General features: G+C 43.5%; 3 protein-coding genes across 4 annotated transcripts in view; 1 reads left to right on the top strand and 2 right to left on the bottom strand.

The window, feature by feature from the left end:
* Positions 1 to 15,625: 15,625 nt before the first annotated feature.
* Positions 15,626 to 68,535, top strand: ABCG1 (ATP binding cassette subfamily G member 1). 2 transcript variants are annotated; one of them, XM_086480137.1, is made up of 16 exons: positions 15,626 to 15,667; positions 18,704 to 18,947; positions 52,660 to 52,777; positions 53,550 to 53,682; positions 55,088 to 55,138; positions 57,565 to 57,710; positions 58,411 to 58,534; positions 59,553 to 59,667; positions 60,328 to 60,476; positions 60,660 to 60,761; positions 63,103 to 63,271; positions 64,010 to 64,110; positions 64,647 to 64,805; positions 66,206 to 66,324; positions 67,733 to 67,957; positions 68,472 to 68,535. In XM_086480137.1, the coding sequence occupies exons 1-16, from the start codon at positions 15,626 to 15,628 to the stop codon at positions 68,533 to 68,535; spliced, it is 2,061 nt and encodes a 686-aa protein (XP_086336263.1). The 2 variants fall into 2 exon arrangements, with proteins under 2 accessions (XP_086336263.1, XP_086336331.1); XM_086480205.1 differs by lacking the exon at positions 68,472 to 68,535 and having other exon boundaries at positions 60,328 to 60,506; positions 67,733 to 67,961.
* A 17,753-nt stretch (positions 68,536 to 86,288) lies between these two features.
* Positions 86,289 to 89,390, bottom strand: LOC104352498 (uncharacterized). The gene is made up of 3 exons (XM_009958852.2): positions 89,213 to 89,390; positions 88,077 to 88,223; positions 86,289 to 86,497 (listed from the first exon to the last, which is right to left on the bottom strand). The coding sequence occupies exons 1-3, from the start codon at positions 89,388 to 89,390 to the stop codon at positions 86,289 to 86,291; spliced, it is 534 nt and encodes a 177-aa protein (XP_009957154.2).
* Positions 89,391 to 114,366: 24,976 nt separating this feature from the next.
* TMPRSS3 (transmembrane serine protease 3) overlaps positions 114,367 to 117,979 on the bottom strand; it is a 19,838-nt gene continuing 16,225 nt past the window's right edge. The window contains exons 12-13 of the mRNA XM_086480059.1: positions 117,294 to 117,446; positions 114,367 to 114,387 (exon numbers count right to left, since the gene is read on the bottom strand). Of these exons, the coding sequence (XP_086336185.1) occupies positions 114,367 to 114,387; positions 117,294 to 117,446 (174 nt within the window). The remainder of the gene's footprint in view (positions 114,388 to 117,293; positions 117,447 to 117,979) is intronic.

Raw genomic sequence — 117,979 nt, 5'->3', positions numbered from 1 at the left:
AGGGGTCGAAGTGCAGATGATCTAAGCCAATAGCATAGTAATGTGCCTTACCCAAGCTTACCTGCTTGCTTACCTCTTCCCAAACAGCAAGAAAATGCTGTAGGACTTCAGGGTATCCTAAGTATATATTGACCTATAGGCTGAGTGCATGCACGCACTCAGCATGGCCTGGAAAAATGAACTGCAGGATTCAGGTCTGGGTAGGACCTTGGCAGCTGGTGCCAAGAAGCATGCACAAGCTGCAGAGACGTCAGCCAGCCAGTCCCTCAGGCCCACATTACCTGCACACGACATTGCCTGGCTTGACTAGGGACCGTGGCTAGTCCTTATGATGGACTTTGTAAAAAAAAAACTGTTGACACCTGCTGTAAAGTGTAATAGTGTAGAAATAATCTAGCAATGGAAATATTACCATTGGTAATCCAAGCAGACCTATTTTTATGAGAGCTGGGTTGTCCTAGGACATTGCATTCTGGGGACCCAAATCAATAACATACCTGTTTAGCTACCATTAACTGGATCAAGCTGGTGCCTCTGGCTGCTGGAAACCCAGTTTCCACTTTATGAGCAGAGCCAGACAGCACTGCTGCTGAAAAGCGGTTGGGTTTAAACGTTTTTGCTGTATAAACATGCCCATCTGTCAGTTATTTCCAGTGTTAACCAGTTCTTTCAAGGACTCAGTTTCCAAACATTCAAGAAATTTCGGGCTGTGCTCAACTTGTGGTTAGAAAGCTTGCAGTGAGAAAGTGGGATTTGGCCACTTGCCTGTCTCATGGCCCCAGTTAAAAGTTTGCCCTGAGCAACTGAAGCTCTTTTGTGCTGTAGGTCACATCTCTCTTCAATTAATTCTGCTGTCTGGGGGACACTTGATCTTCGCATGGTTGAATATATGTGAAATTGTGCTAGAAATTGTAGCAACAATATATGTTTTAATTTGGAGAAATATAAGCTTTTGTTACTGGTGTTGTAAAGGCCCTCCTCTAAGCTCACCATAATCCTGTGCTGGCAGCAACTTTAATGCAGGTTAGGCAGGATTATAAACAACTCAGGGTGCTTTTAGGAAGACTTGGTCCTGTCAGGGGTCCAAGGTATTGGCTACCTGACCACTCAAGTCACTGAAGACAAGTTCAGCAAACTTTTCTGCAGTTCTGTGCTCTTCCAGTTTGTTTCGAGTTGCTGCAGTGAGTCACCACAGCGGTGTGATCCCACAGCAGATGTGCAAAGCCAAGCAAAAAAATCTATGGGGTTAATATCAGACTTCAAAGCTGCTTTAGTGGCAGTTATTGCCTCTCCTACACTCCCAACTTCATAAAGAAAGGGCTTTTTTAAATGATGAGACTGAACGAATACAATACTACATCTGAGCTTCCAAAAATCTTCCTAATACCTTGATTAGACGTGGACAGAAAATTATCCACTCATGAAGGCATCAAATCAAGAAAATGATGCACTGTGCAGGAATAGCCACCAGATGGTGCTCCTTGTACCTGTATCAGATGGTCCAAGACCTATTTGCAATAAAATCTTCAAGAACTGCTTTATTTTTGGCTTAGTCTGTGGGACAGGGCAGCCTGGAAACTCACTTCCCTTTCAATGGCCTTTGTAATGCTTAAGTGCACTTCTGTCCTGTCTCAAAGCCATCCAAGTCTCTTCCTTTCCAACACGTGAGACGGCATAAGAGTTGGGAAATCAATAAATTCCATCATGTTGAAGAGGTGACACGGAGCAAAGAGATGCTGGACAGGCATTGGCAGCTTCTGCTCCCATAGTCACCTTGGCTATGCTCGGGCAGCAGACTCAGCGGCCGTGCTGTCACAGGCACAAAGAGCCATGCAGCTCTCTAGTTACACATGCAGTTAAGATCATGGGGGAATTAGTCAAAAAACAGAAGGGATAAAGGTGTCTGTGGGAATCTCAGTGTGATCCTACCTGTCTCTTTGAGCACCTAAATACCAGCTTAAAGCATAGCCTTGAACTCTGTGAAAACACTCAAAGAAAAAGGTTTTTATTTGTTTCCTCCATGCACTCCTCTTCTGCTTGCTTTCCTATGTTCTGGGTCGGTGCAATGAGAAGGGCGGCACATCAGCAACACGTGAAGCCAGGCAGCAGTTGGGGAGTGAGGAGCTGTCACGTGCAGACTGAAGCAAGGGACTGATGTCTTTGTTGGCCTTTATCACTGTTGTTGTGGCAATAAAAATCACTAACTCGTTGTCACTGTTGTCCGGCATTGACAGCAGCTCCTAAACTTTCATTAGAGTCATTGCAACAACAAATATCCTATTCTTCTGATTAAAAGGTTAATTGTACACCAAGTAGATTCAAAATCTTAATTTGATTTCTCTTCTCACATTCAGAAGGCTTATGCACAGTATTGACTCTTCATCTTTTCAGCTGTTCCTTGAGGAGATTTTTATACTGCATTCACTGAATCAGCAACTTAAGTAAATTAATATTAAAAAAGATATAACTTTATAAGCACGGCCAAATTATCTGTCTAAAAACCACCCTATGAATCAAAAAATGTAATTAAATATTAGCTCTTGGCTAATTAAAAAACGTGATATTCCAACTGTCATTTTCCTTAACTATCACTAAGGTCATTTCATATTTCTAATCATTCCTCTTGTCTAAGGAAATGGATAGCTGCAGAGTGCCAGCTACCACTGAGCTTGCTTGCTCTTGAGTATCACATACAAAAGCCTGAATACTGCATCATTAGTTTTTAAATCCTAATTAGTGTCTAAGGAAAATATCCTTTTCCTTCACTTCTGCTGAACAGTGCCTAAATTTGTGACTGGTCCTCACTGAAGTCACGCTTGGAACAAGGAAATAAGAATGCATGATTGGAAATATATGGCAAAAGGAGGCTATCTGCTTGCCTCAGGTTTGTCACTGCTCGCTCCGCCTATAGGGCAAATAACATGCTATGACCCTATAGCCATGCGCTACTGAACAGCCCTACATGGCCAAAGGGATGGGTGGTATAATCTCTCAGCTCTCCTTTCTGTCTTTCCAGAAGAAAGGGACTAAGGAAAAGCAGCTCACCCTTGGTCAGGGGTGAGGACTGGGGGCTGCCACCTAGCAGGGCTGCCCGGGAGGAAGGAGCCTTCCCCACAGGAACCACGGCTTTGTCCCTTCCCAGAGATGTAGCTGTATTTGCTGTGTGATGTTGTGACAGGGATGAGGCCATTTGTCTTGCCTTGGGCTGGCCTCTGTTGTCAACAGAGAAAAAATGAGCACCTTCAGGACATGATTCATCTGCTTTGTTTTAGGTGTCTACTTCAGATGAGATGAAATCACCCAGAAATGTCCGTTTCTCTCCATTAACTCCGAAGGTGACCTAAAGCAACACTAACTCATAGGCACCTACATCATAAGACAGCCGTAGCTGCTCAGAAGAAACTCCCCTCCCCAGCTTTTATGCCTTGGAAGAAGGTACCAGCTTCGTCCATCCTGCCAACACCTGGTGAGGTGAGTCAGCAGATCTCTGTGGCATTATAGGCCTGGGCAGGGCATTATATTGGGTCATGGAGAATGAGCAGCAATTTTTGCAGCCATGAGGAGTTCAGCAGCAGCAGCACCTAACTGGGAGCCTGTGGCTCTGCAGGCACACAGCTGGCACGAGGATTTTTCTCTTTTCCAGGATTTTGCCAATAATGGCCCATAGGGTCTACTTACTACAGCGCCTTTCATGACTGGTGTCTTTTCTCCCCTCTTTGCTTCAAGTAGAAGTGGGATGGAGGTCTCACTATCCTTGGAGGCCTTGGAGGAAGACATGTAGGATAGGACATACATCCGTTGTGTCTTTCCATCCCATATCCCTCCCACCAGGCCTGTCAGAATGCATCTCAACCCCAACATGCACATGTTAGAGAAGATGTGCAGTGGCACCAGCACACTATTGCATGGGCCCTTGCCTCCATCGTAGTGCTGCTGCCTTCCACCCTATGCAGCCTGCATGTTGAGTTGCAGCTAGGTCACGTGTATTAGCAAAGACTGGGCAACCCAGGACCTAACAAAGGTATATGTGTGTGCAGATTATGTAGGAGGAGGGAGGAAGACAGGAAAGAAAGGATTAAAGGAACGACAAGTTGAAAATTCTGTTAATGCTAACTTGTCAGTGCATACTGGTAGAGCTAAGGAAATCAGTTAAGGAGAGTTTTGACTGCTTCACTCCGCCATGACAGACCACTGCCCAGCCTTGCAAACTCATTGTGCCTACTGCATGGGGCCCTCAGAGCAGTAAGGAAGCAGGGACGTGTGGGCAAGCCTGACAGGAGACACCTGCTCTGATTCTTGCTGCTAGCAACCTGCCTGCCTCAGAGCAAGCTGGCAGCAGTGGATGTCTCATCTGATAGTGTGATGGAAACCAGATAAAGCCCTCCTCCTCTTCTTTTATGTTTTGTATGGGCATGAAGCCTTGTGGTTGGCCTGTTACAAATAATGATCGTGGTCACACCGCTCCGCGAACAATTGCCTCAACTCCAGCAAAAAGTGCTGAAAAAGTTAGAAGAGGGAGTGAATTTGCAGTTTATGCCATGCTTGAAAACTCCCTTTTCCTGGACTTGTTCAGTCTCATGGTTCTAACTGGTTCCTGCTTCGCTATAAAAACTCTGTATTTGCTGTGTTGTCCTTAATGACTTTTGCAACACAACGGTACAAATGTGTGCAAGGTGTATTTACAGCTCGCTCACAGGAAAATACGGTCTGGGCTGTCACCAACAAAAAAACCTAGCAAAGGAAGTTCTTGGGTCACTGTAAAGGGTAGTCTGACTTTATTCTGCTTATGCAATGTCAGAAGTGATTGATATCTTAAATATGAGGAAATGGAGTTTCCTGCTTTGTCCTACAGCTTGTATTGCAATTGTCTCTGTCTCATTCTCTTTTATTAAATGATCTCTCCATGGGTAGCTGGGAACAGTCTCTCTTTTCATTCCCTACATTGTACAATGCAGTCTGTAATTATTTCACGATGACTTTAATTAGTCTTTCTTTCATTAAGGTTACAAGCACCACATTTAGTGATTTATTTATTTATTTAAGTTGACTACTCAGCTCTTAAAAGAACTGAAGGAGTTGAGGGGCTTAAAAGAGAGTGAAATGGCTATTCAATTTTGGAATTACCTCTGACACAGTCTCAGAGCACACAACTAGTTGTCATTTTTCCAGACCAAAAGCATTGCACTGGAAAACTGCCGAAGTCAAACAGCTCTGCAGGATCTTGCTTGTTTTCCTGTCAGCTTGCTCAGACTCTGGCCAGGGAGGCTGCAGGTGCTGGTCTCCAAGCCACTGTGTCAGCTAGGCTGGCAGGGTGCTGGGCAATGAAAACTTCCATCCATGACTTGCTTGAAGGCTCCTTCTTTCCCTAACCCTCTTCTCCTCTTCACCTTCCTTTCCCAACCAAAAGCTAGTAGGCTGCTACAAAACCAGAAGTCTATCTTGAACAAAATGGTGCTGAGACATTTCCATCTGCTGTAGGGTTATGTTGTCAGGCCTGTCAGGCCTGTCTTCTTCTACCCATAAAAGCCGAGGAATTCCTACGTTAGTTTGGGATGTCCAGGTGTGTGGTCTTGCCCTTAATGGCACAGCCTGCTGCCGCTGAGCATACATTATACCACGAGCATATGCATGCATGGTTGCAAGGAGCTTCTTGCCAAGGTTGCTCTACATCTGGAAACTCCAGATGTCCACAGTGCATGCGCAGATGACGTGGAAAGTAGATCCGAATGGTTCAAAACAGAAAAAGGAAGCAGAGGAATCCTTACTGTCCATGCACTACACAGAGTGCACCCTGGTGGAAATAAAAGTAGAAAGGCTTTAACATGGGAGACGTGCTGTATTCTGCAGCTGCCAGTAGTGAACCAATGCTGGAATTTCTAAAAGTAATGATTTGGTAACATTTAAAAGCATTGTGCCCAACACAGAGTAGCTAGGTACTTACTGTCTCACTGGACTGGACACCAGTGGTTGCTGAGGGACCACTGATGCCAGTCGGCCTGTTTACAAGCAAGGCAACAGGATAAGAGTCCCAGTAGTGCTCTGTATATGGGACAGACCCACCATGAACCTGACATGACTCATAGCACTGCAGAAAATAGTGGAGTAATTTAATGAAATTTGGAAAGGAGCTGCATGGCGTGAGTAAATCAATGAAGACAAAGAAGTACTTTTCAAGCCCTTAGGATGGAAGATGATGCCACATAGCACTTGCTGGCGCTAAACTTACAAATCATTGGCTGGATAGTTTACAGTTGTGATTCCTAAAAATATCTCTACAGAGAACCTTGACCACATTGAATAAACTTTGGAGTCCTAGGGAAACATCATTATTCCTAAAAAAAGTACACCAGAAAAGGCTGGAGCAATGGCTGGATTAGGCTGGGGTCTGGGACACCAGCCCAGGGCAAAATAACTGAATGGCTTTAATAATGAACTATAGTATCAAACAAGATGCTTAACACCATGTGCTGAGAAGACTGTCCTTTTCTGAGTCTGCCCTAGCCAGGTCACCCCTTTTCTATAAGCAGGTACAAGCCCGATTTATGAAAATACAGGCATGCTCACATATGATATAGCTACATTCTTGTGAGGTTACCTAGCATCCTATGACAATCTGCCCAATACTGTACAGTATCACGAGATAATGAGAGAAATAGTTTAGCAACTGGTAAACTAACATACCTCAAGGCAGTTATCACTTGGGAAGCTTCTAATGGGGATGTTTTGATTAAGATTGCACTGGAGATAGTGTTAGGTCTGAAGTGATTAAATATTTGCATCGGTGATTTGGAAGTAAATATAACTCCTCTGCTGATTAAGGTGTGTGACTTATGCAGAATGGTAAACAAAGAGGCTAGAATTGTTGCACGTAACGATCTTGACTTCTTGATAAGCTTGACCCACTTAAGCGAAATACATTTAAGTAGTCGACTGCACAGATACACTTTTAGGAATAGGGAATGAAGGTCATGCCTACAGAATAGGATGCTGTATCCCAGCAGGAATGGACTCAGAAGAGGATTTGGCAATCGAAGGATAAGCAAAGCAGCATGAGCTCCCACAGCCATGCAGTGGCCAAAAAAGGTTAATGGGATGCTTGGATTAACAGCGCATAAGCAGGGCAGAAGTAAGGTAATGTTAACTCTGAACATGGCATTAGTGGGATCAGCGCTGGAAAGCTACATCAAGTTTTGGCATCAACCGCTCTAAAGAGAGGCTGAAAAGGTATAAAAAAAGAGCCACAAATGATTAGATAGCAGGAGAAACTGCCTTATAGGGAGCCCCTAAAGGGTTCAATGCATTTAGCTTATCAAAAAGAAGACTGGATACAACTTGATTATTATGTCTAAGTATCTACCTTCTTGGGACGGGGAAAAAGTACCAAACTGTAAAGGGCTTCTTAACCTGGTTAATAATACATGTAAACCAGCAGTTGAAAACTGGAGCAGACACATAAATACCCCACAAATTATTTTACAGCAAACGACAAACTGATGGAATAAACTATCAAAGGTAACCTTGCCCTTCTTTGATTTGGCACCTTCAAGTAAAGCCAGAATACCTGTCCAGAAGAGAGCTGAACATTACTGACTCCCATACAGGGTATCTAAGCATGACTGAAGGACCGGTGACATAGAAGACCCAATTAGTAGATATGGCCTCTTAGTCTGAATGGCCAAATATATATGAATTAGGAAAGGCTCATTGTGAAAGGCTTTCACATCAGGCCTGTGGTCTGGCCAAGGAAGTCAGGCACTACTGAATGCTATGGCTGTGAGCTTTGTGATAGTGCCAAATTATTTGAAGCGTTCCAGGTGCACCACTCTCAAGCCTTTATTAGCTGTGCCAGGGACTCCAAGGAGCTCATCTCTCCAAACTGACAGACTGTCAGTTTGATAACGGTGACAAATTTGAGCGTGGTTCAAGGCCTGCAGTTTGGCTCTCTCACGGGTCATGATAGCTGTGCTTCCTCAGGAGGCTTCCTGGTGACCAGGCACCTTTTGCAGAGTGCATCACACTCATGTCTTGTTTCTAGATGTAATTTTGGACAAAAGCATTACCAAGTACATGTAACAAGCAAACAAGCATGTACTAAGCTCCTGCTATGCTCCTTTCTGCTTGTAGTCCTTGTAGTTGGCTGATACGAGTGTATTGGTGCTTTGTTGCCCTATCAGTCCCATGTGGACTACTGGAAGGAGCAAGTGGGACAACTTGTCCAATGCCTCATTGGTAACTATACAGTTTTGAGGGGTTTTGTAGCTTTCTTCCCCTGAACTAAAGCAGGACACGCAACTTCTCTATGAGACAGAGGCTCCAACAGACTGGTTTTGTTGCCTGGGAATCATGGTCATTATCTCCCGAGGATTTCAGTGCTGCAGGAAATAAATGTATACATCTGCAGGGAGCACCAAGTGAGGTTCATGTCACTTAAAAAAATGATCTTTGAGATGTGCCAGATGGCATGGCTGTGAGGAATAATCGAGGTTTCCCTGCTGAGCCTCACATTTCTCAGAAAGAGTCTAATATCCCAAATCTTCTGTGCTTCTGCAGCGAGTCATGTACAAAACCACCTGAGGCAGACAGGGTTGGGAAAAGGATAATTTTTCCTTCTGATGTGGATGCTTAAAGTACTTTTCTGGCATGCACAGTAACTGCTCTACCTAATCTAGAGCAAGGGGGTTTATTTGGAGTCTCCTGTCCTTTGTAGAAGGGCTATATATCCTGGGGTGAAACTCTGGACTTCATGACGTTGCTCCACTTCACACAGAAACAAAGGGGAGGCTGGCATTAACACCCCTTCCCCAGCTGGTATTTAGCTGCATTTTCAAAGCAGAACAACTGTGAGGGGAGAGACACCCAATGCCTTCCTCACAGAATACTTGATTTCAGAGACTCAGACCTTGTCCTGTCCCAACAGGCATGTTCAAAACATTTCTTGAAACTGAGCAGCGTCTGAATTTGAAATGTACTTTTCAGCATCAGGATGAGTGCTCAGTGGCACGGCTATTGGGTGTAATGGGATAGGTGCTGTTTGCAGCTTTCTGTGGGAAAAACATGAGTTGGTGTCATGGCTGCAAATCCCCTTTGGAAACAGCTTTCAGGGACTAAGTCCAAGTCCTCCAGGCATGAGTCTTTCCTTGGCATTTCCTTCTGCCTAACTTTTCCCTCTGATGTCTGTGTATCCATTTCCCAGGTGCTTGACTCTCTCCCTTGGCACTGTACAGGGAGCCTAAGCCGGCAGCAAAGGATTCCAAAAGAATGGTGCCTCGTCTAATTTTCAAGTTGCCTTGTGAAACTGAGACTGCAGTCTTTTCATCAGACTGCGAGAATATTTTTTTCACCTAATCTGCTCACAACAGGGTTGCCGAAGTTTTACCCCTTGGCTATCGCTGCGTAAGTGCTATCACTTGCTCCCTTGTGCCCAGACCCTGAGGCCACAGTCTGGGAAGGTGCAGTCTAAGGAGACATGGTGCCTAAAATCCAGCTGCTCTTAGCTGTGATTTCCAGCCATCGGTCTGAGCAACATGTCCGCATGTCTGGTTATAATGAGGGCAGTATGATTTGCGGGAGACTGCACTGTAGGAACGTAGAAACATGTCTGAAATAGCTTCTGTGCTGGGTACCTTTCCCCTAGAGCCCTCGTCTGCTTCCAGCATGATATATGGGTGACAGAAAAATTTGCTATTTCTCCTCTCATGATAACTGAGGGAAAGTAAATTTGCTGTGAGCGTGCTACGTTGACATCAACTGAAAGTAGTGAGTTCATATAAATTATGCTCAATCTCTGACAAAAATAACTCTATTTGTTCGAGCAGGAAGACTGATGATGTGTTTTCTTCCTCTCTCCTAGCATGCCTTGGGATCAGCTGGCTGTGGCAACTGAGGGCTACTTAGACACAGACTAATGGGCCACCATCTCCTGCAGAGCTGAGCTAATCCATTGCACCTACCGTTATTTCTTTCCAGTGTTATCCCTCTCACTTTGCTTGAGCCAAAACACTCAAATAACCTCCCTGCATCAAAGTGGGTGCTGTACACCCTACTGATTCCCATGAGTACAACAGAGAGTAGCCATAGAAATGAATTGCAGCTAAAACTGGTCAGAAATAGCTTGGTGTTTTACTCTTGAATTTCTTGCCTTTTGATCTCAGAAGAAGAACATTTGAGTACCCAGATGTAAAAATACTGATAAAATCTCATGTAAAATAAACATGTGAAACCTCCTGTGTTATTCCTGGAAATTTTAGTTGAAGACAAAAGCAACATGAAAACACAACTTAGGTGGTATCTGTCTCTATAAACACTGGCCATGGCTATTCCACGTCAGGTGTCTGGAGCTCTTCTCAGTTGATAGGGAAGCCAAGATGGATCCAAAATCCATCCCAAATCACGGTAAGTATTTAACAAGACTGAATTTTCTATTGGGGATGCCCAAAAGAAAGACAGTCTGCATGACTAGCTTAGATACCAATTTTCTAGGCAGCTAAAATTAGAGACAAATCCCACCCATTATACAGAGTATACCTAACCTGGAAGGAATGACTGATTATGTTCTTCAATATTAAATACATCTGAAGGCAGATCTGTTTAAACTGACTGATCACATTCTTCTCAAATAGCATTACGTGAATATTTCCAGTACAGACAGGGAAGTATTAATATCATATACAAAAAGACATGACAAAATTGAGAGGGGTTATGACTGTTGTTCCAATAAATAAGGAAGGGGAACAACAGGAAGGGGGAAGAAAAATGTAACTGAATTCAGGGATTTATTGCATTTTAGAAAGATGATTCTTCAAATTTCCAGCCCACTGCCATAAAGTATTGGAATAGTCTTTTTAGTTGGAGAGTGGCTGCAAAGCTGCTAATAACTTCCTAGTTAGTAGTAAAGGAACATTTGCTATGTCACTGGTGGTTTGTTTGATGTATCCTCTGAAAGTCATATGTATGCTGATGTCTTTCAAGTCCTAATACATGGGAAAAATATCTCTTTGGTTAAAGTAATTCCCTTCCAGTAAGGTACTGTTTTGGGGTTTTTTTCCCCACTATGCATTCTTTTCCTCTGTCCTTTTGATTTTTCAAGCACAATGAAGACTCATGGCTACCAGCTGCCAGAAACCCAGACTCTCAGCCTTTCTCAGGATCAGACCGTAAGTTTTTATCTCAACTTCATCTTTAGGCTATTCAAACCTACCAACATTCTTTCCACTCTTATTTCACTAAAGCTATGGAAATAATTGGGGTAGGGCACTGTCCTGGTTTTGGCTGAGCTAGGGTTAATTTTCTTCCCTCGTAGCTGGTATAGTTAGGAGAGTAACGTTGATAACACACTGATGGTTTAGTTGTTGCTATGTAGTGTTTATACTAAGCCAAGGATTTTTCAGCTTCTCATGCCCTGCCAGTGAGAAGGCTGGAGGGGCACAAGAAGCTGGGAGGGGACACAGCCAGGACAGATGACCCAAACTGGCCAAAGGAATATTCCATACCATATGACACCATGCCCACTATATAAACTGGGGCGAGTTGGCCGGGAGGGGCAGCTTGCTGCTTGGGGACTGGCTGAGCATTGGTCAGTGGGTGGTGAGCGATTGCATTGTGCATCACTTGTCTTTCTTGGGTTTTATTTCACTCTCTTTTTGTTATCTTCCTTTTCATTACTATTATTACTATTATTATAATATTATATTTTTATTCCAATTAAGAATTCAAGAACTAAACTGTTCTTATCTCAACCCACGAGTTTTACTTGTTTTCAGTCCTCCCCATCCCACTGGGGTGGGGGGAGGAGTGAGCGAGCTGCTGCGTGGTGCTTAGTTGCCAGCTGGGGTTAAGGCACGACAGGCATAAGAGAGAAAACATACTTCAAAACCCATCCAAAACAGTGTATATTTTCAAATGGCAAAGTGACACCCCGTCTGGATAAACTGTTGTTGTTGGGTTTTTATTTAGGTCAATAATTGCGTGAGCGTTTCACAGTGGGATATGCTTCTTTGTGCTCTCAGCTCCTTTGACTTTATAGGTAGATTTAGAAACATAGTTCTGAAATGAAAACCCCAAATGTTTTTCTCTGATAAACATTTTTTTTTAAAAGGGACATTTTTTCTCAAAAGCTCCTTAAATCTTTTCCATATAATTCCTTAAACTCTGCCCAGACCAGCTTAAATTAACAGCAAACTGCAAATAGTTAACGCTGAGGCATTTTTAAAATGAAAACTCCATCTAAAAGATTTTGCCTTTTACAGTTAAGACTTTCTTTTTCTCACCTGCCTCTTCCATGCTTCTTGGTTGAACTTGTCCTACATGTTCTATCTCAGCAGTTAAGTCCATGCTGGCCTCTACATTTCCCCAGGCTATACTGCTTCTATACATGAACTAGTTTTTGTACAGAGACAGCAGAGCTATCAGTACTGCACTAAAATGCCTCCCGTGGCTGTGCTGTAAATCTGCCCTCTCCTGCCGTTGGTGCATTTCCACTTTGCCCTGCCCTTCCCAGCGCATTCCTGCTTGCAATGTCCTTTTCCTTTCCTGTGGGCTGCACCAGCCTACTGTCTGTAATGCTTACCCTGCTGTAAAGCCTGGAAGCTACTACTATTTCCTCATCTATTTTAGGAGTCAGAGTTTTGTCCCTGCTTGCTTGTCCTCACCTTCATTTGTAGCTTCCCTTTTTTTTGTCCTGGATTTTTTTTTTTTTTAACATGGTTTCATATCTCTCTTCTTCTTCCTTTTTTTTTTTTTTCTTTTTTTTTCCCACAGAGTTGTGTTCTTGATCTTTTTGTCTGCAGGGACCAGGGGATCACCTGTAAAGTTAATGGAAGAGTTAATGAGGGAATGCAGGAATGCAGGAGACTGCTATTTTTAGCATCCTTCATCTTATGTAATCATTTTTTTCCTGTGTGGTATCAAAATAGATACCAAATAGAACTTGGTTTCTGAGAAACCTGTTTTATGTCTCAGTGTTTTACAAGAAGCTCCCTTAGATACTGATAGTGCAGCCACCATGAAAACAAAAAAGTCCTCAGGACCTGATCGTGCACTCTTGCTCCAGAAAAACTCTTGTGGAAGGTGACAGGAGCGGTGCTTGAGGCTGCAGGGTCGAGCCATCATTTGTCTTCACATCATGCCTGACATCTGTGCCTCTGTGCCACTTCGTACAGCGAAGGGTAGCTTTCACGCACACCATTAAAAGCACTACGGCAAATATGCGGTTGAGCCCACGCTGCCCCAGCCACAATATTGATAGAGAAGCCATCACTTTATCAATCTGGGGCGTATAATGTCGCATGAACTCGGTGCAGTGGCCCTCCTTGCAGGCTGCTGGCCTGTGAACGAGGGCTAGCGACACGACCTAGCTGGCGACGTGGGCGAGGCCAGGCGGGCAGCACGGGCAGCCCTGCAGCCGAGAGGCTGCGCACGCCTTCCTGCGAAGAACCGGTTCGTGAAAGGCGCAGTTCAGCCCTTTGTACAGTAAGCTGCTTACAGACGGAGCTAAAACTTTTGTTTGTGCAGATTTCTGTATCGTACATTTAAGTTTCGTTACAGCCTTTCATGTTGTTTTCCTTGCTTCTCCCTGAGACTTTAAGAAGTTAAAACAGGATAGTAAGCATCGTGCTGGGTCTGTATCACACATTCACTAAGATCAGGGTATCTCTTGCTCTCTCTCTATCTTGTCCCACCTCACAGTTAAAATACGTGGTGTCTTTAAGCAGTTTGTTTTACCTTGTAAATGCCTTAAACATATACAGCTGTATTTCACAGCCTTTTTCAGGTCCTGTAGGGAGGTAACTCAGCCTTCTCAATGTTTCTGAGGAACAATAAAGGAGACAAGCTTGAATAAATTTTAGGTGCTATAGACACGTGCTCCAAATCAAGCTAATTAAAACCCTGGACCCTCACTGGAAGAATGCTTCATAATTTCTCTTTACTTCTAGTATCAGGAGATAATTGTATTTCAGATTTCTTCTTAAACACAGTTTAAGCCTTCAATGAGGACTTCTGGGTGGGCCCATCCATGTTTGGTCTGGTATTCCACAGCAGGTAAGCATTTCTTCCTCAACACATAAGTAAATAATTTTCTGCAACATCTATGACTGAATCCAAGGATGAGCTCAGTTGAGTCTCCATACTCTTATTCCTTGGCAATAGGATGCAGTGGATGGTAAAAGTTACCATGCTTCCAAGGGGGAGCCTTCTCTCACAGAAGAGATATCTACTGAGGGTTATCAGCACATTCAGGAGTGACAACTATGCCAGGAAGTCCTTGAGCCGAAAATGGCTGTAGGCTGCGAAAGTATCAGGGAGAGATCTGATACAAGCCAGCCCTGCATTTGAGCTCTTCTTTGAGCACCCATCTCCCAGTCACTGCTGGGAGGGAGGGTACAGCGGGAGATGGGCCCCTCTCTGACCTGGTGCAGATGTTCTGCCCAGCAGTTCCCTCCCCACAGTGCTGCGCTGCCTGTGGTAAACACCCATCCATACCTCAGCAAGGATAAAATACTTACCTACCTTCCAGGGGCTTTGTGAAGATTACCTCCGTGCCTGTACAATGCTACGTGAGCACCAACTGTTATGGCAGGCTCCCTGGCTGTAAGATTCCTCACAGATTACAAACTCATGTATATAACATTTGGTGGACGCTTTGAATCCAATTCTTGGAGCCCTGCTATAATTTATCCCCTCTTCCTGCTGCTTCCAAAGAGTAGAGAGGGAGCACGCCAAAACCAGGCCCAGCAGGTATGTAACTTCAGAGGCACTTCAGACCCCGGTTGTTGGGTCTTCAGTATCTGGCTTCTTGGTGAACCGGTTGGGGAGAGCTTTCTGCCACTGGGTAGCACAGCTAACAAATCTAACTCAAAATAAACCCACGGATCTAGATTCAAGTCAGCAGTGCCAACACAACCCTATAGCACACAGACACCACCTGTTGCACTTCATGGCCAAGTGTGTGGTTCAGGCCCTGTCTTTGCAGGACCTCGCTGAAACGCAGGTCTTCGATTTGAGGAAAAAATGAACGAAGATGGAAACTCAGTGATACCCTTCCTTCTTCTCCATTTCTGAACCGCAACGGCCTGCACAGCTTATACATCAATGATGTGTGAGTCCCAGGGCCAGAAGAGTGGTCTCCTCATGCAGGCAAGATGGCACAAGGCGCAATGAGATGGTGGTTCGATTTCCCGTTTCCTCGGGGAATGTCATCCCGCGTCCCCTCCGGGAGCTCATTAGGAAGCCGGCCTGCAAGCTGTGCCGGTGACGAGTGTGGAGGCAACGCTCGGAAGCCCTCCCCAGTGATTTACCGCCGAGCGGTCCTCAGCTCCCAGTCCCCTGGAGAAATGTCTGCCGCGTGTCTCGGCAGAGGGAACGCCACGGTCACCCGCGGGGCGGGCTGCTGCCCACACCTCCCCCCGGCCAGGCCCCGCCGGCTCCCCCCAGCCCTGCAGCGGGCACCGCGGGGGCGGGCGGGGCCGTGCCTGCCGCGGCGGGCCGGGGCGGAGGCGGCCCCAGCGCGGCGGGAGGCCGCTCCCTCCCTGCGCGCAGCCAGTCGGGGCGGAGAGGCGGCACTCGAGGGCTCGGCGCGGCGCCGGAGGAGCGGGAGCCGCCGCCAGCAGCCGGGCGGGCAGCGGGGCACATGGCATGTCTGATGGCGGCTTTCTCCTTGGGCACCGCTTTGGTAAGGCGCGCCCCTGCCCTCCCTGCCTCCCTCCGCGGGGTCCGCGGCGAGGGGCGGGCGGGGGGCTGCGTGGCCGGGGCAGGCGAGGTGCGGGGTTTTAGGGGGGTAACGGAGCGAGGGCTCCGCGGGGCGTCTTCCCGCTCTCCCTGAGGGAAAAACGGGGCCGGTCGGGAGGGTGCGTCCCGCCGCCGGGTGCCAGGTACGGGGTGCGGGGCAGCCCCCGACCGGCGGCGGGGTGCGTGGGGGGGGGGAGGTGGGGATGGCGGTGCGTGGCGCGGCTTGACCGCTGGTTACCTCTGGGCTGTAGCTAAGGCGGGGGGATTAGCGGCGGCTCCGAGCATGCTCCCTGCGCCGCTGCGCCCCGTTGCTTTCCAAACAGATTTGCGGAGGGACCGTAACCTTTGCATAACGCCCGGGGCGAGCGGCCCGTGGGCGGGAAGCGGCGGGCAGAGCCTGTGGGACCGTCCTGCCGCCGTCAGCGGGCCGGGCGTTGGCTGCCGTGCCCGGCGGGCGCCGGGACGCGGGTCCCGCTCCTTAGGGGCGAAGCAGAACTTAACGTGAGAGGTAAAACTGTGTGAAACCAGCGGAGATGCGAGCGCCGCTCTTCCCGCGTGGTGCGCAGGGGCGGGTTGAAGGGGACACCGGTTTGAAACGCAGAGCTGTGCGTGAACGCCAGTATGTCAGTGGAGAAACGCAGGGTTTGTGGGTGTTGGCGGGTGTACGGGGGGAGTTCGGGTGTGTTTGAGTTATGCAGGGCTCGGGTAAGTCTGTGGCTGTTGTAACGGCGGGAGTTGCCCACCTCTACGCAAGGGAGGACTAGGAGTCATTTGTCCCACCCCAGGTGCTCAGGGGGATCCTCGCCCATAGCAGGTGGTCCGTAGAGGAGGCAGGTGTGTGACTGAGGGCTGGCAGGACTCTGCCACCCTCTGCTGAAAACAGTCAGTCCTCTGGGTGATTGAAATGGTTTGTTTAATAGCTCAGGAACAAAAGTCTCTGGCTTCATACTCCCAGATGGCAGAAACAAGGACCTTGTCCAAAGGCTGTTTCTTTTTCAGTTGGTCTCAACTGGAGAAGCTCTGACTGTCCCCTGAATACTCAAGGTGACCTGCTCGTTGAGTCTTAGTTCTTGGATATTCTTTCTGATGCGTGAAGGTGCTCAGTGGTTCCTCTGAACGCTTGTGAGTGCCGAAGTAAGCCTCGAAAATATTCAGGAAAGAATATTGTTAACTTGCTTTCACTTATTTTTAGGGAAGAGGGAGGTTCACTACTTTAATTGTTCAGTTTTAAGATGTTTCACATTACTCGTTACGTTCAGATTACATACCATTACAGTCAACTATTTAAGAAATTGGCAGTGTTACTGGATACCTGACCTCTGAGTAAGTTGAGAGCACGATTCAAATCTTTTTCTTGAGAAAATGTGGTAAGCAGAGCTGGTCTTTTACATTCAGAACTTGGGGCTTGCGCATGAAGAATGTCAAGATGCTAGCTATATAGTGTCTATGTTTAGCTTTAATGTTTTTCATCAGTGGTTATGTAGGACTGGGGTTTTTTAATTTTTTTTTTTGTCAGCATTCATGACAAGTGTCTGATCTGAGCAGCACTGCTTAGATCTTCCCGTGAATGAGAAGACCAGTAACCATGAAAGAGAGGATGAAACTGTTGCAGTGAAAAGGAGGCAACGTGACTTCTTAGTTGCACTGGAGGACAAGTACAGGAGACAGGAGCATGATCTAAAGCTCTCTGTTTGGGGATATTCAACACTGATGCCTTGAAAAGTAGTGCAGCACATATGCTTTCCAAGAGATACCTTTGGGGACACGTAGACGGTTGGCCAGGTGTGACAGCATGGAAAGCGTAGCACGTAAGCCAGCTACAATAGTCTTTTCCATACAGATCGGCATTAAAAATACTACATTTTCTAATAGACAACTGTGCAGATATTGGGCCCTGCTTATGACATACTCCAAACAACAGATGGCAATGAACAGCCTCTGAACTGTTCAAAATTCTGTTTAGTGGAAGAAAATTCATGGTTGTTTTACTTGCGGCCTTAAACACATCCTGTTGATATTGGTGCAGATAAAAGGAATGGGAAAAGTTCAGACTTTGTGTGCATAATAGAAGAGACAGGCAGGTGGCAGGCCGTTGTCATGGTCAGGAGAGGAGGGGAAAGAGGTTCAGTCCAAAACATGCCAAGTGGAATTGCACCGAGTGAGATGACAGGCAAAGCGTAGTAAGAGGTATGACTGTAAGTGTAAAGTATTGACCTTACAGTGTCAACGGTGCAAGTACTGGAGTAGGGTTTAATATGTTTATGTAGCTGGTAAGATTTTCCACTGTCAAGCAAGGAAAGCGTGCAAGGATTTTGGGTGAAAAGCACTGTGGTTTCCTAACAGAGCTCTAGGAAAGAAGTTGTGCTGTTCCAGGTTGCAAAGTCTCTAGAACTATCAGTGCAGCAGCAAATAAGGCACAAAGTAGTACATTTTAAAATTTGCAGAAGTGTAACTTGTGCAACTTCACATTTATGGAAGTATATGTTGATCCAAAGGAGTAAGAGCTCTTAGACTTTTTGAGTGGTAGTCTTTTGAAATGTCTGCACAAATAGTTGTTTGGCCAGCTCCCTTCCCCCTTCGTCTCGTCCCTGGAGTCAGAGTAACTAGAACCAAATTCTTTGAGTGCATGAGAAACCAAATACAATGGGGACTGAACTTATAAATGTGTTAATCTGGTGCAAGAGCTACTCTGTTCTGAAGATACTAATGTGCTGTCTATATACCCCTTGAGGGGCAGCTGGTGCTAAAGGAGCTGCCCTTTGTGTGCTGCCAGTGTAAGAGCTCTTTTACCTTTTCTGTCAAGACACTATCAGAACAAACAAAAGATTGGGGGTTTCCCCCCCTTTCACCTTTCAGTGCATTACTGTGCTGGATTGTTGTGTTATTTAAATAATAATTCTTCTAATGCAGAAGGTTTTGAAACATGTTCCTGAGTAAAAGTCTGTGAACTTTGTCCGTTCTCCAACTTTTTCCCCTCCAGAACGGCAGCAATTCTGCTTGTACCATGGCCGAGCCAAAGTCAGTGTGTGTTTCAGTGGATGAAGTGGTCTCAAATGGCACAGATAGCCAAGACATTCGACTGATGAATGGACATTTAAAAAAAGTGGACAATGCTCTGACAGAAGCTCATCGTTTCTCCTACCTACCCCGCAGACCAGCTGTGAATATTGAGTTTAAAGAACTGTCGTACTCTATCCAAGAAGGGCCATGGTGGAGGAAGAAAGGTGAGGAAAACTTAAATGTTTTTGGCTAACGTACAAATGGTATTGCCCATGTGGGTGGTCATGACAGGTGGAATGAGTCTGTTGTGGATGGCAAAGCGAAGTGAGTAAAGGGAACGTGTTTTCACCATTGCTTTTTGCTTGGCTTCTTGACATGCCTACTGCCCCCCCAGCTGGCACCAGGGAACCTTCCTGGAGCTTGATGCAGTGGGGTGTACAGACCCTTGCACCTCAAGAAACTGTAGATGCAGTAGTTCATACAACTGCTTATTTTTGCCTTCCAATTCTAAAGTACCTGAAGTAAATATAGTATTGCTGTGCTGCCAAGTATCTGTCCTGTGATCTTGCATGTCTACAATTTATTGTTGAGGGTGGGTAGAGCATGCAGTAGTTTAAAGATGGGGGTGGGGGGAAAGAGAATGCTTTTTTTACTTTTGTGATTGGCTGGTATGTGAAACGGTATTTTTTCAGTACTCTTTCAGAACAGCAGGCTTCTGAGAATTTCAGAAGGCATTTGAAACCAGGATAAAAATTACTCTCTTATAATGCTGTGTTTGGAAATAACTGCTGTGAGCTATAGGAATGTCAGCCCGTGCATGTCTGTTGGTGTTCTGTGATGGGTCTCTCTGAGCTTACCTTTTCTTTTAACTGATGAAATCACTGGCTATTGCTATGACTGAATCCTGAGGTTTAGTCAGGGACCAGGATGCTCTTTTGCTAGCTAGTTTTCTAATAATACACAACAAAGAGTTCGTGGCCTACAACACGAGGCACACCAAAACAATACAGGTATTCGATGCATCTCAAGGAAGTGAAGTGTTAAAACTTTTCTCTCACAATCCAGTTTCACTTATAGCTGGCTCTGAGGCGATTCTTCTGGTGCTGATTTAGTGATGGGAGTAAGGAGGGCATATTCAGCTCTCTTCTCTATATGCTCTTGGTCTATTCCAGTTCTGAAAGGTGGGTGTAAGGTGGTTTTGTCCTTTTTCATCTGCTTTGCATTCGTTCCTTTTATACCTTCATCTTCTTTGTGTAGCCATGTGTTTCCTAGAGAGTTTTTGTTTTGTGTGTGTGTGTGACTACTCACCTCTGAAAGGAAAACTAGGTCGTGCAGTAAATTCCTGCTAGCAAAAGGAAGTAAGCCCAAGAGAAAATATTGAAATCTTCAGGCAAATTTTATGTACTAAATGACATAATTGCTCTTCCTCGAGGAATTCTCTCTTAGTGAGGTAAATTGGTATGGTTGTGTGCTTTAGGTTTTTTTTAAGAGATAAGCCCCTGCCAGTGCACTGCACACCTGAGCCATACTTGATACACGCACTTGCTCTGAATTTTTAAATCCACTGGCTTAAAGGTACCACTTGAAATTGTTTCACGAAGTGCATTGCTGCTGTCTGGAAATTGTGTCATTATCACAACACCCAGGCTTTAATAGTCTAAAAATGCGTGGTATGAAAAACACTGGAGCTATGGCTATGGAAGTGCTACTGTGTGTGGACAGCCTGTGCATACAATTATTCATTTGTTGAAGGATGTGCAGACTTGAGGGTTTAATGGCTTTTTCAACATCAAAACTGTATGTACACACACCTGCCACCTTCTAATTATTTATGAAAATTGCATGTGTCCATAGGAGAACAACTTGGTTTAGCAGCAGCTTTTGTACATGCAAAATTATTTTGTATCTTATCGGAACAAACTGAAACGTTGAAGGTTTTTTTCCCCCCAAGAAATGGAACTATGCCAAAGAAGTGTCTCATGTAAGATTTAAACACTTGAGGTGTCTTACTGGATCCCTTTCCCATTGGCCGGAAATGATTGTGGGGTTCTGTACCAAAACCCTCTGTCCACATTTGCTGACATGCCTGAGTGACTTGGCTTGAACAAAGTGACACATCTTGGCAAAGTGTCCTGCTGCTGAAAAGAATCTGTTGAGGTATTTAGCTCTAGGGCATGGCTATGACTGTGTCACTACGCTTCAATTTGAAAGAGGAGATTAAACTTTGCTGGCTGGCTGCGAGCAGCCGTTCATAATTCTCCCCTCCTCACCTGGGCTTCCACCATATGTCTTTCCTTGGACCGCTCAGGACAGCCTCTGAGTGGCTGTGAGGCATGCTGTCTGCCAGCAGGTCTTGGCGCTCTTCTGCTAGCCAAGGGTCTGAAACAGACTTGGGAAGTGTACAGTTTGATGCCAAACTGACTATGAGCTGAAGTGTACTCTCACTGCAAGTAAGGTAAGCCACATAATGTGCTACCTTTGGAGGACATGGCCAGATGGAAGCGAGTTGTTTCTCTTAACATTGGTGAGAGTGCAACTGGAACACTGTATCCAGTTTTTGTGCCCTCCAGATCCACAGAGATACTGGGAAGCTGGAAAGGGTCTGTCAGAAGGGTAAAAAATTGGTCAGGGGACCTACAAAGAGAGGCCGAGGAAGCCAGGCTTGTTCAGTCTAGTGAAGGGGAAGCTTGCTCTGGCATACAACTACCTAGAGGGCAGTTATAAAGACAGCAGAGCCAAACTCCTGTCAGTAGTGCCAGATGATATATAACAAGAGGCAATGGCCATATAATGCAGTTTGAGTTGCTTATGGTGGACATTAGGAAATACCTGTTCACCAAGAGGTTGGTGCAGCACTGGGGCAGGTCACTCAGAAGGTGTGCTTTCTCCATGCCAGGAGGCTGTAGAAGATTTGTATGCACAGAGCCACATCTGACCTGATCTGGTGTTGGTGACTGAGTGTCTTCCTTTGAGTAGAACGCTGGGCTAGGCAACCTCCAGAGCTCACCTCCTGGCAGATCTTTGGGGATGCTTTCCATCGAGCTCAAGAGCTCTCGATCCCCAGATGTAAGGAACTGGGAAAGCAAGGCAAGAGACCGGCACAGCTGAATTGAGACCTGCTGGTCAAACTAAAGGGCAAGAAGGAAATGCGCAGGCAGCGGAAGCAGGGGCAGGTATCCTGGGAAGAGTATAGGGACACTGCCCGGTTGTGTAGGGATGGGGTCAGGAAGGCCGAGGTGTGGCTGGAGCTGAATGTGGCAAGGGATGCAGAGAATAATAAGAAGAATTCCCATTAGAGAAATAGAAAACCAAATTGCCTAAATGGTCTCAAATGAAGGTAAGGACCAAACCATCAGTTTCCTTTAATTGTTTTAGTGGTTCTGCAAGTAGAATTGTTTGTGTGTAAGTTGGGATATCTCTAAAACCAATGGGTTTGTAGATGAATGTGTTACATGTAAAACTGTTCTGGATGCCTCTTACTGGTTTCTCCTGCAGTGGAAAACTGGGACTTTGCAGTGGGTTTTAATCTGTCTCTGCTCAACGGAAGGGCAATGTTGTGCCTTCAAACACTGGTGGTGGTTGTAGCTCTACACTCCTTGTGCGTTCCCTCTGCTAAAAGGATCTCTCATTGCCATGATGTGAAATGTTTAAATTCCCTTTTTTCTGAGAAGAGTAGCAGAAGCAGAAAACACACTCCTGAAAGTACTAAGTCCAGTGTAGGAAATGCAACTGATTTTTTAAAAACAGTAAACTTGTATGCGCAAGCTGAAAAAAACCCAACCATGTCTCTCAGTTCACATTGTTCTTAGGTGCTGGTCATGGCAATAAGTGATAAGGGGTGCTGTTATGAAAATGTGCCTTTTAAATTAATGGTGATTCTATTCTGAAACACAGACTGGGAAAAAATTCTGCTATTTCTACATCATTCTCTGTAACTGTAATGAATTAGTTAAAACCTTTCATGAGCGTGGTATCACAAAGGGAGAAGTATAGTTTCCTTGCAAAGACAATTTGTGCCAGCATGTTGGAGAGGAATTCAACTAAAGAACAACAACAAAAAAATGTACTCCCTTCAATAAAAATGGTATTGCAAAGTAACGTTAATGCGAGGCTCTAAATTAACAAAAGGAGGAATAATTAGTAATGCTGTCATTGTGTTCTGTACTGAGCTTTATTGTTCAGACAATGAAACTCAGGGTAACATCATTTACTTTTTATTAAAAGCACAAAGAAACATGGATTTGCATTGCTTGTTAACAACAAAGCAGCTAAATAAGCCATAGTAGAGTTCAGATTAGATTTTTTTCATTGATTTGTGTCTCAGTCTTAAAATGCCTAATTTATCTATTAAATCTCATTTTATCTTTAAAAATAAGGAAGGGCATTTTCATTCTCAGATTTATATGATAAATGCTGCCCTACTCATTTTAATGAGGTTTCATCAAACTCATAGCAAAGATTGATATGACTCTGGACCTGATTCATTCATGGTGTAATTCCTCTTAAAGTCAGTGGTATTAAGAGGGAAGGAATCTGGCAGGTGGGTCCTTGATCAAAGCAGCTGTATCTGACCCATTCGGATCAGTAGAAGTTCTTAGCAGTATGGGAATTTGGAAAAGGTTACAGAGGTAAAAGATTCAGAAGGTCTCAGGTGACTTTGGCATTTTCCCCATAAAGCTTTTAGGGAATTAAGCAACTGTTGCTTCAGTTTTGAAGAAAAGAGATTGGTGAGTGACTTGATCCAGGTCTTGGGAGGTTAAGGATCTTCCAGAACTGAAAATGTGACTTGGTCTTTGAGTCCAGCCTATCTTCAGGCATGTCCCAGGGGTCTCCTGTGGGTCAGCAAGGTTCAAGATTTGCTTAAGAAAGCTGCAGGGCTCCTGGAGTAGAGACACTGTGTTGTAAGATTAAGACGAACTGGCAAAGCCAGAAAAAGGAAGCTTCAGCACACAAAGAGGTAGTAGGGCTGCTTGGTCTGAGAGTGCTCCTTTCTTTTAGGATGAGGGAGCCAGCTGGCTTGGAGGGGAAGAGAACGAGGGGAGTCCTATGTTAGATCCAGTGTGGCTCCTTAAATGTGGAAAAGCACCATCTGCAGAGCTTCAGATCAAAATGTGGCCAAAGTTTCACTGTCTTGTCACGAAGCCGTTTCTCTAAGGGTTGAGAAAGAGATCTGAAAGTGGATCTTATCTTGGCTTCTGTTTGTTTACACTGCAGTTTGAAGTGCAAACCACAGAAACATATATTGGATTTACCAGTTTATAGAAAAATTAGACATGCATAAGTTTTAACAGTAGAACTGCCTGAAAACTGTTTGCAAGAGGATTTCAGAAAAAAGTCAGTGCCTTAGGTTTCTGCCAGTTTTGTTAAAAGCACCAGAAAGTAGTCTGAATAGAATGAATGGTTTGGGGATAAAATTATGGATAGTCCTAAATACAAAAAAGGCACAAAAAGTACTTTGAAGCCTTCTGTCTTGGTCAAATTCATTCAGCTGTACTTTGAAAAGATACGTACATTCTATGTACCCACCAAAGGAGATTTGTTCTATTGTTTCTGGGTGGTTTTGTTACAATATAGGATGTAAATGGAAATGTTGTTCCTACATAACTTGAGCACATCCAGGAGAAAGTAGTAATAAATTGACTTTCAAAACTCCGCAGCAACTCAGGGATTACTTTTTTTTTTTTTTTTCCCCTCATGCTTGTTAGTATTCATGGTTAATTAGGCAACATTTTAGTTGGAAATTTCTCCGTTGTTATTTTTAGGACTGTAATGACTCATTTGTGCTGCGTTTGAGTGTAAGTTCTGGTAGGATTTGGTCTTTAGTAACCTCTGAGAGAACAGGCTCTAGACGGTCAAAATGTGGCCGGGTATTTTTATGGAGCGGTTTAGTAGCAATACAGAAATTCATGCTCAGCAGAAAAGGTGATGTTTCTGTTATTTTGATTTTGTTCTAATGCCTCAGACCCTGTCAGTCAGAGAGGGGCTGTCTTTTCTCACAAGGTTGTTTCTTCACAGCTTTGAGATTCAGCACGTTAAACATCAGGAGCGGAAGGAGAGGAATGAAGGACTGTGCTTATTCTGGATGTCTCCGCCGTGTCCGATAGGGAAACACGGAGTCTTTGGCAGGTTGCTTGATATTCATGAAATGCGAAAAGTGGCCGTTACGGTTGGAGATAGTGTCATCAGAACAGCTAGATACCTACATTTCAGCTAGGAAGCCTGTGTATTATGTTAATACTGATCTCTGCATAAAATGGAAACTTAACCCGCTGTCAAATCGTCAGGAGAGGCTTAAACAGGCTGGATTTTGCTGATTTGCTTTGGTGCTCTGTTACGAATTAGTTCTGGTACGTGCACTCGGACAGACCTGTTCCTTTTTATTTAGTTAGGCTTTTTTTGCTGCATCCTTTGTGACTTCATTTAAAAGATTTCACTCCCCGCCCCCCCCCCCCCCCCCCCGGGAGATATCCAAAGACCCAAATGAAAAAGGGGGGGCGGGCGGGGAGGATTTGCCCTAAATTATTCTCTAATCCTTGCCGGAGGAGTCGGAAAAAGCCTGTCCTCATCCCCGGCAGGTGCACTGCGGTAGAGGTGCCGCATGCCGCCCGGGTGTCGCCCGGCGCGGTTACTGGCGGGCGATGCACTGCAGTAACCCGGCGGAGATGCTCCCGCCCCGCCGCCCGGGCCCTGGTTGGCTGCTCCGGGCGCTGTTGCTAAGATGGGAGGAAAAGATGCAGAACTGTAAAGAGCAAAACCCACTCCGGGAGAGCGGGTTTGGGGTTTTTGGTTTGTTGTGGGTTTTTTTTTTTTTCGTTTTTTTTTTTTTTTTTTTTAACGCCTTTCTCTGACAGATGGGTTGTATTGTTTTCGTCCATTTTTGCCTGCTTTGTCTGAGTTTTCATCTCGGAGAGCAGGATGTATGCAAATTAAGATCCATATGTTAGAAAGAATAATCAAGTTAAGCTGGTTGAAATGAACTGCAATACTAGTAAAAAGCTCTTTAAGCAAATATTTTTGTGGATTCTTTTCAGTGGCTTAAAATGTGAGGGAATTAATGAAAATGAAACATGATTTTTAGCAGAGGGTTTCTAAATGCCTGTTTCAACCTTGATAAAATCCATGCAGTTTTTCTTTTAACACTTAAGCTGTCTCAAGGTGGTAAAAATATACTGAGTTGCCACTGTTACCAGAATATTTCACAGCATTTTATTGATATATAATGCTTCCTAGCGTCCCCTTGCATGGGTTGTATAAAATAGAGGTTACTGGGGACAAGTCTTGGTCAGCCCCTTTGTCTGATCCTTCTACTGTTTCCCAGCTGAGTATGACCTTACTTCAGCATTACTTACTTTCCTTCATGTGGAACCCATTGTTATTGCTGTGTGTTCGTTTTGTTGTTTTTTGTTTTTTGTTTTTTTTTTGTGCCTGAAAATGTGGTGAGTTTTGGTCACTGAGTCTTGGTGTGAGTAGAACATACTTTTCTTCTTTCTCTTTGCCTCATTGTTTATTAAAACTAAACATTGCAATGACCTGACTGTTTTTTCGTTCTAGCTAATGTTTTAATACAATAAATTTTATTAGTTGCTGTTGTAAAAACTTGTGGCTGAGGAAGGAAGTTTTAGAGAGAGACCAATTAAAACATTTAAGAATTTATGTGCTAGGGAAGTGGTGATGGCAGTGGTGATGATGAGTGTTTGGGGTTTGAGCTATGGTCTCTGCTGTTTCCATTTCACAGTATGCATGTGTTGGGGGCTGGCTGTAACTCACCCTGACAGCCCTCTGCTACAACTTTCTGTACACTGAGTGGGATTTGATGAAATGCTTTGGAGTCCTCTGCCCATAAGCAGTCATGTCTTGCTTGATGTGTTGAGGAGGTAGAGATAGCATGCACGATCATATGGGTGTACTTTTTTTCATGTTTCAAAGTGGAATTCGGTCCATAGTCTGAAGATACTCTGAAGGAAGATGAGGCAAGAGTCATTTTGCAGTTGAAGGCTTCATCCATCAGATGGTCGGTCAGGGTTCTTCGTAACCTCAGTAAAAGGAAAGAGAAATCACAAAAGCAACCAAGAATATAAGCTAGGTCAAGAGTAAAAATGCTATTAAGAGTCTATTTTTACTTGTGTATTTACATGCCATTTTGGAAGGTGCCTTCTGGAAGCCCACGAGGTCTAAACTTGCCTGCTTACGAAGGCAGGTCATTTGTTCTCAAGAGATTTAATATCTCACCGTTCAGCTCTGTATTCTCTGAGAAATTAATTGCTTCATACTTCCCTGTAGCATTCCTCTTCTAGGTAAACTGGCTGGCTTTGAGAAAACAGAGGTGAGGGAACATGATACTACTCAAAATATGGCAGACCTACAAGGAGTGCTCAGCTGCATTATAATTCACAACTGTGCCTGTTAAACTGATGGCTACCTTTGTCCGCTATTAGAAAAACAGTGTTTGGTCTTACTATTAAAATCAACATCTCAAGACTTACTCCAAACAACATTCAAGGAGAATCCCAGCAAAATTTACATGGTATTTTAGCACATGGGAATGAACTGATTGGGATTTAAAAGTGTGACAACTGAAGAGTGGGCGTTCAGTCTCAAGATGAATGTCTTTGAGGCAAAACCTAAATGCATTAGCCAAAAAGGCCGTGCCTTATCCCCAGAACCTCTGTGACTTGCACACTCTTCAGGTGCGTAAGGATGTATGTCTAATATAAGACTTGAGTTTCTGATGAAAATAAGGTTGGAGTTTCGGTCAGCTTCCTTGGTATTCCTTCTCTGATGGCAGCTAGAACTGAATGCTTGGGGAAGAGTTCGAGTGTAAGCAAGTGTGTAGTAGTGTTTCCCTGGTTTCTCGCAGCTTGCAGCCCAGACTTTTCCTGAACTAGGTGTAGTATCTTGTGTTTAGTAGCTCTCGATAGATTTTTTTTTTTTTTTTTTTTCTTTTGTAAAATCATTCACTTGCTCTCTGAACCTAAGCAGGCCTTTGGTGTTCATGCTGTCACCTCACTATTTGCCTGCTTTTCCAAACTGTTCAGGAGTAAGGTCAACAGCACGTAGCCCAGTAAAGATTCCCTGAGACTCGGGGGTAAGCTTCCTTCATTGATTGACCACTGACTCCTCCTCTTTTGTTTCCTGTTGCTTTATCTGCTTTCTCATTTAGTTGAGAACAGGCCACATACCTTCTTGCCAGATTCATTTATTTAGGAACTTTAATAAAAGACCTTGTTGAAACATAACATCTGTGTAAGATGACAAAATGGCCATATTTTTAGGTGTTACTTCAGAAGACATCACATGAAATCCCCATCCCTGGAAACATTCAAGGTTGGGTTGAATGGGACTCTGAGCAACCTGATCCAGCTAAAGGTGACCCTGCTCACTGCAGGGGAGTTGGACTAGATGATGTTTAAAGGTCCCTTCCAACCCAAACTATTCTATGATTCTGTGTTCTTGTATCAGAGACTTCTGCACAAGATGTCTTTTTTCGCTTTCGAAAGCACTGGGACAATAACAAGCTGAGATGTTAAGTGGTTCAGATTGCCTGCCCGCTGTGCCAGCTTTGAACTTAAAAGCTAGCAAATTTTGTTCGACACCATTGGTACAGAGGACAGCAAAACCACCAGTCCTTACTTAGACTGTACCATGTGGAAGATTTAGCTCTCCAGTATGAGGTAATTCACAAGCACAGCTTTTAGTGGCTAGGACTGGCAGAGGAGTCCTCATCAAGCCCAGGACCAAGCTGTAGCTGGCATCTTCTTGATATCGAGGCCTATGTAATTAGGAAATGGAAAGACTGAGGATTCCCAAATTTGTCCAAATGTAGTCACTTTTTCACAAACTTTCAAATAGGTGTAAAGAAGTTACGGTATAATAAAATATGTATGGAAGAACTACTGCCCTTTTCAACCAGTTCTTTAACTTGTTCATCCCCAAAGCAACATGTTAAGTATGATGGAAGAGGGTCACAGCACATACATAGAAGGCCAAGCAATTTTGGTTGTTTTCAGTAGTTATTTGAATCTCAGTAGCTTCCTAGAAGTAGATGCTCTTGTATATTTCATCTGTTCCTGAAATAATTATCAGGAGACATGTTGATATATCCCATTGGTGATGATTCAGGTGTTTGAAAATGGCTTCCTTGTGAATTACATGCTTTAGTCCAGATGTTTGAGTTTAATTTGACCTTTGGATACTCCATCTCTTAGAAAAGAAGATTTATAGAATGAATATTTGATACAGAATGTAAGTGGTAGTATAAGATGCACTAGGACTAGTGCTGTGTAAGTGTCTCTGGAATGAGGACAAAATAATTCTGTCTAAGAAATGGTGTGGCGGGAGACGCATGCTGCAATATGTCTCGAGTGACACTGTGGGAACCTTTGTAACTGTGTTTCCCAGTTGGACTTTCTTGTCACTGTTAGGCTTGTATTCTCATTTACAGTTCATTTAGACTTTGCTGATTTCAGGGGGAGAAGCAGATGCACCCTGAAGACTTAATTGTCTTCAGAGAAGATAGAGATGAAGCCTTCCAAATTCTTTATCAGAAACAAGTATGTGGAATTACGTAACAGTCTGAGTTAACCGCTTGTTTGTTTTTTCGGTTTTTGTTACGTATCTGTTCCAAAGAAAAAGAAATGGCAGAGACCTTGGCTTTACGAGATAATTTACCATCTGCCTCTCATCTAGTATCTGCAGCCTACGTCTTCTGTGTAAGAATCATATTTCTTCCTGCTTTGCATGTTTAGAATAATAACAAATGTTGTTTATAATTGCAGTACATCTGCTACAGGAGAGAGATGATGGAACATGCAGTGGTCAGGTTGATGGGTAAATGAGAATAAGACCTCTGTTCTGTCTCTTACTGATCTTCAGAGGGTAGGCTTTTATGCTAGACAAGAGAAGAAAAGAATTTCAAGTGAAGAAGTTAATATGAAATTTGAAGGGGAAAAAAAAAATGTCTGACTGTTTTAATACTCTTGTTAATCAACGGAGTTAAATTCTGCTCTGTTGCATCTGCACTGTGCTTGTGGAAGCAGTCAAAGTGGATGAGGCCGCACCGGCAGAGCATGGCTGGTATAATTTTTTTAGTCATGATCCAGTTATTACCTCAAGTGCTTTGGAAGTTAAACACTAATAGCACCAGCATGACAAGGCTAGAATTGGTAAATGAGTACACAATTAAAAAAAGGGGATTGAAGGTAAATATTTGCAGTTAGAGGAAGGGCAGTTATTTTTTCTGGGTCAAAAAGACAGGAACTTCAGCCAGCTTACTGAATATGAATATTGAGGCCTGACTGTCTGAAATAACTATTTGAGGCTTAGAAAGCTGAAGTCTTTGGGTGGCTGTCTGGGACTGAGTTCCTCTTCCTTCTCCACTTGGAGAGGTGAAGGTCATATGCTGCCACAGAGAAATGTGAGTCAGAAAGACAAGGAAGAATGCACAGGAGTGCGTCTATGCACAGCTGGCCATGAAAAGTTACTTTCTTGGGTTTTGGTTTTGACCCTGAGTCTTGAGGCATTGCTTGAAGGAGAATTTACCCCAGAGGTGCGAATTGATGGTAAATAAATAATAAGCACGTGGATGTTGGATCAGAGACCTTTCTAAAAACTGATTGGATCAGATCTGTTTTGTAATCAAAACTGTGAGTTCCTCACAAGAAGTTTGCAAGAGTTTCCGGTTGTAGTGATTGTAAAACAAGACGGTTGGCAGTAGCCGAATCTGGTGGGACTTCAGGACCTGAGGGATTCCTCCTGCCCCAGCCCAATTGGTACATGGCAGCCTTGGTTCTGTATTTACAGATCCAGTTAGTAACGAGGCGGGGCACGTGTTCCTAATAGCCCCAAGCACACGTCCGTACGTGCAATGCACTCAGCCAGCCATATGGACCAGCACAAGGGTGGAAGTGCCTTTATGGCACCCACCTAAACACAGAGGGCACCTGTGCAAACCTGACTGCCACCGATGGCTTGCAGCCATTCCTCCGTGCTGGCTGCTCGTAGGTTGTACATGCACACGAGGCAGGTCTCTCCATCGGTGGGTTTTGGACACTCTGTCAATCCGATCACTGGACCAGACTCCAGTCTCATCTGGTTGTTTGTACCAGGACCTACCAGCGCTCAGGTTTGCAGCCTCTCACTCCAGTGGCTGACAAGCGAACTTCTGGTACTCACTGGTGAGTCCATCGTGATATTTGCTAGCGTTTGTTTACACGGGCTCACAGTAGAGGGTGCATTCACAGGGTAGTTAATTGGGACTAGTGTTTAGTGGGAATGCAGGTTGGACTGCAGCTGCCGGGGACAGGGATGTGTCAGACAGGTGTACTGACCAGCGGGCTGTTCACGTGCGTCTGGCCCCTTTAATCCCCTTTTTCATCTATTTTCTCAGGCTTATTCCTCCTCTGTCCTTGATCCATCCTTTTCCCTGCCTTTGGCAATTCCCCTAAACATCCTGTGATAAGTATTTCTCACTCCCTGTAATTCCCATGGCCACCTTATGGCTGGTTTTACACCATCCCAAACTTCTGTTCCCCCTTCATGACATGGTAAGTCCTATTCCCCAGTAGGCCATCGCTCCCTCTCGCTTGCACGGTGTTCCAGGGAGAGAGTTTTGCTGTTGACACATCTTGGTGGGCTTTCTTCCAGGAACAGTGATCCTGTCCTTTTCCTTCATTGTCTTCAGAGTGGCCGATTCAGGGGGCTGCAGTTGCACTGCGTAGGTTAGTAGGGTTGGTCCTCTGAGCCTCGACTCAGACTCACTGTGACTGGCCTCGTTCATGTAACTGAGCAAAGACCAATTTTTAGACCTTCTTGGATGATTTGATTTTTCTAAGCTTTCTGTTTAAAAATAAATGAGATAACACGGCTGTTTAAGCCCATGGAAAGTTGCCCCATGATGTAAATCACCATTGAAGTGGAACTCACATTGGCACGTTTCTCCCCTCAGATGTGAAAGTTTCAGGAAAGTTGTGAGTAACTGCAAACTGGGAATCGAGTTGCTGCCACTTCCGATTATAATAAATAGGGTTCTGCTGTCTTAAAGGCTGAGTTATGACAGTGTGCGAGCTGCTGTATCAAAAAAATCCAAGGGAGCTTGACAGACATTCCTGAAGAAGGTTGACCATTTGATTCCTTGTCTGGGAGAAAGATGCTGTAAACCTCAAGGAAAAATACATTACCTGAAGTAGTCACAAGTCCATAAACCCTGTGATTACTGTAAGACTAGGTGTTTGTAGAGAATGATTGTGTCTTGTCTAGTAATAGTATGACACCTAAGGACATCACAAGAAAGATGAAACTTCAGGATATGCATGATAACACTTAACATGTTTACTCTTTAACCTCCAAACAGAAGTGTTAGCATCGGTCTCCTGAATCCCATATACCCTAAATATGCCATGAACACATTATAGCACCAAACAAATAAACAAAAATAAAGCAGGCCTTGCCATAGAGAGCATGGCTGTGGCATTTTAACACTCAGCATTTGATTCTTACTGACAGGTAGTAAAAATAAACTCCTCAAGCAAAGTGAGTTGGTGCAAAGAGTGACACACATTCTGCAATAAATAAAACTAACTTTGAGGCCAACCTACAACTCATCTAAGATGTTCATGCTATACTGCTTTAAAACTACAGGGCCAAACGAACCTTGAAATCACCGCAATGACATAATGGATAGAGTTTACCCAAGGAACAGGTATCGACAGCCTGCCAGGAGTGTTGTCTTATGATAGAACGTTTTGGACCAAATTCATTCCTGATATAAATTAGCTGAAATGAATAAAGCTTGCTGAAGGAAGAGTATGGCCTAATACCTAAAAGGCACTTTTTCACTTATTAGTATGGTTTACTGCTAAAATTCCATTCTAAAAAATACAGAAGCTAATGCATTTCATGTGAAATGTCAGTGTTGAGTGTCAAGCAATACGCCACTCGGCCCAAAACAGACTTTTGACTGCCAGGGTAATAAAGCAAAGGCCATCTTTTTCCCACTCCCTCTCATCACCCACAGTTTTAACTTAAGAAAACTTGTCCTGACTTGGTTTCCAACTCCTGTCCAGATACAAATGACAGAGTGCAAGGCATGTTTATATGGTGGTGGAAATGTGTCATTAGACATCATCCAATATAGGCATGTCTGAAAGTATCAGAGGCTCTGCTTTCAGAGTGCAAAGAGTAATGTATTCCTTCTTACCAAGATTTCTAAATTTTCTTTTTCGTAATCTATGAGTGTATTGTATGTGCATTGTCTTTATATATGTATAAATATGTTCAATATAATGTGTATATATACAGGTGCCTAGTGTATTTCTATAGATATGTGTAAATATAAGTCACAGAATCACAGAACCGTAGGGGTTGAAAGGGACCTCTGGAGATCGTCTAGTCCAACCCCCCTGATAAAGCAAGTTCACCTACAGCAGGTTGTACAGGACCACGTCCAGGCGGGTTTTGAATATCTCCAGGGAAAGAGACTCAACAGCTTCCCTGGGCAGCCTGTCCCAGTGCTCTGTCACCCTCACAGTGAAGAAGTTTTCCCTCATGTACAAGCAGAACTTCCTGTGCTCCAGTTTGTGCCCGTTGCCCCTTGTCCTGTCGCTGGGCACCACTGAAAAGAGCCTGGACCCATCCTCCTGACACCTGCCCTTTAGATATTTGTAAGTGTTGATAAGGTCCCCTCTCAGTCGTCTCTTCTCCAGGCTAAAGGAGCCCCAGGTCTCTCAGCCTTTCCTTGTAGGAGAGATGCTCCAACCTCCCAATCATCTTAGCAGCCCTCTGCTGGACTCTCTCCAGTAGTTCCCTGTCCCTCTTGAACTGGGGGGCCCAGAACTGGACACAGAACTCCAGATGTGGCCTCCCCAGGGCAGAGTAGAGGGGGAGAAGAACCTCCCTCGACCTGCTGGCCACGCTGTCCTTAATACACCTGAGGCTACCATTGGCCTTCTTGGCCACAAGGGCACATTGCTGGCTCATGGCCAACTCACTGTCCACCAGGACTCCCAGGTCCTCCTCCGCAGAGCTGCTCTCCAGCAGGTTGACCCCCAGCCTGTCCTGGTGTGTGGGGTTATTCCTCCCCAGGTGCAGGACCCTACACTCACCCTTACTGAACCTCATTAGGTTCTTCTCCACCCAGCTCCCAGTGTGTCAGTGTGTGTATATATATATATATATACACACATACATATTATCTCTGTTTTCATATATATATGTGTGTGTATATATGCACATACACCCATACACTCAGGTATATTTATTTATATACAAAACCTGGCTGTGTATCACTATAACAAATATTTTGAAGATAACAGTTTTATAGAGGTGTGCATTCCTCCTTCTTTGTAGTGACAAGATGATTTAATTATGGAAGAGCAGTAATGACCTGATTTTTTTTAAATGAAAAGCAAAAGACTATCAGTTGCTTAGAAGTGGTTCAAGTCTGTTGCTGTTGGATTAACAGCATAATAAGATAAAATAGAAGGAAAAATGACTGTAAAATGGAAGCTGTTTTTTATCTACCTGAATGCCAGTGCCGTAAAGAATGGTATAAAGAAAAGACAGCATTTTGCTGATGCTTTTCAATAGGGACTTAGGGCATTTTGTAAGTTGAGTAATTTTCTGCTCTCAGTTATTTCTCATAATCAGATTGCTTGTGCTTTGTTCTTGTTTTCTTTAGAAGTTGTAAGAAAGAATGGGTTGGAGCTCTTGTGTGTATCAATGGTGGGTCCAATTCCTACATGTTTGGGCAATTTTGCCTGTTTATAACTGTTAACATCATTGTCTGAATTTCCTTCTTTGTTAGCTGAGTATTATTGCAACTCACTTTCCTGCTGGGTGTAGAGTATGCTTATGTGCCAGATAAATGTGTGCTACTTCTGTTTGAGTAGTGGTTTGCTGGTGACAGAAAACTGGAATCTTTGGGTACAGAAGGAAAATACTTAAGTACTTTCTGTATGTAAATACGTGAACTAATGGGAACACGAGCTTCAATTTGCAAGAGCCACTGAGTGATGCAAAAAACGGGACTATGGTAGAGATTTTCTACTGGCTGATTTTCTTGGGGGCTATAAATATCCCTTGACTGTGTTGGAGAAGGCAAATAACAGCACCCAGGATCTGCAAACGGAGGGCACTTGCCAGAAACAGCTCTGTGCACACAGTGGGTGTCCACCTCCCTTTTGGCTGCATTTGCCTTTCCTGAGCACCTCTGACATGGGGAAGGGATAGGGCTGGTGAGGATATTGTCTGGTTGTGAACAGCCTCAAGAGGATCCACACTGTGTACCCCTTAAATCTGACATCTCTCAGAGGTGTGAGCAGGAGTACTCCGTAGTCTGTTCTTCAGAGGGATGAGGGGAGCGGGGTAGAGGTGGCAAGAGCTGCGTTGTTGTCATCATCTGTTTTGCTAGCCACACTGGCACTAATGTATCTCAGGATTTGTGTGAATTGCCCAGTACATTTTAGAAGATTGTCTGTCTTGTCTCTTCCAGCTCCCCTGATTATCCACCCTTGTAGCCATTCTATGCAAGTGCCAACACTAAAACACATAGGAAGAAGTGGCTCCAAATGCTTCCAAGGTGTTTACAACTGTACACAAGGAAAAGAGATTGAAGATATAGTCAAGATTAACCTCTCCTTTTGTATCGCAGTATCATTATCTAATTAGATCAGAAGCAAAGCCCTGCAGCTTAGTCAGTATTAGAGCGTAGGCACCCATTTCAGGAGGAAGCCTTTGAGAAGAGCAATCTTCAGCCGTCCACCTACACCATTTTCTTTGCAGCTTTGCAAGACAGAAAGAGTGACAGATGTAAACCTCCCCAAAGGCAGTTGCACGTTCTCCTTGCGTGCATTGCCTTTAAAGAGACTTCTTCCCCCTGAACCACTGACTCTTGGACGATCCCTGTGGGTGACCTTTGTCTTTGCTGTCCTTGGGCTGCCAGGGCAGAGACAGAACAGCTCCAGTGGAATTCAGGGTTAGACCTTGAGGACAGAGTCTGCTGGTTTTGAATCATCCATGCTATTTTATTACAGGCACAGGTAGCCTATGTCAGGGGATTGGAGTCATGATTCAGATAAGCTAGATGGAGAGGGAATGGAAAAGAGCGGGAAATTCTTCCCAGTTGCCAGAAAAGGTTTTTTATCTGAACAAAGTCTCTTGTCATCCAGTAGTTGCTCTGCCTTACTGCAAAAAATGTCCAAGACAGTTTAAATATATCGAGCTACTGCAGCTGGGGCTGTTGCTATACAATTCATAGGTCCCATTGTTGGGGTTTTATATACGTTGAGACTCATGCCTGATTCTCTGATGTTGGTTCTGCATCAGTTCCGAAATGACTTTCTGGTTTAAATTCAGCAAACATCCCTCTAGAAGAGCATGTCTTGTGCAGTTTCCCCAAGCATTCTTCTACTATAACGGACCGTGGGATTTTTGTGGGCAAAACCAAACTATGGGTTTGATTAAGTTTTGAGTTTACCACTCTATGTGAAACTAATCGTAGTGTGACCTTCGCTTTACTGACATATAAGGGTCTTACAGCAGTGCTTTGGGTTCCTTTGGGTTTTGGGAAAACATACTGTAGCAAACCTTTTCATTGTATTGGGACAATTTATTGCCAGCAAATAAATGGAGAGTGTGCGAGAGGAGAGTAGAGTAGATCAGATTCTGTCCCTGCTCCAAGATCTTGGTCTTAATATTTGATGTCAGTTGACTAAGAACATGGAACCATGAGTCTGACCAGGGCATGTGGAGGCTACTGTGCTAACAGTAATGTCAACTGTAAAATATGCAAGAACTCTTACAAATATTACGAATACAGCAGTGGAAACCCATCTGTTGGGGGCAGATAGCAGAGCTTAAAAGCAGTTTGTTGGGTTTCACTCAAGTATTCATTGGAAGTGCAGTGGTGACTCAGTTTTAAAACACAGATACAGAAATTTTTCAAAACAGTAATATTTTGAAAATGTTGAGGTCTGGTGACAGAGCAATGTTCTGTACTTGCGCCATTACCGGGATGGCTGCAGCCCCTGTCAGCATAATGTAATCTCACCTGTTGGCACAAAGACAAAAAAACCCACAGGTGGTGCATTCGCCCCGTGCACATGATGATCAAAAGCATTTAGCTAGCACTGAAATGAAAACTAACAATATTAGAGATGTGCTTATTTTTCCATTTGCACGCAGGCTACAGCTGTCGTTATTTCCCCTTGTTCTGTCACATACATTCAGAAAAAAATTACACGAGAACTTTGAACTTGTGCATCTCCCGTATGGCACTGAATGCAGTGCCTGTAGAACGACTGTCTGCAGCCTAGCAGACTGCAATTGCTTTATCACTGTGTGTAATGAAGCTGCTCATGGCACAATGAGGTTTTAAGCTATACTTAGATGCATCAGATATTTTTAAAAACATGGATTGCATAAGCAGGTATACCTAATAGATAGTAGACCACATTTTTCTTTGGGCACCTCGTAGCAGTGAGAGACAGCCTTGACAGTCAGATTCATCTCAGGCTGTGTAGGTTTCTACTGTGTAAGAGGCTGTGTCCAAGTTAGACTGCAACCTAGGCTTTCTTTATAGACAAAAGATTCCACTGATGGTCAATGGAGTGTAGGTTACTCTTCATTTCATCCAAAATGAGCCAGACAAGTGACTCTCCAGATCTGCTAGGAAGAATAGCTATGATGGGGTGGCCCCAGCCAGCTGCTGAGCACCCACACAGCTGCTCCCTCAGTGTCCTGTTCTCCACCCTGCCACCCCCACCTCCCCCGAATAGCGGGGAGAGTCAGAAGAGCAAAAGCTGAAAACTCGTGGATCGAGATCAGGGCAGTTCAGTAAGTGAAGCAAAGCTGTGTGCACAAGCAAAGCGAAACGAGTTTATTCACTGCTGCCCATCGGCATGCAGATGTTTAGCCACTTTCTGAAAAGCAGGGCCTCAGCACGTGGATGGGCCAGTTGGGAAGACAGATGCTGTAACCTCAAATGTCCCCCCTTCCTCCCCCTTTCCCCCAGCTTTTATTGCTGAGCACAATTGACATATGATAGGGGATAGCCCTTTGGTCAGCTGTCCCGGTTGTGTCCCCTCGCAGCTTCTTGCACTCCCCAGTCTACTCTAAAAAAAGAAAGTCTTGACTTTGTGCAAACACTGCTCAGCAACAGCCAAAACACAGTGCGTTATCGATACTTAGTCACATGTTCAATACACAGCACCATAGGGGCTGCTCTGAAGAAAATTAACTCCATCCCAGCCAGACCCAGTTGAATAGCTCACGTAAATATTTACATTGTAGATGTTGGCAGCTGGTTGAAATAAATCCCATTTTGAGTTCCTTGATATATTTCTCCCTTCCAGTCTTTGAATCTTGCACAATACTGCTGTGTGTGTAGATTGACATGAATCCCTGCTTTTGATCCCTTAGCCTGTGTCAGCTACTGGACTGGCATAGACCTGTGCTGCCGTACTGATTTTAGTGGTGCTGTGTTGTTTTACAGGAACTTAGTCCAGAGAGTGCCTTTGGTTTTTAGGATCAAAGCATGTGTTTTGAGGTGACATGGATACTGTTCTGTCTCTTCATTATTTCATTTAAAGTGACAGTACTTGTGAGGAAAACCATGTAAACAGCCTGGACTCTGACCTCCTTTTTCTTTCCTGTGTGTACTGGTGTGTTAATAGGTAGCATAGATAAGTGACTTCCAGAAGTATGTTAAGCATAGGTAGACCAGTCATATAGAAGTCATACAGTAAAAGAATAAAGCAACCTCAAGAGACAAGTCAAGTTTAATTTTCTGGTGATATATCCAACAGCATTTTTTTGAACTGTCATTGTCAGTTTAGTCTGGTCAGGAAAAAATGGAAACATGTTGTCTTGACTTTGGAAAACAGATGTGTTTTGGAATATCATTCACAGGGACATCTAATTAGAAGGATGTGAGACTACCAACACTTTATGTGAGTCCCTCTTACTGGTGATATACACGAGTCTTCAGGCCATTAACATAGCTCATTTCTTTTGATGGACTTCTGATTTGTGGAGGAGGCAACTGTTTTCACTACCAAATTTTTCCTGTCCCAATAGACCAGTTGGATCAGCCAACATCCAGCTTAAGTCCATCCATAGCTTACCCCTTGCCTTTTCACTGAACAGTTGAATAACCTCATTGTAAAGGAAGGCAAGAAGTGTCAAAAGAAGTTACAGGTGTTACTGGGAAATGAACCCATGCAGAGATAAATGAAAGGACTGTTGATACAGAGGGTCTCCTGATGATCCTATAATGGAAATCCCTCTGGAAATTTTCAGTATCCTTTTTTTATTGGAAAATGGTAGTGCATCAGACTAGAAACATGTTGTTTCTTCACTGTATTTTTCTGACTACATTTTCAAGGAGATTTGTAAGGTTGAGGGCTTTCTAATTAGGAAGGGAGAAAACCCGATTGAGCTGATGACCAGGGCACTTGAAAATGTAAGAGACCCAAGTTGGGGTTCTTGATCTGACTCAAGGACTTAGACTTGGTTCATCCTCATCTCAGTGTTGTTCCACTGGCCTTTGGATTGACTTGTTAATGGTTTGTAAAAAACAAAACCAAACAAAAAAATCCACCACCAAAACTCAAAGTTGAGTTTTCTCTCTGCCTCAGAATAAGAATAAAATGGAAACTTGAGGTGGAAATAACGCTTTTGTGAAATGAGTTACTGCTTCCCAACTTGTTTTACTAATAATTTTGTAGATAATTTAGAAAAGACAAGATTTCCAAAATGCTGAATGATTCTGATGCCTTATTTTTAACGTGTCCTGAAATTGTGAATTAAAGTTCATGAGCCTTTTTGTTAAACCTCAAATAATTTTAATGTGTACATTCAAATTTTTTTAGTATGTGAAATAAAAGTTAATCAATTTGATGATACTTATACTGCAATCTTAAGTGCGTCTGTCAAATGCTCATTCGTATTTTGTGTGTGCAATGTCAAAGAGTTTTCCTCTTGAAAACTCTCATCTTTACATGGGACATACTACTGATAAAACATTTAATTGCTTAGGATATAGATTAGCAGCAAGAGTCAAGCTTTGTTCATGCTACTCTATAAGCTTCAACTAATCCATAATATAAAATGTAGGTCAGCTGGATCTTTTTAAAACAGATGGAAATTTAGTAGCTTATGGTAGCTCAATGGATATATGTCCCTGCAAGGCTGCCAACTTCTCCAGTTCCAAATTGTGAAAAAAGCAGAAATCAGACTGCTGAAAGGCGCTCAATTCTAACTCATTTTCATTCCAGAAGTGGCAGTGCCCCATGCAGGAGGTTTTGTTTGTAGCGTATTCAGCACTGACATGCTACAGAAGATGATAATTAGTTCAGTGGTGTTTAGAGATTTTATATTTAGTTTGCTGACAACGAAAAGTATTTTAATTTGGACAACTTCATTAGTGTAAATATTCAAGAAGAGAGATAAAACCACAGTTGTTCTAAGTAAAATGTGAGAACTGGAGGTAATCCAGGGTTTATTTCCAGACACACTTCAGGTTTTCCTTTATTTTTACGTTCAGGATCATAGGTTCTATCTGTTACTAGATTAGCGATAGAATAAAGAAAATACATTATCTTGTGTTTCTGTTTCATGGAAGTTTTGAGAGTGTTGAGAAGTGGGCAGAATCAGAATGGCTATTTCTGAAAATAAGTCTCCCATGACATGTGCTCCAGCTGTCCGTGTGGCTGGTCACAGGGATGTCCCGCTGGCGTACCACCAACTTCTTCAGCTTCAGCAGTTCTTCTGAACGTGACTCCTGTTCTCATTCACTGAGCTCTTTGGTTTTGGAGGCCAGTCACTGAAGTTTCTGTCTGTGTCTCTGCTCTTGGCTGTGTATAGGAGAATTAATGACTCAATGCATGAGTCTAAAATTTACTTTTTAAAACACTTCTGATATTTGCCTGATATTCAAGGGGCCTTCTGGCTCCAAGCATTCCTCAGCCTACTTGTGGGAGAGAATGGGATGGGAGCAGTGGGAATGTGAGGAGGTGGAAGTGCTTCTTGCAGTTTGCAGTGCAGAATTGGTTTTAGAGGGTGGGAAGAGGCAGGAGAAGGACATGCAGGGGTTGTTCCAAAAGTCGGATGGCTGAGGTGCTTGTCAGTTGCTTGTTTTTCAGAGAAAGTTCCTGCAGCAAACTGTCATTGCTATTGCAGTTGAATAAGACTGCTGTGAAAACTTGCTTTTTGCTTGGAGTCAAATGTAGTATTTGGGGTTGTTGAAGCTGACTTGTGAACTGTGATTTTTTTTAAAGGTCGAACACTGTGGTAGCTTTTAAATTGCCGTGACCAGTACTGAAAATGTTTTTCAGAATCCAAGAAATCCTAGGAATGAAATGTTGTCTTATGAGCGTGTAAATCATCACAGAAGTCTGTGTTTTAAACAATGACTGTTGTTTCTAATAGTCTGAGGAAAGGTATGGTTTTTTCCTATGGAGTTTGCAGGAGACATTTCATCACATTCCAGTTTAACCTAGAGTTTGTGATAAAGATGTACACAGAACTATTAGGGAAGGCTTTTCTTTACACACCAAGCTCTTCAGACTAGGTATAGCCATCAGGCCCAGCTTGGAGGAGAGAGGTGCTACATAACTTAGGGGCCTCTGCTGTAACGGTAGAAAGCCCCAGGGCCTTCCTCTTTAGCTCTTACACAGGTAGGTAGGAGGAGAGAGCCGAAGTTTTACTTCTGCTTTTTTTCCTTCCTGCTTTCTTGCTCTGTGTGTGCACACGGGTGGGGAGAGGCTGGCAGGAGGAAGGGAGAGGGCAACAGTTAAAAATGTGGTGACTCTGAACACCAAAACAGGAGACCCAAAGTAGTCTTCTCTGAGGGAGAAACGATTTCTGTCTCCCTTGTTGCAGAGTGACCCAGCTGGATCTGCACTTTGAAATGAAGGCAGATGGGGCAGTTCAGTTCATAACAGCTGCTGGGCTATTTTGGAATATCTCCTACTTGAAGATTTTTTTTCAAAAGGGAAGGGATGTTGGGAAGGGTTCTGGTTTTATCTGTTTGTAAGACTGTCAATAATACTATTTGTACTTTGAGGTATAAAGGTTCTGCAATTAGGAGAAATTGCTTTCTGCCTGACTGGCATACATAAACAGCTTTCATTTCTGAATGTATGTATCAGGCTCGTGACTTCAGTTTATCATTCAAGGGAATGTGTCAGCCTTTCATTTCAAATTGTTTTGGCTTTTCTTTTGTCAGGAAAGACCTTTCTTGTGTGCTTAAGTAAAAGAAACAAAGGCAATTAAAAAAAAAGGCATCAAAAGGCAATTATCAAACGAGGATTAGACTATGGCTATTGCTTTGAAAAGACATTTCCACTAGATTCAGAAGAAAGATGAAGCAGTGCGTCAGTGCGTCATTCATACATGTTTGGGGTTTTTTTCCCCTTTTATGTTTCCTAAGGGTTGAAGATAAATTAGCTATTTTCTGCGCAGGCAAAGTACAAGCTATGCCCCAGATCTCCAAATGCTTCAGGATGTAAATACTGCTTCTGAAGCCATTGGGTTTTACTGCAAGTACAGATTTATTTGCATTCCTGTTTGAAGGTTACTTTCGTTCATTGACCCATTTAATGTCACTCTCTATCCTCAGTTGCAGACATATGGCTTCATGTGCATGCGTATAGGAGATGAACAGCTTTAACTCTCTCAGGCAGAAACATTCAACAGATAAACTGACAAGAACTGAATCTTGCTGTGGACGTATCTGATTAAAATTAATAGGCAGGTCCCAGATACAATTGTAATCATTCTGTAAACCTTAGTAGAAGGCTGTAACCTTGCTGTAGGATCGGCTAAAGGGGCTGTACAGAAAAGGTGAATACAAAGAAAGGCTCAGAGCAGCTGTTCCAGTGGGACTAGTATCAACGAATAGGAGATATTTCTTTAACAAGAAGGGTGTCTAGCCTGTTACTGGCTCAGATTGCATCAACAGGTTACTTACGGACTTCAGCTCTGCCTGGTCATAGCCATAAAAAGCATAAACTTAAACGGGGTTGGCACAAAACCCATTCGTCTCGCAGCGTGGTGGGGAGGTGGAATCAATAGTCGCAGGAGCAAAGAGGTGTGCCCACGATGCTACTGACTGCTGTTCTGCTCCTCTGTACTATTGGAGGACTGCGTGTTTCAAGAAAGTGTGTAAATTCTGTGTCCATCTGCAAGCACTTCAGTCTCCTGTTACTTGGTGGTATGGGTTCTGTGTATGTAAACCCCACCTTGTTTATAGAGAAACATTGCCTGGCCAGGAGATGTGATACAGCAGACAAGGTGAGTGGGGTTGATAGTCTATTAAACCTTCAAACTCAGAATTGGGGGTTTGCAGAGCTTGCAGCCTAACGGACTGTCGTATCTACTAGTTATTCTGAAGAAAAGTGGTATTCAGATACTAAAATAATGTGATGAGCAGCCTGCATAATAGAGGAAGAGCATGGTGCACACAGCTCTTCTTTTGAAGTTTCAAAAGAGTGAAATCTTTACTTAGTCAGGGCTTTTTTTGTTTGACTGCACAGTGTGGACTGTCAAATCCAATGTCTTGCATAGGTTTAATACTTACTTCAGGGATCTGAGAGAACAATGGAATTAAAGGGACTTCAGATTCTTTATAATCTACAGTTTGGTTTAAGGTTCTCCCTCTGCTAGAACTTAGATTCTCGTCTGAATTGCCATCTTCTCATGAAAGCAGTCTTATTTTTTTATACAATATGGCCTACAATTACTAGGGATTTCATGTCATAAATCTTGGCTTGGGGGCTATTTAGGCTCCAATTTACTGTATGTTTTACTGACTTGCCAGAGGAGGAAGTTAGCTGATGTGTTTAGCACAAAGGAACTGAACTGATAGAAGTCAAATCTTAGGCACCCATACAAACAAAATTCAAAAACTGCTTTAGAGTTTGTTCTCAAACATTTAGCTTTTGATTAACATCTAATCTTGCAAAGCACATTTGGATTTTTCAGGCTTTGAGGTGTTCTGGTTAATTTTGAACCAAATGCTACCAATACAGTGCTGTGCTCTTGAGCTAGTAGGTAGCTTGAAACAAAAATTTGCCGAGATTTGAACTGTCCCCAGTTATCAGAGTGTGAATTAAGTGGTAAATACTAATGATAAAGTAAAAACAAAATGTCTGATACATTCATAAATCCTGAACATGGGCGGGATGCTCTTCTTGATATGTTCATAGGAAGCATCTGAACATGTGGAGTGCCAATTCAACTTGAAGATTTTCAGTGTGTGATTCGTGTGCTTAATTCCTGCAATCCTGCGAGCAAATGAGGGACCGCAATCAAATTGACATTTAAAAAACATAGATAATGTCTTGATACCAGTTTTATCTGTGACTGATATGAAATCAGCCATGATTGTTGGGAAAGGATGAGATTTGTCATGGCATCTGTAGGTTTGGTGTCTAGTCTAAGCTAATTGTCCTGAACTCCCACCATGGTTAAGAGAAAGATGTACTTCCAGAGGCATATTTATCCTTTCCCAGAATAGGAATGCAAAACAGCTAGAATTAATTACCTGTTAGGTGTGCCTGTTTCTCTCTATTGGTAATTTATGGGTCCTAAACAAAGAATTTAGGTTAAGCATCAAACTTTTAGATGCATAAAATTAGGTAGATTGAACGCTACAAGGCTCGCTGTGAGCACAGGCTAAGCTCTCCGTCTGAGTTATGAATAATCCATCCCATGATCACTAAGTGGGAAATCAGCCATGGATCAAGAAAATTCAGTTAAGAAGGCCTGGTTGTGGGCTATATTAAGAAATGCAGTTTAGTCCACCACAAAGAAGGAGCTTGGCTGCGCAGGGGGTTTCTGGTTTGTTTGGGGTTTTGGTTTTTTTGTTGTTGTTGTTGTGTTTGGGCTTTTTTTTTTTTGCCAAGCATGAAAGACTTACTGTATTTTTAGGTGGAGAGGAATGGATTCCTCATTTCTGAGTTGGAAAGGCCTTTGAGGCAAAGGAATTTGATTTGGCTACTTCAAACACTCACTTAGCTTTTCTCCCCTCTCTGCCCTGAAGTTTTGGTGCCTGGCAGGCTGTTTTATAGACATTTATGTAACGAAGGTCGTTTCTCTGAGGCAAGGTACAAGAATGCATTACAATTGTAAATTCCCTTAATTGTCCTAAAGCAGGGCTCAAAGCTTAGACAATGGAAAATCCTATTGTTCTGTGTCCCTGAGAGGCATATGAATAGAATAGAAATATATGGATGTGTGGATTCTAAAGCTAAAGTGGAAAAATGATTCATAAAAAGGTTTATTCACTTGTGATATGCAAATGATGGTGGAAGCCATGAACCAATGACCTGTGAGTTTACATACAGGTTTTGTTTGGTAGACAGATACCTTAAACATGGTAATTATTTCTAGGTGTGACTTTGCCCCCCAGGCTTGATAGAGGTACTGCTCAGTCCAATATACAATTAGGAAAGTTCCTATTATTAAAGCAATATATTTTTTTACTGTTTTTAAGGAAAGCTGTTTCTGTCCCACACATTTTCTGGAAGTTAAAAGGTGCCTCTTTTTCTTCCCACCTGTTGGTAACTGTAATTCATTTTCACTTAAGCCTGTTTGAACTCACTGGGGAGCCTGGGAAAGAAATGTCCATTTCAATAGTCCCCGTTGAGAGTTTTTTAAAAATTCAAATTATTTAAATGGTTATCAACTGATACAGATAATCCCTCTCATCTGAGTATTTACAAACTCTCACTTAAACCTTAACAAACCCTGTCCATACCACTGAGAGGAAAGTGTTCTGTACTACTGTAGAGAGTGGGGAACATGGTGCCCTGGCTGGTTAATAGCAGAATTAGAAATGTATGGAAAACATCTCCCCAACGATATGCCAGCTTATCAAAACCCCCTGGCTTTGAACTAACTTTGATTTAGGTGAGAAGCACCCAGTATCTTCATCTTATCATTGGGAAGTGATTAAACTTTCGTTTTATACTGAAGTAAAGCAAACAGGCAATCCATTTTGGAATTAAGTGGTTTGAACGGCCCAGCATGCTTTGTGCATAATGGGTAATTTCATTTAACTGGAAGTCCTATTTGCGTTTCAGAACAGAAAAGAAAAGGTGCCTCAAGAGACAGATTCCTGGGTGACACAGACTGCTGGAAAGTCCCTAGGTGCTGAAAGGGCTGTCCCCCCTCCCCGTCCTGCTTGCAAACCGTGCCGTCTTGTCCCGACAGTGACGGTCCTGCTGCCCATGCAGCTGGAAGCAAACCCTTTTTGTTCTTAATTTCCCAGGAATGGTGTTCAAGGTGGATGTCCTCCCTGGTTGTGTAGGTGCCCTTGAAAGCCAGCTCAGGGAGAGTAATGGGAAGGTGTCCTGGGGAGAGAGAGCAGGACACTGCCCACTTCAGTAACAACATCATGTTCTGTTGCTGTAAGCTGCTTCTGAAACTGTGTGCTCTGAATAGCCCAAACCCACAAACTGGGCCACGACCTTGCAATGGCTAGTAGTCACTCTGTGCATCTCCTGGCGTATGTATGGCTATCCTGTTTACATGCACAAACGGGATAGCTGCCTGGCTGCTGAGTTGTAAAATGGAACTGTAAATCATCAGGAAGTAATTTACATGCACAATTATGTTATTTGTGTACAAAGAAGAGGAACCTGCACCTCTTTTCATGTGCAAATAGACTACGTGGTCCTGACTGTGAGCTGCGAAACTAGCACAGTAAATGCAAGATATTTGCTGTTGCTGCCCTCAGTGCTCTGCGGTGCCAACCTGCTGGTCTTCTGTCAGTGCGTACTTGCTTCGGGGGTTTAGGAGTGTGCTCATTCGGTGCTGGGGGGACAGAGGAAGCGAAGCACAAGGAGACTGAGAGAGCCTCCATGGGACGGTGATATGGGGTAGCTTTCTCCAGGAACTTCACATAAATCTCTGTGCTGCCGCTCATTGCTTACCTCTGCCCCACAGGGTTAAAACACTGTTAGATGAAGCAGATTGGTGTAGTGTCTACCAGTAAACACATAGATGTTTTGCTATGACAGAGTCTGCTTCTTAGGAGTGAGAACAAGGACTGAGATGCAGGAAGTGGGTAATAGACTAAGAAGGATCAGACAAGAGGATTTTTTGTTGGCTTGTTTACGTCTAGGTGTATGGAAAAGACTTTTTGCTGATGTAAAAATAGTAAAGAAATATGTTTCCTAGCTAATGTTTTATTACATCTACAAATATTTCTAGTGTGAATCTGGCCTTGGGCTGTTATCTGTGTATGTGTTTTTCTCATCTTGTGCTTCTCTGTAGAGTTTCTGCCAGCGTTCCCCAGCTGTTCAGTTTTCTGATATGAATCTAAAAAGTCTAGAAATAAAATGTCTGCCAGATATCATGAGGGTGTTTTCCATGTCTGGATGGACTTCTGCAAGCTCTTTCTCTCATCCATAAGTCACTAACTTTCCCTTTAATATGACATATGACTATGTTAGCCTGATTTTCCCTTGTTTGTGCATTAGGTAATCCAGGGAATGGTGTTTAGCCATGGAGGTGTGGGTATGGTGGATCTGAGGGGCAGCAGCAGCAGAGTCATGAATTTGCTAGCAGCGTTTATCCCTAATAGAAGGACTCCCTACTCCTGCCTCAAGGGGAGAGATGTGGATGTGACGTCTTGATGCTACTTTCCCTTATTTGGGTTTTGTGTTGGAGAATTCCCTGGACTTTGGCATAGTTTTTTTGACTGAAATGAAATGAGTTGAGGGTTGAGGGTTAAGCTTATAAATTTTAGAACAGGAAAATGCAGTGGAATTTCTTTAATGGAACAGGGTCAGTATCCAGTGCAAAGAAATTGCTGTGGTTTCTCTTCATGATTTAACGAACAATTTGGCTGATGATACTGTAAAAGTACAAATTTGTGTATTGAAATTTAAATTGCTGTTTCAAAAGTATATTGCTTATTGAAGGTATTAAAGTAAGGCAGGTTAGTAATAGAGTACTTGCCAGCGCTGTCTTCTGTATTTCCAATTGGATGCTTCTGAGCAGGAATACATCACATCCCATCTAAAAAAAAGTGGCACACTATATAGAAATATAGTCCTTGTATAATTTTTTTTTTTTTTTTAAATAAAGAAACGGTGCATTTCTACCTGACCACAGGTAGAGGTAGAAAGAGCAGTTGTAATGTCTTGGTCTTGACATTTAAGTGCCAAATGCTGATTATTTTGTGGCTCAGTTTTCAGATGTTTATAGTTTTGCTAATTTTGAGTTGTGTGAGTTGAAATTTCCTGTTGCCTATTTGCTATAGTGAATTTTTGGAGAAACCTTTGAGCAGTTTCACGCCAGTGGTATTTGCAGGCCATTTCCTGCCTTCAGAAGAGCTTGTGATGAAAGAAAAACAGTTCAGATACATTGGGAAGGGCAAATCCTGTTCTGATTGCAGCGAGAGGGGAAAGCCTGCTGTGCTTACCCGGGAGCTGAGATGGGCTCTGGGTGCCTATTGATGAGTGCAGAATTAGGCTACAGTGCCTAGAAACTTCGAGGAGTGTGTGACGTTTCTCTGAGTAACAAATGAGTATATTACTGGCAATGAAATGTAAATGAATGGAGCATTTTAGTGAAAAACCTCAAGATGGTATTTACCTGAGGAAATTCACTGCAAGGGTAGGAGTGAGTTTTGGATATGTTTTTTTTTGGTGCTGATGCAGACGCATTCTGAAGCATGCGCTTCTACCCTAAGTATGAGGAGGGGGTGCTTCTTTCCAGGTTAATCATAATCACTTAGCATTTGTGAGAATGGTAAACCCAAATCTCCCCAGAAATCCTTGTAAAATCCATGAGGGAGCAGCTAAAACCAAGATGTTCTCCCTTGCTGAATCCATTAGCAAAAATTTTGGTGAGTTGAGCAACGAGAGCTCCCCTAGCATCTTCATCAAAGACAAGAGGTCACCCTCTATCAGCTCATTAAATGAAGGACTGCTGTGGGCTTTGTGCTGCAGCCTGGCAGTGAGGGAAATCTGCCTCTTGAATGGGGGGTCTGTTCAGGCCAGTCATGTGTTTCTGTCTGTGAATCTGGTCTAATACCACAGTGCCTGGAGTTTGCTTTCTGTGGGAAATCCTAACAGGGGAAACCAAAACACATTCTGCTTCTCAGGAGAAGCAGTTGAACTCTGGAGTGTAATGTGAGGTGAAATTAAGACCAAAAAATTTGCATCACTCGAATTTTCTGTTTCAACTTTGCTTTCTTACTTTTTGTATTCTGTTTTTAGTGGATTGGACTGAGAAAGTTGCTGAGTGCTTGTTCTGGTTCGTGATGGTGTATTAATGTCCTCTTGACAAATTTGTATTTTAAGTAGTTTTGAGAACTGGTATTTGGATTCCCATTGGCATTGGTCCCTAAATATATTTTTAAGGGTGAGGTCGCAGTAACTCCAGGAGGGGACATCGGAAAACTGAAAGGATCCAAACTATTTTCCATTGGAAATCAAAACAATTTTAAGAGAAATAATTGAAAGTCATGATGCTGAATTTGGTCTTGATATAAGTCCAGTCCAAAAGGAGACCGCCGCTGTGGTACTGAAATTGAATGGCCCATAATACGCACCCATCTTGGGGTGGGTTCGCTTTGAGGCCCAACCTTTCATTGAACTCTGGGGTACCAAAACTCCTTGCTGCACGGATCATGAGCTGGTGGCCTAAGGAAAATGAGGTGGGCCAGGTAAACTGGGATTGAAGGTGATCAGAAATTCCTAATATACGGCAGATGGATATGAAACAGTCCCTGCACTGTCAGAATACAATCCCCTCTAAATGCATAATCTCTTTCTCGTGAAAGACATGTGGCCCAATATAGAAGTTTTAGGTCAACCGATTCAGTTAAAGATTAGCCTCAATATTCTGAAAGAGAAGACTGTAGTTACTTATGGACTTTAATTCCTTATAAAGGATTATGCTGGGCACCACACTACTGCTACAGTGTCAAATCTTTTTGTGGGTTTGCTAAATTAACCTTTGTAATAGAAAGGCTTCTTATGTGGTTCCAGTCAAAAGAAGAGATGGTTTTGAATTTGTAGCAACTTAAAATGCCAATGATTGGAATCCTGATCTAAAATCCATAGTTTTTTCTGTTTCTTCATAAGTTATGTTTCTCTACTGTTTTGCAAATGAGTTGCAGAGATGTGTCCACTCTGATGTACCATTGTGTGCAGACTACTTAAAATGGAAATCTCCATCAGAGGGGGAGAAACAAGTGCAGGTAATGAGGGGGAAGATAGTGCAATTAAAGGTAAACTGGTTGTCATTTGTGAAATTATGTTTGGAAAAGTGACTTTAATGGATGTAATGTTAAATCTCACAATCATGTGTAGAGAGGAAAGGCGTCAGTTTTAGGTAGTTATGTATGTTGATACAAGTTTTCAGATGATGAGTGTTTATTTTAGGTTATACCTCCCTCAGTATTCATGGCATTACATGTTCTTTTTGCTCCCCTATAAGTTTGTGCAATATTTACTGTCCTGATCTTGAAACTTATGATGAGTTGACTATTACAAAACTCTGACAAGAATCCTTTACCGTAGAAATCTGGGACAGAAGAAGCCTGTACAATAGAAATTGCTGTAATGCAGTTCCCATGTGATGTTCTGTCATGTTGAACTGCTTTGCAAGTCAGACAGGGAATAGAGACAGACACCAATGAGTACTTTACCCCAAGCACTACACATGGGACCCGATGAAAGAAATTCTGTCCCAGTGAAAGTTAATGACAGGCCAACTTGGCCAGCTTTTGACCAGTGTGAGAAAGTTTCCCAGCTGTGCATAACTTGTGTGTGTGGTGGGTGGGTGCATAATACAAATAATTGGTGGTATAGTCTAATGTTTGAGTCTCTTACAAATTTAATAGGCTTGGGAGGTAGCTGGTTCTCATTACCTCCTTGAGGGATAGTATGACAAACTGTTTCTATAGTTCCCATTTAGTAAATACTGTCATGTTGGAAAGATCTAATCTCTTCCTTGCACTTTACCTTCAAATGTTGATTTGGATGGTGACATTGGCATGAGGGACCAGCCTGTTAACCTTGTTAGGGTGCCACAGATTTCTCTTTTCAAAATAGCTCTTCGTTTTGATAGATTATCTTTGGTTTTTGGTTTTTTTTTTTTCCTTAGGACTTGTGCCATAAACAGGCAATGCCAATACTCTGTTTTCATACCCATGATGTCTCGTAGCTTCCAAACGAGTTGTTTCATTCAGGTCCAGGACAGGATTTTAAAGTGAAAAATCACTGGCCTGATTAAAAAAAGGCACTTGAGAAAACTATTATTTTGATACATTTGGACAATTGCATCATTTTTTAGGACATTTGCTGGTAGGATCAGATATTTCTAGAGAGAGTTTTTGTAGCTACTACTTTCCTCCTGGGCTGGGGAATGCTCAGAGAAGAGTGTTTACTGTGGATTTGGGAGACTGCATGGCAGCATGACATTAATGTTTTTGGTGCAAAAGTTTGTGCTCTGTGGCATTCATTAAATCAGTGTGAACTGAGACTGGAGAAAAGAAGACAGTTAAAGAGAATACAAAGTGGGAATGAAAGGAAAACAAGAAATTATGGAGTTAGGAAGAAAGAGAAGTCAGAAGATAATCCACCATTCATTTTCTAGGAGCTTGCAGACAACGTGATTTTTTTGCAACATTTCAATGTTCCAGCTACAATCTATGCTAAAGATAACCACAGGACAGAGGTAGTTTACATGTGGAATATAAATGTTGCCTGCGTGTGCACCAATATGGCAAAACGGATTGCCAGATCCCAACACTGTATGTAAACGGGTCTTCCACCCTTCTGTTTTGGTTTTAATTTAATTATAGAAACATATTCAACAGATGAGATTGTATTTTGATACCTTACTTAACATTTTTTTATTACTAAAAGTTTTAACTAAAAGCACTGGTAATTAAAATAAAGCAAGGGAACAAGATCCTGAAAAGTTTAAATGCCTTTCAGGGCTCTTTCCACCCTTCCCACCCAGTCCTTATGCCTTAAAATGGGAATCATGCAGGACAAGACGGATGCAACTAAGTCCAAATCTGTAGTTGTCATTGGAGTGCAGTTTACTTACACCTAGCATAACGTGGAGTTCGATGTTTAAATTAAGGTTTATTGACAAAGATAATCTACTGAGGAATAAAGTGAGATTTGCGTTGGTGTTGTGGTTATTCTAGAATAGTTTTGCCTGAGGACATCATTATTGTGGCATGGTCGTCTGAAATAGATTGCTCTAAATGAGAAAAAAACCCACATGTTCTTAATCTGGAATAAATATTTCCCTAGGAATTATTTTTACAGAGTTATTGTGGTCAGTGTCCCTGTCTAGACAAGCCTTTAGAGTTCTTAGGATAAAAGAGCCCTTATGGTAAGAGAATGAAACAAGTTTGTGTTTTTCGGTACATCTCCTTTTGCTGTGTTTCTTGTGATACCACTTTTAGCGGGGGATGAAAAAGCGTAGGGCTCTGCTTTTGAGGTCATGGCTGTTACTCTCCAAGAAGAAGTTGTTTTGGTGAGAAGGCAGATCTTTGACATTGAAGCTGCAGGGATTGAACCGCAGTCTGCTCCAAGGCTGTGGAGTTACATTAGCTGTGGAGTATTAGATATTTTAATGGAGATCACCATCCTAGTAAAATACTCTGAGAAGACACTTAGAAAATGGCATCAAGGCTTCATAGCCCTGTTTGTTGTTTCCTAGAGTGAAGCAAGAGTGTGTGAACCTGTAATATCACCATACTACTTCTGTAGTAGGAGGAAGCTGCTGCTCCCACTCAGAATTTGACTTTTGGTAGTTATTGCAGTGTGCTGTTCTTAGCATCAGCCTCTCAGTAGGTACCTGCTAATGCCTAATTGTCATCATTGTTTAGTGGAAATGAACTTTCATTGCCCTCCAGACGTGACTATGAAGGGTTCAGTGAACTTTTCCTTCGTCTTGCAGGTTACAAGACTCTTTTGAAAGGAATTTCAGGGAAGTTCAGCAGTGGAGAACTTGTTGCAATTATGGGTCCTTCAGGAGCTGGGAAGTCAACGCTCATGAACATTCTGGCAGGATACAGGTCAGTAACAAAGAAAATCCCAAGTAAGGTAAGATCACCTTGCCTGATGACTCCTTGGTGACAATGGCAGAAGAAATCTTACCCCAGTGTTTGTAGAAAACAGTTATTTCACAGATTTTGAATTAGATTCTTGTTGATTATATTTTTTGCTGTTTGTCCTGTTCTGGTCACTTAAAATTTATCTGTTAACAAATCTGATCCAAAAATAGGAAGCAGTTTAAAGTCCAAAACACAAAAAAAATTCTCTTTCTTAGCTGTGTAGCAAATCTGACTCAGTGTCTTATGTCTGTGATATTTTTTAAATCACATTTTATAAACACTTGAAAAAAATGCCCCTTTTTAGTCACCACTTTCATAATGTTGATGTCTTCTTGACCACACTGCAGTGTGTGAAGTGACTGTGGTTGATCTTCCTGAATCCCCAGTTGTATGGCCAAATACAAAGCGTCTCTGTGTCACTGTCGTTAGGACATAAGGAACAGGATACAGAAAATAAAAAAAAAAAAAAAGGACTTGAATGGCTTGGTGTTTTTTCAGACATTCATATAAGACACCACACATTTTGTACTAACTTTTGAGTAAAATTTTCAGCAAAATTGCATGAAGCCTCTCATGGAAGACAGCATAATCATGAAATAAATCGATTTCTATCCACTATATCAGTTTTATTCCATAGTGGGCAATAATTACCTAAGACTTCCACATACTGAGGGCTGTGGCAGCACAAGTGAAGGCAAGATTCACCCATGGTTATTTTCTTGGTTCATTTCAGAGAGACAGGAATGAAAGGAGAAATTCTCATCAATGGACAGCCTCGTGATCTGCGTTCTTTTCGCAAAGTCTCCTGCTACATCATGCAAGATGACATGCTCCTTCCTCACCTGACTGTCCAGGAAGCTATGATGGTGAAGCTTTGTTTCTTGTTATTTGAACAGGAGAAAATGGAAAAATGCCTGTGTGTTGTGCACATGTTCTTACTCCTGGTAATGCAACAAGCTGTTATCTCTGTTTGATCTCACCCAATGAAAGTGTATGGACTTTGATGATGCCTTGAATTCCATTTCAGGCTCATCCTTGTAGGGGCTGTCTGAGCTTCTTTAGCTCTATTATTTTCAATTTGTGACCAGCATTATGATTTGGAAGAAGATCTAAGGCTCTATTCCGTAGACCTCATAGAGAATGGAACCTGAAATTCTGCACAGAATGAGCCTTTGTAGGGACCATCTTTTTTCTTGGGTGGTGGATGAGTAACCTTGTCTCTCTTTCTCCCGATCTTCCATGTTCTGACTGCAAAGTGCTATTTTGACTTGAGCATGGTCTCTCTGCTACTTCTACTCTTTTGTGCCTTTTCTTTAATAAAGGCATTTTATACAGTCTCTTTCAGTTCTTCACAGGCAAACAACAGGAACAGAATAATCCCAAGACTTACAGGCAACGTAAAATTCTTCTTACTGTTTCTCGTAGCATCAAGAAGTTTACGAATTGCCAACTTGACCCATCGGTCTAGAAGTGCCTGTTGCTCAGTTTGAGAAATGATCCAGTTTTTCTCAGGATGTTAGCAAAATAAGGCTAAAGTTGCTCATACTGTATGCTAGCATCAATTCACAAATTTTAAAGCCAGAAGAATTCACTGTAGTTTTTATGCGGATAATTTTCTGTGAAGTCTCTTCTCTATGAGGAAGTTTTTCTTCTCTTCTGTTTACTTGAACATCGTCATCAGAATCATAGGACCACTTTTGTAGAATTTGGCCCAGATGATACTTGCTGTCTAAATTAATCAATCAAGGTTCTGACAAAATAATTACTTAACAGTTTAATTGCCTCTAATAAGGGTTAATCATAATGTTTTGTGGAGCTGCCTCTTGGGACAGCAGATGACATCTTTCACAAGATTATTTATTTCTGTACTTATTTGTTCACCTCCTGGAGAATGGCAGAGTTTGGTTATCCTTATGACATGGATGAAGCACAAATAAACAAATTCTTGCATTGGCTTGGAAGTTAGTGGCTGTGTAAAAACCATGACTTTCCCATCTTCCTCTGAAGCTCTTTGACTTGCAGAATGGCCTTTCTTTCTCATATGCATTTTATCAGATGCTTGAGTGGTTGCAGATTATACTCACTTACCTACTGCACAAGCGTATGTGATGCTTGTGATTTGAACATTACAGTTCAGCTTAAACTTTCCTGACTGGGTTGAAAGAAGTTATTTGAATGGTACATTGGGATGTTGTGCCTGAGACATGCACTGTTACTGGTTGCTGTGCTTCAGACCAGTTCAAAATCAAATTCCATTGTATTGCATTCCAGGTATCTGCTCATCTGAAACTTCAAGAGAAAGATGAAGGGAGGAGAGAAATGGTATGTATACTGTCCATCAAACTGAGAGGTTTTGGGGATGCCAAAGAAGTCAGTGAAGTGAGCTCTATAAAGCAGATATTTTTATCTAACATTGAATTGCATTGGACTTTTAATGATAGAACGAATCATAACCTCAAACTTGACAGGTGTCATTATAAGGGAATATTTGCTGCCATCTCTATGAAAGTTGCTTTCGATATGAGACTGAGTAGATAGTTGTAAAAGATCTGCTGAAATAAATTCACAGGTTTTGTAGGATTCCTTTTAATGTACCTTAGCAGCTTAGATTCTCTTTCATGCATGTCTGAGGGTCCAGGCATCTTGTGTGGCAAGATAAATCAGTCATGTATGGCAATGGTGAGTGTAGGCCTTAGTTTTTCCAAGGACTAATGAAAAACTCAGCAGTTCATGTAAGTGCTGCAGAAATTTCTGTGCTTGTATTTCAAAGCATTGATCTTTATGGCTATGCTGGTGAGCGTATTGTTGCACTGGACAAGTTAATGCAGTTGCAGTTTTGATACAGACTAATGTATTTTGAAACTGTGTTGGGTGACCGAGGTTTGAACAAGTAGGAAACCAGGCTAAAACATGCACCTACCTTTTCTAAAACACTGAGAATGAGTTGCACAGTTTACTTTTGCGTATTTGCTGCACTGTCCTGCTTCTGTCTGTAGCTGACATATGACTACTCTGAGTGGGAGAGAAGTCCTGGTGTGTATTTGCCCCTGGAGACCTGTAACCCAGCTGGACCTGTGCTAGGAAGTATGCTCTTCTCACCCATCCGATTGCTATGATTCCTCCCTGTCATTTATTCTGACACGGGGCTGTCCTTTTAAAGAAAATACCTTGGAGGTGTGTGACCAGACGAAGGGCTTCTGATGCATTAGCTTGTGCGTGAGGCGGCTCTATCAACTGAATTTGGGTACCTCAGTTATTCTTTAAAGGGCTGGAAATGTGCCCTTTTACACATTTATTCTGTAATGTCTGGGTCTGTTTTTTCCTAAGGACACTCAGATTTCAGAGCTCTGTCCATGCTCGGCTGGTGTTACCAGAACATGCCGAAGGCTAGGAGAGGAGCAGTTCGGTGCTGCATGGTGTGTTTCCAAACCATATATGCCTGGGGAGGGTAATATCTGGAGCTAAACATAAACAAAAAAAATCACAGCACTGGTGGAAGCAGAGATGGTTCAGGTTGTTGAGAGAGTTGTGAAAAGTGAAATGGTAGCTCAGAAAGTGTTTGGAGGTGTTTAAGCTATGTTTCAGTCCAGCCTAAGACAGCAGCAACAAGGAGACAGTATGATCTCTCATACACTGCCTCCTTGAGGAGGAAGCCTCTTATGTGGGGATTATGCTGATGGCTAATGGGGCTCATGTCCTGTACCATCCTTCCAAGAGATAAAGGGAAGGAGGTGGTTGGGCTCTTCCCTCTGATAATGAGGGTTAGTGGGTTTTGTTCTTTCTTCACCCTCTCTCACTGAGAGAGGTAGCTCCTGGAAATCAAAATCAGCACAAGTGAAGGGTCAGGCCCTGATTGGTCTAACCAGTTTTTACCATGTTAGCCACCCTTTCTGGAAAATTCCCTCCATCCAAGCAGCTATTACTTTGAAAAATGACAGGCTTATGAAAATTAAGTATTAAATGTCTGGGCTTGCTTTCTACCTTTCAAGTGGTAGATTTTTTATTGCATGAGCAATGTATGTTGGATTCACTCATTTTTATGTCTGTGTTTTTACTGATGCCAAAGAGCTTCATATAGGGCTACCAGGCCAGATCTACAATCACTGAAACAGAAAAATTCATAATCCCTGGGATTGTTCTCCTTTTGCTACAAAGACTCTGGGACAACCTGTGCCCTTCCTGAGGCTGTGTCTTGAGGAAATCCCAAACATTTGAGAGTACATGTGACAACTGAGTTGGCTCTGAGGAGAATGAAAAGTCAATGCCTGCACTTTAAAGAGTAGACTGTGAAGAACAGATGAGACAAGAGCAGATCTTTGCTCTGTAGAAACCAATGATTTTTGTTACACAGTTCTCCAGTCCCTTGTAAATACAGCTTAGAAGTTCTATTGAAAGAAGCTTCTTGGTATCACTGTAGTACTTCCTCACATGCTGCAAAGCTCGTTTGATACCAGTACCGTATCCAAAGGGTGCTATGGAAGAACTGATCTCACCATTTTCACAGGCAAGGTTTCCGTACTGAGACAGGTCATGTAGGACAAACAAATAAAATTTGGGGCAAAATAGTAAACGGTAGACTGTTAAGCCCCACTGAATCTAATAAATCCTACATTAGATGTAAAAAGGCTTTGGTGTATGGGTAGTGAAACAAAGTCATGAGCTAGTTTACATTCTCCGTGAAAATCAGTGAAGAGGCTTTTTCTTTTGTGCTAATGAATTTAAATGACACATTGTTGTTGCTCCCGTAGGTAAAGGAAATATTGACAGCCCTTGGTTTGCTGACGTGTGCCAATACGAGGACTGGGAGTCTTTCTGGAGGCCAGAGGAAGCGTCTTGCCATTGCTTTGGAGCTGGTGAACAATCCTCCTGTCATGTTTTTTGATGAACCAACCAGGTACTTCAAGGCCAAAAATTTAAGATAAACGAATACTGCCTTATATAGTAGAATAGTGCTGCAGAAAGGTTATTCACCTCTTAAGTCCTTGGAAAGGCTCATTTTGTGTTGCCTGTAAGTGCTGAACAAGGCCACAAGTAATAATTCGACTTGGTTACTTAGAACCTTAGGTCACGGCTGTAACCGCCGGACCATAGGACTGTAAATGATTTTTAAGGGAGGCACAGACTGAAACAGGAAGAGAGAGAGAGAGAGAGGAAAATATTTTCAGATTATGGCCCGAGTTTTCTTTTTCAAGCAAAGATAGCTTGAATCTAAGCATTTTAAAGTGTGACTTTTAATAATGAATGTGGCATACTTAGAATAAAATTCTGTGATCAGTCTAGGAGGAGGCTGGGACAGCTATGAATATGTATCTATTTGTTAAAGTTGGGAGAATTTAAATCTGCAGTCCTAAAATGCAGAAGTCCCTTAAGGCAGCTCTGAGAATACTCTGTTTTTCATTCTCAGGCATGCTTCCAACTTAATTAAAAGACTGATGGAGAAATACAAGCGTAAGGTTGGCATATGATAAAATTAAAGTGCCACAGAGAAAATTTATAAAAGGATAATAGTGAGAGACCAAAGGAGCAAATGCATCTGCTAGTTTTGAGTGGTGCCTATGGACCTGTGGATAACAAACTTCTTTCTTTATATTCAGCGGCTTGGATAGTGCATCATGTTTTCAGGTTGTCTCTCTGATGAAGGCTTTAGCCCAGGGTGGCCGTTCCATCATCTGCACGATTCACCAGCCCAGTGCTAAACTGTTCGAGTTGTTTGATCAGGTATTATTCTCAAACTCGACCTCTTTATGTGTGGTTTAGGTAGGTTATACTTTCAAGGCTACGCTCTTTAAGTAAAAACATTAATAATTTCTCATCTAAATTAAATAAATCATAGCAAAATACACTTTTGGATTGTTTTTTTCTTCTTCTCTGCCCATTTCCATTATTTACATGTAATGTTATTAAAGAATCTGGCTGGTACGTTTGTGAAATCATGATTATCACACGTGTGATTTTCATGCCTTCATCCACCACGGCTTCTGTTAGTAAAGTAAATTAGAGTAATTTAAGAGCAAGAGAGTTGTCTGCAATGTTACTGCTACACATTCTTATCCTAACTACACAGGTGCAAATTCAGAAGAATTTATTCATGTGAAGTAGTAATAATTGAAATTGAGTCCATTGGAGATGTTTTCTCTAACCTAACAACAAGACACGGACCACGTGTGTTTAAGTTAGATTTAAATTTACTTTAATCTTGTTGGGAGATTTCAGTTAGACCTGTGAGAGCTAAGAGGAAACCTACTACACTATAGGTGAACAAGCTCTTGCAGATTGCCAGTCTGGCAAGGAGGTTTGTTTAAAGTCAATAGTGTGGCTAAAAGTAAGAATAATCAAGCTGTTTCCCCTTGCTGTGCTGTTCCACCTCTCTTGCCATTCCTGCATTCACCAGCCTTGTCTCCCAACCCAAAATATCCATAACGTGTGGAAATTAGATAGCTTGGCTCGACAGTTTCTCGCTTACATTCAGCTTGAGTCTAAAGCTGGAATTAGTCTGTTTCTGTGTTAATGTGCTTTAAGTCCTGGAGGGGATGTTTGCTGAGCCTTAAGCATTTCGTTTTCCGTTAGTTGTAATTCCATGCAAAGGTAGTTCCAAGTGGTGACAAATCTTCCTAAGGGGACAAAAAGAGATCGTTAGGTTCATGGATTGCTATCATACAGATAGCAGGTTCAAATATTTTGCTACTACTTCACATTTTTCTTTAATCTTTTTTTTCCTCTTTGCCTTGTTTTCCAGCTCTATGTTTTAAGTCAAGGTCAATGCATTTACCGTGGGAAGGTAGTAAACCTAGTCCCTTACTTGAGAGATTTGGGGTTGAATTGCCCAACCTACCACAATCCAGCAGATTTTGGTAAGGACAGTTTGAATAGTTTATTTGATTTATTTTGTATTTGATTAGCACCTTCAGGGTAATGGGGACCACAGTGCATTTTTATACTTTTGTACCTATATACATATGTGCATGTGTACATATATGTGCCAAAATTCAAAATAAAATTATTCAGGTTTTTTCTAAGTAATTTGAATGCCATCTAGTGGTAAAATTTAGTGAATATTTCTCTCTGGTGGAAGTCCAGGTCCAGGAAATGAAAGATAAAACATATTCTTCAGCGTTTCATAGTAATTAATCTCAGTGGCTTTTCGAAGTGGCTCCAGCATTCTGGTTTTTTATTTTGAACAATACTGGTGGTATTGTACAGCTAATAGTGTTGAAGGTTTTTTCATTGTTGTTTCTTAATTCCAAAGAAGGAGTAAGGACCATAAAATAGACTTTTGTCATTTTTTATTACCAAGACTATCCCATATTCATTGTCAGAGAACTCTCTGAAGAATTATAGAAAGATACTTTTAAATTACATGTGTATACATACGAATTTGCATGTGGCATTTTAGAGCCTGTTCTAGACAAAACTCCTGTTTCTGTCAATGCTACAGAATCAAGGGGGTCTAATAATAAGGCTTGTAACTAGTCAGTAGTGTAAACCAGTATCTTACCTTCTATTTTTTGTAGTTATGGAAGTAGCATCTGGTGAATATGGAGACCAGAACAGCCGACTGGTAAGGGCAGTACGGGAGAGGATGTGTGACACAGACTACAAGAGAGATGTTGGTGGTGAGAATGAGTTGAATCCCTTCCTCTGGCACCGGCCTTCTGAAGAGGTATTTTGTGTATCACAACTAAGGGGCATGGCTTGAGGCTGGAGGGGGAGGAAGAGAATTTAAGTCCTCGGTCAATGGAGGAGGTTTCTGGGCACATTCAGCTGATGAGAGTGGGGTTTTGTGAATGAAAACTAAGCAAGATACTGCAAAGAAAGAAGTTTATTCTTTTACGTGTTTCCGCAGGATTCCTCCTCCACAGAAGGCTGCCACAGCTTCTCTGCCAGCTGCCTAACCCAGTTCTGTATCCTCTTCAAAAGAACTTTTCTCACCATCATGAGGGATTCGGTAAGACTGCCTTTATAATAACTTTTGTAACCAAAAGATCTATTCAGTTGATTGTGAGGTAGTGTAATACGCCTTAAAGGTCCTGTCCAACAGCCCATGCATGAAGATCATCACAGAATTTCAAAGGAAAGAGACTGATCTTTCAGCCTCACTATTAACTGTACTGTCTTCATTGTGAACAACAGTTTTCTTCAGAGGCACTCAGGAACATCTGGCCTAAAAACCTAAAGCTTAAACCCACTCTGTGCTGGCAGGTCCCTTATACAGTTATTTATGCTACTGAAAAGTGAGTGAGAAGTTTTACTGGGTGTCACAAAATTAGTTTTTCCAGAAAATTCAGGGTGGCAGAGATAATAATTTCAGTGTGATGTAAGGCTAATACTTAAAGTCTTTATTTTTGAAACAGAAAATTGGGAAATAAACATTTTGCTTCTCTGAAAAGGGAACATTTCTGTTTTCATACGTTTAATGTCAATGTGAAGTAAGTATCGTAGTGAAACTCTTAGTTCCCAAGGAAAGAAAACATGTCTTTCACCTTTTTTCTTAAAAATAAACAACCCCCTTCAAAATCCCAAAGCCTGCAGTTTTCACATATGTTCATTAAATGTTTTGGGTACCTAGTTTGCATTAATAAAATGCAATGGGCCTTTTTTCTTTTACTCTCGTTCTTCTTATCTTTAAGTAGCTGAGTTGTTTGTGAATTTAAAAGATAGGACTATTTACATTGTCCGATGGATGCTTTGAAATGTCCTCTAGATAGGATTGCCCCTTGATTGACAGGCGTGACTAAAGGAGATGAGCTTCCTCAACTAGACTTTGCATGGCACACCTGTCCAAGGAACTCACCTACGTACAGTATAATGGGTACTGGTTGGCCACGTGCTTTTCTCTGTGGCAGTTTGGCAATGTGATAAATCTGAAGGGAGTTTGTCTGCTGCTTTTTATGTGTGTTGCAGGGGAAGACAATATATACATTAATAGCAGGGGAAAGCTAGACAGTGCATCTGTACTGGTGGGCACATGGGGGATTCAGATGAGGTAATTTGGAAACCAAAAGAAGTTGAGCCATGTGGAGCTCAGCATGAGTAAGTTACCCTTGTGACAGGGTAAGCTGAGCTTCACTGAGTTCCAGATGCTGCAGCTACAGTGCTTTTGCCCTGCACCCAGGCAGGTATCTCCTAGGACGCCACCATTTCCAGTGTAGATTGTCCACACAGAACTACAGGCCTGGAAGAAACTTACTGGACCATTGTGTCCAGACCTCTGCTGTAAGCACGGTATTCCTTCCCTTTCAGAAAGGGAAACACTACGTTGAATGGCATAGTAAAAGCAATCGGCTGTTTTTCCCACTGCTCTGTTTGGGAAGATAAGGCAGAACCATGCAATTGTAGTGGTTAGGAAGCATCTTCTTATTTCCAGACCATACATATTTTATGCCCATTTGTTGTTTTGCTAGCACATTTCTTTCCCATAACTTGTTCTTCTCCCTTGCTGTTTTACATTATAGTGCATTTCATTTAAGGATTAATTAAGCTGTTAAATTTTGCCTTCCTGCAATCTGGAATAGTTTGCACATCTGGTCTGGTACCAAATACTTGGTCAAAAATAAATTGGCATGTTCATGTGGGAGGGCTCTTGTAATCCAAAGCGTACATACAGCTTCACATTCTCTGTGTTGCTCAACTAGCTGGTCAGAACGTCTCTGGTACACTTGGAGAGCATATCTCAGAGGCGTGCAAGCACTAACCATGGATCATATGGTTCTCTCCTCGTCTCCACCAAGATGAAACTAACTTATTTTCTGATGCATAGATTGAAGAACAGTGTTGTTTTTAAGATTTTTTTTTTTTTTTCTGCTCAACTGTAAAGGCTTGCAGTTGTTCTGAATTCTATCGTTGCTTTTGTTCTTCCATACCCCTTGTAGGAATACTGTACTGCAGAGAAGGCGCAGAAGGCTAATTTATGCCTGATTAAGTTGCTTTGGTCTATACAAGCCTGAAATACCTTTTCTGCCTCTCTTCTGCTCTGGAAAATTTATCTTTTATTCAGAGAAAAAGTGGCAGTAAGATTTCAGGTTGCAGCATTTGCAGTTTCTGCCTATGTTTACAGGAAGAAGTTTTCTGTACTGTAATAGCTGTGTGTCTGATTGACACTGGGAAGCTCATTACAGTAAGTTTTCCTTAGCTGAAGCCCAGTTTGCTGGGAATGAACATTTCTGTATAAAATCTTCTGGACACAAGTACTTCTTTTCTGCAATCTGTATATCTGATTTCAGTCGTACTGACATTGGTTTTGAGCCCAGACTTTCTGATCAGAAATGCTACTCTTTCCTTGCTTGTAGGTCCTGACACACTTGCGTATCACCTCACACATTGGCATTGGACTGCTCATCGGCTTGCTCTACTTAGGCATTGGCAATGAAGCTAAGAAAGTCCTCAGCAACTCCGGCTTCCTCTTTTTTTCCATGTTGTTTCTTATGTTTGCTGCGCTCATGCCAACTGTCCTTACATGTGAGTACCAGTCATACTGTTACATCATGGACAAGGGATTGCAGTAAGCTGGGAGGGTGTTGGAATGTGTCTGTTTTGTGTAAGATAACGTTTGACTTGTGCTTCTGCTTCTAAGACATGTGTGGGGATAAATCTTGCCCTTGCTAAACTACTTTGTAGAGGCAAACAGAGATAGGCTTGTCCAGTGGAACCTCTCTCCTCCCCAGTCCTGTCAGTGTTTCTCAACCTGGACAGTTCACTGTTACAGACCTGGACTGGAATTTCCCCTTGTGCCAGTGCATCTCAACCATGCTGGTGGCTGGTCTTAGGGAGAATGTAATAATTTTTCTAGGACTTGTCAGTCATGGCTCCTGCATAAGATTCGCATATTCATGTGGTGTCAGAAGCAAACTCCTGCAGTATGGACTGTTTCATGCTTCTCTGGGAGTGCTGGTTTTGGATTCCCTGTTGGAGCAAAAGAAATAACCAGGTTCTTTGAGTTTTGACACCATTTTTAATTCAAAAAGCCTCTTCAAGGGAGGTTCAGATCATCTGAATAGACTGATACATAGTCTAAACAGTGAGCGACTCTGAGGGCGTACCTCTCACATTTCGTTACAAATCGTTGAAACTACTGCTGCTCTGTCAAAGGCCTCAGAGTTCCAGTCCCACTATGGGACTGCAGCAGTGCAGGATTAGACATGGATAAACAATATTGTACACTGACAACCTAACTTAATAAATTTGTGTTCTCTGTAGTTCCTCTTGAGATGGGAGTATTTCTTAGAGAACATCTGAACTACTGGTACAGCCTGAAAGCCTACTATCTCGCCAAAACCATGGCTGATGTTCCTTTTCAGGTATATGCTCTGCTCCTCAGTGAAACAAGAACTTTTTAAGTTCATGGCAAGTCTGTTTGCTAAGAAGTATTGTATAGTATTGTACCAGTATAGTACTGGTATTTTGTCCATCTGAATAGTGTATATTGTACGAGTATATTACTGGTATTTTATCCATCTGAATAGTGGAGAAACTGTCCATGTGTGTGTGCTGAAGCTTCATGTCCAAACCAGAAGTACCCTTAGAGTAAAGAGCAGGACTTCACAAAAGCCGAGGCCTGACCCAATATTTGTTTAATAAACAGATGACCATCTTTGGTTTTTTGCAGAAGGGGAATTGAAAAGGGCTGTGAGTGAGTGGGATCTGTTTTCTGTTGCTCAAGTAGTAAGACAGATATGACAATCTGTGACAGATGTATTTATTCTCTTCAACCATGCCTGTTGTGTAATGGAAAGGCTGAGAGCTATGGATTAACTGGAACTCCCTATGTTTTTATCTTATTCAGAGTAACAGTGAATGGCTTTAATGGACTAACTCAAGTCTTACCTTCTTGCAGATCATGTTCCCTGTGGCTTACTGCAGCATTGTGTACTGGATGACTTCACAGCCATCTGACGCACTCCGATTCGTCCTCTTCGCAGCATTGGGAACCATGACATCACTGGTGGCTCAGTCACTGGGTCTTCTCATAGGTGCGGCCTCTACATCGCTCCAGGTACTGATGTGTTTTGTGGTCTCACAGGAACCTGCTGTCTCCTAACACTGACTGCTTACTGTGGCTGCTGCTGTGTCCCCAAGACATTTGTTGAGAGATGCAGTCAAAAAGTTGTCTTGGTCTGATACAGCTACTTGATGCTTCCCACTAGCATCAACGTAAACAGCATATACATGCACTGCATGTGAGGCTCTGAAGTTCTTTCCCCACTTGAACGTGTCTCTGCCCGCCCCTGCTTGAGTGGATTGTCACTTGCTGTTCATCCCAGGTTGAGCAGGTACTAGAAACTGTAGGTGCATTTCTGTGCATCTACAAAGTGGAGGTAGGCCATGAGGATCAGTAGTTCAGGGAGGGTTCCTCCATACACGTTCGAAAGGGTTGCAGGAGGCAAGGTAGGAAGAGGCTTGCCCAGAAACTAAACTTCTGCAGAGGGAGGGAGAGAAGCGGCTGTTGGCATGACTTGTTACGCTGAAAGCTGGCCGTGTAACTCTGCTTCCTGGCAGGAGATGTGCTGAGGTGACCATTCCACAGCAGAACTGTTTTGTGGTGCTTGTGATAACAGATGGTATTGACGTTAATATGCACTGATGCTATCAAGATTTCTGCAGTAGAAGACTTGATTCCCTCTCTGTGCCACCCTGTGGAGACCAGCATAGCCCTACTGTATGATCCCTGTGCTTCTGCTCTCCCCAGAAATACCTATATGGTCCTTTGCCCTGGAGGGGATGTAGAGAGGACAGGCTAGAGTTGGGTCAAGATCAGTCTTCCCCACCAGAGTGACCCAGCTAGAGATGTTCCTTATACGCTTCACAACATTTTAGGACCAGTTGAAGCTACTATTCATGTGGGCTAGTGAGGAGGGAAGGTCTGTGTGTCCTCAGTGGGGAGTGAGTGAGAAAGGATAATATTTAGAAAGAGGGATCTCATACCCAGAAAAGCAAGGGAATCACAGTGCCCATCTTGCTCTGTAAGCTTCTTGATGGATTCAAATCCTTCAAAGGACAGATCCCAGCACAATGGCAGCAGCAACTGGTAGAAGGGTTTAGGAAGAGGAGAGAGACCTCTTTTCCTCCACTAACAGCATTTAATCTCCCCTTCACAAGAAATCTCGTCAAAAAAACCCAGTAATTTCCTAGCATTTGAAATGGTGATAATTTTGGGGAGTAGCATTACGAGAAGGACTTGAATGGTATTGCTCCCCACTGCCTAAAGAGTAAGTTTTGCACTGCCTGTTTGGGTTTGGCACAGAACAGAGGATTTGGCATAAGGGAAGTCCACTCTTTTAAAGGCTGGTTTCCTCACTGGAGGTCAGGGCATCAGATGAAAGAGCAAGTTAATTTGTGGGGATTTTTTTCCTCTAGCTGTCTGACAAGAGGCTTGTCTATTCCCTCTCTTCACAGGTGGCCACTTTTGTGGGACCTGTTACTGCCATCCCGGTGCTTCTGTTCTCTGGGTTTTTTGTCAGCTTTGATACCATCCCGACGTACCTCCAGTGGATGTCCTACATTTCCTATGTCAGGTACTGCTCGGGAGGCCATTAACCTCCCATCTGGAAATGCTGTTTGTTTGCCTTTGCTTGTTTGGTTGGTTATTTTTGGCGCCAAAGAGGTTGTGTTCACAGCACATTCTTTTGGAGTGTAAACATACGTATGATGTGTACGACATTATCTCACTGCATTTTATGTTGTATATGATGTGAAATAAATAGGAACATTCAGTACAGACTATGGGCCGCAAGTCCATGTCGGTCACCTTGAGTTCAGTGGGATTGCGCAGCATGCAGATCTTCCTGGATTTTGCAATAGTGGATTTCTGAAATAGGGACAGTATGCCCAACTGAGAAATTGATGTCAACACCTCATTTTGGAAGAAAATGTTTTGTAAATCACTGCTGTATCCTAGGTAGACTTGTTGGACAGAGATGTGGTTTTAAGTTTTGGAGTAGCACTGCCACAAGAGGCGTGGGATTTGTGTCATCTCTAATCTAAACTCGTGTTTTAAGAACCGTAGGCACCTTGTATCATATCTGTGTCTGTAGCTGCTGTCTGCGACAGCTGTGTTGAGACGGGATGAGTGTCATCAGGAAACCTCTGGAGGCTAGCACAGAGGGATAGTTCAGACTAGACATTTAAATGTTTATAGCTAAAATTAGGTGAGGTGAATTTTCCCATCCCTCTTTTCGCCACCCTGCCCAAGCTGCACTATTACTGACAAAACCCAAGCTAAAATATCCTCTCATTTGGTAAGTGAGGTCTTACACAGAAACCTATCAAAGATTAAGAGACCGCACCCCCTGAGTTAGTACCTAGAATTCAAGATGAGGCCTTACGCTGTTGTCTAGGCTGTGTGAGGTCTCCTGAGGGCAGAGGGAGCTATCATACGCCTGGGATCCGTGATGGCTTACCTGCTCGCCAAGTCAAGTGTTAAGTGGACCCAGTGGCAGGGGGCATGTGGGAGCTGTGTGTTGTTAGTGAAAATGTAGCGCGTGGAAGGAAAGAGAAGAGATGTTCAAGATTTATGCTGGTTTAAATATATTTCTGACCTCAAACCATAAGTGTACCCCTGTTGCTTATTTTTAAAAAATTGAATTAATAATGTCACTTTTAAAAGGGGAATTTCTGAATATGAGCTGAAATTAGTCTGCTTTCTGTTTTGACATTTTTCTTTGGAGAAACTGCGCTATACACTAACTGGAAGCAGTTAAAGGCAAAATCTCTGTCCTTGTTCAGTCTTACGTAAAATGCCGGTGACATGTCATGTGCATGATTGTAACAGGGATAGAACTTGCCCCGAGACACATGTGTCAGAACGATATTGAACCCCTCGGTGTTTCAGCTGAGCTCCCGTAGGGATTAATACAATCTGGTGGAGTACTTCTAAGCAGATCATCAGGACTTTTCCTTGTAATCCATCCTTCTTCTTTCCAGGTATGGGTTCGAAGGAGTTATTCTCTCCATCTATGGACTGGATCGAGAAGATCTGCATTGTGACAAAGATGACACTTGCCATTTCCAAAAATCGGAGGCCATTCTGAGAGAACTGGATGTAGAAAATGCCAAACTTTACCTGGACTTCATTGTTCTTGGAATTTTCTTCTTCTCTCTGCGCCTAATTGCCTATTTTGTTCTCAGATACAAAATCCGAGCAGAGAGGTAAAGGAAAAACAGCTAAAATGATGCAGTAGGAAGATCTTTAGACACGCAATAGAGGGCACTTGACATTGTCTCACTGTGGCAGGCCGGTCTCAGTGCCCAGCTAGATGCTGTTATGACCTAGCCCATAGAGAACCACAATGGGATAGTGGACATATAGTGTTAAGCCAATCAGTCCAGGTGGGTTGGGTCATGTTTTCATTACACTTTCTAGCTTTAACTAGGAAGAAGAAATAGAAGGGAATTTTATACCACAAAATATCAATGCCGAGGCAGTGTAACTGTAATAACAAAAAAACTGGCTGCAGGAACTTTCCTTGTGAAAACCAATTTCGTGATAAGATCTCTAGGATACTAGTGCTGGTAGCCAGAACAGTATAATGTCATCCATAGTTGACAAGGTAATGAGATGCAAAATGGGAAATGCAAAGAAAATAGGATTTTCTCATCTTTTTAAATTCAGAGTTCCATCTTTGCGGTTTTGTATGTATTATTTTGCAGTTCTTTTCCACAGAATTACCACTTCTGGCCAAAAGTCTGTAAATGTATTAATTAATAAGGTAAAGATATCTTTTTAATATGGATACTTTTTTAAAAACAAACCTAAAGTGATTCAATTCATTTTTTTTGTTTCTGTCTAAATTCAGAATTCTGGTGCTTTACTTGTCGAGCTGGTCTCATATCTGAAAACTGTAATGATAGAAGGAAAAGGCAGATTCTGAGTCTGCACTAAACCTGTGGTCCAAATTTGGAAGCATCAATAGATAGCACAGTCAGTCAGACATGTTCAGTCTGTCGCTGAATGGTTGAAAAAACATTATTTTGCAGTGTTTTTTAAATCCTCGATATTTGTGAGATTTAAAATACTAACTGCTCATTATCTGTTTGATCTACCTCCTGTGAATGAAAAAATCAAAGCACTCCAAGGCTCATTTTTTCTTAAATTGTGAAACCAGAATCTATCCCTAAAGCCTGAGCGATTGTTAAAGCCTGATGGAGTTCAAGAGCTGTCCACATCTTAAAGCTTGGGGTATTGTGTTAGAACACCTGTGACTGCCTCATATGGCCATGTTCATTGTATCTGCAACGTACTGTGTGTAGAGCTGTTCTCAAACCATACAAATGACCTTGTAGTATTGCAGGTCTAATTATGCAAAGAAGTTCTGTTGTCACCCAAAGTCTACGTGCACAACATGGGAATTAATAGCCAACTGATCGAAACGCGGATGAAACCATTAAAAGCAGCATGCGTTTGTTTTGCATATCTCACCATTGTAAACTTGGCAGGGGGAATTCTGGTTCCAGGTTGATGTGAATTTTGTCGCTGGTTTTCGCGGGTTTGGATTTTTCAACCCAAAATGAAATTGTGGGGCCGGTACTCATGTTGGACGCCTTGGTGAACTTCTGTGCGAATTCCACTACCTTCTGCCATTACTGTGCGTTTGCCTTCGTGTCACAGACCTCCGAGTCAGACCGACAGGTTCTGTAAGTGCGTAATTCCTATCAGGATGCTGAAGCCTTGCAGATTGGAAGGAGCTCAATGTCAGCAAACCGTTCAGGAGCTCAGCAGCTCATGACAGCAGAGTAGATGAAGAGAGACCTTGCGCATCTGCTGGCCACCAGCTGTCACAATTCACAGGCTGTTTTTGCAGACTCCGTGGCTACGTCTATACTAGTAAACTAAATAGTGCCAGGGCCAGCTCTGTTAGTCCTCAGACAACTGGGGCTAATAGGGGTGGTCCCTGTACTGTGCTAAATTCTAGACAGAGGCCAAAGATTGTCTGCAAAAGCCAGGGCTGTGCTGGGCTGCAGCTCTGCCATTTAGTGATGAAGACAATTGTTTCCCAGTTTTTCTGGCCTGTGCCCAGGCTCTCTTTAATTTGCCAATACAGACATAGACCGTGTGCATCTGTTAAACTCAGGACGCTTGAATTAAGCCTGTGTTCTGGAAGACTTTAAGTCAAGTCCCATGTTTTAGGAAGGTTAGCTGAATTTTCCCTGGAAATAAGATTGACCTGTGTGAAAGCAAGGTCAATCTTTACTATAGAAGAGAGAAGAAAATCCTTACACAACCTCTTTGCATAGTTTTGTTGCTGGTTTTTAATAAAAAGCTTTTATACAGCTCTGCAGCTTGTCCAGGCATAATCACAAGGTATGGACCTATATGGCTGTCAGATATGAGAAATTCAGAAATTTTGTCAATTCTAAATAATTCTCATAACTGTGAACAGTTTTTGAAGAAGTCACAAGCTGAAATCCCTTGGCACAACGTGCCTTGATTATTTCAAGACTCTCAAAATATTTGTGAATATGACAGGTGGTTCAAATGCTGTTTGCAAGCAGACAAAAGACTACATTTGCCAAATTACTCTTTTGCTGCACACTGCTGGTCTAGCTGTAGGCTAGCTGAGTAGGAAAGAGTGTGACATCCATGGCAGTAAATACCTTCAGGGTTTATGTTTTGTGTTTACCAGCACCATTTACCAAATACCACACTGAAAATCCATTGCAGTGTACCAAGTGAAGTAACTTTGTGTATTAACTTACACAGTGACAATGTCTTCTCCTATCTAGGCCGATTTAGCAGTATGAGTTCCTTAGATGCATCTTGTTACCTGTGCCTGTTCCTCTGTTTGTAGACTTTTTTATTTTACCTCTTTAGTCTCCCAACATATCCTCCTGTACTGTAACTTCGTATTGTATTATGGTAGCTAGAAGTCTGGTCCTCCATGGGTGTTCCTAAGAAAATGCATGCTCTGGGATATTTTTTGTCACTTCTTTTTTTATTAGATAGGCTTTTTCCCAGCCATCTGCTGGCAGCATTTAGGTGGAAGTTACTATTTTAAGGAACACTTTCAGACTGTAGTATCCAAGAAAAGAAATAAATGAATTCTCTTGAAACTCAGTGCTACACATAGATAATTATTCTTTCCCTCTAAAATTAACTGATGATATCTTTTGTCAGTACTGTGGGACAGAAGTATTTAAAATCCATCCCAATTATGTTTTCGTATATTGCAAGGATTTTTAACATAGTCTCAGCTTGGGGTTTTTTCTGTTTATGTGGAAGTAAATTCTAACAGACTGGTATAAAACATATTCCCAGATTAATGGGCTGAGCATGCATGTGCTGTAGTGTTAAGCAAGCACATTCTGAACCTCTGGAGGCTTCACGCAGAAGAATAGTGAGGCCAGCAAGATTCTAAAGACTTAAATCCTCAATTTATATAGCCATATAGAAATAGCCATAAACTTGTTGAAATCAATGCCATGATTACTGTTTGAACCAGTCACAATCTGGCTAAAAGTTGGTTAAGAGGCTAAAGAATTTTAAAGGTCTCTTGAAGACTGAATGTATGATTTCTGTTGGGATTGCAGGAGGACTTCAGTGTTCTGTTTGCCTCCTTGTTTTATTTTGACTTGTTTTGACACGTTGCTTTGGTTACTATGTGCATCAGTTAAGACTGTAGGTGCTTCAAATGTTTGTTGTTTTGTGGGTTTTTTTGCAAAAACCTGCATATAATCGGAAAAACCCTGGAAGTTTTTAAAAAGAACTTAAACTATTATTATTTACAATTAAATAAAAGATTTGGAAAGCAGATTCTGCTCACGTAAGAAATTGATGAGGTACCATCTTTATAGATCAAAGCAGGTAACAGAAGTCTTATCTGCTGCTGAAATCCTGTTCACTTCGTAATATTTGGAGCCCAAGATATCTTTTTTTTTCCATTAAAGGAGAGGAATGTATATACACGTAATAGGGAGAACTGGTTATGTAAGTGGGAGATAATGAACACTTGAGTCCAAGAACCAGTTATATCAAGTGACTGGCGTTTCGATCTACTTTTTTGTGTCAAAGTATGTTATCAACAGAAGTGAAAATTTCATTAAACATTTGTTTCTGGAAAGAAGTGTGGTACACATTGACCTGTACCACCCCAGTGATCCTCACAGAGGAAGTCCTGTCTATCCTATTTACTCAACACTAGATGAATGTTTTTGACTCTAATGGGGTTCTTGGAAGCCCTGTTCCAACAAAGTGCATAAGTATCTTTGTAACTTCTCACATCTGCATTGTCTCATGTGAGTCAACCAAGCAACTAATGTCTTTAAAATAAATTCCAGGCCTAAGTGCTTTGCTGGGTGAGGGCTGTATTGCACAGGCAGACTGAGATGTTGGCTGTCTAAACAGACTCGGAGACTGTACTGAAAAGTCCGTTTGCTTTGGGTTAGTCTCTAGGAGATTACAGCTTTACAGTGATCTTGAACTAATCTTTTTGCATCACAAAATATTTCTTTTGAGGGGAAGAGGAGAATGAAAATCAAGCATGGAGATGAGTGTATATTTTTCCGTATATTTACTCTTGCTTTGCATAATTGCTTTTGTTATCTGCATAGTTTTGGTAAGGAAAAATGAACTTTCTATTTTTTGTCTTTCTATACCAGAAATGCCAATCCAGGACCACTTTACATTTGAACAATGTCAGCATTTATTTTTTACTTTCCAAAGTAAGCAGGAAGGAATCTTAATTAATTATTTCTCAGTGTTAACTTTTACTGGAGTATGATTTTATTCTTTTGTCTCCTGCTCTGTGATGGTCCTGTTCAGGAGCGATAATAAAGTGCATAGGGAGAGACTTAAGATGCAATGAAGACATTTCCAAACAGAGCTCCTCAGAAAATACGTGTGAGGAGGGTGCAGATGGCATGCATACCTCTTCCTGCAGCCTCCTGCACCTTCTTCGGCATTGCCTTTGCTCACTGAGCTCAGTCTAGTCTCATTTGGTGGCTGTGTGGGAGAGGGGGTCGTGCCTGTTTGTCCTGCGTCATGCAGGAGAGACCCCCCAGCACCGCGGGGCTGGTTGTCAGCTCCTTCACTGGGGTCAACTTAGTTCTGTGGGGAGCTTTTGATACCTGTGGGATCTGCTCTGGTGCTCCGTGATCTTAGTGCAGCAGAAGCTGGCTTGGAGTCTTCTTCATGGGGGTTAAGCACAGCATTTTCTGTCCCAGTCTGGCACTGGCTCTACTCTGGTGTATTGTCATTCAGGGAGGGTTTAGAAGTGCATCAGCTGTCTTGTGTTGAGTGGGATGCAAGCACAAGCTCAAATGCTTTCCCAAACAAGACGGTTCTCTTGACCTGTGTTTGTTTTGGGCCAAGATTTGTGAGTTAGTATGAACATGGTTGAAAAGGACATCAGCTGCAGGAGGCAGAGCTTCCTTCTGAATGCATGGGTAGAGCTCAGTGTGCAGGTGGCCAGCCGCAGCATTGGCCTGCTTCGTAGGATCCAGGTGTGGAGTAAGAGGAAATTGCACGCATGCCGCTTTTAACTGTGGGTGCCACGACTCAGGCTGTGAAATTAAATTCTTTTTAGTTTCCATCAAGTGGGTAGTGGTTTTGGAGGTGGCTTATCTCACAGAACCGTTGCCGTCTAAAAATGAGAGGCCCAGTCTACGTTAATAATCTACTTTTCTCTGTAATAAAAGGAAAGAAACAGCCATCTTCAGGACAAATGGACTTGAGGTACTTCCATAATGCCCTGAGGTAGATGTTTTTTCCTAGTGACTTGAATTCTGGCCCATACAGTGAGTTTTATTATAGCAGTTGCCTCATTTGAAGTCACGCCTGTTCCCAGGGGGGTTCAGGGCAATGTCCACTGGAGCAGGACTGGATCCTCATTTTTCCAGCGTGGCTCCAGTTTTTGCAACAGCCCTGAAGTGGATTAGTTTAAATGTTAGCAGTGTAATTCAGCTTCCTCGACTTCCTGAGCTGTGGTTTATGCATTTCTTCTGGTTTCCCAGGCTCCTTCTCTAATTAATGGGGGCTAGACAGGCAGCTACAGAGGCAATTCTTCACATTGAACTTGGCATCTCCTTTGTGTCTTGTGTTTTGGGTACTGGCAGAAGATTTGGAATTAGGTAATGTGACAAAAAAGTATGGTTTGCCCTCAGGAGGTACATAACTCAGGGAAGGTACCTTAGTCCGCCTACCTGGTCTGAACACATTGAGTTAGAGGAGATGAGCCCCTGTTTGTTGAAACTTTAGAGCTTAAAGCTTTGTCACTTAGGCCTTTGGAGCTGGAAGTTCAAGCAATTCCTTGCTAAAATGGAAACTTGTTAAAACTGGTCTTGCATTGTGGGTGCCATAGCACACTTACTGGGTAGATGTGGTGTTTGAAGTTACCCTGCTTCTGTAGCCCTGCTGTAAATTAGAAAAGGTCTGGACTTTGCCCCAAACTCTTGAGTGTTAGTTAGGATTGTCATTCCCTTTAACATTCACCCAGGGCAGCAAAGATCCCTGCCAGAATCAGGAATATCAGAGAACATCAAGGTTGGCTTTGGCAGTAGCTAGCCTTAGGCTCCTCCAGAGCAGGTTGACTGTGATAGGTAATCAGCGTGTATTTCTGCAGAAGGGAGCTCAGTGGTGGCTGCAGAGGTACTGTACCACGTGTTCTTTTTTCTTTGAGAAAATGATCTTCTCACGTGTATCCATTTTCCTGGCGGAACAGCCCAACAGGGTGCAATTGCTCATGAATTTCTTTCCTTTAGTTCTGTATGGAAAGCCATTTATAGAGTACGATAATTTGAAAAGCTGTTGGGGACTAGAAGTAGGCAGAAAATGACACCGTGTCATGTCCTCTGTAACAGTTTGTGACAGGCTGATCCTTGCTGTGCCCATGACTCTGCCACACAGCACTAGCGAGCGCATAAATTAAGTGCTGAAGTGTCACTGATGTTAATCATGAGCTCTGCTATTTGTGGACAGGGGTAGTAGCATTTTCAGGGATCAACTCCTACTGTCCTGTTCTTAAATACCTGTTTTCATAATATATAGAGAGATTGTTGTAGTGCATCCCACTGAGTGATTTTTGTAACCCCGGGTATCATTCTGCATATTGCTTGTCCAAAAGTTGCAGGTTGAGCCTGCAAGCATAACAAGTTCCCGCTTAATTCTGTGCGTATGTTAGCGTGTTTCTGTTGCTGTACACATGTCACATAGAGTTTGTGAAGGAGTGATGGTACTGTAGAGCAGGGAGTCTAGCCTCAGTGTTTTTATTACTTGGAAATCTTATAATGAACCATAGCTTTATGCAGTTGTCAACTGTAGAACCTTCCTTTAAGAGATTCAGATTTCTGTTGAGACCCGTTGCCAGCACAGTAAAACAAAGGGTGACCAGTCAAAGTACGAATTCTTTAGCAGAAGAAATCCCCATAGCACAGCCTGCCAGCCTGCATTGTCTGCATTGTTTATGCCTTTGAGATACATCAAGATTTCGTCAACCCGTTTTCTTTCTGGGGGCATCCATGCGGCTCAGCCCATGCTTACCGATTGCGTGTGTCCTTACTGCTAGACAGTCGTGATTGCTGTCCAGGTGGGTGTAAAAATGAGCTGCTTGGGAACAGTGCGAGGTAGGTAGAGGTGGAGGGATGACTTCTAGACTTCTTTGAGCTACCGAATAACTAATGTGCTGGATCTGTGGGTGTGCTTTATTCTTTCAAGAAGAAAAAAAATCTAAAATGTCTTTTTAAGCAGATTGCAAGGCAACATGGAAGTCTTTAAGGTTGACAGGGTTTTTTACTTCAGTGGCATCTGTGACGTCTTTTTTTCTGACTCCATTGTAGCTTATTTTAGCAGCCCATTTAGAGTAATCATTATGCAAACTCCTTTCTATTACTTCCAAAAACCAGCTTTCCTGGCCTCAGTGATAATTGTACCAAGCTTTACAATTGTGAGTTAGTTGTTGAGCAATTTAAAAAAAGTATGGGAAAAACCACTCTTAAATTACAGTAAATGAAATTTAAGGAAAAGATTACATTGATATATCTAAAAAGAAGACAGATGAGTCCTGCAGTGTAGCCAAGCCTTTACCTGCGTCAGTAAAGATTTGTGAAATACCTTATCTGAGTCAGTTGACCTTATGGTGAGATACTGCCCTTGAATCTGTTACAGAATTATTTAACATTTCTTCTTTTGTTTTTAAAGCAAGAGTCAATGCAAAGTATCATTTTAAATCAGCGTGCTAAAGTGTGCATATTCTGTATATCTAATATGTCATTGTTGTCTCTTGTTTCTGTAATGCATTTGCATTACTATGAATCAGTTTTATTATGCTTCTCTAGAGACTATTGCTGCCTGCACGCTGTGATATATTTGCACTGTTGTAGATATATATATATACTTATATATAATTATATTACATAAACCATGTCTTTTTCAGGTTGCTTGTTACCTTTGTAGTTTACGCTTACTGGTACAGTGGACCTGAGTAAAAATGTGGGATGTGGGGCATTCTGATGATACATTACAATAATAGAGAAATCTTTGTATATTTCTGTATACTTAATACCCGTAAGAAGAGATTTGTATGTGCATTATTTTCCAAACTAGGGCTTTGTTTTCTGAGACTAGAAAACGTTTATGATAATGTAACAAAAAAAAAAAAATAAAGTGTTATTATTTTCAGACAGATGCCTCTGTCCCCATTCTCATTCAGAGGGAAGTGGCAGGCACATTGGCAGTGATACGTTTTCACTGCCTCCTCTAGGTTCTGGCAGCCAGCAAGGACATTGAATTGTCTGTTACAAATGTACATTGTGGTGATTTCAGGTGGTTTACAGAAATAAGCAGTAAAAGTTCTTAAAAACAGTAAGTGCAGTCACATTGGCTCAGAGCAAGGGTCTGTATTGTGGCATACCTGACAGTGAACAACTGCTGTTCACTGCATGGGGAAGAGTGCAAGAACAGGGCAAGCATCAGGGAGTGCTTCCCTGACAGACCCTACACAATTTGAAGACTTCCCGAACCAGTGAGATTATCTTTGTATTTTCTTGCCTTTGATGGATTTTTCTTCCACAGACTTACCTGCTGTTCGTCTTGACCGTCCTACCTGCAAGTGTCAGCAAATGTTCCCCATGCTCTTGCATTACAGGAGGCGGTAAAGGATCATTCCCTCTTTACCTTCTGCTCAGCACTCTGGAATGTATAGATTTCCTCCTCCCTTGTTTCCAGCCGAAGAGAAACCATGCTTTATTCTGCCAGTCACACCTGTCCTTTCCCTCCTTTACAAAACACTGTTCTCCCTCATTCAGCCCCACACCCGTGCCATGCTCTTCAGCTGCAGCCTACTGCATTTCTGTTGTCATGGAAGGTCTCGTCAGCTGGGATAAAAAGCCGGTCATTTTCTCTCATGTTTCTCCTGAAGATCCCCATTGTCCAAGGAATGACATCCTGCCATCCTGAACAGTCACCCAAAATACGGTCCATGAGGCACTGAGACTGCTGCTTCCTGTCACACCGCCAGGGAAACTCTTGGGCAGAAAACTCGATCTGCTAAGGCCCCAAGAACAGTAGTGTCAGAAGAAGGGTTTCAGTGTAGGTATCCCTTACTTTGCCGTACACTTTGTTTGGCTGGGTGGCTTTTCATGCTGTTGAGCTGTCTGTATATTGGACTTGAGGTCAAGCCTAGATGACATTGCTGTCCTACTGCCACCCCTCCTGACCACCACAGCAACAAAATTACCTGCATTGGTCCCCACAGTTCAAGGCTAACAGCCATAGCTTTTACAAGTTAGTTCAGGTGTCCAGTCCTAGAGGGCGTGAGCGGTGATGCTTAAAGGATAAATTAATTACCCTAAGGACACAAGAGGATTGCATTTTCAAAACTAATGGCCAGACAATTTTCTAATGATAACAGAGATCATACTTTATGTTATGTTTTATAGACCTGTAAATAATACTAGACTGAAGGAATTATGGCAACTGTCTGTAGATCAGGGAGGGAAGAAGAGGAACGGGAGTCCTTCGTAGCCTGATTGGCAACATAAATTACTTTAAGTGTTTTATATTACAGTTAATGCTATGAAATAAGCCAACCATAAAGTTCTCGTTAGCAATGCTGCAAAAATTAATATACCTCACATGCAATTACCATCCACTGTGTACTCCAAATGGATTCATAAAATAAAGAGTGTTTGAAACCAAAGGACACTTTACGTTGTATTTTCTAATAGCTACCCATTTAAAACCTGCTTGGTAATGCAGGTTGAAAGGCGTTGGAAGCCAGGGAAGCTGCTGCAGTAAGAATGATCGGCCTCTTCCAGCATGGGAGGGTACAAGGATCTATGCGGTGCCCAGGTGAGCAACGAGCAGCCGTCGTGCCGTCAGTCGCTAGCACTGACAGCTTGAGAGAGCCTTCACAAAGGGCTTGGCGGGGAAGCGTATGTTGCAAGTTCTACTTAGGGCAGAAAAGCTGTCAAGGGCTGAATTGGTCAAGCTGGCGCTAATTACATCAGTATCTTTTTATAATGTTATTTTAAATTTCATAGCGTCATTTAGTTTATTTTTTTTCTGTGCCTTGAAGACTTTTTGCAAGATCTATGAATTTTTTATGCATACTTTGTGCAATGGTGTTGCTGGATTCCTGGCATTTCAGTTTTGTGCCCGCGCCCACGCACACATAGGAAGGCTGAGAAGGAAGTTGGTGCTTGATCTCTTCCACAGGTGGAAAGTATTATCAAAGCATGAAGCTGATCCATTGTCAGCCTCTGACTGCAAAAGCACTCTTCAGAGTTGCACTGTTTCCCCCCACTTGTTTCCGCACATAGGCATTCTCCTGTCCCACTGCCGGTTCACCTGCTCTGCTGGGCATGTTGAGTAAAGCTCTACCTGTTCCTAGGACCTCCTTGCTCTTCCCCACTGGCATCTGTGGAGTCAAATGCTAAGCAGATTTCATGGCTTTATCAAGAGTCTTACAGGTGCTTTTTGTCTGTTTCCTGTGTAAGGATCAGAAAGTAGGCCTGAAGTAGTTAGAGAAGAAACAAAAGCTACAGCAAAGCTGTTGATTTTACTCCGTTTGTTGAAACCCATATCCTACGTCTTGGTGAAGCATCCCTTGGCTGGGGTGTAACACCAAGTCTGAAAAAGGGCAACAAGCAGGGGAAATCCGACTTTGTGACAGGAAGGAGCATGTGCCCTCGCTGGGTTTTACTTACCAAATTTACCTTTCATAAAGCTTCCTGGAAATGCCGCAGACCAAAATTATCAAGCTGATGATACCTGCTTTCAGACAACCGTCAGTCCGCTACTGTGTTAGACCTAACTAACTTTCACAGGCTTTGAACCCTGGTATTTTCCTAGAGTTTCTGCAACAAGTTCAGCAGTGAAGGTGTTTGGCTCAGCTGCAGTGAAACACTTTGATTCAAGGCTTCCAGAATTTCATTTCAATTGTGGTATTTCAGTATTAAATCCCTGAAAATTTCTTTTTTTCCAAAACAGCCTTTTGTTATGCTAAGAGATGGACGCGTATGCTGAAGGAAGCCTGGGAGACCTAACTCAGAGACAGATGGAAGCAAGACCCTGAGCGAGCCTGTCTTCGTCTAGTGTCTTTGAGCGGAATTTCTGCATACCACAATGGGTACAAAAAGGGTGCTCACAAAGCACAAGTTATTATAGCTAGATGGATAGATCCACTAGTCTCCAGCAGAAAAGTACTTTGTTTTCTTACCCTGCTCACCTGTGATAGGCACACAGAAATTTTAATATTCGCTAGCAGGGGGAGCAGCACCAAATGACTGCAAACTCTTGAACAAAACAGCATCCTCTTCTGTAGCATCTGTGAGTGCTACTAGTTAGTTCTAGCACTTGAATGTTATGCATTGCAGCAGACATATTTTAAAGCAAAGTCTATCTGTTTGGCCATTGTCTTCTAGTACTGAGAATATGTAGCTTCATCCTCCCATTGTGTGCCTGGTGGAATGTACTGGGACAGGGACCACACATGCTGTGTTAGGTAGTTGGGCAGCTCGCTGTTTTGTATACTGACTCTGGTAGCTTTCAAATGCTTTAGAAGAAGGTTCAGATGAAGAAAAAGAATTGTACAGAGTGACAATGGACTGTTCTGCCCGAAGAGGACTTTTGTTTCTAGCAGAGAACTGCTTGGGAAACTCTCACCTGAACTTTGCTCATAAGGAAGGGTTTGCAACCCACACCTCAGAGCAGTGAGTTCCCCTTTTTTGGACTCAGCCTGGCAGCGAGGGCAACCTCCTGGGAACTGAATTTGGGTCTTGAGATCATCGTTCTGCCTGGTTTTCACACAGGGAATCAGATTTGGTTCTTGTGTTTTACCTTCTGCTTTCCAAGCTGTTTAATGGTGTCATGGTGAAGTTTTCAAGCTTTAGTAAAACCAGTAGCTCGTTAGAGACTTGTGGCAGAACCGTGCGATTTAGCTGCTCTCAACAGAGGAAGGTTTCGGTTTCTATATTCTTTTTCACTTTGGTTTAGCACCTTGTCTGAAATGTTCCTTTTGAACGGGAGCTTTGCCAGAGGAGGTGTGTGACACTAGCTGTAGCAGGAAGCTTGCTTTTTCCAGAGACTTTTCAGAATGGGATCTTAAGTAAGTGGGCACATTAAAATACACATTTTTGGAGGTGTTTTCAGTTATATCCCTTTTTCACATTGCTACAGGTTTGTTCTTTTTTGCTGGCACCCATCTGCTCAGAGCTGCTTGTCTGTCCTAGTTTTCTCCCCTGTTAATTCTCCATGTCAGCCAAATACAGCTTTTGTGTATTGCTTCAAAATGAATGATTTCTGAGACCTTTTCCTTGGCTACAATTTCTTTGAAAAACTGTAGAATAATCTTCACTCACACAAAGGCAATCAGTCTGCAATATCGAACATTTTCTGTTCAGCCTTTATTAGATGCTGAAGCATTGGTTGCACACAGCTGTCATGGTTACAGACAGTTTAGGACTACCGAGCCTTTGTGATTTGGAACGTTGTACACTCTCTGCGTAATAGCCTCAACAGCACAAATGCTTTGTGTCACAGACAATTGATTCCTGTTACGGTAGCACCTTTGCTGACGAAAATGCCGTAGTTGACCTACTTTTTTTTTCCCCCCAGAAAAATATTCAGGACTTTGTTTACTTATTCAGCACCTGCTGTACAGTGATGTGGGTGTGCAAGCAGAGTTGGAGAGATACAAAGGGTAAGTCTTTGTTTGGGCTTCTCATATTTGCTTGCTAAAACTGATTCACATTTGTGATAGTCCTGCATTTTGCTAGAAGAGAAGCCTGGTTATATGCTTATCCTGCACCTCTCCTTAGATAACCCTTTTGGTTACTGATGGACAGAGGGCTAGATGAGCATCTGAAACGACCCAGTGTGGCCACCCATCAGTCTCAAAGCATTGTGGGTGCACTCGGATTTCTTTCCATTACACGGATTAATTGGGTAAAGTAAGGAGCCTGAAACACTAAAAACAGTTTTAAAGTTTCTGTTTTGATTTCTCTTCCTAGTGCTTGATAGAGCTACGTACAAGTGAAAAGAACGAAATAAAGAAGATGAAGAAGGGATGGAAAAGGACAGACTTTACACAATCCAATAATGTGAAGCTATTTAAATCATGTTAGCTAGTGAAGTTTGTCGATCTATTGACGCAAAATAAATGAACAAACTATGCATATCTACTTGTGTCTGTCTGCTGGCCAGACTGTGAGCTCCAAAAGGCAATCAGTTGCCAGCACCCAGGACACCCCTGTTCCCGTGCAGTGATTTGTCTTTCTTGGGCCTCTGCCACCAGGTCAGCTAGGAAATCTAGTATCAAGTCAGAAACCTGTGCCAGGGCAGTGGTGTTCCCCATCTCTCTCTCTCTCTCCTGTCCCTTGAGTGGCTTTCTCCAGCATCAAGAGGCACTGATGGGAAAATCCAAGGAAGGAGAGCAGATGTATACAGCTGCTTTTCTAGACAACCCTTGGAGCTGGGCAGGAAGGAGGCCTTTCTGGGTGGTTGTCACGGTCCACTCAGTGGACTCATATGGTTCGTTTGCTGTGATCTCGAAGTGCAAAATTAAGGCGACCACACCAAAGGGGTTTACTACAATCTAACAGTGAAACTTTATTGTTTACCTGTAAAGCGGCGTGCGGTAGGGAAAGAGGGTGAAAGGAAAGGGGAAAGTATAGTTAAAAGAGCAAAGAGGTCAATAGCTACCACTGTGGGTCCAAGACATCCCTATGGTCCCAGGTCCAGGCAGCATCCCGCTGGTCCTAATGATCATCGTGATCCTTGGTGGGGGAAGCTTCCAAAGTTCGGGTACTGAGGAGCCCCTTTTTATGCCAAATAGCACCCCTTGCTCCTCCTCTGCATCTCCACCTCTTCTTGGCTCCATCAATGCTGATCGATCCTTCTTGATAACAGTTCTCAAGCTCGTCCCTGGCACTGGAGACCGCCACAGCACTCTTTCGCCAAAACAGAGCCGTCTTGCCTCCGCAAGGCTCCCTCCTTTGGCTGTTATCCATTCCCCCCCCCCCCCCCCCCCCCCCCCCGGTTTCTAGAAGGGAGAAGCAGACAGCAGCATCTCTATCCTTTTGCTATTTCCTGCCAGATGCAGCTCTCATCCTTGCTCTGTCCAGGGCATAATGACCTTACGAGCCTGGCATTCCATTCTCAGGATCAGCAACTGCTGCTCAGGCAGACCACTGCAGACTCATGTCAAGATGTTAGCCTAACTTTCAGAGTCCATATTCCTGATGACAAGGTTGAGACAATGCTGTTTTCGGACCGACTCTTACAGTAGTTCCGTTCGCCCTGCTGGGGACATCTGAACTAGCCAGATGATTTCCAACCCAGAGGTGTCTTTTTCTCTCTGAAGGCTGTGAATGGGCCGGTGACTGACTCAGGTGAGGTGAGCCTGCAGAGTAACACTGAAGGTGAGGAGAGGAAGGTTCTTCCTTCTGTAGCCACATCTCTGAAGGACCTGCACACTCCTCTTTGGTGTGCAGTCCTGGTTTGGGATGTCACTTTGCTCTACCTTGGCTCTGCCTGCCATCTTCAAATCCTCAGTGGCTGTGGCTTTTATTCTGTTTTTGCCAGCTTGTTTTCTCACTAAAAAATGTTAATTTTAAGATTTCTAGGCAGTTTTTTCAAGTGCATTCGGGTGTGTGTGGATAACAGTCTACACAGAGAGACCTCAAGCATTTACTCAATGTGAATTCACAGAATAGTCATCATCCCTTAGGACTTACTGATGATGACAGATCCTTAGGTTGTAATTCTTTGTGCTACAAGCAACTAACTCTGATTTATAACCTCAAATGTCCAGAGCAACTGCATGACTCAGTGCCTTGGCTCAGCATGCTGTTCGGAATGGTTTGCTGATCAGCACGCAGAAATTAGTGGGTTTTGAAGGGGATACCATGCCCAGGGACAGCAGGTGAGCAAGTTCAGCCATTCATGCTTCATCCCTTTGGGATTAGACTGCTGTCAGCATGGCTTCCCTGTGCTGTCACTGCTGTTTTCCTCCACGCCAATATGCAGACCATTTCAGCAGAAGAGCTCAAGCAGTTCCCAGGAGTTTCAGCTGCTGTGCCTTGCCAGGCTGTTCCCCAAACATGTTTGGCAGCAGAGGCCACCACAGTACCCCCTTACTAAGACATTTCTGTTCATAGTTTTTCTTGCAAAGCCAAGTACATCCCCAGTATGCTGTGTTGGAGGAAGCTCTGCAGGACCACAGACCTGCGCCTGCCTCACTGGCACAGCCCCAACGGAGAGATCTGGGAGGGTGAGACAAGAGTAGTAAGCAGCTATCCATCTAGCCCTGTCCCTCTGAAATGCCCACATGCCACCTTACACTCTGTGTTGCACACATTGGAACATGCCTCTGCAGAAGGAAAAGCCTTTTGGTGAATACGTGTGGCTTGGTGAGAGCTCTGCCCTGGAAGAGCACTGACTCTGGCAGCCTAATTTCAGTTCCTGCACGTGATTTCCCACAGCACTATTCATGTTTCAGTGTGGCTGCGTTTTCATTCTTTCTCCCAACAAGGCTCCTAGGAAGACCCCATTACTTGGTGAATGCACCTAGTTGTTGCACCAGATTTTGCAGTGCAGTATGATCATGATTACACTGTGTTTAGGCCTTCCAAATTCACCTGGGCTGCAGTGCCAAACCTTCCTCAGCAAAGACCTTCAAAGACCTTCAGTAGACTTGTCAGCTTATTGCTCATGTTACAACCAGTATCTTACCATATTTATATTATTGAGCCTATTCTAAGTGTGAGAGAGTGAAGTTTATGAATGACTAATTTTTACCTGCTTGGATAAACTTACTCATCACAAAAATGTACTTGGAGAAATCTCTAAGGAGGCATGTGTCTCCAGCATTTTCACTCTCCTTGCAGCACAACCTTGCACAACTGTTCTTTCCTGCTAAGCCCTGAGCATGGCTTGCTGCACCAGCAGTCTCACGTTGCCCATTTTTTCCCCAACAGTGCTCTTAGAGGCTCTTTATTGTGCTCTCACTCAGCTGAAGCAGGGAAGCCTTCGAGCTACTGTGCCAAGCACTAAAGACACCCAGGAGAAAGCAGCCACACTTGCCTGGAGACGAGAAGCTTCTCCTGTGTCTGGTGAGACACGACAGGCTCTATTTCAGGTATAGGTCAGGGCCAGGGGGAACCGTGTCTTGCTTTTAGTGTTGCAGAGACTTTTCCTGAGCATGACCCATAGAATTATAGAATGGTTTGGGTTGGAAGGGACCAACAGGTAAGGATCATCTCATTCCAACCCCCCTGCCATGGGCAGGGACACCTCCCACCTGACCAGGTTGCTCCAAGCCCCATCCAGCCTGGCCTTGGACACTGCCAGGGAGGGGGCAGCCACGGCTTCTCTGGGCAACTTCTTCCCATGTCTCACCACCCTCACAGGAAAGAATTTCTTCCTAATATCTAATCTAAATCTCCCCTCATTCAGTTTAAAGCCGTTATCCCTTGTCCTATTACTATGTGCCCTTGTAAAAAGTCCCCCTCTGGCTGTCCTTTAGGTAGCCCCCCTTTAAGTACTGGAAGGCTGCTACAAGGTCCACCTGGGGGACACACTTGTGGGGACACAGGTTAACAGTGAGAGTGCCTGGTGATTCAGCTGCATGTCACATCAACAGCCAGGGCTGGTGCTGGGTTAGGTAGGGTACCAGGTGGCTATCTGCCTTCCTGAGCTACTCCATGCACCACTGGTAGCAGCACCGAGGGACTGGCAGCACCAGAGACATGGTGACACAGAGAGCAAGACGTGTCCGAGTCAGACCAGCTTGGTGGTCAGCTAACAAAGGTACCCTTCCCTTTGTCTCAAGGGGACAAAAAACCCAACCAACCCAAACCCGCAGCTGTAGCTATATAAAGGGAAGCACTGAATAATTTTAGTATTCAGAAAGGCATGTGGCCCATGTGAAGCCACATATCAACTAGGAAATGCAAGCAGTCACTTTCAAGTATGAAGTGTAACTAACACAGAAAGCTGAGTGCCATGTTCCTTTTGGAAGCGTTAGTGATTACTCTGCCATCAGCAGGTTGCTAAGATGCTGGATTTCCTGGGAAACAGAGAAATACACAGCTTTAAAACAAAGACAGCTTTAAAATAAGGACAGTGGAGAACTCACAAATTGTGTCAACTCTTTTATTACAGTGAAAGCCTGCACGGTACTAGCCTACTGAAAGAATAAATGCTGCAAGTAACTTTTAATCAGAAATGAGTCAATCCAAGGTAAAAATGAACTAGAAGTCATAGCAAATTATAAGGTCTGAGTTGGACCTCTGGCTCTTGTTTCCCATTGGAGTAGGTCCAAAGATCTCAAGGTTCTGATGGAAGTTTCTTCTTTAACAAGCTGGAGAGGTAAAGAGAAGCAGATTAAGGGACATGTTTTCTCTGCAAATTAAACAAGATGCTAGGAAGTGTTTTACCTAGATGCAGGACACCAAAAAAGCAATTTTTTAGCAATTGTTTCCCCTCCGCCCCCCATCTGTACATGTATTTTCTAACTATGATTGAGATCAGTAAAACCAAATTATAGTGAATTGTTTCCAGTACAAAATACGCTGTTGGGTGGTTGGAATTGGCTGAGGCTATTGGTTATCTGTGTTATGTATGCTGAAAGGTCAATCCTAATTAAAAAAGTGGAAGTAGGGGATCAGAAATTTCTGTAAGTTTCATTCCACTTTTCTAAAACAAAGCCTTTTATCTCTTGTGATAAAATAGGTGTGAGCTTGGTAGCCGCACCTCTACCATCGCATTAGCTGAGACGTTGAGCTCACACCTGCGCCCCAACTACCTGTGCAGCCACATTGCCCACAAGTCCCTGGCTCAGATGCATCGTCAACACGCACCCCTCTGTGCAAGAAGCTGGTCTTTTTAGTGTTTAGCCACCTCTTCCCAACTCACGCCCTGGGTGAGGAAGCTCTGCACCCACACCAGGAAGGTGGGGAGACCACATCCTGCTCACTCCCTCGAGCATGGCCTCCCACCACATCGGGCTGGCACAGCACACCAATCCCCAGCACAGCATTGACCCTGTCAGGAGCCGTGGTGCATCCACAGGGACACAGAGGACGATGCCTCGTGCAGGACGTTACCTTGTTCCACTGTGCGGTGGTAGAAGCACCAGGGGACACCAGCGGGATGTGCCTTGAAGCAGCACCCCTTACTTTCGCACTGCTGAGCCGTGATGCCGGGGAAGCCGCAGTTTATCCTGGTGCTAGGATCAGTGGGACATACTTTCCTAACTGTGTAAAGCAAAAATGAAGGAAGGAAGGAGGCCGTGTTACTTTATGCTTTACCTGGAGGCATAATTCGCAAATGAAAGGCAGGCCATGAAGGTGAAGTCAGTGAGCAGACATGACAGCCTTGATGACCTTCTCCATACCAATTTCAGGCAGCAGGTTCACCAAAATCCTTACCATGCCTCGTAGGCAAAACTAAGTACCAAGGGGTGAGGAATTGCTGCTGTGCCCAGAGACAAGCAGGGGCAAAATTCACTCCTAGAAGTGTCTGGTAAGCAGTGACCCAGCTTTAACTTTCCTAGATCCAGCAATGAAGTGAAAAGCGGCACCACAGACACTGGCCTCGGCTGGGACCAGGGTATATTCATGACCTGATCCAATGTTAACCCCGAAGCAGCCTGGCTGATGCCAGGAGAGGAAAACACAGCCTTCTCTGCCCACCAACTTGAGTTACGGAAAGGAGGTAGGTCATCTAGGAGGAAATCACAGCTCATCCAGGCAATTTAAAGTAAAATCACAGGCAAAGAGGTTATACCACCCAGCCCAAATAATTCAGTTTTCCTCTCCTGAAATAGTTCTGTTCAGAAAAGCAATTCTATGAAAATTACATTGTAAGCTGCTGCTATTTGTTTTTCAAGACATTCATGAAATGCAAACAGTGTTCAAAAGCAAAATTATTTTTTCCTCTAACAATTCTGAGCCCTGTTGACTATTCTTGATTTATATCAAGTTCTTTTACTGGGTAACGTTGCCTTTGCACCCTCTCATTTCACTTGTGCAACTGCGGAGATTGCCCTCAAGTTCTCCTAAGAAGGAGCTGTGCAATCAGCCCAGCCAATGTAGCTTATGGTCAGGAGTTACCCACAATACACACCCAGTCCTTGAAGGGCTGGGAGAGCAGTTCTTACCCAATCTGAGAAAACAAAGGCAAAAAATGGAAGCGGGAGTTTAGAAGCTTTAGAAGGAAGACTAATGGAGAAAAGGATTTCTCCTGAGAATATTCTGGAGGTTTCATTGGATGAAGACTGAGAGCGAAAATGGGAGAGAAAATGAGAACCACCGAGTGGAATTATGCTGGGAAACAGGAAAGAAGTAGCAATTATCAAAACAGGCTTGAGAAAAAAAGCAGAAAGCCTACTAGAAGTTACAGCATGTCTGTTGTTTCTCGTACAGGTGTCAAACGACCACAGATGGGCTCATCTACTTGGAACTTTCTGATTTCTTCGACATGTGGTGCTGAAGTCCTCCTGAGTCACATAGAAAACCCATTTAAACTGCTGAGGATCCCTTGCTCCACTGATTAACCAGACCACAACCAGCAGTGAAATGTTTTTAAATAATCAGCACAGGTTGTTTGATAACTAGAAGCCTGAAGGAAGAGGAAATACCTTGTGTGAAGAGGATGAGATAAAAGACTGATGGGTAAGCAAGGTTTGACTTTTCATTTTACTACCAGTGGTCATCTAGGAGAGGTTTGTGCTCACTTTGTTGGCCTAAGAAGAAAAGCTGAGCTGCTTCCCCTTGTACACATTTCTGCATAATCAAACACTAGGTCAATCAGTGTTTCTGGTAGAGATATTACCTTTCTTTTCTTTAGGAGCAAAGCACCAGGGAAAGCCAAAGACTGAATCGTTGAAGCAGCATCCAGCTTTCGCGCACTCCACTTCTGAGATTCCCGGGTAGCCGCAGTTTCTCCGCTCCCTGGGGGCCACTTTACACTGGCATTTTGCTGTTCAGGACAGAAGTAGTGAGTTACTGGGTGTCAGTTTGCACACTTGTTAGCGGAGGTGCATTTATCAGATGACCGTTGGGAACAATGATCTTTCCCTAGACTCTGTCCATCTTTGCCAAGCGTACTTCTTCTGTCGCTTGCTAAGACCAGAACTTGTGCGGTTTAAAAGCTGCTTTTAAACTCCCACTGATTTCAGTGAGGGTTGTTCTCCACCCTTTGAGAATCTGTGGTCTCACTTGCAGCCGAGCCAGCCCAGCACAGTGGGGTCTGTGGACTTCAAATAGACCACATCAAATGGTAAAACCCCATAACTTCAAATGTCATGCTAGTAACTGTTTGTTGTTTTGCCCATCTCATGTGAAGAAAGAAAGAGTTACAGGTCCAGTGGATATTCAAACAGGTGTAAAGATACAAAATCTTTGCATTCTCATTAGGTGACTATAAAAACATGGTTACGTGCAAATAGCTGCGGCTATGCTTTTAACATTTAAGTCTACTGCACAATCATCTGCAACCAAGAAATTCTGAGATGTCCCTAGGTGTCTGTCATTGACTTACTTGCTTTCCACTTCTTAAGTTGTCCAAATGACTTGTCTTCTATTGAGGAGGCAGATAGACTCCTTTGAAATTGTATGCACATGGCAAAGCAGCATAAAATAAATGTTAGAAGACTGTTTAGACAAAGCTAGCTCCTGTTCCAGTCCTTGTCCTGTTCTAACGAGCTCCTGGGCATGTCTGTCCCTCTGCCTTCGCAGCAGGTTCCTGGTTATTCCACCAACACAGGAGTTCACCTACAATCTCTTTTATTTTGCCATAGATTTTTCTGAAAAAAATTAAGAAGTAGACTCTAGCTTTGGTAATAGTACCAGAGCAAGACATTCACTGTCTGATACATAAACTGGAGACATGCTCTTGCTGCAGTTACAGTCAGTAGGATCAGGCCTGCATACATACCTGTGAAGGCAACAGAAGATGAATGTACTTACTTGGTGATGTTCTTCCCTCTGCTAAGGTGCTGAGGGCTATGACGAGGATGACGGAGAGCACACAGACCACTTTGAGATCCATTGTTCTTGGAAGGCGGGTGGAGGAAAGGTGCTGCTCTCCCTGGGAGCAGCTCGTTTTATATGCTCCTTGTGTTTGCCTGGTGAGGTCTGATAACATTGTTCCAACTGATGCTTCACCCAGAGGTTGGGTTTTCTTTTGTTTAATTCAGATATGTTGCCATGCATATTTTGATATCCCTGAGATAAGTTTCTAGGCTCCCATGAGATATTGATCATTTATCTATTACGTGATCCCACAATCTATTAAAAGGACACTGCCGGGTGCCTCTGGCAGCCCCAGCTGATTTCATTGCCATTAGAGTATTTCAGATCTCCAGGTGGTTTTAAACGAACACTGAAAAATATGCATGTATATTTCCTATCCAAGTGCATCTTTTCAGCCTCGATTTTTCCCTGGCCTTAAGGTTTTGGTTATGCTTATTCTGAAATGGGTAAGACAGGAGGGCTGGAGGTGTGACACCTCCAAGCTTCAGGAGACCACAGGGCAAACCATGCACCTGCAGAAATATATAACCACAGAAAGTGGAAGATGTGACTGTGAAATACTGAGCCTGGCTGAGGCTGTAGTTCATTTCTACACAAGGCACTTTGCAGAAGTTTGGAATAGGAAAAGGTGATAAGATCAGGAAAAAAACCCAGAACAACCAAAAACCCAAGAGGGACAACAACAACTCAGGAGAGGAAAGGAGAGTTTATGTATGATCTCAGCCTGACCCACAGGCGCTGTGCTTGTCCAGGGGTCAGAACCAGGTGCCCCAGGTGATATTTTAGAGTTGCTGTCCTGTGCAAGGAGGAAGGTCAGGCTCCTGGAGCAGACCCCCTCCCAACCTGTGGGTCCTGTCCCAGGTGGGCCATGGCAGGGCTGCCTTCATCCCATCTGCTTGGTCCCCAGAGCAGCATATTGCTTCGCAACCCATCCAATATCATGGGCCCATGATTTGCCAAAAAACAAACTTCTGAAACACCACGTTTGACTTACTGATTTCCCGATTGCTTTTCTCCTGCTTTCAGAGATGGCCTCTAAGGCAGCCTTTGGGCTGTTTCAGGACAATGGGCCTCGGGACTTGGACTGCCCAGTCAGGCTTTCATCTCGCTTTTGGACATTTTTCTACCGTTTACTGTAATATTTCTTAACTTCTAGCTACTTCCCCATGTTTGAACACAAGCAGAGCGGTGCCAGGGAGGGGGAAACAAGCAGTGGGATGGTGGAACCATCTCTGCACCCTCCTCAAAGGAGGGACCCACAGAGAGGGCAGGGCCAGCAGCAGCCCCCATGGTGCTCTGCAGCATCCCTTTTCCCATGGGAAAACCACCAGGGAATTCTTCCTGTTCATCACCAAAAAAGGCATTCAATGCATTGTTTCGATCTTTGACAGATTTGCACCTTCATGCCTTTTGTTATTATATATGGGTTTGTTTTGTACTTCTTTCCTTGACAAAGTTCAGAGCGAGAGCTTTTGACTTCTATAGTTGCGTTTTGAAGGTAATTTATTTGTTGAAAAATATTTTGGACCCTCTGGGAGGGATTTTGGTCTACAAGGGAAAAAATAATAGAGCTCATTTTCCTGCTGTTTAATTTATTTAGTACTTTATGGACTTTATTTATGTCCACCCCTATTTAATATGTTGATGCCACTTCTCATTGAAAGTCATGATTCATAAACCAGACTCGTGTCTTTCATTTCACAAGATACCAAGTTGCAGGCAGAAGATGACTGTGTTCCAGCATTCAGCAGTTCATATCACACCTTTTACCTCCATCGCTGGGAGAAAAAGCCAGACTTAAAAATTAAAAATCCAGTTTTCTCCTTACACGCAATGTCAACAGTGCTTCCAAAGGCCCATTGTGATGCCTGGTCCAGCGAAGTCATTAGTAAATTTTCCATCAGCTTTCTTCTCACTGTGCAGGGGTGAGATTGGGTGGAACATTGCCCATGCACAGGAGGAAAGCAGCTATCCCAAGCTGGGGACTGTGCTGCTTTCAGACCTCAATGGAGTTCTCAGTAGATTATCGGCCCATCACATGAGTCAGGTGAAACTGCTGATAACATTCATCCCTCCTACTTCTTACTGGACATTAATTATGGCCTTATCTGTTGGCTGTCACCTCTCCGGCCCAATCCCAACTGCATGCAAAAAGGCAAACCTACCACTGAGTTTTTTCTGCGGAAAAAGTGTTTGATTGGGATCTTAAAAGAAACACACCAAAAGAAATAAGCTTCTTGCTTTCTGCCAGCGGATTACTTTAAGATATTTAATATGTTTATATAGCAAAGCCTTGAAAATTATCTGGGGTTTCCCTGTACTTGTGTTTGCTTTCCTGATGCTGGCACCTACCTCGACCTTTTAGTAACTCGGTGTAGGTCGCCCAGGCTCTGCAAGTGCCCTTGGCCAGAAGGGGCTTGGAGGGCTCCTTCTTCCTCTCCAGCCTCCGTGTCCTCCCTCACCTCTCTCCTCTGGTCCCACGGGGCTTTTAGCTGAACTGCAGTGCTCTTATTTCCTTCCCAGCAAGGAAGGTTAGAAATCACCATGGCTGGTGCAGACCTTCTCGCTGTGGGTCAGTAACAGGCTGCAACTTCTTATTCTGATATAGCAGAACTTTTAAAGGATGTGGGTATATTTTTATCATATAATAATAAGCCAGCAACCAGCAGTACAACTCAGTTTTTCATCCTGAAGGAAGTCTTCTGTCCTAAAGGGAGTTTCCTTTTCTGGCAACTGTTGGCACGAGTGCTGACCTGAGAAGTCTGTCAATGGACTAACACTGCTGCATGTGAGCCCACAAAATAAATCCCAAGTTTTGAGTGCTACTCCCTAAAATAAATCATCATAAAAAAGAAAAAAAAAATCAGAGACAAATGATGGAGGGGTCTTCAGCAATTTTGTCCCTTCCAGCTGTGGGAGGGACGCTCCGCGGGAGCAAAGATACTCTGGCACCACCACCACTTAGGTGAACCGCACTACATGCCACTCGTTCATTGCAGTACTGGTTTTTATGAGAGTGTTTCTAGAAACCGTAGCAACAAGTGGTGCTCTCCTCCCTTGTCATTAGGCTTACTGTTTGCCTTGCTTCACGATGGCCACAGGTGCCCTGCTATATCTCCATTCCTCCATCCCTCTTGGAGGTACATGGGAGGTACAGGCAGTACAGGCACCTGCTCTCCCACACGGTACGTCCTGTAGGACCACAACCTTTAAAAGGTGTATTTTTCAGGGTGTACTTCCCATGGGGCCTGTAGGACCATGTTGTGGGGCTGCTCTACCATGACAGGTTACACGGGTGGTTTGTGTATGGCACCAACACAAACCATCAATGTGTGTGTCTACACAGGGTACCCACACAGAAGGCGGCTGCTGCATCTGTGGGCAGTGTTTGGGCTCCTGACATGGGGATGTTCACCTAAGCATGCATCTCTGGATGAGAAGCTGTGGCTGGAATTAGGGACATGGATCTCTTCCATCTACTGTCCTGTGGACCCTTGTGTTTCCAACAGGCACATTCGCACCTACTGCTTTGTCCTTGCAAGGCGTGGACAGCAACTTCCTTGCTGCTCCTTTTAAAATCTAGAGCAAATTAAATAAAGATTGATAAAGTAAGGGATTGGATTTGAAGCTGCAGGTTTCTGCATGGAGCAGGGGTCCTGGGCTAATGGCAGAAATCATTCCAGTCCTCTCTAGTCCCAGCTATAAGTCAGAGTTACCTGGAGGTTAAAAAACTTGTAATAAAACCTTTAAGTGATGTTGCAGTCAATTCCTAATGTTCCTTCCTCTTCTGAGCCTGTACTCATTTATTTCTGTGCCAAACACATCTGGGAACGGGAATTTCGAGAGGCCAGCAAGGTTGCTGGGATTGTGCAGACGTGAACATTTGAATAGAAGCAAAAATACCAGGAAGAGGTTCCCAGTAAGATTCACAGCTCAGTGCCTGTAACAAGCATCACAGTCTCAGATTTCTATTGGGCTTCCCTAGCAGAGGCTATTCTCTAGCCCACGTGGGAAATCCCTGTGCTTTTGAAGCTTAAAGTTCCATATTTTGAGTGTGCTTGGGAGGTGTCTAACCATGTTATTTTTAGATGTAGATCTGTTGTAAAACATGCTCAAAAATTTTGTTTCCCACAAAGCAGGCAGGAGCTGTGCTGCAGCTTGGAGAAGTCTGTGCAGAACGGTACGAGCTGTGCCGCTTTGCTCGGGTCATCCTTGTTGGGCACAGAGTAGGGCTGGCTTTCCTTTTCTCTTTCAGGGTGACCCCCGTTTCAGAAGCAGTCAGCCAAGCAATGCTTCACAGGGAAGCTTAAAAATACCATATCTGGGAAAACACAGCCGGACCTAACTATAGTGTGTGAGACTCTCAAACCTGAAATTGTGCATGTTGTTAAACACAGGCTGAAACATGGGACAGGTGAGATTTTTGGAAAAATTTAAACACTCATTTATATATGTAAGCCCCTGGAGTCCAGCTAAAGGTTTTGCAGTGCTCCAGTTGCATGGTTGTTGCCTGGCTCACTTTTCCAAGCCATGCTCCAGAGAAACCTGATACACAAAAACATCAGCCATCAGAACAGTGGCAGATACGTGTCATTAGGGAAAACAGGAGAGGCACTGAGTCAGGAGAAATCAGATACAGGGAGGAACTTTATGACGCTCATGTACATGTAAGTTTGGATGCAGGTTACTGCAGTAGGCATCACACTTCTTGTCTCCCGAAGCTGCTAAACTCACCCTTAGTGGGACCAAACTCTGAATAGGTCTGAAAAAGGAACTGAGAAAAGGAAAGAAGCATTGTGCTGTAAATAGGAAAGAAAAAAAAAAAAAAAAAAGGCAACGTAGTTGGAATAAGAGGTACTACATGGTCTCTGATGACCTGTTGTTTAAGATGTGTTGAGCCACGCTTTGGAGCAGTGAGCCAACCCTGGCATTTCTGGTGTAAATGATGGAGAGGGACGTTAGCCTCCCACATACTTTAACTAGATGAGTCAGCACACAAAAGCCCTCACATCAGAGTATTATCTGCCTATCTACCAAATAACACACATAATACATAAACAGAGAAAACGCTATATCTTAGTTCTGGGAATGGACAGTTCAAAGCAACCTTTGAGGTCCACTGCTTTGATACACATACCTACCCGAGGTACACTAACGCAGGCGTCAAACCCAATTTTAACCAGATGTGTACAGACTCTTTCAGGGGAATTTTGTAAAAAGATATGTTATTTCTACAAACCATAAACAGTGATACAGGAGGGCTTTTGCCACATTTCTGTGGCCAACATCCTTGCACAAGGTAAAATGAAATAAATAATTACCTGGAGTTAATCAAATATCTAACTCAGAGCCGAGTCAGATCTAAAAGCCTGAATTTTAACATCCAATACATTGCAAAAAGTTTTGATTGCAACTGCAAAGCTCAGTGCCAATTTAGAAATACAGATCTGAGCCTATTCTTTTTCCAAATGCTTCTGGGTTCTCCAAGCAGTCTGTGATATCTGCACTGCCAGCGTTTTCCTTTTTTTTGTGGGCACCAAAGCAGCAACAGAAAATGTTTGGCAGTCCTGAGATGAAGTGGGGACCAGCCTGTGGAGAAAAGGACACACTGTCTGTAGCCAGCAGGGCAGGGAAAGATGCATTTTGTTTCTCTTCTAGACCCCATCAATTTTGCAGTGACCCAGAGAGGGGAAGAAACTCTTAAATTGGGCCTGAAAATTGTGCAAGATCTGGTTCAAGACACGGCCATTGAAAGGTCTCTTTATGATAGTGGTTGTGATACGTTCCAGTTTACCATGCCCCAAGCAATAAAAAAGTCCAAATTGTGATCTGTGAACTTCTAAAAAAGGGAAAGGTATAAACCAAGGACACTTGCTAAATGGGAAATCGAACTTAAAGAAAAAGTAAAATCAGTGAAATGCTTGCAAACAGCAGGGTGCTATTTAAAGATACGATATGGAAGACTCAGAGTAAATATTTACCATCAAACAAAAAATGCTATGTCCTCAGGCACAGAATAATTAAATGGCAGATTAAAGGAAGTTACTGGAAGAAAAAACACTTTGTTTCAAAGCCAAAAAACGAAAACAGAAAAAAACCAGCCTGACCGCAGGGAAGTAAAATCATAGAGAGGTAAACAGATAACTTCTTTTAAGATAGGAGACAAAAGTCAGCATTCACAAGTGAGAGGGGAGGGGTTTTATTGTTCAAAATACTCATAAATGATCAGGAAAGATTGGTGAATAATGAGGTGATGAGTATGCCGATGATTCACAATTATTTTTCATGTTTTTCAAAAGTGCAGGTAACTGAACAGTTGCAGAAATGTCTTACAAGGCTGACTGGGTGACAAACGGCAAATGAAAGGCAGAGTGGGTAAGTGCAAAGTAAAGTGCATGGAGGAAGAGTAACGTAATTATATAAATACAAAGATGGGCTGCAAATTAGCTATTGCCACTCACACAGCTTTGTATCACTGTGGATATGCCAACTGAATATTCAAAGTGTCAAAAAGGCAAATTGAGTTTTAGTAGTTGTTGGGAAAGGGACTGAGTACAAAGTGACAAACGTAATTTTAATACTGCTGCAATCCTTGCTGCTCCCACGCCTGCATCACTGTGTGACATTCTGGTTGCCCCAAGTTAAAAAGGAGAAAGTGTAATTAGAAGAGATGCTGAGAAAAGCCCTCTGGCTTATGGGAGCGATGAGCTACGAAAAAAAGATTTTGAAGAGTGTAAGGATCTTAGAAACTAAGGATAAGATGGGGAAGTTTTATCCTGGATAAATTATGGGGTAACAAGCAGAGGGTGGGAGCCAGTGGACAGTTTTCATTCTGGGGAGAGGTCACAAGGAGGCCTCTGCAGAGAGTTATGGTGGAATCTTTGCAGCTTAACAAACTGATAAACCATCTGGAAGAGGAAGTGAGAGGGCAAAATTTGTTGACGACACAATATTTCTGTGGTAGTAAAGACACAAGCCAGTTACTCAGATGGATTGTGCAAAATTTAATGACTGCAGAATAAGATGGCAGGTGATGCTTAATGTCTGTAAATATGAAGTGATGCACACCTGGGAAAGGAGCAAGCCTACCTTTGCAAATAAAACGATGGGCCCTGAGCTGATTATGATCACTCGGGTACGCGTGAGTGCGATGTAAGTATGACATGAGCATATGGAGGATAACAGACAGTTTTGTGAAAACACCAGCTCATTGCTTAGCAACCATGAGAAAAGCAAATGGCAGGTTAACAATTATTAGGCAAGGGATAGAGAATCACGCAGATTCACACTGTCATACCATCTTATAAACCCACAGTACGTCCGCTTCTTCATGCCGTGTTCTCAGTCTCCAGCCTGTAATAGGTCCTATGGTAGGGGCAATGGTGTGGGACAGCATCCACACCAGGGATGACAATGTACAGTAGTTCTCTCCAGGTTGTGAGATCCATACAGATCACAGGAGGCAGAGATCATTGTCTCATTTAATATAAAGGTCTGAGTGGCAGGTTAGAAGCACGTGAAGGAAGATGGTTCTTTGTTGAGCATGTGGGTACGATGCAGTTCAGCTGCAGAGCTCCCTTCTGCAGGACATTGTGGATGATAAAATTTCACACAGGTCTGAAAAGCAACTGGATTAACTCATTGAAGAAAAATTGTTTCAGGCTATCAAATCCCCACACTATACATCTATCGCAGGAAATGTCTAAGCTTCAAATCACTGGAGGTTGGGAGTGTTCTGTGAAAGTATCACTGCCCATGTCTGGCTGGACTTTAGCTAAGGTTACCCATGATTTCTCAGAACACAGCAACCAGACAGCATTCAATAAAATGATGAGGCCAGGTTTGTAAATGAGAAGGGTATGGTGTATGACTGTATTCTCTCTACTCCTTCTTGAAGTTTTCCTGTAAGCAGAAGTAACTGGCCATGCATGGCATGGGGAACTGGGCTATGGTTGGGTTTAGCTTAGTCTGGCCGATTCTATGATTGCATTTTTTGATAGTCATCCTTTTTAGGAGCATCTTTTCAAACTCTCCTGAATTGATGAGTTTAATCATCTGGCCCAAGTTTTAGCTCAAAACCAGGAAAATCTAGTTTGTTTTTAATAGTGAATCTGGTAAAAATGGCCCAGCTTGGAGAATGGAAAATGTGGGTGGTGGAGTTTCACAGGTGCTTCTGAAACTCAACAAAATCCAAAGCAAACCCACCCATGCAAATAGGTTGCAATTACCAGAGGAAAGACCCAAATCCAACACCACTTGTGAAACTTATGGGTTTCTGGGTCAGTTCCCTCCCACAGCGACTAGTAGGAGGGAGGGAGGGATGGTCATAGTTGCAGTGAAATCGTGCCGCTCGCGGTGCAGCCAGGAAGGGGTATGAGCAGGCCAACACCTCTCACCTGCACCTGGGACAGTGGGTGGGGAGGCACCGAGGCCGGTTGGCAGCTCCAAACACTGAGGGCAATGACTTGAAAAAGTTGATAAATATTGTCCATATTTTATCATTTTAACATAATTCATTTATTAATGTCAGAGAAAGCGCTAACATAAATAGGAGCATACAGGGACTAGCAGCCATTAATGCTGCAAGCTGAAGGTAAATGTTCCCCTTTTAGTTTTCTTGTAGCTTCTTAGTGCAGATTGTGATCTCTGGTTTTCACCTTGCATGTTAAGGACTGCATATTATTCAGGACGCATGAGAAAAACAAAAAAATCCATAGTTCTTATTTGCTGCTATGGGAACAGTGGGTGATCAAAACTTCAAAAACCAGGCAATGCAGGCAAAGGGCTATAAGGTTATTTCTGGTACAAACAGCTAAATGAGAAATTCCTGAAATAGGAAATGTAGGAAATAATAAGTGAGCCTAAGCCATCATATGGGAGGAAAAGTTTTGCCCTAGCCATTTCAAAAGCGGGTAGCAAAAAGGTGCTGCCTAAACTGCTGTCCCCAAACAGCGGTGAGGACTGGAGAAGTCTCAGAGGGATGTACAGTGTGTCATGGTCTGTAAAAAAATTAGAGGGCAGAAGGTGGCCTGGACTGGCTCAGCTTAGCTGCTAGCAAAAATTACCTACGGTGTGGCAGAGTGGAGTCCAGACAATTGCTGCTTTTAGCAAGTTTCAGTTATCAGTTTTCATTGAGGACAACGAGGGGAGGAAATACTGGCCAGAAAGTGTTTCTTCCGTACCAATTAAATGTGGTTAAAAATAGAGGAAGGAATATTAAGCTCTAATGTTAGCAAGAGTATATGAGGATTAATGGGAGAGCTACTTCAGGGGAAAACTATCTCTCTATATAGTTAAATTCTTCAAAGGAGTTACAAAATAATGAAAGAAAAAAGTAGAAAGTAGAAAGAAAAAAATAGACATTTCAAAAGAAAGAAGGCTAGATATAAAATTCCTTCAAAACCTTCCTTTTAAGGATTTTAAAGAGAGTGAGTATATGAAGTGAATTGTAATGTTTTGGCAAGAATTGGAAAAGGAAAAAAAAAAAATTCTCCTCCTCTCAAAACTATAAAATCTTAATAAGAACGTTTTTTTCTTTATTGTTTTTTTTTATAATACGTTACTGCAGGTGAGAGAATTGCAGAAGCCACAAAGGTCTTTAGCTCAGTCTTAGAAGAGCACGTTGGCAGTCTCCAGCTGGGATAAAGGATGCCACAGCAGATGAAATGGCACCTGAGGCTGCCCTTGCTGCGTCCTGCTTACCCGGTGTAACCCAACAAAAGATGATGCAACTGGGCTATAGCTGAGGTGCAAGAACTAGATCAAATGTACTCAGCCGGATTAAAACATTGCTTGTTAGAGTTGGCTGGGATATTTTCAACATGCAGTTTTGTCGGGATGAGTAGTTTGAAATAGAAACTTGATGCCAGCAAGGTTTGCATTGGCAAAACTTTGCTGTGGCAGTTCTTCCTGATCTGAAGGTGTTTTGGGATGGGACAGGTAGCAAGCAAGAAAACTCACTGTCAGCTCATCAAAAAGACATTTGCAACGGTTCCTGGAAGGGAAAATATATCTGGGCTTTTAAAAAACAAAAATATCACAGTTGGTTCATGAATTCCCTGAGTCTGAAATTCCCAGCAGCTGGGAGTATACCAGGGGCCCTTTTGTTGTGACCATGGAGGCTGGTGTCTTAAAGGCTGAAGGCAGCACAGCTTTGCTTTCACGTTTGTCGAGGAGGTGGCACCAGTTCCATCTTTTCCCCTTTCTTATAAGGCCCTATCTCAGATCTGCGAGGCAAAGTGAGAGCTAAAGCCAGAAAAATACTTTAATAGTGAGAACATATGGCTGTTTTGGTGCAAATAGGAAAGCAATCAAATTTTGATGATGAATGATATTGTTCACATTTTCTATGTCACATAGAAAATATGGTAGCCCAAGAGGGCGCTCACTTTGGGTCACCGGATTAAACCTCTCATTGTAGCACAAGAAAGTAAATTGTCAAACACAGTAGCAAAACAGCAATTGATTCATGCCCATAAACAGTGAGGAAAATGTTAATATTGCAGTAAATCAAGCAGCTTCCCTCTCTATCATATTTTGCTTTTCAGAAGTGAGACCTGAATTCTCAATGTCTCTCTGCTAATGGAAAAATTCTAAAACCTAATTAAAAAGTCTCTATTCAATGGGTTGTGGAGAATTTATAGCAGTGAAACTGTCTGTGTCAGACAAATATTCTATTGATAGTCCTGTGGGAACTAATGATGAAGGGACTACAAATAAGAATAGCGAGAGAAAAAGGAAATAGACAGTACGCTGGGCGCCGTTTCAGACAGCTGGATGCTGGTGTGTGGGGAGGCCAAGGAAGGGAGAGGGCTGGGGGTATGCTTGTGACAGTGCTAACAAATGCCACTCTGAGGGAAGTTTCAGTGGGAGAATCAGAAATATCCTGTGAGCTTTTACCTTTTCTAAAGGAAGGGGCTGCATCTCTGGTTTTGGTTAACCAAGAGGGCAGTAAACAATCCCACCAGGCATCATTGTCTGGTAACATCCCAGAGCCTTCTCGAAGGATGATGATAAACACTGAGACACAGACCATCCTGGACACTCTGTTACCTCCGGTGATGTTTGGCTGCTCCAGCAGTCACCCAACAGGTAGCTGTCTCCTGACAGCCCACGCCGCAGTCTGTCTCAGCTCTAGCTCTGTAGAAGGCTTTTGGGGAGTTTGGGGGCTGCTGCTTCCCTGGGGCTATGCCACGAGATAGGGATGCTGGTGGTGACCTGCACCCTGAGCTGAAGGAGGACATCGTTGTAGGTGGTGTGGACAATGCTGCTGGGATCAGCTGTGCACAGAGCCTCATCCATCCCCGACTTTCTCCTGTTGGTTCCCAGGACCTGTGATATCTGCATTACAGCTCTGAGCTGCACCTTGCTCAGAGGCAAAAGCACATTAACCACATCCAGGCTATACAAGAAGTGCTGGTGAGATTCGGTGGCTGTTGTAACAGACATCGTGTGTTCTGGACAGCCTTTTTCAGCAACAACATCTGTGAAGCAACACGTGTGCTGAGGGCAGGCTTTGCCATTGATGAGCTTGATGCAAACCTGACGGACTTCAGGCTGAGCCCATTGTATTTCTCATTTCACCAGCCGGAAATTAGAGACTGCTTTTCTCCTGAGGTGAAATCATTTTTCCCAAAGCAGGAACAGGCTTTTGCCCAGCTGTTACAGGCACATTCACGCCAGGCATGTAATGGAAAGCAGCCCAGCCCTCTCACCAGTTCTGGCCCACTGAAAACACTTCCTTGGTGGCAAATGTCCCCCTCCCATGCCCTTAGAGACCCACTATGTCACGTCCTGAGCCAGTTACTGGTGCTGGGCACAGGCACACAGCACTTTGCAGCTGAGGGCTTTGCAGCGGAGCACCCATTGCTGACGGGAGGGCCAGCAAGGTTTAATTACATATAAACTGGACGATGAGTTTCTGGTTGCTGAAACCCACTGTAACTCTGTTCTACAAACACAGTTTCTGTGTTTCAGTCTGGGGCTGGCTTGACTTTGTTTGGAGAGGTTCAAAACCTCTTTATTCATCTCCTCGACAACAAAGGAGAGCTTTAGAAATGTGGAGAACATGAGGCCTCTATAAGAAAGGGCCTGATTTCTGAACGACAAGCCAGGTGCCCTTACCTTCCTGCCAAACATCCTTCTCATTAGGCAATAGGATCAGCCGCTTTCACTTAATGCACATATAATTGTTTGCATTAAGGAGGGCCACTTGCAAGGGGAGAAACTGAGAGGGGAACTATTGAGTCAGAATGAAGCCTCAGAAGTTGGGAGCCTCAGCCAGTTACCCTTATTTGAAGGTTTCAGGGTTTGTTTTTTTCCCCTCATTCCCTACTCTAACCTGGACCAGAGGTAAATCCCAGGCTTTGTCCCTTTAATATACTTTCACTTAGTGAAATTACATTAGTAGCAAGAAAATGTTCTGCCAATAATTTAATTCAAATTTTTTATTGCCACCTGTATGGCCCCTGATGTTTCTGTTGGGATCTATTCAGAATAACTATTATTTAGTAAACTCTTTGTTTGTCCTTCCTAAATGTGTCTTTATACAAACTTTGATGAGATCATTCACTGTCTAGTTATGGGGGCAAATAGGTTGGTCAGAAATTTTCAGTCAGAGGTTTTCTTTCCATGCTGTAACTAAACTTGGCTGTTGTAACTGTGAGATGTAACAAAATGATGTCTACTTTAAGGGCTTATTTGGTGATTTTTTTGTTATTATATTAGTCTCAGAGATTTTCTATGTTCAAAACAAATGATCTCTATTGTTGGCCCTTGGGAAATGCACACCTGGAGATGGTGTGAAGCAGTGACCATGATGAGACACCCTCAGCTAAAACGCTCATGAAAAATATCTTCCAAACAGTCTTCAAGTGGGAGATGCCATCAGGACAGCTGTGAGGTCCTGCAGATGGTAACCTTTGCAATGAGACTTGCTCCCTTTCTGAAATAGACTGTCCGGCCACAGAGGGAGCTAGGAAGGTGAGCTTTGCTGGCTTTAGATGGCCCCAGGGTCAGGGCTTCAGGTCAGCGTGAACATTTGGTTCCCATTCACATTAGGTGGGACATCCTAGTACCAACAGGACTTTCTGCTCCTGGCCTGGCCTTATTCATTTTACCTTTTAACAGAAAGAAAGAAAACAAGTTTACATGGGTTCCTGAAGAGACCAATTCTCATGCTGTGATCATAGCAAAATGGGTGGATAAGGACAGGATGAGGACTTTATGGCTTTATATTCTCCAGCTGTCATCTTTATGTTCCTCTATGATACAGAAATGTGACTTATCTACCTGTAGGACTGAGGGGAAGAAAAGAAACCCTTAAATAATGTTTACTTCTCTCTTTTTCCTTTGTTTTCTCTATTTTGCTTCTTAATTGGTTAAAACAAAGTGGCTTTGGGCATACAGACTCTTACAAAGCAGATGGGCTTTAAATCCTATGCTTCATTACACTAACATTCAGGCATTCCTGTCTTGAACTCATTACTCTCCCATGACACAGCTGGATGAGAAGGAGGTTTAGGAGAAGGAAATAGTTTTCTCTTAGTGTGCTTTTACCCTTTTAGACTTTTTTTTTTTTAAAAAAAAAGTATACATGCCATAGTGAATACCTGTCTTAACAGTTTCAGGTTCCTGGTAATCCATAGGTTACCCCTCCGACTGCTTGTCACCTGAAGCTCAGTGTAGGCCAGTGATGGCTTCATAGGGCTTGGTATAACTGCACCTTGCCACCGGTGAAAACAGCCCAGCAGAAAGCTTATGCTAACGTTGCTGCCTTATTCCTGCTCGGGCTGGTGGATTTTAACTTGATGCACCATGGACTAGTGTCCAGAGAAATGCTGCAGCAGCCCCAGACTCAGAGGATCAATCGCCTTTTCACCTGCCTTCACAAACCGGCAGGTGGCAGGTTCATGCTGGGTCAGTGCTCATTCTTGAAGAGGCAAGGTAGCACATGCTGATCAGCTCTCTGCCCAGAGTTTTGGGTGCCAACCTTTTCCCCGAGGTCTTGCCTAGCCCAGTTTGCTCAGAGGCAGCAAACCTCCCCTGCAAGAAAGGAGCAGGAGGAAAGCAGATTTCAGCAGGTACTTTGCCTCACCCCTTTCCCATTTGGTTAAACTTAGAAGATTTCTTTCTTCTCTAGTCCTCCATAACAAGCCTCCTCGGCCTAAAAGCAAAACTGTTTCTGCAATCCTCTTCCACAAGCTGTAGGGTAGGGTTAATTATTCAGGGCTGAAGTCATGGGAACAAGCCCTCTCTGAAATGCAGGATCCTTGCAGGAGATGAGGAGAGATGGGGTCACAGTGTTTGCATTCGTCAGATTTAACCTTGTGCCCAACACACAGCTCTGCTGCCCCTGCCTTCGGCTGCACCAACATCTTTCTGGCTGCAAGAGCACAGCCAGGACCACAGGCTCCTGACTTCTGGGGCTGTCCATTTGCTTCTTGTGTTGTCTGAGCCTCTTTTCCCCACTTCCCATGAAATACATGTGTCCATGGGTAAAGCAGCAAAAGTTTTGCCTTAACTGGGCCACAGGGAGGGCAGAAGCTGCGGCAGCCATGGCTGGACCTTCCCTGCCGGCCTGCATCCTTGGATGTGGGGCTATCCCTGACCCAGGAGAGCTGCTGCAGCTCCGGAGAGCTGCCTCTGCCCTGCCAGCCCTCCGGGTTGCATGGGAAGAGCTGATAATTGCAAACCCCTGTATTTTCCTCCTGCTTTTTCTTCTTCAGCAATATTGGGACAGAAAATATGAAGGGACTAATTACCAGAGATAGAGGTCTTTATTTTTTCTTTATAAATTGAGCACATTTGAACCTAGGAAATGCCAATCAGCAAAGTGCTGTGCATTGCTTTGTGAGTAGGCTTTGCACTCCCTCTTCTGGCATACAGACCAGGTGTGCAGGAGGAGGAAGAGGAGGTACAGTGATGGTGGTCCCCTGCAGAAAGGCTGCTAGCTGCTTACGGGTGCTGGCAACAGGGGGGGCCTTGCTGCCCTGAGCCCCTCTCTGCTCCGCTGCAGCCCAGCTCTCCCCATCCACCCTCACCCACCCAGAGGGGCTTCATCTCCTCTCTGCAAGGGAAACCACTTGCCTCTGTTTTGACAGGAGCCTCCTGCCCCAGCTGCCTAGGTGCAGACCCCAGTGGGAGCGTCACTGTATAAGTTGCACTGGGGAAATGACCCTGATGGTGCTTGCTTGTGGGTTTGGGCATGCCAGCGTCCCTGCGGGCTTTGCACCGTGGCCCAATTTGGTTCTCTGCACCCCTAGTGCTGACTGCACTACCCCTCATGGTGTCTTCAACACTCCTGGGCGCTGGTCGGTATCACACAGGACCTGGAGTGTTTACCACAGGGCACCCAACACCCAGGTGTGAGCATCGAATCCAACCCTCAGCTTCTCTTCCCTGCCATGGTTCCCATGGACTGGCGGCCCAATGCTGCTTGTTTAAATTGTTCCCATAATCCAGGCACCAGGGGTCCCCAAGGGTCATCCTCCTGTTTCCCCCTTCCCTTCCCTCCCTTTACCACCAGCTGAGCACACCTGTGCCTGAGCCATCCCACAGTGCTCCAGTTTGCTGCAAGAGAAAGAAATCAATTGTTTCTAAAAGTAGTTTGTGTACTTAATGGCCTCAAGATAGAATTGTTTCCCTTTTGGCTCAGTCCAGTGTGTGGATAACCCTGAGTTCCTCCTAGCGCTTGTTCTTGCTCCCCACTTGTGCTCACTTGGAGGAGATCTCTGCTATCGATCGGCACGCATTAGCATTTGCCTTCGTGATACTCCCAAGTGCCTCCTCCCATGCCGCAGCCCTGGTAGATCAGGCACTGAGATTGCACCACACCACAGGCTGTCTCCCTGGCAGGACCTGAAAGTTGCATGTCACAAGACCCTGGTGTCGGCAGAGGGGAAGGAGCAGCCTCTCCTTGGCCCCCTGTTCATGTCAGGGCCATACCTGCCCTTGCTAATGTGCACATTGGGATCATAGGATCACAGAATCATTTGGGTTGGAAAAGACCCTTAAGGTCACTGAATCCAACAGTAAATCTAACACTGCAAAGTCCACCACTAACCGATGTCCCTATACCTCATACTGCTTTCCTTCAACGTGTGACGTTGTGCTATCAACCAGAGAACAACAGAGCTGCAGGTGGTGTGATGTATTGTTGACCCTGGGATCCATTCTGCAAAGTCCAGCATGGATCTTAAAGTGCAGATGCACCAGTGCTGAGACTTCATCATAGTGCAGGTCCAGGAGAAAGCCACAGACAGAAAGGCCTGTCATTAAAAACTGAGGAGAACTGGCAGTGCTTCTGGTGGATACTGACTGCCTGGAGACTGGTCTGAAGCACCAGGGTACATCTGGAATGGTTGGGTCAAAGCAACACATCTGTTGTAAGCTTTGTGAAGATTGTGATGCCTAGATGCTTGCGATGGGCCTATTTATAGTGACAGGCAGTATACCCCTGAGTTCACAGCTATTTTAGATGTTTGACCAGGCAACCCTGGAGTGGCTGCATTGATTAGTTAGGAAAAAAATATTTATATATCTCTATGCTTTTATATATTTTATGTAAATATATGTATGCATATGTTTTTGTGGCATATAAATATTATACATAACATCCTTGTCTCTAAACGGGAGAGACATGGTTTTGACAGATGGACCCCTTGGTGGATCAGGAGTTGGCTGGATGGTCGCACCCAAAGGGTCATGGTCAACGGCTCGATGTCCGAGTGGAGACCAGTATCGAGCGGTGTTCCTCAAGGATCGGTACTGGGACTGGTGCTGTTTAACATCTCTGTCAGCAACGTGGACAGTGGGATTCAGTGCACCCTCAGCAAGTTTGCCAGTGACACCACAGAAAAAAGTCACTTTTGAGGCTGTGGGTGCTGGCCTTCTCCTGGGATGGCCCTGGGACTGTCCCTGCTCTGCTATATTCTTCACACTTCGATGTATGTGTGTGTGTGTGCGCATGCGTCCTTGTGTGTGTGATTTATGCAATTCTAGTGAGTGACAAATTCCCTGTGACACGCAGGTCTCTGTAAGGATGGGTCTCACAGTGACGTCCCTGCTGTCTCGTGAAGACATGATGGCAGTGCTCAGAGGGCTGCTGGGAACAGCAGCCACCACTCTCCCCTCCAGCTCACAAATGTCTCAGGCAAGTATGAGGAGCTTCATGTCCCACAGGAGTCAGCAGTCAGCATTTGCTTACTATCGTATGGCAACGTGAAGGGGAATTAATTCATTATCTGGAGCAGCATTTCTGAGTCTCCAGTCCCAGTCTGTTAACGACCAGAGGATGATCTGCACAGCAGCTGTCAAAAAAAAAAAAAAAAGGAAAAAAAGATCTTTATAAATATGAACACAGGCCCATGCGTACAGGTGGATGAACAGAAAAAGGAAACTAGCATAAACAAAGCAGCATCTCTACCTGTAAATAAAAAATCATTTTGACTGCATGGCTTATAAGTGACTCTGTGGTCCTCAGATTCAGAAGGATGGGAGCTGCTGATGCCAGTGTAGCACACATGCAGCATATCTGGCATTACACAGGAGGCAGGGCTGCCAGGGAAAAAGACCTTACATTTGGCAACATGTAAACTGTGGTACTCCCAGTTTGCTCTGCCTGCTGCTGGCAGGGAGGGCAATGGCTCTGAGTCCCTCTGACGGGGGCAGGGGGTTCACCACGGGGGTCCTCACAGCTACCCAAGTCAGTGAGATGTGCTCTGTCTCTGAAGGCACTGACCTGGGCCTGATTTTCTCTGTGGAGTCCATTCTCCACCAAAAACACCCTTTGGGGGTGCTCCTGGGCTGAGGGTGGGTGTGAAATGGGGAAAGCAGCAAGGTCCTGAAGCTGGAAGTGAACTGCAACCATAAATCTCTTTAACTTTTCCAAGGCTTTCTTTTTTTTCTCTGTTGATTTGCTGGCTTATGTTTATTTTCAAGCCCATCTGCTTTTTTGAGGCTTCATTTTCTCTGCTTCACCCAAGAAGGAATACAGTTTGAAGAGGCTCAGTTCTCCTAGGCTGAAGGACAAGGTGGCCAGCAGGTCTGCAGCTGCTGTAGGAAGGAGGAGTGCTTGGTGCCCAGGTATAACGGCCACCGTGGGGGGCTGCTTGTGACTCCCTCCTTGGAGCAGGGGACTGGGCTCTGCTGGGAGTGGCGCCTGTGTGAGAATGGCAGGAAAAGCACAAGGATGCTCAAAGATGGGGCTGCCATGGGGACATAGGGGCAACATGACCAGAGGCTTCGCCCCAGGGGAGCAAGGACTTGAAGAGGAGGAGGGGCTGCTGCCTTTGGAAGGGAATGAAGGCTTGAAGCTATCCCATGCCTTGGGGGTACCTGCGGGGGTTTGCCTGTTTTTTGCAAGCAGGCAGCATACCTGACCTCCTCCTGCCTGGCTTCCAGGTCCCCTAATGGCTCCTGAGCCTGCTGGACTTTTTAAATATATTTGAGAGAGAAACTGGAGGAGAAACTATTGAAACAGTCATACCAACTTCTGACAAGTTTTGTGCAAATTTGCAGCTAGGAGAAAGAAGGAGATCTGAATGACTGTTCCCACTGAAAGAAAAGCAGGGAGTTTTCAGGCTTTGATTTGGCACCAGTGGATTGGCCACTGGGCTGACAGGCCAGCTGGTGCTTGTCCTGTCTCTTGCCCAGTCAAATGCCATGGGTGGGGGCCGTGAGGGGCAGCCAGGGGAGAGAAGATGGGTATTTAGGGATACAGAGGGGTGGAGAAAGCAAAGGGCTTGTGAGGCGAGAAAGAGGTCTTGAGAGGTGGAAAGGATCTAGGGGTATTGCAGAGGAGGCACTATAAAAAGCAGGGATTATCGTGATGTGGGTGGATATTGGGAAGCAGACCTAAGGAGGGACAGGGATGCAGAGCCTGACCACAGCCTCTTGCTGACATGGCCATGCCTTACTCCTGCTGCAGGGAGAAGCAGGAGGAGGAGGTAGAGGAAACCTTAAATAGAATCATAGAATCCTAGTGTCATTTAGGTTGGAAAAGACCTTTGAGATCATAGAGTCCAACCATTAACCTAGCACTGCCAAGTCCACCACTAAACTGTGTTCCTAAGTACCACATCTTCAGATGTTTTAAATATGTCTGGGGATGATGGCTCAACCACTTCCCTGGGCAGCCTCTTCCAATGCTTGACAACCCTTTCGGTGAAGAAAGTCTTCCTGATGTCCAATCTAAGCATCTCCTGGTGCAACTTGAGGCCATTTCCTCTGACAAGACCTATGACTTGTTACTTGGGAGAAGAGACCGACCCCCACCTCACTACAACCTCCTTTCAGGTAGTTGCAGAGAGCGATGAGGTCTCCCCTCAGCCTCCTCTTCTCCAGGCTGAACAACCCCAGTTCCCTCAGACGCTCCTCACAAGACCTGTTCTCCAGACCCTTCACCAGCTTTGTTGCCCTTCTCTGGACACGCTCCAGCACCTCAGGGTCGTTCCTGTAGTGAGGGACCCAAAACTACACACAGCATTCGAGGTGCGGCCCCACCAGTGCCAAGTACAGGGGTACGACCAGCTCCCCAGTCCTGCTGGCCATCTTTCCCTTCACTCTCTGCAGCCACAGTGCAATGAAATAATTTATTTTAGAGAAGCTTAGCTTCCATTTTTCTACTGGTTCTAAGAGTTTCTTAAAGTTAAACTATCTAATAGGTAACTGCATGTGGCTGTAAGTGTCTAGCACTGGGTACCTGTACAGAAATACTTGATTGTGACGGTTATATTTTTGCCCTGAGATCTGTAAGTAGTGATAGCCTCCTAGTCCTAGTAAAAGTGCTAGCAAAAAGAAAGGTTTCCAAATCTCTAAATAAACTTTTTTTTTTTTTTCCTGACATTGGTGAGCGACATAAAATAATTTGTAGGGAAAAGATTATTTTTCACTGTTATTGTCCAATTATAGCTTCAATCTCAGATGGGAAAAGTCTAGCCAGGTAGTCGGAGATGTGGATAATATACTGCTCAGCAGATCTCTCTGGATCAAAAACTGCAGTGACATCTTACTGCTAATTTGGCTGTAATACTTTGATGTATTAAGTATATCAAATAGATAACTTTTAAATATATCAAAGCATGAGAAAGCCTGAGGCTGTGATCTCCATGTCATCCCATGCTGTGAGGAGCCAGCAGCACTGACACACAGCACAGCCACACAGTTTGGGGAGCTGGGGCCAGCACCCCCCAGAGACCTGGGGATACTCTGACCATCCTCCTGGGTGCCTGGGGGGCCCCTCCTCTGCTGGGGGAGCTGTATCTCCCCAGTAACCTCTCCTCAAACAGCCAAGAGTGCGATGGGGACCATAACTGTGTTCTCATTAGCCACTTCTGGAGGTTGAGACGTGAACTGTTTCAGTAGTTATTTTTTTTTTCATATCAGAAATGTAGGCAAAATTTTGATGTGTGCTGCCATCTGCTGTGGACTTAATATTATCATAAGCATTTCAAATTCATTTCTGATAGAGGTAATGTTGCTGAGAGTCAGGGTGCCCAAAGAAATGATACATGGCACACACTCATTGTAAAAAAGGATATAAAACCCCCTTCCATTTGACCCTCTATGCAAAACATACTTTGAAAAGTGGGAAATCAGTAGAGAGAAATTATAATGTACCAGTGATTTTATTTTTAAGTGCAAATTATTTCCCCCTCAAGTGCTTTATGCTGTGGTGTCTCAAGACAGCCTTATACTTTGCCCTTCTCTTCTCATTTTTCACTCCCTCACTTCCCACCCTCTCTCACCTGAAAGCTTCAGGGATACTGTATTTATTTTAAGATCACACCTCAGAGAAGAAGGACACACTCTCACTACTGCCCTTAGGAGCCACCTTAATTCAGCAAGAAATAAGCAAATTCTTTCTTGGGAAAGCCACATCCAGTCACCCAGCCACCGGAGCCCCACCAGCCTGCACTGCACCAGGCTCAGAGGGGAACAGTCCTTGAAAAATGGGTTCACAGGGTAGCATCCCACTTGCTGCAGCTAATTTCCATTTATTTAGTCCTCTGTTAAAGGATTAAAGCAGTTGCTTTGGCGTTATGGTCTAAGGCAGCATTTTGCCAAGCTTGTTTTCATCGTGCGGCTGTACCCAGCCCTGGTTATGGGGAGACATAGATGTGTGCTGGCAGGGGTCTAACGTGGGTGTCCGAGGTGAGGCTGGGTTCCTCGCTCAGCTGCCAGTCGTGTGCCTGAATTTATATGGCGTAAATGCTCTCTAGCATTAGGAGATTCAGGATCATTATTTTTTTTCCTCTTGCCCATTGCACTTTGCATATTCATATTGCTCAGACTGGCAGCTACCAAGGTGCTCTTCAGAAAAACAAATCAGTTATGGAGTCAATTTTCTTTTAATCAAGAAATATTGGTCTGACCATTTTGTGCCATCCACAAGGCTGCATTTTTATCTCTCACCTGCCAAAATTTGAAGTAAACTGTTCAAAATACTACCCACCTGACTGGTGTCGATGCTGGGGGGACAACCGTCTGTATTCTACTGGAGCAGGAGCTCCACCAGCAAGAAAACATGTGACAAAAGCAAGAAAACAAACTCAAAAGCCTCTGCTCATGTGAAATACATAAAAGCAGAGATTAAAGGCAATGATTGAGTGTGCTCTCTCAGGTCAGATAAGAAACAATTCCTTGTGTCTACCCTAAAGTTAAACAGCCAAAGTAAGCTCAGTTCTCACCGTGCTTTATGTAATCTCAGGCCCCTGTTGCCCAAAAGTGTGGTACTGCTTCTCACAGGGCTATTTGTTGAAGAAATGAAATTTGATCTGCATATCTTAAAATTGTACTACACTTGCAGAGATACTGGAAAGTGTGTACCTTTCAGCGGTCAAACTAGTTTTGTCACCGCAACAACAAGATTTACAGTGCAGCACTTAGAATACAAGACTTCAACCTGCTTTGTTTGGATGTTGAAGGCTCTCAAAATCTATTTTGTTTTTTTTTTAAGTTTAATGTGCAGTTCTTGTGTTTGCATTTATGGACTTACGTGAATCTTGACAGTGAGACCAGCAGAGGTGTGCGGCATCCCTACCTCTGTGTAGTGATTGCTTCCTGGTGCAGGATGTGTTAGCATGTTAAAAGCGTGTCACCTCTCAGAAGACACTTTGGCTTTCTCAGACACCAAACTTAGGCATTTGTTTTTATGCTTATCTCTGTATCTTTACAGAAATTGCCTTTTTATTTGCACATCTCAAGTGAAAAAAACTAATTTTGGATTGGCCAAAGGAGGGCTTATGCATGTGATGTTTTTTGGACTGTCTGGGGAAACTGCCTATTGAATACAAGTCACATCTGGTTCATCCAAACTTATCAGCTTTGTCTCAGTTTCCAGACTTAACTACCATGATGAGAGGAACAGGTAATGAATAGAAAACGAATACATCTTCACATGTTGGACATTTCTTCTGAATTGGATTCATTTTTGGAGAGTCTGTTACACGTTGATGCAAGTTTTCTCCACAGGCTGTACATGCAGGGACATTGTATTTCTAAGGGATACTACGGCTGTAACATAATCCCGTGTACAAGCAACTGTTTTGACCAGTGATCTGAGTTCACAAGCTAGAAGCTGTTTCATCAGCCTCTTCAATAATGCAGCTCTAGTATAAAGAGCTTAAATACTTCCAAGGTGTTTACCATGAAACTCCTAATCAGGATTAGTTAAACTAGAGCTGCCTTCAGCCCTATCTGGTTTGGTAGGCCTCTGTACAGGCACGTGCAATGTAGACAATTATTTTCATTTAATAGAGGAAAAATCCAAGGAAAAGGAAAGGCTTGTTAACCTGTCATACCACCTCTTTGAAAAGTTACTGTCTAGCAGTTCCTTCCAGCTGTAATACTGACTACCAGTAGAGACCAGCTCATCAGTCCCACCTCTTTTTGAATAAAACACAATGCCCATCTCTGCACAAAACCCTTCCCACAGCAAATGTCCTAAAACCCCAAGTATCTTCATCTGGGTTAACAAAAAGAAATATGCTAATATTGTTACTATATTTATTTCAAAACCTCTGGCATACATATTAGTAGCATAAGTTGGGCGAAGAAAAACCAGTTTTACAGAGTGAGTCTTTCGTGTTCTGCCTGTACCTGAGACACGACAGCAAGGGGCATAACAGAAATCAGAAGAAAGATTTGCAGGCTCCCTTGGCTAGATCTACCCATAAGTGACTGCCATTGATCTGGGGGTCAGTGTGGCTTCTTGTTGGGAAGAGTTCACTAGCTTTCTACATTTTACGTTGGATTTCTCTTTAATATGAAGGTAGACCACAATGGAAACTTATCATACAGTCTTTTTATGTAAATAGGAGGAGTTAAAAAGTAATACTCAGGGGCCTTTTCAGAAATATGAAATAATAACTCTGTGAGCTCAGAGCACAGTGCCCTTGACTCCAGATTGCTGATACTAAAACACGAGCCATGTTTGGGCTGTGAAAACGTTGTGATAAAAAACAGCGAACATTAAAACTCTCCCAACAGTATCTTAGTTACACAAGGGTTCAACATACTTTGTTTTAATTCTGTCGTGGTTCTGTCAAGTTGAAATTTGTCATTTCGTTACATTTTTTGTGTCAGCTTTGCAGTAACACTTTCCTCTTTCTAACAACGTGCTGGTTTCGGAAGTGCTGTTTCCATTGCACTGCAATTCCTTTAGCCAGGGTGAAAGGTATTGATGCAGTGTGCTCTGAGATCAAAGTTTGTATCCACAGAACAATGTGGAGGTCGACAGTTTGTGTGGATTTGCTGTTCCCTCTTGATTTTGACCTGGCAGATTGCAGTGTGAATGCAGTTCCAGTTCTGCTGTCGCTTTCTTGCAGCAGTGGTGGATGACAGTGGTGATGCAGATATTGATTTAGAAGCATACAGACGGCATCCAAAACCACATTTCAAGCAGAGCAGCAGCACTTGATCAGGTGATAAGACCAATTTTGGCTGATGTTGAAAAGCTCTGACCATATTTTCCATTATTCAGCCTACTTTTAGTCCCTGGCAATCAATTCTAAATTTGACAACTTTCATTCCAGGATTTTTACAAAGGGCAAGTGCAAAATGATCAGATGTTTTCCTACCTAAAACATGTTTCCTGGCTTGTAAAACAGGAAACCACAGCAGCACTTCAGATATTTTGTCCCTTGCCTGGCTGGCATCAGTTCACTAGCACTACTGATGTCATTAATAGGCACAAAGAGCGTGGGATCTATATTGTCCTGTTTGCAGAGAAAGGGAGGGAAAACGGGGAAGGTGACTGAGCATGAGCGCCTTGGTGAACTGTACTACATAATGTGAGCTTGGGAGTATTTGGTGGCTATTGCACTGCATGGTGCATCATAGAAAGAGCAATGATTTTGGCTCTCTAGCCTGTTTAAAGGCAGTAAAGAATCTCCTCTTCCCTTTAAGACTGTTCAGTAATCTCAGAATTTTTCAGTAGAGTTAGAGCCTGTGCGTTGCTCATTTCAGAGCTATTTACCACGAGAAAACAAGTAAGAATTAAATTTTTACGGACTTTGTTCCCAGGCATATGATAAAAGATTTGAATCCAGAATTTTTTTTCTGACAAAAGTTGAACATACTTGCCAAATACTTGCCAAAATTGCCAACTGCTTGCTTACTGTTTGCTTTATGGCTTTGAAGAAAGCTGCTGCTGCCTGTGCAACAGAGCATGGACCTTATATATGAATACTTTCAGGAAAAAAGTAATTTTTTAGTCTGGTTCTTGGAAGGTAAGTACTAAAATAATAGCTAGAAACCTGATTTGAAGTTGCTCATGGTGCCTGCAAAATACTGTTGTAACAGCATCCTGAGTTATCAGTCTTAGCACTTTTTCCACATGTGAAATTTGTAGCTGACAGTAAATACACATGCCCATCATCCAGCATCCAGCTGCCTCTTCCGTCCAAAAGAGGCTGAATATGCAACAGTTTGCATTAAGTACAGTTACCAGTACCAAAAAGAAATGATAAAAAGTAGTCTGTGGAGGTGCAAAGCTCAGAGCAGGTGTCCAGAAGAGTGTGGTGGGTCCTTCTGTGGGGCTGGAGCATGACGTGGGTTTTCAGAAGCCCAGCACACTGCCACTCTCCTCAGGTCTGCAGTTCTTCTCTCTGGGAAGCAAAACTAGTTATGCATCTACTCAAACGCTCATGTTGCCGCCCATTGAACTCTGAAAGGGAATGCCTTTTATTTTCCCCGCTGTGCTAGGTCACCAAAGGAACTGCATGGCTACTGGAGCCAGTTCTGCCAACTGAAGTTCTTCAGAAAAACACACCACCTCAGTGAAAGAGGTGTGATCCAATTCCTATTGTGTGCCCTGTGAACCTGAGCAAATGCCATCAGCTTCTCTCACTGCTTTAGTTCACTGGTTCTCAGCCTGGCATGAGCTGAGACAGGAACGTAAGGCTCATAAAGGGATATGGTTACGGGGGATGGAGGAATATATTAGTAATAGTGTAGATACTGCACGCATGGGACACACGCATACAGGGAGATAAGTAAGCTTTGAAAGGGTTTATTTTGTTTCCTTTTAGTTGTTCCATTGCTGGTTTCTTTTTTGCTGGGGTGGGAACACTTTCATGTCTATTCAGACTTAATAGTTGAAGCACAATATTTCTCAGACGGCAGTGTATGTAGGTCACTGGTACTCCCCTTACTGCTGTGAACTTGTTACTTCCTCCCTAGTGGGAGAGCTGTTCAAAATGGAGGCAGCAAAAATTCTGTTCACAATATTGGAGAAACATCTTGCTAAATGACATCAACTAATTTTCACCAGTCAGTGGAAAGCAATAAAAAACTTTTCTTTGCACTCACAAGGGAGAGCCTTTAGCAAAATGTTTGTATCCTCCTGAAAACCTGAGTCAGAAGTGCTTTAGTCACTTCTGGAAATGGAAGATCAGAAAACACAAATGCCTCCTCTTTGATCATGCCTTGCATTAGATGACTGGCCCTGATGAGTAAGCTGTTATAAAGCTAATTTCCAGAAAGCAAGCTTTTAAGGGTATGCTGATGGCCAAATTCCTTATCCTACAATTTTGCTTCTCTTAGAGTAAAATGGGTCTCTTTCGTAACTTCTTTGCTAAGCCTTAGCTATGAGAGATAATTTTGTTTGAAGAAAGCATAGAAACTTCTGAAGAGACTAAATGAACCCCAGTCCGTGCCGAGCAATAACAGGTAAGAGCAGATCAGGACTCTTATGCCACAATATGGATCTGCCAGGTGCAAGCCGTTCCCTTGGTCCTATTTTCAAATGCTGACCAGTTCTATTTTCTTTTGGTTTGTTTCAGAGTCCATTAAGAAGCGTCAAAGTTTCTATGATGCAGTTGAAAATCTTTTTCTAAGAGGATAAATTGATGAATTAATGTTTACATCTGAAGGATGACCCTGTGAATAATTATAATATGTTAGCATTTAGCAAAACAAAGATTTAGCTGTACTTTTTTCCCCTTGATCAATTCTTTATAATGAAAATCTGTGCTTTCATTGGATTTGAACTCTTCATCTGAAATGTCTGGACTTCCGTATCTGCAAATGAATCACAATGACATATATTTTTGGGAAGGAAAAAAGGTAGTATTATGGGTCTTAAAGATTTAGAAATGTTATCCTGTCTTCTTTAGCTTTGTTGAGCGACAGATAGGAATGTGATAGCATAAATCTTCATGTGCAATATAGGTTGTGAAAACAGCATGTATCACAGTATACAGATGGGGGGCTGAACTGAAATTGCACACATAACCTTATTTTGGGCATTTCCTTGTCTGTGAATGCTTAATACTGGCACTTCGGTTTGAGGAGGAAGTCTCACATATTTTACAAATGAGATGGGGTCAGGAGTGGTATCGTCACATACCATCACGGTGGCACAGGCAGCTGTCAGGGCTGAGGACTGTATTGCTGGTGCTGGAATAATATCATTGCTATTTATTCATGCATTCATTCATTCCAGGAAACTTGGTGCTAGAATAGCAGCGCTGGCACCACTGCCTGTGAGGATGAGGCTCGAGCAGGGTGCGATGTGCACTTTGGTTCTTAGGGTGGCTTTGCCATGAAGCTAAGAAAATGACAATTAAGAGCCTGTGCGTAGGTGTCTACCTGTGAGCTATGTGTCTAGGCTCCTATCAGGGCAGTGGAGAACAGTTCCCTTGCCTTGATATGCACCATCTAGTTCCACTTCAGGTGTCTTAATGCACCTTGTCTGACCTCCAGCAGTTGGTCCACAAGGCCTCAGACCTCCCCTAGATCCTGTACCATATCTGCCTGAACCATCACAGGGTATCTGAGACATCCCCATGATGATGGTGGATACAACCCAGGGCTAGATGCAGATCCTTGACCTTCTGCAAGGACACCTGTGAGCCAGGCAGGACAGCCTGGGGTCTCTAAAATGGCTTTAGATGCCTCTGCTTAGGCCACAGACCCCTGCCTGGGAGTCCATCTGAAGCACAATGACTGTCCCTCCTCAGTTTGCTGAACCCAGTATCTCTCTGGCAGGGCTGGAGGGGTGCTGACAGCAGAAGACCTGGTCTCTGGGGAGTGGGTCACCCTCAGATCAGGTGAATGTGGCTGCAGCATCCCCTCACATCCTTTCCTCTGCTCTCCTCTTCTTCCAGCCAACACTGCCTCCCCCCCTCCCCATTTTCTTTGGCACACTCAGCTTCCACTCCCCATGTTTTTTTTGTAGCAGCCTCATGGCTTCTCCTAGCATCTCTTCCTTTGCCTTCCATCTCCTTACTCAGCCCTTCCACACCTCCCTGCTCTGTGCCTCCAGGCTCTCTCACCTCCCACACTCCTCTTCCCTCTCTACCCCTGCCCTGGTGCTCCTCACATCTCACTAAGACCCCCACACCCTGCTCTGCCCATGGTGCACGCAGCCCTGACCCAATCCCCAAATGGGCCCTTGGGTTGCACTTGTCCATACGACACAACTCAGCCATGACAAATATGAGTTAAACCCTGTGTGGCACAAGTGGAGCAAAGCGACAGCTGGAGATGGAGAGATGGGGCAAAACCAGACCTCCATCTGTTCGTGTATCCAGTCCAGGAAGGAGGTGGTTCGGCTGTAGACGCCTGGCTTGTTCTTTTCTGCACAGCCCACTCCAAAGCTGGTGGTCCCCACCAACTTCCAGATACTCATATCTTCACATGCTAAAGGGCCCCCACTGTCTCCCTGGAGGATAAAGAATTAAAAGAAACTTCAGTGCCCCAGAAAAGGAGGAGAACGTCTATTTGGTGGGGTAGGGGAAGAGGCACAGTCTTCAGTAATTCAGTCTCCTGTTTCTGCTCTGTTTTGGGTCCTGAGAAAAGTATATATTATAGCAGAATTTGAAGACTTCTCAGGGATGTGTATTAGATCATATTTTTCTTTCCCCTGTTAGCAGTGCAGTACAACAGAAGAAATGTTGAAGCCTGCTGTTAAGCAGCATTTAGGTGCAGGGGGCATTGCCTGTCTTGCAGGCAGGGCATCACTAATCTGCTGTCTCCATGCCATGGTCTTTGTGTCTCACAGCTGATTCTCTCAAAAAGCTCCTCAGTATTGAGCTGAGCTGAGCTCAGGGTTGCAACAAGCTTGGGCCCCACCTCTTTGCCTGCCTCCTCCTGCATGCAGCCTCACACACTGCTTTCTTGGCTCTTCCCAGACACATTGCTACCCAGATTTGGCTCAATGGTCTCACATCTAAGTGCTGAAAACCCTCAATTTAT

The sequence above is a fragment of the Leptosomus discolor genome, chromosome 1, assembly GCF_034619465.1.
Source record: "Leptosomus discolor isolate bLepDis1 chromosome 1, bLepDis1.hap2, whole genome shotgun sequence".
Classification (NCBI taxonomy): Eukaryota; Metazoa; Chordata; class Aves; order Leptosomiformes; family Leptosomidae; genus Leptosomus; species Leptosomus discolor.
This window is presented reverse-complemented; position numbering and strand designations above follow the sequence as displayed.

Bases quoted from the DNA above. Each gene is read 5' to 3' on its own strand.
- LOC104352498 (XM_009958852.2), bottom strand. From the start codon at position 89,390: ATGTTATCAGACCTCACCAGGCAAACACAAGGAGCATATAAAACGAGC. The intron at 88,224-89,212 runs GTAAGTACATTC...TGTCCTGAACAG, and splicing joins AGAGGGAAGAACATCACCAA to CAAAATGCCAGTGTAAAGTG. The intron at 86,498-88,076 runs GTAATATCTCTA...TGCTTTACACAG, and splicing joins TGCTCCTAAAGAAAAGAAAG to TTAGGAAAGTATGTCCCACT.
- ABCG1 (XM_086480137.1), top strand. From the start codon at position 15,626: ATGGCATGTCTGATGGCGGCTTTCTCCTTGGGCACCGCTTTG. The intron at 64,111-64,646 runs GTATATGCTCTG...ACCTTCTTGCAG, and splicing joins TGGCTGATGTTCCTTTTCAG to ATCATGTTCCCTGTGGCTTA. The intron at 67,958-68,471 runs GTAAAGGAAAAA...TCTTTTCCACAG, and splicing joins TACAAAATCCGAGCAGAGAG to AATTACCACTTCTGGCCAAA.